Source organism: Pristiophorus japonicus, chromosome 3, assembly GCF_044704955.1.
Source record: "Pristiophorus japonicus isolate sPriJap1 chromosome 3, sPriJap1.hap1, whole genome shotgun sequence".
In the NCBI taxonomy this organism is placed as follows: domain Eukaryota; kingdom Metazoa; phylum Chordata; class Chondrichthyes; family Pristiophoridae; genus Pristiophorus; species Pristiophorus japonicus.
Genome location: NC_091979.1, coordinates 53,754,092 through 53,898,270, shown reverse-complemented (window position 1 = coordinate 53,898,270; position 144,179 = coordinate 53,754,092). Strand labels below are relative to the sequence as shown.

Sequence of the window (144,179 nt, the reverse complement as noted above, 5' to 3'; positions counted from 1 at the left end):
GCAAACGTCTACTGTGGTGGCTTAGAAGGATCCGACAGCATGGAACCCTCGTGTTGTGGCTATGGGAAGAGCATCTATGTTCCACGGGTTGTCTGCTGGTTTTTGTGTAGCAGATGGTACAGCTCTATGAGTCTGTCATATGAAGCAAAGTTAGCAAAGTCAGGTCTGCTCTGAAGCACGATGGGAACTCCCAAAGGAATCTGCAGTCCTGGCATTTTGTATGGTGTTATTTAAATGGCAGCAGCAACCGAGGAGATTGAAATAAAGTACTGAGGAAATTAAAACATACAGAAATGGCAGATAAGCCAGCAAAACCAACTAATGTATGGAGCAAAATGCAGCAACATATAACTGAAAATTTAGAAAAACCCGCACTTTGAATCATGATCTCCCTTAAGATGGTTACTTGAGCAGGTCAGGTCTCACGACTCCCAATCTGTCTTTCTGATATAATTGAGGTATGTGCCTTGGGTAAAGCCTCATCTGAAGTTAATAAATTTGGCATAAGATTAATTTGAACAAATATTCTATTTAAATGAAGATCAAGCTCATTTGTAGCTTGTGGCTCAGCCGTACACTGGTCTCCGAATTCTCACCTAGGAAAATTGGGTTTTATACATGGGGACATTGATTATAAAAATAAGGAAGTAATGTTGAATTTAGTTCGGCCACAGTTGGAGTAGTATGTGCAGTGGTGGGCACCCAATTGTAGGAAGGCTATTAAAGCTATGGAAAGGGTACAGTAAAGAATTACTAGAGGTATAGTGAGAGAGGAAGTATTAAGGGGTTTAGCAGCTTTGAAAGTGGATAAATCCCCAGGCCCGTATGAAATGTATCCCAGGCTGCTAAGAGAAGCAGAAGAGGAAATAGCAGAGGCTCTGACCATCATTTTCCAATCCTCTCTGGCTACTGGTGTGGTGCCAGAGGACTGGAGGACTGCGAACGTGGTGCCTTTGTTTAAAAAGGGAGGAAGAGGTAGACTGAGTAATCACAGGCCATAGAGCCAGTCAGCCTAACCTCAGTGGTGGAAAATTATTGGAAAAAATTCTGAGTGATAGGATAGATCTTTATTTAGAAAGACACGGATTATTCAAGGATTTGTTAAGAAAAGGTTGTGTCTGAAAAACTTGATTTCATTTTTTGAGGAGGTAACAAGGAGGGTCGATGATGGTAGTGTGTTTGATATAGTGTATATGGATTCTAGCAAGGCTTTTGATAAGGTCCCACATGGCAGACTGGTCACAAAAGTAAAAGCCCATGGGATCCAAGGCAAAGTGAATGGTTGGATCCAAAATTGGCTCAGAGGCAGGAAGCAAAGGGTAATGAATGGTTGATGGGTGTTTTTCTGACTGGAAGGCTGTTTCCAGTGGGGTTCCGCAGGACTCAGTACTAGGTCCCTTACTTTTTGTGGTATATATCAATGATTTAGACTTGAATGTAAGGGGTATGATTAAGAAGTTTGGAGATGATACTAAAGTCAGCTATGTTGTTGATAATGAAGAAGAAAGCTGTAGACTGGTCAGGTGAGCAAAAGAGTGACAAATGGAGTTCAATCCAGAGAAGTGTGTGGGGAGTGTGATGTATGTAGCACTCAAATCACTGACTCCATGCAGTCTGGTGTTGTAGTAACTGCTGTGACTTTGGTCCTTTATTGTGTAACTCCAGAGTGCCCCTCAGGTGTGGTGGGCAGCCTTTTATACTCTGGCTCGCAGGTACTTTCGGGTCTCCCACCACAGTGCCCCTTGTGGTGCACCATTGTAATTATACATTTAATGTACATGGACAATACATAACAGGGAGGGCTAGCAAGGCAAGGGAATACACATTAAATGGTAGGACTCTGAGAAGTGTAGAGGAACAAAAGGACCTTGGAGTGCACAGATCCCTGAAGGTAGCAGGCCAAGTAGATAAGGTGGTTAAGAAAGCATACGGAATATTTGCCTTTATTAGCCGAGGCATAGAATATAAAAGCAGGGAGGTTATGCTTGAATTGTATAAAACACTAATTAGGCCACAGTTAGAGTACTACGTGCAGTTCTGGTCACCACATTACAGGAAATATGTGATTGCACTAGAGAGGGTACAGAGGAGATTTATGAGGATGTTGCCTGGATTGGAGAATTTTAGCTACGAGGAAAGATTGGATAGGCTGGGGTTGTTTTCTTTGGAACAGAGGAGACTGAAGGGAGACCTTATTCAGGTGTATAAAATTATGAGTGGATAGGAAGGACCTATTTCCCTTAACAGAGGGGTCAACAACCAGGTGGCATATATTTAAAGTAATTGGCAGTAGGTTTAGAGGGAATTTGAGGGGAAATGTCTTCACCCAGAGGGTGGTGGAGGTCGGAAACTCACTGCCTGAAAAGGTGGTAGAGGCAAAAACCCTTACCACATTTAAAAAGTACTTGGATGTGCACTTGAAGTGCCGTAACCTACAGGGCTACGGATCAAGAACTAGAAAGTGGGATTAGGCTTGATAGCTCTTTGTTGGCCGACATGGAAGCGATGGGCCAAAATGGCCTTCTTCCATGCTGTAAATTTCTATGATTCTATGATGATATAGCAGGAATGGAAGGTTATATATAATTATGAAGGAAGGATCAAAAAATGGAGACTTTAGTTACTGAAAAGGATAAGGCTAAGAAGGAATCTAATAGAGGTTTCCAAAATTATGGAAGACCTTGAGAGGATAAATAATAAAAGATTGTTTCCATTGGTTGGCGAATTGGTAACACGGGAGCATGGATTAAGATTACCACTGGAAGAATGAAGGGGATTTTGGAAGAAATTTCTTCACACAGAAGGTCATAAGAACATGGAATGCTTGACCCATAAGTGGCTACTAGGGCAGGAATTACAACATCGTTTAATAGGTAATTGGATAAACATTTGAAAAGAAAGAATATAAAAAGATATGAGGAAAAAACAAGGAAATGTGATCAAAGTATATATGCCTAGACATTCTACATTTTTGCATCAATACTGCCCACTTAACGTCCATTTTAACGCTGAGATGAGGTATAACGCCCAGATATCGCCCATTTAGCAACAAAATGGAAACTAACGTCCATGTATCACTCACTTATCACCCAGTGTTATTTTCGGCATGTAGTTAACGCCGAGAATTAATAATACCGCCCGCCCACTTTTTTTGCCATAAAGATCAGAATGGGCAAGCATTACTTTCGGCACTTTGGCCGCGTATTTCCGAAAATATCACTTGCCGAAAAATCCGCTGAGAAAAAGTTGCTCTCACCTGAACTAAACCCAACGGTATGGACATCATGTTATAAATTGGAGGTCAGTAAATTGGCTGCTTCAAGTTCTGGGGAGTTTTGATGTACTGTGCAGTTCTTTTAAGGTGATTTGAACATCTGAACAAACATCTTATCGTACTATGGACGATTTGAATTTATTCTCGGTATTTTAGTAGGTAAATTTATTGTTTGTGAACAATAGGTATAATACTGATTGTGATTGTAATGGGGCCTGTAATTTCTCAGCCTGTCTTGATGACTACGCACATGCTGCAGACTAGAGATGGCAGAAGGTATAATCAAGAGCCCAATCAAAGAGGTGGCACACTGAGGAGGAGGATGAGAACTTACACCCCACGCACTTACAGGGAGAAGCGGTCTTATTTGAGACAATGCGCAACAAGGTTATGTGAAATAAAAAACATCAAATGAGAACATTTGTATAAAATCATAATTATAACTATAAAAAACACCCCATCCCACAACAAATTGATGATATTTATATCATTCATAAAAGTGTTCACAATTTAAACAAAACTTCATAATCAAAGAACACAAATGCAAAAAAACAATGTACCCCCAACCCCCTCCCCCTTCCCCCAAACCTCCCAACAAAATAGCAACTACAACATAAAAATACTGTGACCAATACAAATCCTGCGGCCATGCACCTCACTTTCCTTTCCCCCCCACTTCTCCTGCCCACCTCTACCCCTTCCCCTTCCCCTCCTGACTCCAAGCCGCCTTGCTGAGGAGCTCCTCAGGTGCAGCTTCATTGGGGACATGATGGCAGAACCACTGGTTGGCCGGATAGGGGAGAGGACGGTCCCGAGGTGGGAACGTCCTCCGAACCAGAAGCAAGATCTTCCTCCTAGCTCTCATGTGTTGTTGGCAATGGGGGTGTGGCGTCTTGGGGTGCAATGCCATGCTCCGGGACCACTGGGAGCCCTCTGCCACCAGTGTTCCTGGCTATCACCTCCAGGGCCTCCGCCATCTGCGGCACGTACTCGGTTATCGTGGCGGACATGCTAGCCAGCTGTTGGGATATGCCACCGACTGTCTGTAGGATCTATTGAGCTGTGTCAACACTCCTCATAGACAACTCTACCATGTCCACGCTCAGATCTGCCGCTCGTGGAGCAGACCTGCTGCGTTGAACCAACCTCCGCATGGTCGGCGCCGTCATGGTGACACCTCGGGTGCCCTGCGGCAAGGTGTTTAGGCCCGCTCCCTCCATGGTGGAGGAGGACATGGTCGCAGGAGCACTAGATGTAATCGGTGTCGAATGCATTATGGAGCATGGTGATGCAGGCTCCTCGAAGTCGGCACTGGCATCCATGGAGAAGGCACCTTGCAGCTCCACAGGCGATAATCGGGGCTCCTCAGCACGAGATGGATGATCATCCGGCGACTCTGGCCCCAGACCCCCAGCTTCTCAGCTTGGTGGTCTTGCATGGGGGCCACGTTGCTGGCTGAGCTACAAAACATAAATGGGGTTATTAGAGGAGAAGGAGTTGCTAGGGTCACAAGGTGATTCCAATGCTACACACAGTATATACACGACAAAAGCACCACCACTATCAAAATATTCACAGTCATCACATTTCATGACCATGACCAAATTCTGCATTGCAATGATTCTCATGAGGCCATCATTATTTATATAACACTTTTATAAATCATTTATCATATATTATTGGTCGGATATAAGTGGGTGTGGCATCTATTGAATTTACATCATGCAATGGTATATACTTTACTCACGTGGCATCACATCAGGTTCTGCTGTTGCTTGCGTGGCTGACCGGGGGTTGGCTCCCCACTAGTGCCAGCACCCACTCCTCGATGTCGGTGAGCTCGATGATGACTGGTGGCCCGCCACCCGTTCGCCTCTGCTTGGCCCTATTCTTCGAAAGCTTCTTCTGTAAAAGGTAACACCAGCACGACATGGCATGAGATCTTTGCGTGAGATCATTGCTAGGTATTGACATTGATACAACAGATTTCATCATGATTATTACAAAAATTATCATTATTTACCTAAAGACGTACACCGTTAACGCAGGCTTTGAGTAAAACATTCTCGGTATAAGTGCAAGACATCACATCTGATTTTAATCACTCATTACACTTACAATTCAAATTATATAAATATATAAGTAAATGTAAATAAATGTAATACTTACTCTGGCGGATCCGACAAGGTCATTCCATCACTTGCGGCACTGGTTGCCCTCACACACCTTTTTCATCGCCGACGAGACCACCTCAGCTATGTCGGCCCATATCTTCCAGTAGACCTTTGGGGTGGGTATCCCACGCACACCCCAGGTCAATTGACCCCAGCTTGACTCCACCTCCTGCAGCAGGAGGGAGGCATTTGCCTCATGGGAGAATCTCCTCGCTCGTTTTCATCCTCCCAATAGTTCCTCTCCCACCTTACTGCTTTCACCAGCATCCTCAGTCTCCACAGTGTGCTGTGTCGCCTCCTCCATCCCTTCCATTTTAACTGTATTTTTTTTCCCCAAAACTCCGTGGGAACAACATTACTTGTGCTCACTAATCTTTTTGCTGCTGGTAACTGCCTCCCACAACATCCAAACAACCACACAACACACCCACAGACGGTGTCAGTTCCTCTCTGCTCCCTCCTCTCGCTCTCTTCTTCTGCGCATGTATTGATGACCCTGACCTTCTGAAACACGGGAAACGACCGTTGCCATGGCATTGTTATGGAAGCCGCCAGTTTACGGCAGAAGGTCAAAAAATTTAACGCTAACGCCCATTTCAGATCGCTCGCAGTAACGCCCAGTTTATAAAATGGAAAGTTGGGGTTTTGAAAATGGATGATAATCTGACGATCTCAAAACCCATATTAACTGCCAACGCTGGAAATAACGTCCAATTTTGAGTGATCTGCACAAAAGTGGAAAGTCTAGCCCATAGTCCCAGTTGAAGAGTGAGCACAATTGCTGAGTGGCCTCTCTCTGTGCAGTAAATGCCACAATATTAGAAACCTGAAGAGAAGTGTGTGTATAAGTTTATGAAACAAGAGGACCAATTAGTTAAGTCATCTTTATTTACTCAAACCTTTCATTCTGCTAATAGAAGAGCACAAGTAACACCCCTCAGCATTGCACAGAAGGTGCTTCTCACCTGGCTGTTTGTTAGAATCCCAGGGCAACTCACGCTCACATACCAGCACTTGACAAGCACTATTTTGATAGTTTTTTTTAATGGAGGCTGGAGGGGTACAAGCAGAGGGAAATGATATTGTTAACACCTCCTGTTTGCTGATCATGAAGTAGCATTGATGGCTGTTTGTGGTGCAGTCTTGGCTCAGATCACCACAGTTAAAAAAGATTCCATGGAATGAATAGGTACTTTATCTGCATGGCAAAATGTGAGGTGGAAAAATGGGGGGCGGGGGGCGGGAGATAAAGAAAAAAATAGTTTCTGTGGAAATGCGTTAAAGCAACAGGACTTCAACTTCAAAGTCCTGCACAAACAGCCGTCACCTGAAGTTCATGATGCTGCATCATCCAATGACTGTGGTGCATATCCACTGACAGAGTTCTACCGAATCTATCAATGAAATTGATTGAAGTTTTCAAGTATTATGGGGAACTGATAGGGTAGATAGAGATAAACAATTTCCACTGGTTGGCGAGTCTAGGATGAGGGGGCATAGTCTAAAAATAAGAGCCAGACTTTTCGGGAGTGAAGTTAGGAAACATTTTGACACATAAAGGAAGTTTGGAACTCTCTTCCGCAAACAGCAATTGATGCGAGGACAATTGTTAATTTTAAATCTGAGATTGGTAGATTTTTGGTAACCAAAGGTATTGAGAGATATGGGCCAAGGACGGATAAAAGGAGTTAGGTCACAGATCAGCCATGATCTCATTGAATGGCGGAACAGGCTCGAGGGGCTCAATGGCCTGCTCTGTACCTATGTTCCTATGAATAGCCAAGCTGGTAGTCTGTATCATTCCTGCAAATAGAAGTAGCTGGAAACTCTCTTTATTGCACAAGGTATGGCAGTGATGAAAGTTTCTGGTTGGTTCGCTGCAGTGTTATGAAGTGAAGAGTTAAATTTGCACATCCCGGTCTGATGCGTTGATTTTATTTAGGTACTGCATGCTGCACTCAGCGTCTTTGTTGCCTGACAATCGTCGTGTAATGAGGTTCGAAAGTCACCTGGTGAGGGGGCAACGGGTTTCTTGTGAAGGCTTTTGTGTACAGCGGAGGGTAGGAGACTTTCCCCTTCATCTGTGTTTTTCTTAAAATCCTGAATCATTAGCAGAGCTACGGTGGGAAGAACGGGACTGTAAAGGACCTGAACCTTTTCAGAGAGGAGCAAGCCTTTTGTTTTTGCACCATGTCAAAAATGGTTACCTAATTAAACCTGATATATCTGGCCAAAGAGAAATGATTTGTTAATGGTTCTTTTGGAATTTACTTAATGAGTTTAGAAGCCCATTGTGCAGTGGGGGTTGCTGTGAGATGGAATTAAAATTAAGTTATAAAAAAAGGCGATGGTGGGGGTTGGTGGGGGAAGTTGTGGCAGGCTGACGTGTCTGTAGGCGATGTAGGCAAGGTGTAGTTAGAGGGGCTGCTGGAACACAAAAGCGCATGAATTGAAGCAAGTCATTCATTAGCAAACGGTGAATAACAGGCAGACTCCCTCGCCTATTTAAAGCTGCTGTGTTAAATGTGAGCGTGGACAGCTGTCATTGCGATATACACACACACCTTGATCAGGGAGAGTCAGCGGCACCATTTTCTTCGGCAAACACCAGCGGCCTTATTCCTTTCTTCCTTTTCTTTTTGTTTTGTCCTATTCCTCCTGGGTTGAATTCCCTTTTTTCTCTGAGTCCACAGAGAGTAAAAGAGCTTGTTAAGCTGCTTGGATCATGTGGGATATTTTGACTGGAGCTGCACTTTGGCCGCTTGCCTGAAGTAACAGTGTCAAGGAATAACCTGCTATAATTGCCACATTTGCAGTTTGACGAGCATTTTGTATGCATGTTCAGACCTTTGAATTTGAAAGAAATTGTCAACTTTTGTAAAGATCCTGTAAATTGCATCTTACAATCCAACAGTGTTCCCTTGTCAGTTCCCTGGATATCCTTTTTAAAAAAAAAAACATCTTAGCATGCAATCGAACAGAGTTAGCATTTTAAAATACAATTCATGGCCGTGCACATGCTTTAGTTAAACCAGTTAGGCATGTTAAGTTAGCCATTTGAATGGTTTAAGCACTTAAACCAATTTAATTATTTGTTTTTCAGACTCGGCTTCAAGGGAAGTGAGGCAACTCGCACATAAATTCCAACTGTTAATTTTGGAGTAATTCAGTCACACTGATTATTTGAGACAGCACAATTGATATTGCTGTCAGAAATCCTCCCGCTCGAAAGATGTTTTTACAGAACATCATTGTGACATTTGCTTGGAAATGTGTCCTCTTGAAGCATTTGATTAATGTAATGCAATAAAAAAAAGACGCAAGTTCAAATGCCCCTGCATGTTAAGTACATTTGATTCATTGTACGGAATTCTGAACAATACCTTTTGCGTACTTTCTAAATCAATAATATGACAGAAGTAGCATAATTTATACAATTCTCTTGGCCTGCAGAGACAGTATTTAAAAATTCTTTACAAATCACATTATTTCTGTTAACACATTATTTAGCCCTTTTAGACTGTTTTGCAAACACTGTACAGTTTAAACTGCACACTATACATTCAAATATACAATTTCAGTATCAGCAAGTCACTATAGTGATCATTTATGGTGTCATTATTATTCATATTCTACAATTATATTTCTCTTTTAAGAATTGCATCTATCTCCACTCCTTTTGCCTGATGGGTCCCTCAATGATTCCTTCATTGGCCACAGATTTGGCCAAAGCTGGCATCCATGAGTCACACCACTATCCTCTTAACAGGCCAAAGCAGCCCACTTGATTGGCACCCCATCCATCACATAGAAACATAGAAACATAGAAAATAGGTGCAGCAGTAGGCCATTCGGTCCTTCAAGCCTGCACCGCCATTCATGGCTGAACATGCAACTTCAGTACCCCATTCCTGCTTTCTCGCCATACCCCTTGATCCCCCTAGTAGTAAGGACTTCATCTAACTCCTTTTTGAATATATTTAGTGAATTGGCCTCAACAACTTTCTGTGGTAGAGAATTCCACAGGTTCACCACTCTCTGGTTGAAGAAGTTTCTCCTCATCTCGGTCCTAAATGGCTTACCCCTTATCCTTAGACTGTGTCCCCTGGTTCTGGACTTCCCCAACATTGGGAACATTCTTCCTGCATCTAACCTGTCGAACCCCGTCAGAATTTTAAACGTTTCTATGAGGTCCTCTCTCATTCTTCTGAACTCCAGTGAATACAAGCCCAGTTGATCCAGTCTTTCTTGATAGGTCAGTCCCGCCATCCCGGGAATCAGTCTGGTGAACCTTCGCTGCACTCCCTCAATAGCAAGAATGTCCTTCCTCAGGTTAGGAGACCAAAACTGTACACAATACTCCAGGTGTGGCCTCACCAAGGCCCTGTACAACTGTAGCAACACCTCCCTGCCCCTGTACTCAAATCCCCTCGCTATGAAGGCCAACATGCCATTTGCTTTCTTAACCGCCTGCTGTACCTGCATGCCAACCTTCAATGACTGATGTACCATGACACCCAGGTCTCTTTGCACCTCCCCTTTTCCTAATCTGTCACCATTCAGATAATAGTCTGTCTCTCTGTTTTTACCACCAAAGTGGATAACCTCACATTTATCCACATTATACTTCATCTGCCATGCATTTGCCCACTCACCTAACCTATCCAAGTCGCTCTGCAGCCTCATAGCATCCTCCTCGCAGCTCACACTGCCACCCAACTTAGTGTCATCCGCAAATTTGGAGATACTACATTTAATCCCCTTGTCTAAATCATTAATGTACAGTGTAAACAGCTCGGGCCCCAGCACAGAACCTTGCGGTACCCCACTAGTCACTGCCTGTCATTCTGAAAAGACCCCATTTACTCCTACTCTTTGCTTCCTGTCTGACAACCAGTTCTCAATCCATGTCAGCACACTACCCCCAATCCCATGTGCTTTAACTTTGCACATTACTCTCTTGTGTGGGACCTTGTCGAAAGCCTTCTGAAAGTCCAAATATACCACATCAACTGGTTCTCCCTTGTCCACTCTACTGGAAACATCCTCAAAAAATTCCAGAAGATTTGTCAAGCATGATTTCCCTTTCACAAATCCATGCTGACTTGGACCTATCATGTCACCTCTTTCCAAATGCACTGCTATGACATCCTTAATAATTGATTCCATCATTTTACCCACTACCAATGTCAGGCTGACTGGTCTATAATTCCCTGTTATCTCTCTCCCTCCTTTTTTAAAAAGTGGGGTTACATTTGCTACCCTCCACTCGATAGGAACTGATCCAGAGTCAATGGAATGTTGGAAAATGACTGTCAATGCATCCACTATTTCCAAGGCCACCTCCTTAAGTACTCTGGGATGCAGTCCATCAGGCCCTGGGGATTTATTGGCCTTCAATCCCATCAATTTCCCCACCACAATTTCCCGACTAATAAGGATTTCCCTCAGTTCCTCCTCCTTATTAGACCCTCCGACCCCTTTTATATCCGGAAGGTTGTTTGTGTCCTCCTTAGTGAATACCGAACCAAAGTACTTGTTCAATTGGTCCTCCATTTCTTTGTTCCCCGTTATGATTTCCCCTGATTCTAACTGCAGGGGACCTACGTTTGTCTTTACTAACCTTTTTCTCTTTACATATCTATAGAAACTTTTGCAATCCGTCTTAATGTTCCCTGCAAGCTTCTTCTCGTATTCCATTTTCCCTGCCCTAATCAAACCCTTTGTCCTCCTCTGCTGAGTTCTAAATTTCTCCCAGTCCCCGGGTTCGCTGCTATTTCTGGCCAATTTGTATGCCACTTCCTTGGCTTTAATACTATCCCTGATTTCCCTTGATAGCCACGGTTGAGCCACCTTCCCTTTTTTATTTTTATGCCAGACAGGAATGTACAATTGTTGTAGTTCATCCATGCGGTCTCTAAATGTCTGCCATTGCCCATCCACAGTCAACCCCTTAAGTATCATTCGCCAATCTATCCTAGCCAATTCACGCCTCATACCTTTAAAGTTAGCCTTCTTTACATTCTGGACCATGGTCTCTGAATTAACTGTTTCATTCTCCATCCTAATCCAGAATTCTACCATATTATGGTCACTCTTCCCCAAGGGGCCTCGCACAACGGGATTGCTAATTAATCCTCTCTCATTACACAACACTCAGTCTAAGATGGCCTCCCCGCTAGTTGGTTCCTCGACATATTGGTCTAAAAAACCATCCCTTATGCACTCCAGGAAATCCTCCTCCACCGTATTGCTTCCAGTTTGGTTCGCCCAATCTGTGTGCATATTAAAATCACCCATTATAACTGCTGCACCTTTATTGCATGCACCCCTAATTTCCTGTTTAATGTACTCCCCAACATCACTACTACTGTTTGGAGGTCTGTACACAACTGCCACTAACGTTTTTTGCCCTTTGGTGTGCTGCAGCTCTACCCATATAGATTTAACATCATCCAAGCTAATGTCCTTCCGAACTATTGCATTAATCTCCTCCTTAACCAGCAATGCTACCCAACCTCCTTTTCCTTTTATTCTATCCTTCCTGAATGTTGAATACCCCTGGATGTTGAGTTCCCAGCCCTGATCATCCTGGAGCCACGTCTCTGTAATCCCAATCACATCATATTTGTTAACATCTATTTGCACAGTTAATTCATCCAACTTATTGCGGATACTCCTTGCATTAAGACACAAAGCCTTCAGGCTTTTAGAATTTTCCTGGAAAATGGCCCTTTTTGTTCTTTGCCTTGGGTTTCTCTGCCCTCCACTTTTCCTCATCTCCTTTCTGTCTTTTGCTTTTGCCTCCTTTTTGTTTCCCTCTGTCTCCCTGCATTGGTTCCCATCCCCCTACCATATTAGTTTAACTCCTCCCCAACAGCACTAGCAAACACTCCCCCTAGGACATTGGTTCCGGTCCTGCCCAGGTGCAGACCGTCCGGTTTGTACTGGTCCCACCTCCCCCAGAACCGGTTCCAATGTCCCAGGAATTTGAATCCCTCCCTGCTGCACCACTGCTCAAGCCACGTATTCATCTGCGCTATCCTGCGATTCCTACTCTGACTAGCATGTGGCACTGGTAGCAATCCCGAGATTACTACTTTTGAGGTCCTACTTTTTAATTTAGCTCCTAGCTCCTTAAATTCGTTTCGTAGGACCTCATCCCTTTGTCGTTGGTACCAATGTGCACCACGACAACTGGCTGATCTCCCTCCCTTTTTAGAATGTCCTGCACCCACTCTGAGACATCCTTGACCCTTGCACCAGGGAGGCAACATACCATCCTGGAGTCTCGGTTGCGGCCGCAGAAACACCTATCTATTCCCCTTACAATTGAATCCCCTATCACTATCGCTCTCCCACTCTTTTTCCTGCCCTCCTGTGCAACAGAGCCAGCCACGGTGCCATGAACTTGGCTGCTGCTGCCCTCCCCTGATGAGTCATCCCCCTCAACAGTACCCAAAGCAGTGTATCTGTTTTGCAGGGGGATGACCACAGGGGACCCCTGCACTACCTTCCTTGCACTGCTCTTCCTGTTGGTCTTCCATTCCCTATCTGGCTGTGGACCCTTTCCCTGCGGTACGACCAACTCGCTACACGTGATACTCACATCATTCTCAGCATCGTGGATGCTCCAGAGTGAATCCACCCTCAGCTCCAACTCCGCAACGCGGTCCGTCAGGAGCTGGAGGAGGATACACTTCCCGCACACGTACTCGTCAGGAACACTGGTGTCGTCCCTGAGTTCCCACATGGTACAGGAGGAGCATAACACATGACCGAGCTGTCCTGCCATGACTTAACCCCTAGATAAGCAACAACAATGCTAAAGTTTACTCACTGTTATAGAAGAGAAAAAAGAAAAACTACTCACCAATCACCAGCCAATCACTTATCCCCTTGGCTGTGACGTCACCTTTTGATTTCTTTCTACTTCTTCTTTGCCTTCTCTCCCCGCTGCAGCTGCACAGGTACGCCTCTCGCTGCCGCTGAGCCTTTATAGGCCTCACCAACGCCAGGAACTCCCGCCTCTTGGACTGCCGCCGCCTCTTGCTGCTGCTGAGCCTTTATAGGCCTCACCAACGCCAGGAACTCCCGCCTCTCGGACTGCCGCCACCTCTCGCGGCCGCTGAGCCTTTATAGGCCTCACCAACGCCAGGAACTCCCGCCTCTCGGACTGCCGCCACCTCTCGCGGCCGCTGAGCCTTTATAGGCCTCACCAATGCCAGGAACTCCCGCCTCTCGGACTGCCGCCGCCTCTTGCTGCCGCTGAGCCTTTATAGGCCTCACCAACGCCAGGAACTCCCGCCTCTCGGACTGCCGCCATCTCTCGCGGCTGCTGAGCCTTTATAGGCCTCACCAACGCCAGGAACTCCCGCCTCTCGGACTGCCGCCGCCTATCGCTGCCGCTGAGCCTTTGTAGGCCTCACCAATGCCAGGAACTCCCGCCTCTCGGACTGCCGCCGCCTCTCGCTGCCGCTGAGCCTTTATAGGCCTCACCAACGCCAGGAATTTCCGCTTCTCGGACATCACCTTAAACATTCACTCCCTCCATCACCAGCGTACCTTGGTTGCAGTATTTACAATCTACAAGATGTACCCCAGCAACTCGCCAAGGTTTCTTCGGCAGCATCTTTAAAACCCACGACTCGAAGGTCAAGGGCAGCAGGTGCATTGGAACACCATCACCTCCAAGTTCCCCTTCAAGTTACATACCATCCTGACTTGGAAGTATATCACCGTTCCTTCATTGTCGCTGGGTCAAAATCCTGGAACTCCCTCCCTAACAGCACTGTGGGAGTTCCTTCATCACATAGACTGCAGTGGTTCAAGAAGGCAGCTCACCACCACCTTCTCAAGGACAATTTGGGATGGCAGTAAATGCTGGCCTTGTCAGCGACGCCCACATCCCATGAACGAATAAAAACAAACAATCCCTTACTCCCTATGCCCAAGTGGACCACAGTCCACCTTTGCAGTCCAGGGTAAAACTGAAAAAGGCTTCTCTGAAGAAGGGGCATTCAAGTATCAATTGAGGGTAGGATTTCAACTCATAGTCTGCACTATAGAACTGATATGTGACATTTCTAAAATAGGATGAAAGATGAATCCATTTTGTGTACCAGCTGAGCTCTTAAAATTCCCATTTGCTTCCTCCCAAATGTACAGCGCCTGCACAAAATAGCAGAAAATTCCAGGGAACTCTTTGTTTGCTGAATGTCCTGTCATAGGAGCATTTGTTTTCCTGTCGGTTTCTATCAAAGCTATTTGGAAGTGAAAGTTAGATCAATAGAGTATTAGACAATGATTGTAAGTTCACCGTCTTTTTACTGGTTATTTATTTTGTGACCCATTTTTAAAAGCAATTGACCAGACTAGGCTGTAATATCTGCTAAAGGCCCCATGAGATGGGAAATAGAATGGGTGCAGCAATCTGAGAAACCCTTTGGAATTTAGTTTGATTGTATGTTCCATAACGAGGTCTGGCCCACTTGGTGGCCCATCTATAAATTCTAAGGCCTAGAAATTTGGGTCATTGCGGGAGTTTAGCGGTGGTGGTAACCCGTAGCGCCTTGCTCCGCTGTGCCAACGATGTCGACATCGTCACCATGCGCAGTGCCCCGTTTTTGCCCTGGAACAAAAATTGGAGAGCACCCCTGAAGCTGCGCAGGGCAATGGTGGGCTGCAGGCCACTTGTGGGGCGCTACACAAAGGGGAGGTGGCAGCCATGTTAAAAAAAGTGGCGTTTTTCTTCGGCGCCCCATTGGCGCCGCAGTTGTGGGGGCCATGCCGCGATTGTTCAGCTCGGCACTCTATGCGGCAGCACTACATGGCCCAGTGCGTAGCGCTGCATCCCACTCCCGACCTGTCCACCGCAATACCACCATAGAAAGAAAATGGAGCGCATCATTCTGCACTCCACATTCTTTCGGAGACGGTAACCCAGATTTTTCGAGAGAGGTTGGACTTCTAGGCCTGCCGCAGAATGTCCCGCCTCCCAGATGTTAGGGCCCCTAAACGGAATTTCCCCATCTAACCCCTCTTAGTTGAACGTGTGTTTTTTAATAGTACTGTGCTGTAATACTGGGTTGTCTTCTAATTCTGGCTTTCAAGGATGTGTGAACACAGTATATGGGACAGATAAGGCAAGCTGGCTCAGAGAGTAGAACTTTCCTCTCTGGGTGAGGAGGTTATGGGCTCGAGCGCCATACTAGGATTTGAGCTCATTATCTAAGCCAATACTCCAGTGTGGTACTGTATTGTTGGCATTGCTGTCCTGATACTTCAGGTGGGCATTAAAAGGTCCCATGGTATTTTAAAAAAGAATAGGGAGTTATCCTGGTGCCCTGGCTAATATTCCTCCTTCAAACAGTACCACACAAAAATAACAGGACATTGTATTCACTGGAGTTCAGAAGAATGAGAGGGGACCTCATAGAAACGTTTAAAATTCTGACGGGTTTAGACAGGTTAGATGCAGGAAGAATGTTCCCAATGTTGGGGAAGTCCAGAACCAGGGGTCACAGTCTAAGGATAAAGGGTAAGCCATTTAGGACCGAGATGAGGAGAAACTTCTTCACCCAGAGAGTGGTGAACCTGTGGAATTCTCTACCACAGAAAGTAGTTGAGGCCAATTCACTAAATATATTCAAAAAGGAGTTAGATGAAGTCTTTACTACTCGGGGGATCAAGGGGTATGGCGAGAAAGCAGGAAGGGGGTACTGAAGTTTCATGTTCAGCCATGAACTCATTGAATGGCGGTGCAGGCTAGAAGGGCTGAATGGCCTGCTCCTGCACCTATTTTCTATGTTTCTATGTTTCTATGTTTCTATAGCTCAGAGCTGTGTGAAGCTATCATATGTCACCCTTTACTTTTCCTTTCTCTCTCTCTTAATCCAATCTTTCTTTCTCTCTCTTTATTTCTCTTTCTGACCCTGATTTGACATTGGATTCATGAACTCTAATTTACACTTTCTTTTCAGTCCTTAAGTCTTATTGGTTGAGGAGATACCCTGTTGCTTGTCCTGTTCACTCAGTTCCCAAACGCCCTGTTTCCCGCACTGCGGTGTTATAAGAACATAAGAACATAAGAAATAGGAGCAGGAGTAGGCCATACGGTCCTTTTCAGCACTTTCTCGCACTTTCAGCAACTTGCCGCACAAAACATTTGAAGATATAAATGTGTAACGGCAAGTCTAAGTAACAGCAGATGCCATTAGATGCCCTGCTGCAGCAAAATCTGGCCCATTGTTAGCTTGTTATCATTTCTCAAGATAAATCAGCTTATTTTTATAACTTGGAATTGGGGTTCAGTATCAACTATTTGAACACCCGTGGATACCCGTCAGCACCAATTTGATTGGTTATAATGTTGTACTGCATCCTGTCAGAACTTCATTCCATTATTGGTTGCACACAAACTTGGAATAACTCGGGAGAGGGATTGGAGTGATAATGATTTTTATTTGACTTTTTAAAAAAACACTAAGGTTCCCATATTTAGTACACTATTACAACGCTTAATGCAGACCTTTCATTGGTACAGACTCAGGAGGGAAGGTCATCAACCTCAAATGTAAACTTTATTTCTCTCTCCACAGATGCTGCCTCACCTGCTGAGTATTCTTGACATTTTCTCTTTTTCGTTACATTTTCAGTATATGCTTTTGAACTTGCCTAAGCATAGTAAATCATCCCAAACACTTCACAGGAGCGATTATAAAACAAAATTTGTCACTGAGCCACATAAGGAGATATTGGGACAGGTGACCAAAAGCTTGGTCAGGAAAGGACAGGTTAATGTCGAAATGTAAGCCTTCAACAGAAATTACTCTTGTTTCAATGATATTGACTTACTTTTAAAATCTTAAGTAGTTAAATCAGCACACCCTTGTATTGAAGTCCCATTTTTAAAATATCTATTCCCCTCCCAGGATGAAATGTCATCTCAGTATGAATGGGCGGGAGGTGCGGCCTCCTTGCCCACTTCACACTGGTTTTGGGCGCTACTTAAATCATTTATTCCCATTCTTATTTTGTCTAATTATCATTGTGCAGTGATCACATCCTAATTTATCTGAACAACAAGCATGTATGTTTAGTGAACTACAGCTTAGCTGAATTGGTTCATGGGTTATCCCTAACAAATACACCCTCTCAGCTTTGTAAATGTTAATCTACAGTTTTGAGTTATAGGGAAAATAGTCTAATTTTCCAGTGTAAATTATTTGAGGATTATATGCATGTGCCAATTAGTTCTACTATTGGCCCGGACTTTGTGATAAGAATAATAGTTAGGCTATCACCACTCACTGTTATTAAGGAGTAAATCGGACAGCCGTATCCGGCGTCTGCACAGACGCAGTTAATGTGGAAATCAGATGGTTGCTGTCCGAGCTATCCTGCTCCACCAGAAGTTTCACTACTCTTTGAAGGACATGGCAGCAGCCCGGCACAGAAGCGGAGTGCCAGGCTGCAACGTTATGGCATGGACTTGGCGATTTGAAAATGGCAAGGCTGCGGTCGATAAGTCGGCCATTTTTTAAATGTCTGCCGCACCTCCCCTTTAATTTTCGCCCTGCGAGCGGCCTAAAGCCTGGTACCCGATCTGTGAAGATGGCGCGGGCATTGCCTGAGGCCACCTCACAGGGCGCGACCGAGTTTTCTCTCTCGCACGAAAACGTGTCACTGGGCACGGTAGTCATCGCCAGCGCAGCGACCCAGGGCTCTACCGGCAGGAACAGGTGTTACCGGTTAGCTTCATCGCTAAACTCCAGGGGAACTTCATGGGAGTCGGCAGCCCCGCCCCGCCCGAGTGAAAATACCCAAAATCTTTTTTTTTTTTACTTTTTCTTTTTTTTTTATCTCTCCCGCTTAACCCCATCTTTCCCTCTCATAATTTTGCTTTCTGTATATGATTGGACATTGAATTAAATATACTGACTTACACTTCCTGGTTTAGACTCTGTGGAAATGATTTTTGCTGAATACTTTAGGCATGAAAGAGTTAAAGAGGTGGTTGAACGATTATAATCAGGGATGTTCAAGAGGTCAGAATTAGAGGAGCACAGATATCTCGGGGGGATTGTGGGGCTGAAGGAGATTACAGAAATAGGGAGGGGTAAGGCCATGGAGGGATTTGAAAACAAGGATGAGAATTTTGAAATCGAGGTATTGTTTAACCGGGAGCCAATGTAGGTCAGCGAGCACAGGAGTGATGGGTGAGTGGGACTTGGTGAGAGTTAAGACACGAGCAGCCCAGTTTTGGATGACCTCAAGTTTACATAGGGTAGAATGTGATAGGCCAGCCAGGAGTGCATTGAATAGTCAAGTCTAGAGGTAACAAAGAAGGAAAGACTTGCATTTAAATAGCGCCTTTCACGACCGCTGGACGTCTCAAAGTGCGTTACAGCCAATGAACTACTTTTTGAAGTGTAGTCACTGTTGTAATGTGGAAAAGGCATGGATGAGGTGTTCAGCAGTGGATGAGCTGAGGGCAAGGGTGGAGATGGGTGATGTTGCGGAGGTGGAATTAAGTGGTCTTAGTTATGCTGCAGACATGTGGTCAAAAGCTCACTTCAGGATCAAATATGATATCAAGGTTGTGAACAGTGTGGTTCAGCCTCAGACAGAAGTTGGGGAGAGGGGTGGAGTCAGTATCGTGGGGACCAAAACCAATAGCTTCGGTCTTCCCAATATTTAATTGGAGAACATTTCTGCCCATCCAGAATTCGTTGTCGGACAATCAGTCTGACAATTTCGAGACCATGGAGGGGTTGGGAGAAGTGGTAATGAGGTAGAGCTGGGTGTCATCTGTGTACATGTGGAAACTGATGCTATGTTTTCGGATGATGTCGCCAATGGGCAGCATGTAGATGAGAAATAGGAGGGGGCCAAAGATAGATCTTTGGGGGACACCAGCAGTAATGATGCAGGGGCAGGAAGAGAGACCATTGCAGGTGATTCTCTGGCTATGATTCGATAGATAAGAATGGAACCAGGCGAATGCTGTCCCACCCAGCTGGATGGCGGTGGAGAGGCGCCAGATGAGGATGGAGTAGCAACCATGCCAAAGTCTGCAGACAAGTCAAGAAGGATAAGGAGGGATAGTTTTCTTTTGTCACAGTCACAAATTATGTAATTTGTGACTTTGATGAGAGCCATTTTGATACTGTGGCAGGCGCAGAGACCGGATTGGAGGGATTCAAAGATGGAGTTGCGGGAAAGATGGGCATGGATTTGGGAAGCAACAACACGTTCAAGGACTTTGGAGAGGAAAGGGATGTTGGAGATGGGGCAGTAGTTTGCAAGGACTGAGGTGTCAAAGGTTTATTTTTTGAGGCGAGGGGTGATGATGTCAGATTTGAGGGAGAGGAGGACAGTACCTGAGGAGAGAGAACCATTAATAGTGTCAACTAACATAGGAGCCAGAAAAACAAGTTGGGTAGTCAGCAGTTTGGTGAGAATAGGGTCAAGGGAGCAGGAAGTGGGTCTCACAATTTAAAGGGATACTCACCATTTTATGGTCATTGCTGCTGGAGCTGTGAAAAGGACCTCTGAAACCCATTGAGAGACTTTCTGGGATACTTTTTCAAGATTTCCCCAACATTCGAGCAACATTTATTCTGGAAATTCTCTGAGGGTTTCAGCTAAAAAGAGTAAGTACTGTACTACTCCACTTTATTGGAAACCTTTTCAGAGTCACCAGGAGAAAGGGAGAGCTTAGTCATGGGCATCTTGCTGGGGTTATGGGGGTCTGGACGAGGAATGGTAGGAGGACATAAGGCTAGGCAGAGCAGCACCAGCTGCTGCAGCAGAGAGGAATAGGAAGGCGAGGTGTGGGTACAGGACACCCCTCCTCCCCAGGACCTCCAGTGCCATGTCCGAGAACCTGTGTGCCCTCTCTCTCAGTCCCTGAGCCATCCTGCAACATGCCATTGTGTGCCAGCCAGAGTACTCCATACCTTCAGTGGTCATAGGTGCAAGGAACCTACATATAAGTGCACAACGAAAATTGCGTCGAATCAGCACTTGAGTGCTAAACCTGCAAGTGTCTCCAGGCAAGTTCAAGTTATGGTAATCAGCAATTAGGACCAAAATGGTGTGCTAAATCCAGACTTTCAAACAGGCTAGTCTTGTTAGCACTGCACAACTTTAGAGCCTGTTTTCACCCTTGGTAAGAATTCTTCAATCTGATTGGTTGAGGAGACACACCATTGCACTCCCTGTTCACACAGGCCCCAGATCCCCTGTAGAGGGTGCTGCACTGTTTTGACTCTCTAATCACTGCAAGTCACAGTGAAAAAGCCCACAGAAAGTCTGTGGGCAATTGTAAGTGTAATCAATGTCGAGCCCCGTTCGTTCACCGCTGATTTCAAAATCCAAGCCAATATAAGCCATTAACAGGTTACCAGAAATTGCTTAAAATCTACTGACTACAAGTTGAAGGTTGTAGTATTTCAGATTGAGAGAACAATCTATTTTCAAATATACCTCATTTGCATATGTAAATTAAACACCATTAGCATACTTCATTAATCTGTTATCCTGATGGGAAAGTGAAAATACCCTCTGAGATTCAGGAAGATAGGATGTATGTTTTGTGAGTTATGGGACTGTTTATTTGGTAAATAACTCAATTTACATACATAAAGAGATGTAAATGAAAGCTAATTAGCATAATCCAATGGTTTGTTATCTTTATTAGCCTAAAAAGCCTTCAAATTGTCTTCAGATAGGGTATCCTTTTAGTTGTTAATAAAGTATATAGAAAGTTTAAGACTGTATCCAGCCCTCCTATTTCTGTACCCTATTAACCAGGCATATTATAAGGATTACAAAAGCAAAAGTTCTGATGAAGGGTCATCGACCTGAAACGTTAACTCTGTTTCTCTTCACAGATGCTGCCTGACCCGATGAGATTTCCAGCATTTTCTGTTTTTATATTATATATTATATGGATTATCTTACTTTGAAGGGAAAGTCTGTAAGCAATGAAAAGAAAGCCACAGTGTGCCACAGCCATACTCTGTATATTAAGAATCATAACCAACATGTTCTGGGCAAACCTGATGGTCAGAAAATCAAACTAACTAGTGAATGTGGTTTACGTTGCAGTTATTATGAAGACGCACTTTCTTTGTCACTTTCAATTATTTTTGATGGCTAATCAAAATATTGTTTGCCACTCGCCATCTTGATGAGGGAGAACTCTCTCAGTGACACCATTTTAGGGCAAGCTACAGAAACAGCAGTAATTGCACTAACTTCATTGTGTGCTACATCGTGCCTGTCCACTCTCGATATAATCCTTTCGTTTCAAGCTACTCATGACAGCATTTAAAGAAGTAATAATCCCATGTATCCAAACTACTGAATCCTATAAATTTACACACTCTTAAAGACTGATCCAGTGTTTGAGTGTTCTGTTACAATTTGTCCTGAGGCCACAACAACTGGTTTAGTTTTTGCGCTACAAAGGACTGAAATCCCACCGTTGGTTAAAAAATACAGGTTGATATCTGCCCGTGAAAGATTATTTTGGAAAGTTGCACTCCGCAAGTAATCTAGTTACTATTTTTATATTGTAGTAGCGTAGGGTGACCATTTTGCGGGGACAGTCCATGGATAAGATAACTATGTCCCCGAGTAAATAATGTCCCCGGAAGAGTCCAGGGTTCATGAAACTCGCCTCCAAATACCCTAACCTTTCATTTCTCCCATTGGAATTATGACGTACAACATTCATACATTGTGCCGTTCACCCACAATTCGAAATTCAGAAGCCGATTGGTCGGCCGTAACGGTTACTCCCAATGATTCCGTTAATAAAGGGTGTGCTTATTTTTTAAAGATGAAATGTGACGCTCAAGCGACCAGAGGCAAAGAGACAGGTCTCAGCAAGAGCCTGAAGCAGTGTAGATGGTGGGTGTGACAAACTTACGTTCCTGAACAGTATTATTGTCTTATTTATAAACGGTGTCTGAATTATGCTTCAAAAATAAGCACGCCCTTTATTAACGGAATCATTGGGAGTAACCTTTACGGCCGACCAATCGGCTTCTGAATTTCAATAGTGTGACCTCGCGTCCGCAGTAATTATATGCACATTTGTTTTGCATTTGTAGTGTATATGTGCAACTGTTAAAATACAGGCTGCTAAACAGTTTTGCTGTGCAACCTACATTTTCCATTCTGGCTACTTTGCTGTGCTCCCTCCCTTGTGTGTCGCTGGATTCGGTTTAGAAAGTATGATCACTCTATAATAGTGTTCGCTACAAAATATCAATTCTCTCCTTTCTTGTGATCCACTCACCCCAATTATAATTTAGAAGGAAAGTGTTGATTGGTTTAGTTGAAGAAGGGTGGGAGGAGGCTCGTGTGGAGCATAAATACCGGCATAGGTCTATTGGGCCGAATTACCTATTTCTGTCCTGTAAATACTTTATAACACTTTGTTACAAAGGAAATCTGCATCCAGATGCCCGCAAATACCAGTCTGTAATCATCCGCCAAAATGTTTGCAAAAATGGCTCAGGTTAGCTCTACCACAGAAAGTTGTTGAGGGAATTCTCTACCATAGAAAGTTGTTGAGGCCAATTCATTAAATATATTCAAAAAGGAGTTAGGTGTAGTTCTTACTACTAGGGGGATCAAGGGGTATGGCGAGAAAGCAGGAATGGGGTACTGAAGTTGCATGTTCAGCTATGAACTCATTGAATGGCGGTGCAGGCTCGAAGGGCCGAATGGCCTACTCCTGCACCTATTTTCTATGTTTCTATGTTTCTATTCCGTGATTATCCTTCTCTCTGGGCAAGGGACTGTGTTTCATCCGCTCAGTGGAGGTAATTTTAACTTTTGGCAATAGTGTAAAATGGCCAATATCGGATAGGCTGACCTTTATACACCACCGAATTTCCAAGGAGTGCATATATTTGAATTACAAACTCCCTGCAAGTCTATTAGAAACATAGAAACATAGAAAATAGGTGCAGGAGTAGGCCATTCGGCCCTTCTAGCCTGCACCGCCATTCAATGAGTTCATGGGCTGAACATGCAACTTCAGTACCCCATTCCTGCTTTCTCACCATACCCCTTGATCCCCCTAGTAGTAAGGACTTCATCTAACTCCTTTTTGAATATATTTAGTGAATTGGCCTCAACAACTTTCTGTGGTGGAGAATTCCACAGGTTCACCACTCTCTGGGTGAAGAAATTCCTCCTCATCTCGGTCCTAAATGGCTTACCCCTTATCCTTAGACTGTGTCCCCTGGTTCTGGACTTCCCCAACATTGGGAACATTCTTCCTGCATCTAACCTGTCGAACCCCGTCAGAATTTTAAACGTTTCTATGAGGTCCCCTCTCATTCTTCTGAACTCCAGTGAATACAAGCCCAGTTGATCCAGTCTTTCTTGATTGGTCAGTCCAGCCATCCCGGGAATCAGTCTGGTGAACCTTCGCTGCACTCCCTCAATAGCAAGAATGTCCTTCCTCAGGTTAGGCGACCAAAACTGTACACAATACTCCAGGTGTGGCCTCACCAAGGCTCTGTACAACTGTAGCAACATCTCCCTGCCCCTGTACTCAAATCCCCTCGCTATGAAGGCCAACATGCCATTTTCTTTCTTAACCGCCTGCTGTACCTGCAATGCCAACCTTCAATGACTGATGTACCATGACACCCAGGTCTCTTTGCACCTCCCCTTTTCCTAATCTGTCACCATTCAGATAATAGTCTGTCTCTCTGTTTTTACCACCAAAGTGGATAACCTCACATTTATCCACATTATACTTCATCTGCCATGCATTTGCCCACTCACCTAACCTATCCAAGTCGCTCTGCAGCCTCAAAGCATCCTCCTCGCAGCTCACACTGCCACCCAACTTAGTGTCATCCGTAAATTTGGAGATACTACATTTAATCCCCTCATCTAAATCATTAATGTACAGTGTAAACAGCTCGGGCCCCAGCACAGAACCTTGCGGTACCCCACTAGTCACTGCCTGCCATTCTGAAAAGTCCCCATTTACTCCTACTCTTTGCTTCCTGTCTGACACCCAGTTCTCAATCCATGTCAGCACACTACCCCCAATCCCATGTGCTTTAACTTTGCACATTAACCTCTTGTGTGGGACCTTGTCGAAGGCCTTCTGAAAGTCCAAATATACCACATCAGCTGGTTCTCCCTTGTCCACTCTACTGGAAACATCCTCAAAAAATTCCAGAAGATTTGTCAAGCATGATTTCCCTTTCACAAATCCATGCTGACTTGGACCTATCATGTCACCTCTTTCCAAATGCATTGCTATGACATCCTTAATACTTGATTCCATCATTTTACTCACTACCGATGTCAGGCCTACAGCTCTTTCCCCATTCACAAAGCAGACCATGCTGTCTTGGAGCTTAGTTTCAGATTTATGTGGATATTCTGAATCCTATTACTCTCATACCTTGTATTGCAACACTAACAGCAGTCACAAACCTACCTATTGGGTTTCTAAAAAGAAAAATTGGATCTTCATAACATTATAAGGAGAGAAAATATCACCAATTATAAACAGATCCACTTGCTCTCTGCCTCCATTGGCATTATAAGCCAGATGACTATATGCCTTAATGAGACATATGAGGAGCAACAACCCCATTGTAAAGAAGGAGTGAGAGCCAATTCTGTAGAACAGCGTAGTCCAGCTAGTTTATATACCAGTGCTGAAAATTTAAAGGTGGCGGCTTTTGAAAATCAGTCACAAACAATTATCATTAACCTTTCTTTTGTCCATTTCTTTTTAGGAAGTTTTTGAAACACTTTTATTTCAAGAAAGCGCTGATAACATAATTGTGAGAAATATCACCTGGGAGTAGATATTGAACCCCATAGCTGTGGAGAGCGCGGGTATGGAAGAAAGCTAAATTAACATCACTGAATAGGACCATTAAATGAGGGTCCTCTCCTCACTTATTTGAACTATGAGAATGTTAATTAACCTCCCTTAAGCCAAGTAATTCCTTTCAGTCAGCCCTCCAATAATATCATCTGCATTCTTTGTTGCAACAGAAATGTTCAACAGAAAATATCAGAAATACATGTCGAAGGTAGCGATGAATCCTTCAATTTGTTTAACTTCCTCTTTCATTTGTAACAGATCTAAAATGGAATGGAATTGATTTTCTATTGTTTCAGAAAGCCCTACATTGTTGGTGTTGTTGAATTTTTACAACAAAAATGTATAACGCAGTTTTAATGCAAAAGATTTTATTTGAAGATCTCACTTTCAAGATCTCGAAATCATTCTTATTGACTGCAATAAACTCAAATGTCTTCCACCTTTGATTTTATTGATCGCTTACCTTCCAACTCTTGAAGGACCTTTCAATAACTTACTGAAACTTTCTTACAGTGCAATAATTTTTTTTAAATGAGGCCACGGCATGAAGAAACAAATACCAGCGAGTGACATACCTAAATCATATTGGTGAGTTCCGGCTTAACCCAATCCAGGAGTTAAGGCATGTCAACTACCTTCAGAGGGATTTCATGATTCTTTTTGGGGAATTCAACAGTCAAATGATTATTCTGAAACCTATCTGTTGTGCCCATTTTTGGAACAAACATTACTCAGTCTCCTAATATAGCTCCAAGGAATGCATGGAAGGATTCTATAATGCAATCGGAGATTGGTACTCAGTTAAACCAAGAGGCCATTATTGACTGAATGTCATAGGTGAGTGATTTAGTCAGCTGAATTCCAGTTTCAAGCAAAGTAGCTGCTAGCTTCATGGACAACAGTTAATAACAGTTTTGGGTTCTTTCAGAAAATGGCAGAACATGTATTGAATGGCAAAATTATTTTTCTGTGCATGAATGCTGATGGTTTGTCCTTATAATGATAAGGGATTCAATAGTTAGGTGAACAGATAGGTGTTTCTATGGCCACAGACGTGATTCTAGGATGGTATGTTGCCTCCCTGGTGTCAGGGTCACTGAGCACCTGCAGAACATTCTGAGGGGGGAGGATGAACAACCAGAGGTTGTGATTCATATCGGTATCAACAACATAGGTAGAAACAGTAATGAGGTCCTGCAGGCAGATTTTAGGGAGTTAGGAAAGAGATTAAAAAGCAGGATTTCAAAGGGAGTAATCTCTGGATTACTCCCGGTGCCATAAGCTTGTGAGTATAGAAATAGGAGAATAGAGCAGATGAATGCCTGGCTGGAGAGATGGTGCAGGAGGGAGGGTTTTACATTCTTGGGACATTGGACCGGTTCTGGGGGAGGTGGGACCTGTATGGCCTGGATGGGTTGCACCTCAATAGAACCAGAACCAATATGCTCATGTTGGGCGTTTGCTAGTGATTTTGGGAAGGATTTAAACTGATTTGGCAGGGAGATGGGCATCAGAGTGGAGCATTAGAAAGGAGAAACAAGATGCATGCAAGATTGGGAGAGACAGATAGCACTAGAGTAAGAAATAGTATGGTATTAGGTGGGGTTAGACTAAGAGAAAATACAAGAAGGTCTAAGATAGGTTTACAGTGCTGTATGTAAATACACAAAGCGTGGTAAATAAGGTTGCTGAGCTGCAGGCACAAATACCCACATGGAAATATGATGTGGTGATAATGGAGACCTGGCTCAAAAAAGGGCAGGATTGGGAACTAAATATTCTTGGATATAAGGCGTTCAGGGAAGATAGGGAGGAAAGAAAGGAGGTGGGCTGGCATTATTGATTAAGGAGAATATTAGAATGCTGGAGAGAAAAAATGTCCTGGAGGGGTCAAGGACAGAATCTATTTGGTTAGAGTTAAGAAACAACAAAAGTGCGATTACACCACTAGATGTATTCTTTAGGCCACCAACTAATGGGAAGGATATAGAGGAGCAAATTTGCAGGGAAATTATAGAGAGATGCAAGAACTATAGAATAGTGATAATGGGGGGACTTCAACTATCCTAATATATATTGGGATAGTAATAGTGTAAAGGGCAAAGAGAGGGAAGAACTTTTGAAGTGTATTCAGGAGAACTTTCTTGATCAGTACGTTTCTGACCCAATAAGAAAGGAAGCATTGTTGGATCTGGTTCTGGGGAATGAGGTGGGTCAAGTGGAGCGAGTGTCAATAGGTGAACATTTAGGGAACAGTGACCATAGTATCATTAGGTTTAGATTAGCTATGGAATAGGACAGGGAGCAATCTAGAGTAAAAATACTTAATTGGAGGAAGGCCAATTTCAGTGGGTTGAGAATGGATCTGGCCCGGATAAATTGGAATCAAAGATTGGCGGGCAAAACTATAATCGAACAATGGGCTGCCCTTAAAGAGGAGATGGTTCGGGTACAGTCGAGGTACATTCCCACCAGGGGAAAGGGCAACCAAAGTCAGAGCTTTCTGGATGACAAAAGAGACAGAGAGTAAAATGAAGCAGAAAAATGGGGCTTTTGACAGATGTCAGCTTGAGAATACAAGTGAGAATCAGGCTGAATATAAAAAGTTCAGAGGGAAAGTGAAAAAGAAAATAAGAGGGGCAAAGAGAGATTATGAGAATAGATTGGCAGCTAACATAAAAGGGAATTCAAAAGTCTTCTATAGGCATATAAATAGTAAATGGGTGGTAAAAGGAAAGGTGGGGCCGATTAGGGACTATACACGGAGGCAGAGGACATGGCTGAGGTACTATATGAATACTTTGCATCTGCCTTGACTAAAGTCATGGTGAAAGAGGAGATAGTTGAGATACTACATGGGATAAAATTTGATAAAGAGGAAGTATTAGAAAGGCTGGCTGTACTTAAAGTAGATAAGTCACCAGGACCTGAGGGAAGGTGGAAATTGCAGAGGTACTGATCATAATCTGCTAATCCTCCTTAGGTACAGGGCTGGTGCCAGAGGACTGGAGAATTGCAAATGTTACACACCCTGGTTCAAAAAAGGGTGTAAGGATATACCTAGCAGCTACAGGTCAGTCAGTTTAACCTTGGTAGTGGGGAAGCTTTCAGAAACAATAATCCGGGATAAAATTAACAGTCACTTGGACAAGTGTGGATTAAATAAGGAAAGCCAGCACGGATTTGTTAAAGGCAAATCATGTTTAACTAACTTGATCGAGTTTTTTGATGAGGCAACAGAGAGGGTTGCTGAGGGCAATGCAGTTGTTGTGGTGTACATGGACTTCCAAAAGGCATTTGATAAAGTGCCACATAATCGACTTGCCAGCAAAGTTGAAGCCAATGGAATAAAAGGGATAGTGGCAGCATGGATACGAAATTGGCTAAGTGATAGAAAACAGAGTAGTGGTGGACTGGAGAAAGGTATACAGTGGTGTTCCCCAGGGGTCGGTACTAGGCAAGTGAGCCCCAAGTGGGCAGAGGAAACACTTCAAGGACATCCCCAAAGCCTCCTTGATAAAGTGTAACATCCCCACCGGCACCTGGGAATTCCTGGCCCAAGACCGCCCAAAGTGGAGGAAGAGCATCTGGGAGGGCGCTGAGCGCCTCTAGTCTTGTCGCTGAGACTATGCAGAAACCAAGCACAGACAGTGGAAGGAGCATGCGGCAAACCAGATTTCCCCACCCACCCTTTCCTTCAACGACTGTCTGCCCCACCTATTACAGAGACTGTAATTCCCGCATTGGACTGTACAACCTGAGAATTCACTTTTAGAGTGGAAGCAAGTCTTCCTCGATTTTGAGGGACTGCCTATGATGATGATGATTAGGACCACTGCTTTTCTTGATATATATTAATCACTCAGATTTGGGTGTACAGGGCACAATTTGAAAATTTGCAGATGACACAAAACTTGGAAATATAGTGAACAGTGAGGAGGATAGTGATAGACTTCAAGAGGACATAGACAGGCTGGTGGAATGAGCGGACACGTAGCAAATGAAATTTAACGCAGAAAGAGCGAAGTGATACAGTTCAGTAGGGAGAATGAGGAGAGGCAATATAAACTAAAGGCTACTGTTGTGTATGGAGAAAGAGTGAGACTGAACACTGTGAGCTCAAAGTAAAGTGTGACCTTAGTCTTTTATTGCAGGTCTCCAGAGTGCCTTTCCAACCTGTGAAGCCTTCTTAAATACCTGTGCTCCCAAGGGATTATGGGATCCTTTGGGACTCCGGGGAATGAGCCCTCTAGTGGCTGTACAGAGTAAATACAAGTCCACAACATTCCCCCCCCAAAGTCAATAGTGTAACTATTTACAATGTGAGTCGATCTAGGGCCCTTCTTGCCCTGGTTGATCGTCTCGGTGTGAAAGCTGGTGTTGTTGAATCATTTGTTGGGCCCCCGCTGGGTTGCTGTACAGCTGGCCTTGCTGGGCTGCCTGGTGTGTTGGGCCCTGCAGGACTGCTGTGGATGATGGGTTCTGCTTCGTGGTCAACCGTGGTGTCGGTTGCCACTGGTGTGTATGTTGGGGGATCAAAAAAGATAGGGTCCAAGGTAGGTTGCTCAGGGTAGTCTGTGAATCTGAGTTTGATTTGGTCCAAGTTTTTCCGGTGAATGAGTCCATTTGAAAGTTTGACCCGAAACACCCTGCTCCCCTCTTTGGCCACATCAGTGCCACTTGGGACCTTGTCCATAATTTAATACAAATGCAGGATCATAGACTTCAATCTCACGTGACACATTTGCGCTATCATGGTATGCACTTTGTTGAAGCCGCCTGCTCTCTACCTGTTCATGTAGATCATGGTGAACTAACGAGAGCCTTGTATTAAGAGCTCTTTTCATGAGCAGTTCAGCAGGTGGGATCCTAGTGAGTGAATGTGGTCTCGTGTGATAGTTAAGCAGGACTCGGGATAGGCGAGTCTACAGTGAGTCTTCAGTTACCCTCTTCAAGTCTTGCTCGATGGTTTGCATTACTCTCTCTGCCTGACCATTTGACGCTGGTTTAAACGAGGCAGATGTGACATGTTTGATCCCGTTACGGGTCATGAATTCTTTGAACTCAGCACTGGTAAAACATGGCCTATTGTCACTCACCAGGACATCGGGTAAGCCGTGCGTGGCAAACATGGCCAGCAGGCTTTCAGTGGTGGCAGCGGACGTGCTCGCCGACATTATCTCACATTCAATCCACTTGGAGTATGCGTCTCCAACCACATGGAACATTTTACCCAAGAACGGGCCTGCATAGTCGACGTGTACCCTAGACCACGGTTTGGAGGGCCAAGACCATAAACTTAGCGGCGCCTCCCTGGGTACATTGCTTAACTGTGAGCATGTATTACATCTGTGAACGCAGGACTCTAAGTCCGCATCGATACCGGGCCACCACACGTGGGATCTGGCTATCGCTTTCATCATTACGATGCCTGGGTGGGTACTGTGGAGGTCATTGATGAAGGTGTCTCTGCCCTTCTCGGAGACCACTACTCGGATTGCCCCTCAGAAGGCAGTCTGCCTGTATAGACATTTCAACTTTGCACCACTGTAACGGCTTTATCTCTTCCTGCATTTCCACTGGTACACTGTACTAGCTCCCGTGAAGCACACAGCTTTTGATTAGAGATAATAAGGTGTCCTGGCTTGTCCAGGTTTTGATCTGCCAGGCAGTGACGGGTGATTGCTCACTCTCAAATGCTTCCATAACCATGGCTAGGTCTGTGGACTGTGCCATTTCCATCCCCGTGGTGGGCAATGGCAGTCTACTGAGAGCATCGGCGCAGTTTTCTCTGTCTGGCCTGTGGCGGATGTCGTATGTGGACAACGTGAGCGCCCATCTCTGGATGCGGGCTGATGTGTTGGTATTTATCCCTTTACTCTCGGAAAACAGGGATATAAGTGGCTTATGGTCAGTTTCCATTTCGAATTTTAGCCTAAACAGGTATGGATGCATTTTCTTTACCCGATAGACACACGCTAACTCTTCTTTCTCAATCATGCTGTAAGCTCTTTCGGCCTTAGACAGACTCTTGGATGCATAAGCAATCGGTTGCAGTTTCCCGAAATCATTAGCTTGTTGCAATACACACCCGACGCCATATGACGACGCATCACATGCTAGTACCAAACGCTTACATGGATCATACAACACAAGCAATTTGTTTGAGCATAACAATTTTCTCGCTTTTACAAAGGCATTTTCTTGGCTTTTGCCCCAAACCCATTCGTCCCCTTTTTGTAGTAAGACATGTAGTGGTTCTAGCAGGCTGCTGAGACCCGGTAAGAAGTTACCAAAGTAGTTCAAGAGTCCCAGAAATGATCGCAGCTCCGTTACGTTCTGTGGTCTCGGTGCGTTCTCGATTGCCTCCGTCTTTGCCTCTCCGACCTGTGAAGCCTTCTTAAATACCTGTGCTTCTAAGTGATTATGGGATCCCTTGGGACTCCAGGGAATGAGCCCATCAAGCCCGATCTGCCATTCAATAAGATCATGGCTGATCATTGACCTCAACTCTATCTCTATAGCCCTTGATTCCCCTGACAAGCGATATGGAGATTGGGATATGGAGATTCATCAGAGGTCTTTTGAGATCTCTTCATATTGTACACCTTTCTTGGCCAGATAATGTTATGTAACATAGGGAGGCCTCCACAAATCAAAATTCTTAAAGCATAAGATCTTACCAAGAACGAGCAGCTGCTAAGACTACTTTAGAAATGATTTGCTGATTCAGGTTCAAGTCTGAGTAATAAATGTGTTGTTGAGGGTTATACTTGGTGACCATTAACTCATTATACATTTGCGGTCCATCTCTACAGGTGGCCTTTAAGACAGGGTTAATAATTTTTTTGCTCTTAACGATCTTTTCTCTTGACTAAATACACAGATACAATATGAACCTCTGTTAATCCAGCTGTAAATCTGTCAACATCTTGCATGACTTCACTCAGGTAGGAGGTAACAGCATCAAAAAATAATGAGTAACCAGGCAGTGATAATACCGAGGTTTCTCTCCGACTAGTCTTTGTTCTTTCAAACAGTTTCATAATGCTTATGCTTCATTGACAGCCAGGTATTTCAGGTATATTTATAACTGATTAACATGTGTCTAAGTGTAAAACTGATGATGCAGTTGTGTTACCTTGGTTGCTCTAAAAGTATAGTACAAACTTCAACTAACCCTTAACATTCTGGGTCCCAATTAGAGATTTATTTCTCTTAGAATTAACCAGGTGTAGATTTTCAAACCTCTTGTGTAAAATTTTCCCCCAAAATTATCCCAATATAAAATTGACGGTAGGCACTTTATGAGTCCAATACCAATTGTACGTTGGAATGAAATCTTTTTCCATCTGATCCCTATCCCATCAGTTCCAGGTTCATTGGAAACCATAGGCCCAAGTTTCCACATGATTTGCGCCTGATTTTTAGGAGCAACTGGTGGAGAACGGACTATCTTAGAAATCGCAATTCTCCACATTTTTTTTTCTGCAGTTCTAGTCAGGTAGAACAGTTCTACTTTGGAACAGAATTTTTTCTTCAAAAGGGAGCGTGTCCGGCCACTGACGCCTGATTTCAAAGTTTCCACAGTGAAAACGTACTCCAAACTAACTTAGAATGGAGCAAGTGAAGAGTTTTGTAGAACTGAAAAAACCTGTTCAACACATTAAAAAATCAGGCGCAGGTTACAAATTAGGCGTCCAGAACGAGGTGGGGGGGGGGGGGGGGGAAGGGGGGGGGAAGGGAAGTGATTAAATTCTACAATAAATCCTTATTTATACTTCTACAAATATTATACAAATAAATCCAACCTGAATAAACATTTATAAGCAAAGAAAAGATTAAATAAACCATCTTCCTATCTGTGTGAAGGCACGGAGAATGCTGCAGTCAGCCTGAGGCGCCCGTTCTTCCCGCGGGGGGGGGAGGAGGAGGCGCCCGTTCTTTCCCGCGGGGGGGGGGGGGAAGAGGCGCCCGTTCTTCCCGCAGGGGGGGGGGGAGGAGGCGCCCGTTCTTTCCCGCGGGGGGGGGGGGGGGAAGAGGCGCCCGTTCTTCCCGCGGGGGGGGGGGGAGAGGAGGCGCCCGTTCTTCCCGCAGGGGGGGGGGGAGGAGGCGCCCGTTCTTTCCCGCGGGGGGGGGGGGGAGGAGGCGCCCATTCTTTCCCGCGGGGGGGGGGAGGAGGCGCCCGTTCTTTCCCGCGGGGGGGGGGAGGAGGAGGCGCCCGTTCTTTCCCGCGGGGGGGGGGGGGAAGAGGCGCCCGTTCTTTCCCGCGGGGGGGGGGGGGGAAGAGGCGCCCGTTCTTCCCGCGGGGGGGGAGGAGGAGGCGCCCGTTCTTTCCCGCGGGGGGGGGGGAGGAGGCGCCCGTTCTTTCCCGCGGGGGGGGGGAGAGGAGGCGCCCGTTCTTTCCCGCGGGGGGGGGGGGGGAAGAGGCGCCCGTTCTTCCCGCGGGGGGGGAGGAGGAGGCGCCCGTTCTTTCCCGCGGGGGGGGGGGAGGAGGCGCCCGTTCTTTCCCGCGGGGGGGGGGAGAGGAGGCGCCCGTTCTTTCCCGCGGGGGGGGGGAAGAGGCGCCCGTTCTTCCCACGGGGGGGGAGGAGGCGCCCGTTCTTTCCCGCGCGGGGGGGGGGGGGAGAGGAGGCGCCCGTTCTTTCCCGCGCGGGGGGGGGGGGGGGAGAGGAGGCGCCCGTTCTTTCCCGCGGGGGGGGGGAAGAGGCGCCCGTTCTTCCCACGGGGGGGGGAGGAGGCGCCCGTTCTTTCCCGCGCGGGGGGGGGGGGGGAGAGGAGGCGCCCGTTCTTTCCGCGGGGGAGGAGACAGTGAGAAGGCTGCAAGTGCTGATGTGCTGATGGCAATGTGCTTTTATTAAAAAAATGTTCAAAAATTATGCTTCTGTAAAGGACCTTGAGATCTTTATCTACGTTAAAGTTGCTTTATATGTGCAAATTCTTGTTGCGGTTGCTCACACCTTCAAATTTTTGAAGTAGTAATTGATGGAGAAACCAGTCACATCTCTCTGATTATAAATAGCATGGATTTCACCCCTTGCTGGGAGCAGTGCACTGTAAATAGTAGCCGGTCCCAAGAATATCTTTGATTCTGCTGAGGTATTCTTTGAAAGAAAGGCCAAGAAAGAATTGGAATGTGGCACAGTTCACAGGCATGATCAGAGAAAAAACAATGGGGGTTTTGCAAGACGAAAATTATAGGCTTTTGCTGCTATCATCGTCTGACGTGAGAATGGGACACTGTGCCACAGCGCTACTCAATAAAATTTGAATATTATATTGTACTTTTATTTCTCTTCTCATACGAATTGTACTGCCAACCACACTGTTCAGCCAACTTAAAATAATTTCAGATAAGGGCACTTCTGAGCATCATTTTTTGAAAGCAACAGTTATTTGTCGACACCGATAGGCAAACCAATCTCCACTCTGCTGTCAACAGTTACACGGTTGCCCCTTTAAAGATGAAATCAATTGTCAGCCTACTTACTAATACTATATCGGGAATGGTCGCATCGTGGTTATGCTACCAGACTAGTAATCCCGATGCTTGTACTAATGATCTGAGAGACATGAGTTCAAATCCCACCATGGCAGCTGGGGAATTTAAATTCAGTTAATCATTAAAAAAAAATTTGTTCATGGGATGTGGGCGTTGCTGACAACTCCAGCATTTATTGCCTTTTCCTAATTGCACTTGAGAAGGTGGTGAGCTGCCTTCTTGAAACACTACAGTCCGTGTGGTGAAGGTGCTCCCACAGTGCTGTTAGGGAGGGAGTTCCAGGATTTTGACCCAGCGACAATGAAGGAACGGTGATATATTTCCAAGTCAGAATGGTGTGTTGACTTGGAGGGGAACTTCGATCTGGTGGTGTTCCCATGCGCCTACTGCCCTTATCCTTATAGGTGGTCGAGGTCGCGGGTTTTGGGAGCTGCTGCCGAAGAAGCCTTGGCGAGTTGCTGTAGTGCATTATTATATCTGTAGTGTACTTATGAATGACTCCACGAGGCAATGTGTTGTACTCAAACTGTAGTGACCGTGGTCTTTTACTCCATACTCTAGAGTGAGGCAGCCGCATGGTGGCTCCCCTTTTATACAGCCCCTGCTACCAGGGCAGGAAACCCCGGTTTCCACCAGTTGCACCCTCTAGTGGTGCCAGCATGTATATAGACAGTGTAAACCTTATTGATAGTACATCAGGTAAACAAGTCTCCATCTTATGCAACTTTACAGTGACTACACAGAGAGTATATCTGTAGTCTGGATATACAACATCACTCTCTCCCAAGTTCTTTGTGCCAATTACCTTTGCACTATGTGCTTTGGCTTAGCTCTCCCCAGACATAAGTGCCAATTCTGGATGTGATCCATGTGTGTGTCCACAGCTACATACATCCATTTCCCGCCCCCACAGCGAGATCATGCAGCTGGCCCATTACATTAACATACAGGATCAGACACAGTGCCAGTACAAGGAAAGGAAGAAAAAAAAATGTTTTACAGTTTGTATCCTGACACCTTGGTTCAGTGACTTACATTCGTTACATTTTACGATCGTATGCCAGGATTGGGGAGATTGCATTCATGATTCAGTCATGGTCAGTACTGAGGTAGCAGTACAGGTATGCGAGGACGCTAGTTCCAGAGCAACCGGATAGGGTCCTAGTCATCTGATGGCGATGCTGGGCCCCCTGCTAGCGGGGTGGACTTGGTTCGCTCACCTTGCCAGGACTCAGGGCCTTTGCTGTTGCCTAGTGATGGGCAGAGCCACAGATGTGTGTGGCCTCCCTGTCCTCCTTTGAGGGCTGCAGAATCTTCTGCCTGCTCTCTAATGGTGTTGGGAACCAGGCTGTTCCAGGTCCCGTTTGGGGAACTTGTTGGTTCTGACCTTTCGCCCCCAGACATGGCTGAGATAGCGACAGGGTCTGGGAGCTGTGCCGTTTTCACCCGGGTTGTGGTCAATGGCGGCCGACTGTGCGTATTGGCGCCGTTTTCATTTCCAGATCCATTGCGAATGGTGCCATCGGGTGCCTGAAGCGTGGGATAGACCTGGGGCAGGGAATCGGGATCAGTGCCTTCATCCTCCTGAGGTCACTGGCCTATAACTTGTGGGGACACCTGGGGCACAGCATCTTTACCAACTCGAATTCGCTCACTTGCTACTTTTGGGGACACTTTATTCCCAACATCTCGCAACATTTTGTTCTTTACATTCTTAATCGGTTCGTTACATTGATTGCCATGCATACAATGTCTCTTTAAGTTCAGGCGGTTGCAGGTCTCCTTTAAGAGAATCCTGCCATGCCACTCTGCACATCGCTGCAGCAGGGACTCCATCTTGCCTCTGTCCTCGAGGTCGACTGCCTTGATCCTTCTCTCCCGCGATTCTGCCACAAAAGCTGGAAAAGTGCTTGGGAATTCGATCTTCCTCCCCAGGAGTCCTGCCACTGGAACTGGGAAGGTATTTTTAGGTTGTTCAGGTCAGTTATCATTGCCACGCAGTCATGATGGATGGTCTGTGCCTCAGGTGTTGCGCTGGTCTGTTCTCTGGTGCTTGGCCCAAGCGAAGGTGAGGTTTTGCTCTGCCTCTGAGCATGGGGGACATCAATTGCTGGAGTGAAGAGGTCTTCCCATTTCCACTGGAGCTTCCCCAACCACCTTCTTCCGAGTATCGTTAGACCATCACCTGCAACAATCCAAAGAGGTAACTTGCGCACCACGCCATTATGGATTAGACTTACATCCGCACTACCAAGGACTGGGACCAGCTCCTTGGTGTAGGTGCACAACTTTTCCTGTACTGGAAGCAGCTCGAGTCATTTTTCATTCCATAGCCTCTGAAAGTCATCCTGGCTCATCACTGACTGGCTCGCTCCTGTGTCCACTTCCATGAAGACTGGAACGCCGTTTATCTCAACTTCCACCTTCACTGGAGGACAATCAGTGGTGCAGGTATACACTCCACACACTTCTTCCTGGGGCTGAGCTACCTCTCTGGCCAAATCATCATACTCCCCGCTGGATTCAAAGTCATCTACCGACTCCTCTGCTAGATGCTGAGTCGTATTTTTTTTATACATACGCTGGAGGTGGCCCTTCGTGTTAAAGGCTTTGTATACTTACTCAGCAAACCGACACTGGTGAGCCCTATGGTTTCCTCCGCAACGCCAGCATGGTGCTACTCGATTAGCATCCCTCGGCGGACTCTGAGTTCTGGAACCCTGAGGTCTGTGCTCTCTGCCCTGGGCAGAGCCGCTTTCTACAGCCTTGCCTGTTAAAGACACCATTCTGTGTACAGTACTTGCCGGGTTTGAGTCCACAGGATGAATAATTTGCTTGGTGCTGCAGGTCGAGGTCATGAACGCCTGACTGATGCTGATGGCCTTCTACAGGTTGATTGTGGTGTCGGCAGATAATAGCTTGTGAAGGAGGCCCTCGTGGCCAATTCCTATAATGAAGATGTCTCGCAATGCTTCGTTGAGGTGCGTGCCGAAATCACACGATGCTGCAAGTCTCCTGAGGTCGGCAGCATATTTTGAAATCTCCTGGCCCTCAGGTCTGTAGTGAGTGTAGAATCTGTGCCTGGCCGTGAGGATGCTCTCTTTTGGTTTAAATTGGTCGTGAATTAGTTCAGTCAGCTCATCGTATGTCTTATCCTTGGCCTTCGAGGGTGCCAGTAAGTCCCTGACGAGGCGGTAGACCTCGGGCCCACAACTGGTCAGCAGTATAGCCTTGCGCTTCTCCGCCAATGTATCTGTCTCCCCTGCCAGGTCGTTTGCCACGAAATATTGCTTGAGCCTATCCGTGAAGGCATCCCAATCATCACCCTCTGCAAAGTCTTTTAGTGTGCCAAAGGTAGCCATAATCGTGTGAAAGTCCATATTCTCGTCACCAGTTATTATGTCTGTAGTGTACTTATGAATGACTCCACGAGGCAATGTGTTGTACTCAAACTGTAGTGACCTTGGTCTTTTATTCCAAACTCCAGAGTGAGGCAGCTGCATGGTGGCTCCCCTTTTATACAGCCCCTGCCACCAGGGAGGAAAACCTGGTCTCCTCCTGTTGCACCCTCTAGTGGTTCCAGCATATATATACAAAGTGTAAACCTAATTGATTTTACATCAGGTAAACAAGTCTCCATCTTATGCAATTATACAGTGACTACACAGAGAGTATATCTATAGTCTGCATCTGTTAAGAAGGGAGTTCCAGGATTTTGACCCAGCGACAATGAAGGAACGGTGATATATTTCCAAGTCAGGATGGTGTGTTGACTTGGAGGGGAACTTGGATCTGGTGGTGTTTCCATGCGCCTGTTGCCCTTGTCCTTATAGGTGGTAGCGATCGCGGGGTTTGGGAGGTGACGCTGAAGAAGCCTTGGCGAGTTGTTGCAGTGCATCTTGTAGATGGTACACACTTCAGCCACGGTGTGCTGGGGTGGAGGGAGTGAACGTTTAAATTGGTGGATGGGGTGCCAATCAAGCGGGCTGCTCTGTTCTGGATGGTGTTGAGTTTTTTGAGTGTTGTTGGAGCTGCACTCATCCAGGAAAGTGGAGAGTATTCCATCACACTCCTGACTTTTGCCTTGTAGGTGGTGGAAAGGCTTTGGAATAAAATCTGGAATAAAAAGCTAGGGGGAGAAATTTGCATAGTTTGCGCCTCCTGTTAGCGCCCCCCGCAAATGATTTCTCACCTGGCGGGGGTGGTGGGGCAGGTTAACACCTCCTGTGAAATTGCACGGAAGTTAACGGAGGCAAAAAACCAGCAGCGCCGTACTCCCGCTGATAGCGTCCCAGGGGCTGCCACACTGGCGATGGTAACATCATCACCATGTGTAGCGAACCATTTTTGCCCCGCAGCATAAATTGGGCAGCGCTCTGTGAGGCTGCCGCGGGCGATGTCAGCACCACCTCGCGGGTCGCGAACTGGGTCACACTCCACTCGCAGGTCGCGAACCGGGCCAACACTCAGCCTGCGCCGTGAAAAGTAAAGGGGAGGTGTGTGACGCCATTTTTTTGCATGGCCGACTTACCGATCCGGCCTTTCATTGTATATTGCGTGGGGTCGATGCCACGATGGAGCAGTCTGGCACTCCGCTTCTGTGCCGGGCTGCGGCCACGGCATCCTGCATCCACGATGGTGTAGTGGAGGCCCCTCGCCCCACTGCAGAGCTCGCTGCGTGCCCTCTCCTTTAGCGGAAGGGGAGGCTCTTGTGCTCGTACCAGCGTTACGCAGAGAGGCCACGTAGCGCTGGACAATTCGTGCGCTTACCGCCCCAGTCCTGCCCCTGAGCGTAAATGGTGCGCCCAACATTGCGCTCCCTCTCACTTCTTTTCGGGGGCGGTAACCCCAATTTTGCGGCCGAGGTGGTACTTCCGCGCTAGGCGCAGGAATTCCCACCTTGCTTCGATTACCACCCCCAAAAGAGGCGAGACCGAATTTCGCCCCCCTAGTATCAATAATGGACACCATGGAACAATCAGATTGCCGTAAAAAAAACATCTGGTTCACTAATGTTCTTTAGGGAAGGAAATCTGCTGTCCTTACTCGGCCCAGCCTACATGTGATTCCAGACCCACAGCAATGTGATTGCCTCTTAATTGCCCTCTGAAATGGCAAGCCACTCGGTTAAGGGAAATTAGCGTAGGGCAATAAATGTTGGGCGTACCAGCGACGCCGACATCTCGTGAATGAGTAAAAAAAATAAGCTCCCACTGTTAAAATGCCCCTCAATGCCTCTAATCCCCACACAGACTAATTCAGACCATTTACTTTAACTTTTTCACACTAGGGATACTCATCCTTAACAAGTGACTTGCAAGGCCTTTATAACAAAAAATTAATGGTTAAAAGTTTGCTCATTAGTTCACTCAAGATTTATTGAGAGGGGGAGAAAAAGTAAATTTGAAAGATCTATGTTTTCTCTCTGGAGTGTCTTATTTGCATTTAATTTATTTTAATTTAATTCTATCAGCAATATTTTTATGACTGTATTTGGTTTTAGTCTTTTTCTGGCTTATTTTGTGTTTTTGATAATATTTAACTTATCAAGGTGAGGAATATCAGTGCTGTGTCAACATCAAGCATTGCCAGATAGAGCAAAGCCAGATGCAGAGTAAATTTCCTTCTAGTATGCGCAATATTGTGCCTTAATTCCAACATCAGAACACTACTAACATGAATAATGACAATTCCTCCACTTTATGGACTGATAGAGGGAGACTGGCAATCAAATTGGTGTAGTGTTGAGAGTATAAACTGGGTTAACAATGAACAAAATAATGACTTGCAGGATCTTTTTTAGGGTAGATTTTCATCATGACACCGAGGTGTAAAACTGGCATTACGGATTGGCTGCCTATTATAGAAACCGTCCGAATTTCATTTCCCAGGTGTCAAGTTTAAAATGTACCCTTTTCAATCAGCAGGGAGCTGATTTTTATTCCATTGGTCTGTACTCAATTCAAACACAGGGCAAAGGTAAAAGGACACATCTATACCTCCGTAAACCAAGTATTCTGAGTTTATTTAAAATGGGAGGTGGGAAACTCCAACTGAACCAGCTCGGCTATTCATTCCCCCCCACCTTCCCCGCTCCTCCCCACTGCTCCACCATCATTTCAATAAATTCACATGTGTGTGTGCAATTATATTTCACTGGAATCACATTTAAAGAACACTACTGCAATTATATATTGATGAGATTAAGGAAAAACAATGGTGATTGACTCGAAATAAATGTTGCACTAGGTGCCTAGTTTACATGGGCAGTCACCCTGGCAATTACACGTGCCAGTGCCCTCCAGCTCTGACTCCAGTACAGTATGTGGGGTCAGTGGGAGGTCACCTCATTTTCATGGGGCCGACAGGTACCCACATTGCTATGGGCACAGCTCAGGCACCTACCAGCTGCACACAGCTGGAAACTCCGCTAGCTGCTGCCATTCAGGAGGTTGGATGCTTTGATACATCCCCCAGAGAAATGATACACTGGCCTTCTTTAGCCCCATTTGCAACTTTACTGATACTAAAACATTTTTTTCTCAACCCTTTATTGAGGGGTCCAGGCCTTCTTCTGGAGGCTGGTATACCTCATCTCACTCCAATCTTATACGAAGTCTGGCTGAGGTCAGAGGTCAGGGAAGCAGGAACTCTCAATGTAGGGAGTCTTACCCCTTTTGCATCTCTGGGAGTTGGCTGCAGGATCTGCCAATTGAAAGACCAAATGAAAATTCCCAGCGTAAAAGTTGTGGTAGGAGTGCGCCTGAACAGCCCAGCAAACTTGGCCCTGCTACCTTTAGTCCACAGCAACACCAAACCCATTGTTATATCTGTGGGCCCAGGAGCGAGGTGTAGTAAATAAAGGCGATTTGGCTCTGCTAAAAGCGCCACAACTGCAACCAGCCTATCTTTCATTATATTCTCTGCTTCAGACATGTGCTGTAAGATCACACACTGTTCTGATGGCACCCTTTGTAAAGCACTAAGCTGACGACAACTTTCACCAAAAGAAATTGTTCTCAATAGACAAAATGCAGTCATATAAAATGGAATGAATCTACACAGCTATACTGCCTATTGTGGAAATTCTGCATTTTCTTTTTACTGTGGTTTCTATCTTACTCTACTGACTGCTAAATCTTGCCATTCCAGTTTGTGCCTCCTGAAAAGCAATGCATTCACACTGGATAAGTTTGATCAAAACTGCTTTGCGCAGCTGCTAAACTTGCAGCGTAAGTCGGGTGTCAAGGCATGAGCCGACTCCGAAGCAAAGTTCTGACTGTGGACCCAGGCTGCAGTTACACTGTTATATATGCAGACTATAGATGTACTCTCTGTGTAGTCACTGTATCGATGGAGACGAGTTTACCTGGTGTACTATCAATAAGGTTTACACTGTGTATATACATGCTGGCACCACTAGAGGGTGCAACTGGTGGAGACCGGGGTTTCCTGTCCTGATGGCAGGGTCTGTATAAAAGGGGAGCCACCATGCGGCTGCCTCACTCTGGAGTTTGGAGTAAAAGACCAAGGTCACTACAGTTTGAGTACAACACATTGCCTCGTGGATTCATTCATAAGTACACTATGGATATAATATACACATTGACTGTAGTGTCAGTACGAATTACAGTCTCTTCGTACAGATGCTATAGTTGTACTGTGAATGCAATAATTGCTTTGACAATATTAAAATGATTTTGCATTTGTGAAGTTCCAGCCTATTATTACAAATAGTAGAAAATAGAGCACTTGTTAAATGATTAAATAAATGATTCTAACATTAAATAGTGCAAATACACTTCTGCAGCTGTTTTATGGATGAGGCATTAAGCATATTGCTATGAAATGTTTTCTTGATCATATTGTTGGTAAACACAATGCACCACAATGCTGTAAATGTTTATCAACACTAGCAGTCACCCACCTGCTAAGAGCTCCAACCAGCATAATGAAATTGTTTGAATATCTACAAGTGTTGCTATGATACAATGTTCTTGCTTCTAAGAGTTCAATGCACACAGGTTTTTTGTTATCAAATGGTGATTTGGAGCAAATTAACTCCCCAGCGCTTAGTTCAAGGAGCTGTTTGATGCACTTTATACTGTACTGTGTTAAGAATAAAATGACCAGTGCCATAATTTGCAGATCCGGTTTGATTTTTGTTGCATTTTTCCTCAGTGATTAATCGTCACTGAGGTCAGATCACTGTTGTTATCATCAGTCTCTATTGTAAAACTAAGAAGCAGTTGGGGAGTTAGAGCCTCTCGGTCCTGACTGTAATGACCATACATTGCACCTGGGTTAAGCAAGGCGACTCTACACCTTAGTTATTGTACCTCACAAATCAACATTTGTATAATCTTGGTACTTATTCCCCAGATATCCTGAAAGTTGGGAATTGGGTTCAGTTTTATCCTTTTACCCTCCCAAAATCTTTCTGGAGGCATAGTTTATCTGCAAACAAGCTAATTGCCCACTAAAGCTTCACAATGCAATTGTGAATAACTCTCTCTCTCTCTTCGGCAGTCCCTCAAAACAAGGATGACTTGCTTCCACGCCAAAAAAGGATAAGTTCACAGGTGTTCCAATGAAGGACCTAAAATTCCAGGTCCTGAACTACATCCTGAAGGGTGGAAGATGCCTATGCGTGGATTTTTTTAATGTGTGGTGGCCATTGCACACCAGCCACCACATGGGCTTGACAGAGCTAGGGCTTTTCGAATAACTAGCCTTTGTGTGTGAAGACATATCCGCGGCATAACTAAGACTGTCTATTTCCATTTCTGTAACATGGCCCATTTCTGTCCCTGCCTCTGCTGAAACCCTCATCCATGCCTTTGTTACCTCTAAACGTGACTGTTCTGATACACATCTGGCTGGCCTCCCACATTCTACCCGACATAGACTTGAGGTCATCCAAAACTCTGCTGCCCACGTCCTAACTTGCACCAAATCCCGCTCACCCATCACCCCATGCTCGCTGACCTGCATTGGCTCCCGGTTAAGCAACATCTCAATTTTACAATTCTCATCCTTGTTTTCAAATTCCTCCATGGCTTCGCTCGTTAAAACCTACCACTTTGACCAAGCTTTTGGTCATCTGCCTTAAAATGTCCTTATGTGGCTGGTTTTATAACGCTCCTGTGAAGCCTCTTGGGATGTTTTACTATGTTAAAGGCGCTTTATAAATACAAGTTGCTGTGTTGTTGAATACAGCGTCCCCGTGTTAAACCAGTACAGTGACCACAGCACCATGACAATGAGACACATTCTCCATTTTAGCAAAAGCTTGGACTATGTAACAAAATGGGTTCACTGATATAAGCGTATTCAAGGTTTTACCCTTCCAAATCAAACACATAACAACCTTAAAGTAGAACTGAGTCACCTTTAATTATTTGCAGTGTACAAGAGTGCTGCATGGTACAATACAAGCTCTTAAATTATCATATAGCCTCTGATAACCTGATGTAGTTCTTGTGTAATCCAATTTGCAACAGAATGCTACATTGTAAAACATCAAATGTATAATATAGAGTTTAAAAACAAAATTAAAAATACATTTTAAATGGTTTACGTCGCAGAGAAAAAGGCACTGGGGTCATTTTTAATTGTTTGTGAAGAGCCTCTGTTTATTCAAGATGGAGGCTCAGATACAAATTTATTTTTGTAATTCATTTTCTAATTCATCAAAATGAATGACGTCAGTGCTGAGGAATGGAACAATTTTTCACTTGTGGTTCCCATGTTGCCATCAAGCCTTTCCAGGTGAAAGTTTACCGATGCACTAACAATCATTGCATTACAAAAGTAATTCATTGTGCGAAGCGTTGTGAGTCATTTTTGGTGCAATAAGGCAGGCATTTCCACTAGGTTACGCTCTTTTGTTCAGCGCAATTCGCCCGAAATCAGCTCAGCAAGTTGCTCCTCTGCACCCTGCTGATTTCGGATTCGGCTCCAACCTGCGTTTCCGACCTTTCCTGCTCACAGCCCTCGTCCAGGCAGGTAAGTGATTGGCTGGTTGATTGATAAGTATCTCTCTTTCCCTTTTAAAACAGATAAGTCTAATTAGAGGGATGGCAGGGCAGCTCAGTCCTGTGGAGTGCATGTCCTGCAGTATGTGGGAAGTCCTGGATGCTTCGTGCAGCCTAGACAACCATGTGTGCAGGAGGTGTCTCCAGCTTCAACTACTCGAGCTCCACATTTCAGGATGCAGGCAGAGGGGAAGTGGATGAACACCAAACGGAGGAAGAACACTAGGCAGGTAGTGCAGGAGTCCCCCCGTGAGTCCATCTCGCTTTCCAACCGATACTCTCTTCTGAGCATCGGTGAGGGCGCTGGTGCCATGGGGAGTGCAGCCAGAGCCAAGTCCAAGGCACCACGGTGGCTCAGCTGCACAGGGGGGAGGGACAGAGAATAAAAGAGCTTTAGTGGCAGGGGCATTCAATAGTTAGGAGAACAGAGAGGCATTTTTGCAGCTGTAGACGTCACTCCAGGATGGTATGTTGCCTCCCTGGTGCCAGGGTCAAGGATGTCACAGAGTGGACGCAGGGCACTCTGGGGGGAGAGGTTGAACAGCCAGAGGTTGTGGTCCATATCGGGACCAATGACATAGGTAGAAAGAGGGATGAGGTCCTACAGTCAGAATTTAGGGAGTAGGAGAAAATTTACAGGGTAGGACCTCAAAGAATCTCCGGGTTACTACCGGTGCCACGTGTTAATGAGTACAAGAATAAAAGGATAGAGAGGATGAACGCGTGGCTAGAGAGTTGGTGTAGGAGGGAAGGCTTTAAATTCCTGAGGCATTGGGACCGCTCCTGTACAAACCGGACGGGTTGCACCTCAACAGCGCCGGGACCAATATCCTCGCGGGGAGTTTTGCTAGTGCTGTTGTGGAGAGTTTAAACTAGCTTGGCAGGGGGATGGGAACCTGAGAACAAATTCACTAGGGAAGGAAGTAAAGCTGAAATTGTGAGGAAAGAATGTAGAAAGTGAATCTGTAAGACAGAGGAAACAAGGGTTAGTAAGTAGTAATCAAGGATGTCTTCCTGTGCTAAATGCTATATACTTTAATGCAAGGATTATAGCGAACAAGGCGGATGAGCTGAGAGCACAGGTAGACACTTTGGAGTATGACATTATAGCCATTACAGAGACATGGCTGAAAGATGGGCAGGTTTGGCAGCTCAATATTCCTGGTTACAGGATTTTTAGACAGGACAGAGAGGGGGGTAAATGGGCGGGGGGCCGTCGTGGTATTGATTAAAGAAACTATTACAGCTGTGATGAGGGATAATGTGTTAGCGGGACCATCAAATGAGGCCATGCGGGTCGAACTGAAAAATAAAAAAGGGGCGATCACACTGCGGGCAAGTATAATAGACCCCCAAACAGTGGGAGGGAGATAGAAGAAAAAATATGTAGGCAAATTTCTGTGAAGTCCAAAAACCATAGGGCAGTAATAGTAGGAGATTTCAACTATCCTAATATTGATTGGGACAAATATAGTGTGAGGGGTATAGCGAGTGCGAAATTCCTAAAATGCGTTCAAAAGAACTTTTTTAGTCATTATGTAACAAGCCCAACACTGGAGGGGGCGATTCTGGATTTAGTTTTGGGGAATGGAGCTGGGCAGGTGGAAGGGATATCAGCGGGAGAGCACTTGGGTGCCAGTGATCATAATTCAGTCAGATTCAAGGTAGTTTTGAATCAGGACAAGGATAAACCAGGAATAAAAGTCCCAAATTGGGGAAAATCTAACTTTGCTAAGTTGAGAAGTGATTTGACCACAGTGGACTGGAAACAGCTACTTGAAGGTAAATCACTGTCAGAACAGTGGGAGGCATTCAAGGAGGAGATCCGGAGGGCTCAGGCCAAACATGTGCCCTTAAAGAAAAAGGGTGGGAATAATAATTCTAGAGCCCCCTGGATGTCTAGGGACTTACAGGGGAGGATAAACAAAAAAAGGAAAGCTTATGTCATATACCGATGGCGAAATACTATAGAATCTCTGGAGGAATATAGAAAGTTCAGAGATGAAATTTAAAAATATATTAGGAATGCTAAGGGAGAGCATGAAAAATTCTTGGCAAGTAAAATCAAAGAAATCCCAAAGATGTTCGATAAATATATTAAGAGCAAGAGGATAACAAAGAAAGGGTTGGACCTATTAGAGACCATCTGTGTGTGGAGGCAGAAGATGTGGGTAGGATTCTTAATGAAGACTTTGCATCTGTTTTCGTGAAGGAAAGAAGCAATGCAGATGAAGTGTGACATTCTGAATGAAATAAACATAGTGAGAGAGGAAGTATTAAGTGGTTTAGCAGCTATAAGTCCCCAGGCCCAGATGAAATGCATCCCAGGCTGTTGAAACATAGAAACATAGAAACATAGAAACATAGAGAATAGGTGCAAGAGTAGGCCATTTGGCCCTTCGAGCCTGCACCGCCATTCAATAAGATCATGGCTGATCATTCCCTCAGTACCCCTTTCCTGCTTTCTCTCCATACCCCTTGATCTCTTTAGCCGTTAGAGCCATATCTAACTCCCTCTTGAATATATCCAATGAACTGGCATCAATAACTCTCTGCGGCAGGGAATTCCACAGGTTAACAACTCTCCTCATCTCAGTCCTAAATGGCCTACCCCTTATCCTAAGACTATGTCCCCTGGTTCTGGACTTCCCCAACATCGGGAACATTCTTCCCGCATCTAACCTGTCCAGTCCCGTCAGAATCTTATACGTTTCTATGAGATCCCCTCTCATCCTTCTAAACTCCAGTGAATAAAAGCCCAGTTGATCCAGTCTCTCCTTATATGTCAGTCCAGCCATCCCTAGAATCAGTCTGGTGAACCTTCGCTGCACTCCCTCAATAGCAAGAACGTCGTTCCTCAGATTAGGAGACCAAAACTGAACACAATATTCCAGGTGAGGTCTCACCAAGGCCCTGTACAACTGCAGTAAGACCTCCCTGCTCCTATACTCAAATCCCCTAGCTATGAAGGCCAACATACCATTTGCCTTCTTCACCGCCTGCTGTACCTGCATGCCAACCTTCAATGACTGATGAACCATGACACCCAGGTCTCGTTGCACCTCCCCTTTTCCTCATCTGCCACCATTCTGCCTTTATGTTTTTGCCCCCAAAATGGATAATCTCACATTTATCCACATTATACTGCATCTGCCATGCATTTGCCCACTCACCTAACCTGTCCAAGTCACCCTGCAGCCTCTTAGCGTTCTGCTCACAATTCACACTGCCACCCAGTTTAGTGTCATCTGCAAACTTGGAGATATTACACTGAATTCCGTCATCTAAATTGTTAATGTATATTGTAAAGAGCTGGAGTCCCAACACTGAGTCCTGCGGCACTCCACTAGTTACTGTCTGCCATTCTGAAAAGGATATAGAAACATAGAAACATAGAAACATAGAAAATAGGTGCAGGAGTAGGCCATTTGGCCCTTCGAGCCTGCACCGCCATTCAATGAGTTCATGGCTGAACATGCAACTTCAGTACCCATTCCTGTTTTCTCGCCATACCCCTTGATCCCCCCAGTAGTAAGGACTACATCTAACTCCTTTTTGAATATATTTAGTGAATTGGCATCAACAACTTCCTGTGGTAGAGAATTCCACAGGTTCACCACTCTCTGGGTGAAGAAGTTTCTCCTCATCTCGGTCCTAAATGGCTTACCCTTTATCCTTAGACTGTGACCCCTGGTTCTAGACTTCCCCAACATTGGGAACATTCTTCCTGCATCTAACCTGTCTAAAACCGTCAGAATTTTAAACGTTTCTATGAGATCCCCTCTCATTTTTCTGAACTCCAGTGAATACAAGCCCAGTTGATCCAGTCTTTCTTGATATGTCAGTCCCGTCATCCCAGGAATCAGTCTGATGAACCTTCGCTGCACTCCCTCAACAGCAAGAATGTCCTTCCTCAAGTTTGGAGACCAAAACTGTACACAATACTCCAGGTGTGGCCTCACCAAGGCCCTGTACAACTGAAGGAACACTTCCCTGCCCCTGTACTCAAATCCCCTCGTTATGAAGGCCAACATGCCATTTGCTTTCTTAACCGCCTGCTGCACCTGCATGCCAACCTTCAATGACTGATGTACCATGACACCCAGGTCTCGTTGCACCTCCCCTTTTCCTAATCTGTCACCATTCAGATAATAGTCCGTCTCTCTGTTTTTACCACCAAAGTGGATAACTTCACATTTATCCACATTATACTTCATCTGTCATGCATTTGCCCACTCACCTAACCTATCCCATTTATCCCGATTCTCTGCTTCCTGTCTGCCAACCAGTTCTCTATCCATATCAGTACATTACCCCCAATACCATGTCCTTTGATTTTGCACACCAATCTCTTGTGCGGGACCTAGTCAAAATTCTTTTGAAAGTCCAAATCCACCAAATCCACTGGTTCTCCCATGTCCCTTCTGCTAGTTACATCCTCAAAAAATTCCAGAAGATTCATTTAGCGAAGCAAAAGAGGAAATAGCAGAGGCCTTGACCATCATTTTCCAGTCCTTTTTGGATTCAGGCATGGTGCCGGAGGACTGGAGGACTGCTAATGTGGCACCCTTGTTTAAGAAGTTAGAAAGGGATAGTCCGAGTAATTACAGGCCTATTAGCCTAACCTCAGTGGTGGGAAAATTATTCGAAAAATCCTGAAAGACAGGATAAATCTACATTTAGAAAGTCAAGGATTAATTAGGGACAGTCTGCACGGATTTGTTCAGGGAAGATCGTGTTTAACTAACCTGATTGAATTTTTCGAGGAGGTAACCAGGAAGGTCAATGAGGGTAGTGCATATGATGTAGTGTATGTGGACTTTAGCAAAGCTTTTGATGAGGTCCCACATGGCAGACTGGTCACGAAGGTAAAAGCCTATGAGATCCAGGGCAAATCGTGTAAGTGGTTTCCCTTAGGTGTTTTTGAAGCCCTTTACAATAGTTCTGATGCTGGGAGTGATTACTATACTGAACAGATGAATGAGTCAGGGTGGGTACCTTGGTCTGAGTACTGGCAATGCTTTTATTAAAGTTAAAACACACACCTGCACCCAGTAAAACCACATACACCCTGGTGTGTAAAACAAACAAATGCAGTACAATACACAGTCTGGCCTGTCTAAACAGGCCCCTAATGCAAAGTACCCATGTCTAAAACACCCCTACTCAGATCCAAAATTGCACCACTAAATCTGTCCAACAGAAATGTGCTTACGCTTATGATCCTTGAAAAAACCTCCCCACTAAAGCCTCTAAAGCTTGGTTGGGATACACGACATCCTTTCACACTATGCGGTGATCTTACCGATCCGTGGGCTGGGATAAATGCTCACCAATTACCCCTCTGGCTTACTCGCTGCTTCTCCCAATGAGGCGTATCTTCTGGGTCCATACCAAACTGTGGTATTCAAGTCCAGCTCAAGATCAGCCTCCCAGTCGAAGCAGCAAGGCTCTCTTGGCTCGTAGATGGTGGTTTCTTCTCTCCATTCCAGATGGAGTGCTCGGTCCTTGTGCGTTGCAAGCAGGTGTAGAAGAGGGGAGAGTGAGAGATGGCTTTCAACTGTCGTTCTCTTATACCTGCAAGACTGCTAAAAGTCCATCTGTCCTTCCCGCCTGAGGCTGTCCAACTGAAAAGCACGTCTCTTTGTTACTGGGGCTCTTCCTGTGGGTCTGGTTCTGAAAAGTCTGGGTGACCACATTGTTTCCTTTGTCTTTCGATGGCCTGAAACACTGGCCACTTTATTTAATGTCTCACTGATGGGTTCCCATTCCATGACAAAAAGCGACCAATTAACCATGATGTTCCTGCTTTCAGCCATTCTCATTCCCGCCCAGCTGATGTGTATTCAAGTTAAAACCTGTTTGGACTTGCCCAAACTTCTGCTGTACCAGAAAATGTGTCCCAGCAAAGTTCAAAACTTATAAGTCCAAAGGTTTACGCTGATGTTTTTGTCGAATCTTACAATAGCAAGTTGGATCCAAGAGGTATGAAGCAACGTGTAATGATTGATGGATGTTTTTGTGACTGGAAGGATGTTTCTAGCGGGGTTCCACAGGCCTCAGTACAGGGTCCCTTGCTTTTTGTGGTATACATCAATGATCTAGATTTGAATATAAGGGGTATGATTAAAAAGTTTGCAGATGACACTAAAATTGGCTGTATCGTTGATAATGAAGAGAAAAGTCATGGACTGCAGGAGGATATCAATCTACTGGTCAGGTGGGCAGAACAGTGGCAAATGGAATTTAATTCAAATGCACTTGGGGAGGGCTAATAAGGAAAGGGTATACACGTTAAATAGTCGGCCACTTAGAAGTGTAGAGGAACAAAGGAACCTTGGAGTGCTTGTGCACAGATCTCTGAAAGTAGCAGGCCAGGTGAATAAAGTTGTTAAGAAGGCATACGGAATGCTTGCCTTTTTTAGCCGAGGCATAGAATACAAGAGCAGGGAGGTTATGCTTAAATTGTATAATACACTGGTTAGGCCACAGCTGGAGTACTGCGTGCAGTTCTGGTCACCAGATTATAGGAAGGATGTGATTGCACTGGAGAGGGTGCAGAGGAGATTTACGAGGAAGCTGCCTGGAATGGAGAATGTTAGCTATAAGGACAGATTGGATTTGTTTTGGGTTTGTTCTCCTTGGACCAGAAGAAGCTGAGAGGAGACCTCATTGAGATGTATAACATTTTGAGGGGTCTGCATATAGTGGATAGCAAGGGTCTATTTTCCTTGGTGGAGGGGTCAATTGCGAGGGGGCATAGGTTTAAGGTGGTTGGTGGAAGGTTTACAGGGGATTTGAGGGGAAGCTTCTTCATGCAAAAGGTTGTGGGGTCTGGAACTCACTGCCTGGAAAGGTGGTAGAGGCAGAAACTCTCATCACATTTAAAAGGTGCTTGGATGGGCACTTGAAGTGCCGTAACCTGCAGGGTTACGGACCTAGAGCTGCTGAGTGGGATTAGACTGGATAACCTCTTGTTGGCTGCCTCAGATATGATGGTAATTACTTCATAGAATCTAATATGGCCAGTGTAGTCTCCTGGACTAATTTCGATCAACTGGATGGGTTGGAGAGGAATTTTGCCAGATTTTTCCCCCCAATTGGCCTGGGTTTTTTCTGTCTTTTTGGCTCTCCAAGGAGATCACATGGCTCCGGTTGGGGTGGAGTGTAAAATGTAGTGATACATGGGCTATCGCAGTTGTGTGGGCGGACAGGTTGGGCCGGATGTTCTTTACCTGTCTGCCATTGTTCATTGTTCATAGGTTCATATGTAACCTTCAGGTCTGCTGACCGAGGGCCGTGTAGCTCTTTGTCAGCCAGCACGGACCCGATGGGCCGAAATGGCCTCCTTTTGCACTGTAAATTGCTAAGGGCCCGAACTTGGTCAAAGCCAAGTGCCGTCCAAAGGATCGTCGAGACACCTGGTGGTATTTTGCCAGGAAGATTCCTCTCAAAGATATGCCAGTACCGCCTGACGGCGAAATAATGGCTTACGCCGTGAATCTGGGCGTCAGCGGGCGGGAGCTCCCGATCTCGGTGGCAAATGCAATCCTCGCCAAAGTGCCGCTGAGGATTGAGTTGGGCCCAGGGACCGGGGGAGTACATAAAAATAAAAAGTTCACCAAAAAAAAAACACCCGCAGGTGACCCCATACACATAAATCGCTGGAAAAAAAACATAAGTAAAAGAAGTTCACGAACCATTTTTTGCAGGTCTTCTTACTTATAGTTGGGGTTAGACCTGCCTTCATGCAGTGGTCCTTCCCCCTGCTGCTGCCGACTCCCACCCGCGCCAATCTGGCAGCTCGGAGGGCGGGAGGCCACTTACGTGGGCGGTTCCCAGCAGTACTCCCCTCCCACCAGCAGGAGGCCTCCACAAAAATGGCACCGAGGGGAGACCACCCAAAAAACTCCGCGGCAGCCCGCGGCAGTGGGAGGTAAGGCCACCATGTTTGGGCCCTATGTTTCTATGTTTCTATGAAGGATTTCTGGAGGTGCTTTTCCATTTAGGGTTTTTGTATTTCGGACTGCAGGAGAGCCATGTCCAAGTTTACATTACTAAAAGTACTCCCTTAACCCAGTGCTAGAATGAAAGACCCATCTTATAATGGTTTGTATTCTCTTGTGAATCAAATCCAGTTTCCAGAAGTGAAAGAATAGAATGTTAATCAACGGCACTGCCCGGTTTCCTGAGCTGCATTATGCAATGCAATCTCCTAACTGTTACATCAGGCCACCTTTGTAATATATTCACGAATGAACCTAAATAAACGGCAGAAGTTGGCAGGATAATGGCTTTGCTTATCAAGCCATATAACCATTTTATTATCTAAGCCCTTTGTAGGGATGAAATCTATCTGAGTTGTACTCATTTTATCTGTCTTCTTCTAGTATCAGAATTTACTGCATGTAAGATCAGTGATAGATTTATTCACCTGTTGCCAGGATATCATACACTTGATGCAGCAGAATCTAAGATGGGACCCCAGGAAATTAATGTCTTCTGATTTTTTTCTTTCCTTAAACTTGTTGGGGGTGAAATTGCTCCTTTTTTTAGAGGCCTGTTAGTGCCTCCAGGGAGCTAATGTAAACAGGGGTACCGTTACATGGACATTGCTCTACTGCAGTCCGAAATATAAAAACACTAAATGCAAAAACACCTCCAGAAAACCTTCACGTGGACAGGGGAGGGAGGCGCTACCAGCTCCTGGGAAATTGCCTGGGAGTCTGTGGAGTTGCTGCCACGGCAGTGCCACCCCCGCGGGTAGTGCTCCGGGCCACCGTGCAACCAGCGATGATGTCATTGCCGAGCGCGGAAACCCCTCACCGCCCCGCGCTGACCCCATACTGCCCGCCAGGGGAAATTGCCCCGTGGTCCACGAGGTTGGCGTCAGCAGAAACCAATGCCAGCTTCACGGGTCGTGGGTCGCGAAGCTGGCCAACATCCGCTCACGGGCCAGACTTCAAGAGGAGAGCGTCATCGACCTGTGCCGCCATCTTAAGTCGGCTCCACTGACAGCTTCCTAGCGTGGTCCGGGCCGGCATCGTGCAGCCCGGAACTCTGCTTTGGGTTCTGGGCTGCAGGCCCGGTCCCACGCTGCCCTGGTGATCTAGTGGAGGCCACCAGAGGCCTTGTAGTGTGCACAGCAGCCCTCCTCTTTAAGCAAAGGGGAGGAGTGTTGAAGCACATCAGCGCTATGCGGAGCATCCGAGTAGCGCCGCAGTCCTCGCCCCAGTAGCGCTCCGGGGCTTGCCCCTAAAGAAAATAGAGCACACGGCATTACGTTTCATTTCCTTTGAGGGGCAGTAAACCCAATTCAGCGGCGGGGGCGGGACCTCTGCATCAGTTGCAGGAAGTCCCAGCCCCAGCTGGTTACTACCCCCAATCGAGGCACTGCCAATGTTGCCCCCATTATTTTGCAACACATCTTTTATTAACACACAACTATACTGTACTTGTATAGTGTACTGTACTTCTTTCAATTTAGCATACAGGTACTGTATTCGCTGCTCACGATGTGGTCTCCTCTACATTGGGGAGACCAAATGCAGATTGGGTGACTGCTTTACGGAACACCTCCATTCAATCCATAAGTGTGACCCTGAGCTTCCGGTCGTTTGATACTTTAATTCTCCACTCCATTCCCACTCTGCAAATCCGTCCTCGGTCTCCTACACTGTTCTAGTGAAACTCAACGTAAGCTCGAGGAACAGCACCTCATCTTTCGTTTAGGCACTTCACAGCCTTCTGGACTCAACATCGAGTTCAACAATTTCAGACCTTAACCTCTGCTCATATTTTGCTCTGACCCATTTTTTCTCTCTCTTTGTTTCTCATGGCAGCTGATAATCCTCTTGCCATTCACACCCTATTAAACAAATCTTTTTCTAACTTCTGTTATTTATCATCTCAAGTTGACCCAGCATCCCTTTTGTCTCTCTAATCTCTCCTGCCTCCCACCCTATCTCAGACCTTCTCTTTTATTCTTCCCTCCCCCTTTCAGTGCCCCTTAACAATTTGTTCATTTTGAGCATTTGCCAGTTCTGACGAAGGGTCATCGACCCGAAATGTTAACTCAGCTTCTCTCCACAGATGCTGCCTGACCCGCTGAGATTTCTAGCATTTCCTGTTTTTATTTTGCTTTTTGTATACTGTACAATAAGCTGAAGCATGTAAAGGTCTGTGTACATAGTCATTGCTTGTAATATGAATCAACATCATTTTAAAAATTAAAACTAGCATTGTACTCAGGGAAATGAGAAGGGTCTGAAAACTGTTGACCAGAAAGTTAGGTGAATCAAAGGGGCAACTTTCACCTTCATTTCTGGCGGTAATCTAATGCAGTAGTTTGCCTGCGTGTTGCAGAATCTGCACAATTTTTATTCCATTGAAATCAATGGGATGAGAATATAAGAACATAAGAACATAAGAAATAGGAACAGGAGTAAGCCGTACCGCCCTTCGAGCCTGCTCCGCCATTCAATAAGATCATGGCTGATCTGATCATGGACTCAGCTCCACTTCCCCGCCCGCTCCCCATAACCCCTTATCCCCTTATTGTTTAAGAAACTGTCTATTTCTGTCTTAAATTTATTCAATGTCCCAGCTTCCACAGCTCTCTGAGGCAGTGAATTCCACAGATTTACAACCCTCAGACAAGAAATTTCTCCTCATCTCTGTTTTAAATGAGTGGCCCCTTATTCTAAGATCATACCCTCTAGTTCTAGTCTCCCCCGTCTGTGGAAACATCCTCCCTGCATCCACCTTGTCAAGCCCCCTCATAATCTTATACGTTTCGATAAGATCACCTCTCATTCTTCTGATTTCCAATGAGTAGAGGACCAACCTACTCAACCTTTCCTCATAAGTCAACCCCCTCATCCCCAGAATCAACCTAGTGAACCTTCTCTGAACTGCCTCCAAAGCAAGTATATCCTTTCGTAAATATAGAAACCAAAACTGCATGCAGTATTCCAGATGTGGCCTCATCAATACCTTGTATAGCTGTAGCAAAACTTCTCTGCTTTTATACTCCATCCCCTTTGCAATAAAGGCCAAGATACCATTGGCCTTCCTGATCACTTGCTATACCTGCAGACTATCCTTTTATGTTTCATGCACAAGTAACCCCAAGACCCGTGGTAGTGCGGCACTTTGCAATCTTTCTCCATTTAAATAATAACTTGCTCTTTGATTTTTTTTCTGCTAAAGTGCATGACCTCACACTTTCCAACATTATACTCCATCTGCCAAATTTTTGCCCACTCACAAAGCCTGTCTATGTCCTTTTGCAGATTTTTTGTGTCCTCCTCAAACATTGCTTTTCCTCCCATCTTTGTATCATCAGCAAACTTGGCTACGTTACACTCAGTCCCTTCTTCCAAGTCGTTAATATAGATTGTAAATAGTTGGGGTCCCAGCACTGATCCCTGCAGCACCCCACGAGTTACTGGTTGCCAACCAGAGAATGAACCATTTATCCTGACTCTGTTTTCTGTTTGTCAGTCAATCTTCTATCCATGCTAATATATTACTCCCAACCCCATGATATTTTATGTTGTACAGTAACCTTTTATGTGGCACCTTGTCAAATGCCTTCTGGAAGTCCAAATACACCACATCCACTGGTTTCCCTTTATCCACCCTATTCGTTACATCCTCAAAGAATTCTAGCAGATTTGTTAAACGTGACTTCCCCTTCATAAATCCATGCTGACTCTGCCTGACCGAATTTTGCTTTTCCAAATGTCTTGCTACTGCTTCTTTAATAAGGGACTCCAACATTTTCCCAACCACAGATGTTATGTTAACTGATCTATAGTTTCCTGCTTTTTGTCTGCCTCCTTTTTTAAATAGGCGCGTTACATTTGCAGAGAATCAGGAAGGTTTGACAACGGATGGGTGATTCACGTTGTTGAATTACCGCTCTGGAGGTGCAGGTGAAAACTATCCCTGGCATTTGGGAAGTAATAATGGAGGCAATTTTTGTCCCAGTTCTTGAAGGGGAACAGGGCTGTGGTGTGCTTAAAAATTGCAGCGTGATGTACATAGAAACGCAATATAATTTTGGGCTTCACTGGGCAGAGCACGCACTGAGAAAACTCCGCCTGGCTGAACTGTGGGCAGCCCAAGCAGTGGTTCTTAAAGGGATCTCTGGAGGTCACTCTCAAAACTGAAACGGTAGGTTTTTCGAATGACTTCTGTGGGGCCAAAAATCCTCAGCCATCTGTGACCTCCCCCAAACCCCTACTTTTGCCTGCCCACCCCCCTTTAATGTGTCCCTGCCAGTTCAACTCCACGGAGGAGCTGCTGGATTGTCCCCGCCACCCCCTCAGTTTTCGAGTTGCCTATTCACGCTTGAAACACATGGGCAACTCCTCAAGAGCATGCTGGGAGACCCGTCCATGAAAATTGTTTGGCCCTCTCGCCAGTGCCATCGAGAGGGCGTGCACTGCCCGCCACCTGCCTGATGTCTGCCGAAATGAAAATTGGCCCCGATGTGTTGGCAAAGACATCACAAAAGAATCTGTAATTTTAGTCTCAACCTGATAAGGACAGTCAGCCTCGCTGCTCCGAAAAGATACGGCCCATGAAATTGGAGCGCAGCTTGTCATTTACAGGTCACTCAAAGGAGTTTTATGGGGAAAGGTAAAGTCGATACAGTCTGTGCAGAGCTCAGCAAATACCATTTTACATTTTAACAGGGTGATTCACACCACTAACATTATGGGAAATGAGCTCAACAGATGTCCTGTTGATAAGTGTGCTCAGGATAGTGATAAGGCTTCAACAGGACACAACTATAAGACTCAATCAGCAAGGGTGTACCTGGCAAAAAGGAAGTTGAATACAGATCAAATATTAAACGAGTAACTGTACAGATGGATAGAAATATTGAGTAGTCGTCTGTTTGAGGGAAAGTCCTCAAATAATTGAGTGTTTTGGATCCTAGTGCAGATCACCCAAAAAATTGTCCTCCTATCCTGGTTTAATTTTTACCCAAAGTCGAGATGCTCGTTTCAATCTCAACTCATCCCTCAGTCTTCCGACCAAAACTTCTTTCTTTGCCTATTTTCTCCTCTTTTCTGGTGATGTTAGCTCCTGCTGGGGTTTGGGTTCCTGGGTGACAGTTCGCTCGAGTGGTCATTCTTCATGTGTGCGATTTGACATGAATTTAACTGTCATTGCAACCCATGTACAAACTGACTAGTTGTACACTGTGAGAACATTGACCACTAGGTGGTGAACTTGTGGGAGACACTCCTAACCTGGTCTTTCAGGTATAAAAGGGGAAGCTCCACCCACCTTCATCATTTGAGGTCTTGGTAATAAAGGTAACTGGTCAGAGAGTGACCTTCCCTCAAGCATGGGCCTCGTGTGCATTTGTACTGTATAGTAAGGACATATAATTGGCGACGAGAAACTGGGATTTAAACCCATGCGAGTATGGCCACTAGCAGCACAGACGAGAGGTACTGTGCTGGTGATAATTGGGATGACTTTATTGAGAGACTACAGCAAAGCTTCGTCATGCTGGGACAGGATTCGGCCGACAAACGCAGGGCTCATCTCCTGACGGTTTTTGGGTCCAGGACGTATTCCCTGATGAAGGATCTTCTAGCGCCAGAGAAGCCGACGGACAAGACTTTTGAAGAGCTCAGTAAGTTGATCTGGGAACACATTAAACCGGCACTCAGCATGCACATGGCGAGACACCGGTTTTATACGCACCGGCGGCGAGAAGGGCAAAGTGTTCCAGACTTCGTGGCAGACCTCCGGCGACTGGCGAGCCTATGTAAGTTCCCAGATGCATGCAGAGCAGAGATGCTGCGAGACTTTTTTATTGAGGGCATCGGGCATGCTGGGGTTTTCAGGAAACTGATTGAGACCAAAGACTTGACCCTGGAAACAGCGGCTTTGATGGTCCAAACATTTATCTCAGGGGAGGAAGAGACTAGAATGATGTTTGACAAAAATCTTGGTTTAAATGCAGTAAATGGACAGGGAGTCAACATTGTTAACGCGGTACACAGATCCCCAGGCAGACAGTGGCAATTGAACATGCCCGAGCATGTAGTTGAATCCAAAGTGGGATTTCAACAGAGACAATGGCTAGCTGAACGGCGATTCATGCCATCGCATGGGACAATACGGCCAGTAATGGGGCCATCAACACCTGTCAATGGTGTGCTTAAAAACAGTTACACAGACAGTCAGAGACGATCGACTGGTAATGGGCCTTTTGTTTCCAACAACAGCTCATGTTGGAGGTATGGAGGCAAACAAACAGCCAGAGCTTGCAGGTATCAGCAATACACCTGCAGAAACTGCAACGTCAGCGATCACTTGGCGCGTATGTGTAGGAAGCCTGCAGCCAGGTTGATGTACGAGGAGGACGGGGACACTGTAAGCCCTATGGGGCCAAATGGACACTGGGGGAAATCGCTGGAAGCTAAAGTTCAGTGAGTTCATGTGGAGCACATATACAGTTCATACACCAGGACGCCACCGATAATGATGAAAGTGTTCCTCAATGGCATCCCATATCAATGGAGCTAGACACAGGGGCCAGCCAGTCCCTGATGAGTATCAAACAGTTCGACAAGTTGTGGGCGTCCAAGGCCAGGAGGCCAAAATTATTGCCGATTGACGCACAGCTACGGACATATACAAAGGAGATCATTCCGGTACTAGGCAGCGCCACGGTAGTCGTGACCCATAAAGATTCGGAGAACAGGTTGCCACTCTGGATTGTTCCGGGGGACGGTCCCGCACTACTGGGGAGGAGTTGGCTGGCTGTCGTGAACTGGAAATGGTGCGATGTCAATGCAATTTCTTCTGTGGAGCGAATATCATGCTCACAGTTCCTGGACAAATTTGACTCACTATTTCAGCCCGGCATTGGCACTTTCATAAGGACCAAGGTAGTGATTCACATAAACCCGGACGCCAGGCCAGTACACCACAAGGCCAGAACGGTGCCGTATGTGATGCGGGAAAAGATAGAAGGCGAATTGGACCGCCTGTTGAGGGAAGGCATCATCTCGCCAGTCGAATTCAGTGACTAGGCGAGCCCGATTGTGCCGGTGCTCAAGGCGGATGGGTCGGTCAGGATATGTGGTGATTACAAGGCCATCATCAATTGAGTGTCACTCCAAGACCAGTACCTGCTACCGAGAGCGGAGAACCTCTTCGCGACGCTATCCGGTGGCAAACTTTTTTCACAATTGGACCTAACCTCAGCTTACATGACCCAGGAGCTGGCAAGTGACTCGAAGAAGCTGACCACCATCATGACATACAGATGTCGATTTGGGATTCGCTCGGCCGGCGCGATCTTTCAACGCAATATGGAAAGCCTCCTCAAGTCGATTCCAAGGACAGTGGTTTTTCAAGACGACATCCTCATCACGGGTTGTGATACTGAAGAACACCTCCGCAACCTGGAGGAGGTGCTACGCAGACTGGACTGGGTCGATCTGCAACTGAAAAAGGTGAAGTGCGTCTTCCTAGCTCCAGAGGTAGAATTCCTGGGGATGAGGGTAGCAGCAGACGGAATCAGACCTACTGCATCCAAAACAAAGCGATCCAGAGAGCACCCAGACCCTGTAACACGACGGAGCTGCGTTCGTTCCTGGGGCTCCTGAACTATTTTGGTAACTTTCTTCCCAAATTGAGCACGCTGTTAGAGCCGCTGCATGTGCTCCTACGCAAAGGTCGTGAATGGGTCGGGGGGACAGCCAGGAAAGGGCTTTTGATAGAGCACGAAATTTGTTATGCTCCAACAATCTGTTAACGCTATATGACCCATGTAAGAAATTTGTTTTAACGTGCGACGCGTCGTCCTATGGTGTCAGGTGTGTGTTGCAGCATGTTAATGCCAAGGGTCAGTTACAGCTGGTAGCTTATGCCTCCAGAAGTCTGTCCCAGGCAGAACGTTGCTATGGGATGGTAGAAAAGGAAGTGCTTGCGTGTGTATATGCTGTAAAGAAAATGCACCAGTACCTGTTTGGCAGGATATTTGAGCTGGAGTCAGATCACAAGCCCCTAACGTCCCTTTTGGCCGACAACAAGGCCATAAATGCGAATGCATCGGCCCGCATACAGAGGTGGGCACTTACATTAGCCACCCATGACCACACAATTCGGCACAGACCGGGCACTGAAAACTACGCCGATGCACTCAGCAGGCTCCCACTCGCCACCACCGAGTGGGCAACCGAGCATGCTGCTAAGATGGTCATGGCTGTGGAAGCTTTCGAAAGCGAAGACTCACTCGTGACAGCCCATCAGATCAAAGTCTGGACAAATAGAGACCCGCTACTGTCTTTAGTCAAGAAATGTGTCCTTAATGGGGACTGGGCAGCCACAAACGGGGCATGCCCTGAGGAATTCAAACCATTTCACAAATGCAAGGATGAACTCTCGATTCAGGCCGATTGCCTACTATGGGGAAACCGAGTAGTCATGCCCCAGATGGGCAGAGAGATGTTCATCAGAGAACTCCACAATGAGCACCCGGGCATTGTCATGATGAAGGCAATTGCCAGGTCACATGTTTGGTGGCCAGGGATAGATGCAGACCTGGAACTTTGTGTTCGCAGGTGCAACACGTGCGCCCAGTTGGGCAGTGGGCACAGGGAAGCCCCCCTTAGCCCTTGGTCCTGGCTCGCCAAACCATGGTCACGCATCCATGTGGACTATGCAGGTCCTTTCATGAGAAAAATGTTTTTGGTTGTAGTAGACGCCTACTCCAAATGGATCGAGTATGACATTCTCAATTCAAGCACATCCTCTGCCACGGTAGAAAGTCTACGGGCAATGTTCGCCGCCCATGGTCTACCTGACGTCTTGGTCAGTGACAATGGCCGTGTTTTACAAGCATTGAATTCCAGGACTTCATGACAGGAAATGGTATCAACCATGTCAGAACGGCACCGTTGAAGCCGACCTCAAACGGCCAGGCGGAACGAGCAGTGCAGGTAATCAAACATGGGATGCTCAGAGTCCAAGGGGATTCCCTACAAAGCCGCTTATCACGCCTCCTGTTGGCCAATAGATCTCGACCACACTCGCACACAGGGGTCCCACCCGCAGAGCTGCTAATGAAAAGGACCCTCAAAACCAGGTTATCCCTTACACACCCCACCATGAAAGAAATTGTTGAGAGCATGCGCCAGTCACAATGTGACTACCATGACAGAAATGCGAGGGCGCGATGTATTGATGTCAATGACCCTGTCTTTGTTCTCAACTACGCTGCAGGGCCTAAATGGCTTGCAGGCACTGTGATTGCCAAAGAGGGGAATAGGATTCTGGTAGTTAAACTTACCAGTGGACAAATGTGCCGCAAACACATGGATCAAACAAAAAGGAGGTTCAGCAATCCCATAGAAGGAGCAGAGGAAGAACATGATGTAGAGTTCACTCCTCCACAGATAGCTGAACACCGGAACCAAGTGGAGGGGAACCCAGTCACTGTGGTCAGTCCAGACAGGTCTGAGGCACCGCAAACAGCAGACACTCAGGCCAGCGCCCAACAACCGAAGTCTCAACTCAGGCGCTCTATAAGGGAGCGTAAACCACCAGAGAGACTTAACCTGTGATCCCAATAAGACTTTTGGGGGGAGGTGATGTCATGTATTTAACTATCATTGTAACCCATGTGTAATCTGACTAGTTGTACACTGTGAGAACATTGACCACTAGGTGGTGAACTTGTGGGAGACACTCCTAACCTAGTCTTTCAGGTGTAAAAGGGGAAGCTCCACCCACCTTCATCACTTCAGTGCTGGAATAAAAGTTGCTGGTCACAGAGTGACCTTCTCTCAAGCATAGGCCTCATGTGCATTTGTACTGTATAGTAAGGACATATCACGATTTAGCACTGAGTGTTGGTGGTCTATTGAACAACGGTGGATCACACCAGAGCATGATTCTGTTCTTACCAGAGGGCTGCACACTTGCATTTTTCACCAGGAGCCCCCGGATACCAATCACAAGGGAGAACCCTGGCTGTTTTGACCGGGTTTGCTGAGGCAATTGTAGTGACCTTATTGCAACCTCAAACGAGATCAGCTCACTCAGCACTGAGAATGGAACCTGCCATCTACTGATCTGTATGGCTCAGCGGCAGAACGTACTTTATGAACTGAGCCACTAGGGGAGGTTTGTTGAAATAACATGAGCTGATTTTGGTACTTTGAGTTTCCCGTACTCTATTGTAACCTACTACTAGGCAATCTCTCATAATGAGGATGACGCTCTTCACACGGAAAAAAGATGGTCTCATAGGTGTTACAATGAGTTACATCTTAAAGGGTGGAAGATGCTTGTGCATGGATTTTTTTAACGTGTGGTGACCGTTGCACATCAGGCACCACACGGGCTTGACAGAGCTAGGGCTTGGTGCAGTGGCGAGGATTGACCAAGGCAACTGGAGATCAAGCTCTGTTGAACCTCCCCTGAGTCCCGACCCCACTGTTGTTCAATGCTGTGCTGATCCTGGGCCACGGCCCCTCTGTTGTTCAGTGCTGTGCTGATCCTGGGCCACGGCCCCGCCACTGTTAAATGCTGCGCCGCCCCTCACTGTGCTCGAATGCCACCCTCGCTGGGCTCGAACGCCTCACCTCGCTGGGCTCGACCTCCACGCCTCGCTGGGCTTGACCTCTACCTCTCGCTGGGCTCAAACACTGCCCCTCACTGGGCATCTGATGCCACCACACCACTGGGCTCGGACGCCGCACCTACTGGGCCTGACTCTCAGCCCCCCACTGGGCCTGACCCTCAGGCCCCCACTTGTCTCGCATGCCGCTCCAATGGGCTCGATTCTCAGCCCCCCGCTGAGCTCGACCCTCAGACCCCCACTGGGCTCGGATCTCAGCCCCCCTGCTGGGCTTAGACATTGCTTCAATGGGCTGCCTGGTCTCCAGTGACATCAGTCCAGTCGCCTTTCTAGAAGTGGTCGCATTCCTGGGTCAGCTTGCACCACTCACTGCAGTGGCTATCTCTGATACTTATACCCCCACCTACCGAGGATGTTCTCTCGCAAGTTGGAGGGGCCTATGGTCTATGGTCCTTCTCATAACAATAAACATCTACCTACACTAGCAGAATTGCTGGCAAGCATAAATGACATCATTAAACAGCATACCAGCCACCAACTGAAGAATTGGATGCGAACAGCTTGGGCCACATAGTCAATAGGCAGGTGAATGACTCCCATTGTCAATGCAGTGCTCAGCTGCTCACTGTGAGGTACACAAGGGTAGCCCAACTTAAATTCACACTCTGAAGTCTCCTTTAACTGAGCTAAGGAATTCATTATATGGAGAATTGTGACTGCGGCTCCTGTGTGATATCACTCCATTGCTTATCATAGGACTGGCTCTTTTAATAAATGAAGTACTGTTACATTTCCTCTCTGAATAAGGATAAAAAGCTTGTTTCTGACTATCTGTTCAGTGTGACACGATGGTAAAGTATTACTGCTGGTGGACAGAATAATCTAACTGTAGGTGGGACAATGGGATATTGCTCATCTTTCAATTTTCTATTTTAATGGAATGTTCTTGGATGAGGTTCAATGCCAAGGTGATTTTTATTTAAAAAATGTCCATCTTCTCTCTGAACTCTTTCTGTGGACAAAGATTCCAAACAGCATTCGGGGGAGGCAGGCAAAAAGTTAAAACAACCTTGTCAAACAAGCTGTGCTAAGCTGCTTGACTGAACACCCCACGCATGCCTTTCCACTGGTGGTATCTATGCTGCTGGCATTAAACGTGACAGAGCACTGTTAGAAGATTACTAATATTAAAATCTACCACTTTGTGGCAAACAATGGACAATGACCCCCACCCTTCAGTGCAATACCTAAACCTGTTGACTGCCAATGGAAAACACCTAACCTTTCCCTGGTGAAAAGTCAAAGTCAACAAATGGTACCTTGAAAACAAGACAGCCCAGAAATTGCACTCTTTCGTGGGGTGGAATTCGGGTGCTGGGATCAGATATTGGGGAGGAATCTGGCCTCACTTCATTGATGCTGTACTGGCAAATGAAATAGGGTGGTGCGGGCACTTCTCTCGCCCACCTCAGATATGTCCCGAATGTAACTTGTTTGGAGGCATTTCTGGCCAATCACGACCTAGGCCACCAACAGGCCTAGCAGGGCCTATGTCTGCAGAATGGAGGCACTAGGACCATTCTGGACTGTATATAAGCCACACCAGGATAACATGTCTTTCAGTTTTCTCACTGGAATCAGGGATCAGTATGGCACAGAATAAAAAGGTTTGAGATGTATACCCACCAGCGTTGGAGCTTGGCGGTACAATTTAGCAAACCTTTAAGTTGTTGGCCTGACCGATCTTGAAGTGGTAGGGTGCTGCTCTAAGATTCCATGTGGTCGTTGCTCTTGCTGATCCACCATTAATATGGTCATAAATCATTCCCCTGAAACTGAGATAAAGTCATGGCAGAGTCAAAGTGTAAGCTGAAGTTTCAACCCGTCACTTTTCCAGTGGCGCAATGGAACTGCCAGAATTTCTACCCTGCTGTGTTTATTTACTTTTATTAGAATAATGGATGTGTTTGCTTCACACTTTCATTATCAGTTGGTACCAGTATGAAAACAGATTTCTGCCCCCATCAGGTTGTATCTTTACTGGTAAAAAGGAACAATTTAGGAAATAAAAATGCAGGTTAACTCATAGAATAAAATAGCTGCCCATGTAGCATCACTGTTTCTCATCCTAATCTGAATAATTATCACATTGGGAAAGTCTCAGTTCATTTCCTAGTGGGTCCACTATACTAGCCACAATCTAATCCACAATCTGCAGCTCAGATAAAGTCCTCTATGTAAGAGCATGTTGACTATATTACAAGGATTTGATTATGGCTGATCTATAGATCCAGTTACCAATAGCCAACCTGTTCCATAACAGTAGTGTAAGGGTGGGAGGGGGCGCGGGGGGACGGTTGGGGCCATGGACAGAAAGAGGTCTAATACATTGCCAAATTAATCTATAGTGCGTTGCTCGCTCATGGGTTTCCAGCAATTGAAGCGTTAATGACCAGAATCAAATCAAACAGCAAGATATGGACTGCTGCAGCACATTAAAAAAAATATGCTGTTTCCCTGTCTGAGGATAATGAGTCATCAGAATCGCTACAGGAAAGTGAAGTTGTGCAACCTTGACCAGTTTGTGTCATACATCAGTGGAATTTTTAGAAGGTAACAGTTTGTGTTCTTGAGCTGCGGTTCTGGATTGCATACACCTGTTGGACTTGAGAGATTTTGCAATAAAAGGGAAGCTGTGTTTTTTCCTGAGCGCTGCAGAAAAGCTAAACCGCAGCAGACCCAGCAGTTAACAGCCATTGCTGGCGTCAAAATGTTACATAGCAGTAAATAACGGTCAGGCATTTTAAACAGTGTTACTGTAAGATCAGTCCAATTTAGTTCTGACTTAAATCAATTTTATTTTAGAAATATTAATGAAATCAAATTTCACTTCCACTGATGATACTTCCATTAAAAAAGAGTTGAATTATTGCTGTAAAAGTGAAACAACTACACGTTTATAGCTGAGTATTAAATGGGCCTGGGAGGGATTATCTTTTTACTGGTTTCAGCCTCTCAAAATTTCCCATTCCTGCACAACTTCAGTGTCATTTCCACTATTTTGTTCATAAATGACATAATTCTCATTAAATGTCGCAATTTGCAAATTTACAACTCGTGGCACAAAAGTCAAGTTTCCTTTCTGTAGAAAGGGCTGTCATTTACGGGAGTACCATCGGTCTGATATTTACGTTCCTATGTGTGCAAACCAGTGCAATTTCATTTGTGATGGAAGAACAATATTGCTATCATGCTTCATGCAAGTATGTAATCAGATCTGGACAGTAGAATATTGATTATACTGTATTTTGTTTTCAGCAATAAAAGTCCTTCAGCACGTCATCAGTGATGGTTGGCTCCTCTTCCATTGTTCTTATATCGGACTTATAGAGACTTACACTTCTTACCTAATAATTCAAGAAAACATCACACTTTGGTACTTTACAGCTGCCCATTGGGTTGGATTTGAAGTAGAATAAACAGACAGGGAGGTTATGCATTTTATGACTGTTCTGTCCCTTGTATTGACCTCTCATAAACCCTCATAATCTAGGAGTGGATAGAATACAGGTATCCTGCTCCGTGCTTCTTAAAGGGCAAAAAGGCCTACACTAAGGAAGGAGTAGTATGTTAGGAAAAGCCGAGAAGATTGAATCCAGAGAATGGTTTCTTTCCCATTAATATTCCAATGCTCTCCTGGCCATCCTCCCACCTTGCACCCTCCGTAAACCTGAGCTCATCCAAAACTCTGCTGCCTGTATCCTAACTCGCACCAAATCCTGTTCATGCACCACCCTTGTGCTGTCTGCTCCCGGTCTGGCAACGGCCTTGATTTTAAAATTCTCATCCTTGTTTTCAAATCAATCAATGGCCTTGTACCTCCCAAACCCACGACCTCTACCACCTAGAAAGACGAGACAGCAGGCGCATAGGAACACCACCACATCCAAGTTCCCCTCTAAGTGACACATCATCCTGACGTGGAAATATATCGCCGTTCCTTCATAGTCGCTGGGGCAAAATCCTGGAACTCCCGCCCGAACAGCACTGTGGGAGTGCCTTCACCACACAGACTGCATCGGTTCAAGAAGGCAGTTCACCACCACCTTCTTAAGGGCAATTATGGATAGGCAATAAATGCTGGCCTTGTCAATGAAGCCCATATCCCAGAATGGATTAAAAAAAACTCTCTATCTTTGTAACCTCCTCCAGCCCTACAACCCTCCGAGATCTCTGTGCTCCTCTGATTCTGGTCTCTTGCGCATCCCTGGTTTTCCTTGCCCCACCATTGGCGGCCGTGCCTTCAGATGCCTTGGTCCTAAGCTCTGGAATTCCCTCCCTAAACCTCTCTATCTCTCTCTCCTCTTTTAAGACGCTCCTTAAAGCTACCTCTTTGCCCAAGTTTTTGGCCACCTGTCCTAACTCCTTATGTGCTTCGGTGTCAAATTTTGTTTGTTAACACTCCTGTGAAGTGGCTTGGGACGTTTTACTACATTAAAGGGGTTATATAAATGCAAGTTGTTGTTGTTGTTAACTGGATTCATGCCCTCTATTTATACAATAAAACATTTAGGTTACACCGGTGCTTTACAGCTGGAGATTTATGCCGTCATCAAGCCACCAGTTGAACATTTCCTTTCATTAAATTGGGATAGAAATGGTAAAAAAAGAACTTAAATTGTCTTACTACTGCCAAATGTGACAGGCTTGTTATACCATCAGATGCCTCTCTGAAGCCTCTCACTAAATCCATACTGGTAAGTCTGCCTGGAATCAACTGAGTGAAAATTAATCTAAAGCTGTTGAAAAATATATGACCATTGTATGAGTGCATAACTATCAGGAAATGGTGGTTTCGGCAAAAGAAACCAGCAGGGTCACAGTCATCAGTAATTGATTCAGGAATATCGATAACTCACTGACTCCCCAAGATGTATCCGATATATAAACCTAATGATCATGTCAAGGTGTATTGCATCACATGGCAGATACTGCCGGGGCCAAAATTGCCCTCCGACCAAAAGGGGGAGCACTCACCGGGTATCTTGAAGTTTTTTCTCTGCCCCAATCCATGAGGCGGAGAATAGAGTGAAATTCAGCTCTTGAAATGTATTTTTTTCTTCCGTGCGATTTTCGTGACGGAGATCGGCGTGCAGAGGGAAGGACGTCAGTCTGTGTCATCAGCGCCGCGCTGACTCGTCACAGCGTCTCTCCCCGTCAGTTAAAGGGGAGGGCCGCTGCAAACTCCGCATTTAGTTTAGTTTGGCCCACTGGGCCACCAGGGAGGGTTTTGACCGGGCTCGTGGGCGCCATTGTCGGACCGATCTCGGAGTCAGCCGACAATTAAAATAAAATGGCAGCCGCGGCAGCGCGTCCTCCCCTTTAAGGGTGGACGCGCCGCCCAGCCACACACAGCTTCCCATTGGGCAATTTCCCACGCGGGTCGGAAAGGGGATCGTCGTGTGCCCCATGAGTTAGCAATACGGGCGGTGTGGTGACGAGCACCGCTGGGAAAAAATGGAGGGCAATTTATGAAATGTCGGCGACTCTGCGGCGACTAAGCAGCGAGTTCTTACCGACTCATGGCTGCCTCTTTGAGGCAGTCACAGCTCTTATAGAAAGGGGCAATTTCGACTCCTATAGGTGTTTTTTTCCTAACAGTGAATTACTGGTGAATAAACGATAGAAAAGATGTTAAATATTAAACGCACATGCATTTAAATGGTTACAGGCATTTGACTCTCATGGTGGATTGTAACCCCATGTATCAGCTGTGGCTTAGTGGGTAGGACACTCACTTCTAACGCAGAAGGTTCTGGGTTTAATTCCCACTCCAGAGACTTGAGCACAAAAATCTTGGTTGACACTCCAGTGCAGTGCTGAGGGAGTGCTGCACTGTCAGAGGTACCATCTTTCGGATAAGATGTCAAAGCAAGACCCTGTCTGTTCTCTCAGGTGGACGTAAAAAATCCCATGGTGCTATTCTGAAGAAGAGCAGGGGAGTTATCCCTGGTGTCCTGGCCAATATTTATCCCTCAATCAACATCACAAAAACAGATTATCTGGTCATTTTCACATTGCTCGTTGTGGGAGCTTGCTGTGCATAAATTGACTGCTGCATTTCCCACATTACAACAGTGACTACACTCCAAAAGTACTTCATTGGCTGTAAAGCTCTTTGAGATATCCGGTGGTTGTGAAAGTCTTTCTTTCTTAATTTTACTATGGTGAACCTTTTTACAAATTCACTATGCATAGTACACTGAGGAAATCCTTAATCTGCCACTGCCCTCCACCCCACCCCAGTACTGTAAGAATTTTGTCCTGCACATTTAACTAACAGGCCATTTTTTATTTTGACTGCAGACACGGCAAACTCCTGGAGACCTGGAACCGTCAACATTTGCAGATGAGCATTCATCAGTGCATGTCACAAGCTTTCAGATGTATGCAAAGACACAGGTTGAAATCTGCCAGTAGTTATTCACTCTCCTGCAGGTAATTTACACTATTCAGCCACGTTGTGCAATTATATAATATCGTGGCTTAATTTAAATCACATGACTGGGCAGGAAAGAAGAATTTTAAGACACAAGAACATAAGAACATAAGAAATAAGAGCAGGTGTAGGCCATTTGGCCCCTCGAGCCTGCTCCACCATTTAATAAGATCATGGCTGATCTGATCTTGGGCTCAGCTCCACTTCCCTATCCACTCTTCATAACTCTTTATTCCCTTATCGCTCAAAAATATGTCTATTTTCATCTTAAATATATTCAATGACCCAGCTTCTCTGGGGCAGAGAATTGCATAGATTTACAATCTTCTGAGAAGAAATTCCTCCACATCTCAGTTTTAAGTGGGTGGCCCCTTATTCTGAGACTATGTCCCCTAGTTTTAGTTTCCCCTATGAGTGGAAATATCCTCTCTGCATCCACCTTGTGGAGCCCCCTCATTATCTTTTTTGTTTCGATAAGATCACCTCTCATTCTTCTAAACTCCAATGAGTATAGGCCCAATCTACTCAACCTATCTTCATAAGTCAACCCCCTCATCTCCGGAATCAACCTAGTGAACCTTCTCCGAACAGCCTCCAATGCGAGTATATCCTTCCTTAAATTTGGAGACCAAAACTGTACGCAGTACTCAAGGTGTGGCCATACCAATACCCTGCACAGTTGTACCATCAAGATCCACGGTGCAGCCCTGGACAACGTGGACCATTTCCCATACCTCGGGAGCCTCTTTTCAACAAAAGTAGACATTGACAGGAGATTCAACACCGCCTCCAGTGCGCCAACGCAGCCTTCGGCCGCCTGAGGTAAAGAGTGTTCGAAGACCAGGCCCTCAAAACTGCCACCAAGCTCATGGTCTACAGGGCTGTGGTAATACCCATCCTCATGTATGGCTCAGAAGCATGGACCATGTGCAGTAGACATCTCAAGTCGCTGGAGAAATACCACCAATGATGCCTCTGCAAGATCCGACAAATCACCTGGGAGGACGTCCGCACAAACATAAGCTTCCTCGACCAGGCCAACATACCCAACATTGATGCACTGACCACACTTGATCAGCTTCACTGAGCAGGCAACATTGTCTGCTTGCCAGACACGAGACTCCCAAAGCAAACGCTCTACTCAGAACTCCTTCATGGCAAACGAGCCAAAGGTGGACAGAGGAATCGTTACAAGGACACCCTCAAAGCCTCCTTGATAAAATACAACATCCCCACTGACACCTGGGAGTCCCTGGCCAAAGACTGTCCTAAATGGAGGAAGTGCATCCGGGAGGGTGCTGAGCGCCTTGACTCTCATCGCCGATTGCATGCAGAAAACAAGCGCAGGCAGCGGAAAGAACGTGCAGCAAACCTGTCCCACCCTCCCTTACCCTCAACGATTGTCTGTCCCACCTGTGACAGGGACTGTGGCTCTCGTATTAGACTGTTCAGCCACTTAAGGACTCGTTCTAAGAGTGGAAGCAAGTCTTCCTCTATTCTGAGGGACTGCCTATGATGATGATGACAGTTGTAACAGGACTTCTTTGCTTTTATACTCTAGCCCCTTTGCAATAAGGGTCAATGTTCCATTTGCCTTCCTGATTACTTGCTGTACCTGCATACTAACTTTTTGTGTTTGATGCACAAGTACCCCCAGGTCCCTCTGTACTGCAGCACTTTGCAATTTTGCTCCATTTAAATTATAATTTGCTTTTTCACTTTTTCTGCTAAAGTGGACAACCTTGCATTTTCCCACATTATACTCCATCTGCCAAATTTTTGCCCACTCACTTAGCCTGTCTATATCTCTTTGCAGATTTTTTGTGTCCTCCTCACAATTTGCTTTCCCACCTAGCTTTGTATCATCAGCAAACTTGGCTACATTACACTCGGTCCCTACATCCAAGTCATTAATATAGATTGTAAATAGTTGAGGTCTCAGCACCGATCTCTTTGGCACCCCACTAGTTACTGTTTGCCAACTGGAAAATGACCCATTTATCCCGACTCTGTTTTCGGTTAGTTAGCCAATTCTCTATCCATGCTAATATATTGCCCCCAACCCCGTGAACTTTTATCTTGTGCAGTAACCTTTTATGTGGTACCTTATCGAATGCCTTCTGTAAATCCAAATACACCACATTCACTGGTTCCCTCTTATCCATCCTGCTCGTTACATCCTCAAAGAACTCTATAGCAAATTTGTCAAACATGATTTCCCTTTCATAAAACCATGCTGACTCTGCTTAATTGAATAATGCTTTTCCAATTGTCCTGCTACTGCTTCCTTAATAATGGACTCCAGCATTTTCCTAACGACAGATGTTAGGCTAATTAGTCTATAGTTTCCTTCTTTCTGTCTGCCTCATTTTTTAAATAGGGGTGTTACATTCGCTGTTTACCAAACCGCTGGGACCTCGCCAGAATCCAGGGAATTTTGGTAGATTACAACTAATGCATCCACTTTCTCTGCAGCCACTTCTTTTAAGACCCTAGGATGTAAGCCATCAGGTCCAGGGGACTTGTCCGCCTTTAGTCCCATTATTTTACCGAGTACTACTTCTTTAGTGATAGTGATTGTGTTCCTCCCTCCCTATAGCCCATTGATTATCCCCTGTTGGGATGTTTTCAGTGTCTTCTATTGTGAAGACCGATACAAAATATTTGTTCAATGTCAACATAGTACCATCTCTCAGTTTTTTGAAGCTTACGTTGCACCGGTCTGGGATTACATGAAACAAATAAAAAAGTCAATCATGCTACTCTGTAATAAATTCGATCGAACAATTAAGCAAGGAGATTGCTTGCAACATAGGTAACTATTTACTGTCAGTTTACCGGATTGAATTAGAAGGCCGAGTCAAGGCTGATGGGGAAGCAGTTGTGAAAACTAAACTAATAGCCACTTTTCACCTTTAACTAAAAACAGGTCTACATATTTTTATATCTTGTTCAGATGCAATAAAGTTTTGCGCTGGTTGAACGAGTGACGACATTTTGCAGAAGACTCCACTTTTTCTGTACTATGTTAATACATCTGCAAATCCTTGTGAAAGTAGAGAAGGCTTAGCCTTTAGCTGTTGGCAGTGGGTAGCCAGCGTTTGGCAATGACACTGCACCAGGGCTAATCTTGCCCAGTTGAAATCCTATAATAAATATATTAAATTATATTGGTTCATTGGATTGTTCACCTGCTCCACGAACTCTGCTTCATCCTCTGTGCAGTAACAGATGATAAGTTTAACTGCAATCATGGGTAAAAGTGAGTCTGCAGAGGAGAGACTGAGTAGACTAGGCCTATATTGTCTAGAGTTTAGAAGAATGAGAGGTAATCTCATTGAAACATACAAAATACTTGATGGGGTAGATGCGGAGAGGATGTTTCCTCTGGCTAGGGAGTCACAATCTCAGAATAAGGGGTCAGCCATTTAGGGCTGAGATGAGGAGAAATTTCTTCACTTGGAGGGTGATGAATCTCTCGAATTCTCGATTCCAGAGAGCTGTGGAGGCTCAGTCGTTGAGCATATTCAAGGCAGCGATCGATTGATTTTTGGATATTAAAGAAAGAAAGACGCATTTAAATAGGGCCTTTTACGAGATGTCTCAAAGTGCTTTACAGCCAATGAAGTACTTTGAAGTGTAGTTACTGTTGTAATGTGCGCACAGCAACCTCCCACAAACAGCTATCTGATAATGACCAGGTAATCTGTTTTTGTTATGAATCAAGGGATTTGGGGATAGTGCAGGAAAGTGGAGTTGAAGTAAAAGATCAGCCATGATCTTATTGAATGGCGGAGCAGGCTCGAGGGGCCGAATGGCCTACTCCTGCTCCTATTACTTATGTTCTTATGTGTGTTCTTATTTCAACTCTGCTGACTCAGTGGAAACAGAGTGGGCAGGCAGTTAAAATTGGCCACTGCGTCTCTGTTGTCTTCTATTTTAAGCTTAGCTGAGCAGGCGTTAAGCAACGCCTCAATTTCAAAATTCTCATCCTTATTTTCAAATCCCTCCATGGCCTCACCCCTCCCTATTTCTGTAATCTCCTCCAGCCTCGCAACCTCCCGAGATATCTGCACTCCTCTAATTCTGCCCTTTTGATTATCACTGATTATAGTCGTTCAACCATTGGTGGCCGTTGCCTATGCCCTAAGCTCTGCAACTCCCTGCCTAAAACCTTTCCGCCTCTCTACTTCTCTTTCCTCCTTCAAAACGTTTCTTAAAACCTACCTCTTTGACCAAGCTTTTGGTCACCTGCGCTAATTTCTACTTATGCGGCTCGGTGTCAAATTTTTTTATCTCCTAATACTCCTGTGAAGCACCTTGGGACGTTTCACTATGATAAAGGTGCTATATAAATACAAGTTTTTGTTGTTGAAACCTTTGGTGTCCTTCTTTAAATGTACTGATGGTGTCAAATTATTATTGATAAATGATGAAACGATAAATTGTCAACTGATCTCAAATTTTGTTTGAAAACGCCGATCTGATCTTGGCCTCAACTCCACTTCCCTGCCTGTCCCCATAACCCTTGACTCCCTTATCATTCAAAAATCTGTCAGTCTCCACCTTGAATATATTCAATGACCCAGCCTCAACAGTTCTTTCGGGTAGAGAATTCCAAAGATTCATGACCCTCTGAGAGAAGAAATTCCTCCTCATCTCCGTTTTAAATGAGCGACCCCTTATTCTGAAACTATGCCCCTGAGTTGTAGGTCCCCCCATGAGGGGAAACATCCTCTCTGCATCTACCCTGTCAAGCCCCCTCAGAATCTTATATGTTTCAATAAGATCGCTTCTCATTTTTCTAAACTCTAATGAGTATAGGCCCAACCTACTCAACCTTTCTTCATACGACAACCCGTTCATCTCAGGAATCAACCTTGTGAATCTTCTCTGAACTGCCTCCAATGCAAGTATATCCTTCCTTAAATAAGGAGACCAACACTGTACACAGTAGCTCAGTTGTGGTCTCACCAATGCTCTGTACAGTTGTAGCAGCAGGTCCCTACTTTTATACTCCATCCCTTTGCAATAAAGGCCAACATTCCATTTGCCTTCCTAATTACTTGCTGTACTTGCATGCTAACTTTTTGTGTTTCATGTACAAGGAAACCCAGATCCCTCTGTACTGAAGCATTTTGTAATCTCTCCCCATTTAAATAATAATTTGCTTTTTTATTTTTCCTACCAAAGTGGATAACCTCACATTTTCCCACATTGTACTCTATCTGCCAATTTTTTGCCGACTCACTTAACCTATCTATATCCCTTTGCAGATTATTTGCATCCTCCTCACAACTTGCTTTCCCACCTATCTTTGTATCATCAGCAAATTTGGCTACATTACACTCTGTCCCTTCATCCAAATCATTAATATAGATTGTAAATAGTTGAGACCCCAGCACTGATCCCTGTGGTACCCCACTAGTTACAGTTTGCCAACCTGAAAATGACCCATTTATCCTGACTCTCTGTTTTCTGTTAGTTAGCCAATCCCCTATCCTGCTAATATATTACCCCCAACCCCGTGAGCTCTTATTTTGTGCAGTAACCTTTTATGTGGCACCTTATCGAATGCCATCTGGAAATCCAAATACGTAACATCTAATGGGTCCCCTTTCTCCACCCTGCTCATTAAATCCTCAATGAACTCCAGCACATTTGTCAAACATGAGATCCTTTTCATAAATCCATGCTGACTCTGCTTGACTGTATTGTGATTTTCTAAATGTCCTGCTACTACTTCCTTAATAATGGACTCCAGCATTGTAAATTTCAATGTCATGGAAAGTATTATATAAGTCCTATCCTTTAATTTTAAATATAAAAACCGTGAATGATTTGTTCTTTTTTCTTTTCCATCCCTGGTTAGTTTCACAATAAAAGCTATGAACCTCAGTGGTGAGGATGAAACAGTGGAACAACTGATAGATCTTGGATGCTGTCAATACTACTCTGGTCAGCCCACCAGAAGATGCACTTGAGCAGTGCAGGAAAGGTCCTCTTCCCCAAGCACTTTTCCTTCCTTCCTCTACCTAATAATCTTTGAAGGGAAGTTGGAGTGCAAATGACATTCTCAACTACAAGTCAACCATTCTGGTCCTTCCACTATTCTCTAAAAAATAATACATTACTAATACCCTTTGGTTCAATTTACATTGCAAACATCATTGCCTTGATTGTCTCTTGCTAAAACTGTTGCTGATGTACTTGAGGTCAGTTACCTTCCTGCTCGTAGAGCTTTTCGAAGAAATTGCAGAAATGAAACAAAAAAAAACTGACATGGTAAAATATTTAAGCTGTTTAAAGTTAATTCATTGCCTTTTGGCAACTATTTTCTTTGTACAATCAAAAGTAATAAACCACATTTAGCTGCATGCAAACAATCCATGTAGAGTATGTAAACAAGATGTTTCTTTCTCAGTTACTGTCATGTATCATTTAATATATTGCGCTATAATTTTATTGTAGTTTATTGGAAGAGTACCTAATTGAATAATGTTGACTTTTGATTGGCAGAAACATATGCATATTTTTAGATTATAGTCACTTCTTGGTAAATTCATAACCTATTTGCCATAAAATTACGATGCCTGCTATTTAGCCAAGATCCCCATTGTCATCTGCTTATTTTATTATACTCCATCTTTACAAAACACTTTTTTATCTCGTGTGGGGTATTGTACCATTAAGGATTAATAATTCTTTACATATTGTTTAATAAAATCATATGGGAAAAATTAAGTCCAACTTTTGTAAATTCATTTGTGTCAGATGTTGGCAATAATTTAGTTAACTGAACAAACCTTAATTGAAGTAATTCTGCTGTCAACATAAGAACATAAACATAAGAAATAGGAGCAGGAGTAGGCCATTTGACCCCACGAGCTTGCTATGCCATTTAATAAGATCATGGCTGATCTGATCTTGGGCTCAGCTCCACTTACCTTCCCACTCCTGATAACCCTTCACTCCCTTATCATTCAAAAATCTGTCTATCTCTACCTTAAATATATTCAATGAAGAACTGCAGGGAGGGCACCTTTTCTGTTTTTCTAGATCCTTAGGGGTTCCATTAATCTTTCTTCTGCAGAGGTACTGATATAATTGCACCTGGCAAACTTACTGCATCATTTCATGTTTACCAGAAACTGCTCATTCTGCAGTAGAAATAGATAACCCCAAAGTGTGGATATTTTTAACATAGGATTGAATTCTGATGTGTTCATCTATAATCAAACTACAGAAGAAAAAGTACTTTATAAAGATGGAGTGGAATAAGACAAGCAATTGGGGAGGCGGCAGGGACTAAAGGTCAGAGGACACATTTCCCGATTGCGATGAAAACCTGGCCATGTTCATAGCACTCAATACTGTTCGGCAATCTCCTGACCCCGGAGAATTCAGCGGGGTTAGGTAATTTAAATAATTTCAAGATGCTCCCTGCAGTTTCGCCTGGAGGAGTTCGGGAATCATGAATGCAACAGCTCGTAAAAGGTCTGCTGCATTTAAAACAAAGCAGAACTTTCTTGTATGGTGGCTGAAGATGTCTGGAGGAGCTTCAAGAATTTCCCCTTGGAAGCACTTCTGGAGGAGATGACACTAAGGAAAGTGGTCATTTTAGGCTTACGGCAAATTAATATTAATAGAGCAAATATGCAGCAGGCATGGTAGGAAGGGAGGCGGAGCAAGACTTCACCTCTCAGCTGATGCTCCATCTGCCCATTCCAGCTGGCTAACCTCTGAATGCCTGTAGATCACCTTGCAGTTCGTGACACAGTTGATGATGGCCTTTCTGCTGAAGTGGAAATGGTAAATGACAAGTATTTGCAGACATGCCCAATTCCTGGCCGACTGTGGATAGGCCCAGAATGCCTGAGGTGCAAGTACATGGCTTCTTCTAAATCCAGGACAGTTATTGGCAGACTAGCTGGAATGTCTATGCTGAGCATTTTGCTTGTCCCTCAGTACGGCAACTGGTGGCAGCAAGAATGTCGTTGCTAAAGGTCCGTGCCAAAGGAATGCTGAGTTTCAGAAAAACAGCAACAATTAGTCACAGAAAAGACGGCACTCACAATAATGCAGAAACTTACAAAAATCATACAGCCCAAGTTTTAAGGATATCTGTACTCCATAAAACAGCATGGAGGCCTCCCAGTATCTATTTTAAATTGGTGCTGAGTAAATTAGGAGCTGCATAGCAACAGACCATGGGGAATTCACGATGGGACAAATTTCAATAAATGAGTATTTGAGGACAGTAATGAGGCTTGCACACACTTAAAGTGCGCTTGGGCCTACCTGCCCAATTTTAAGGTGCATGCATTTTTTGAGCAGGGGGTTGCTCCTGATATGTCCTTACTTTACAGAATAAATGCACATGAGGCCCATACTTGAGAGAAGGTTACTCTGTGACCAGATACCTTTATTACCAAGACCTCAAGTGATGAAGGTGGGTGGAGCTTCCCCTTTTATACCTGAAAGTCCAGGTTAGGAGTGTCTCCCACAAGTTCACCCCTTGTGGTCAATGTTCTCAAGGAGTACAACTTAGGTCAGCTTATACATGGGTTACAATAATAGTTGAATGCATGACATCACCTCCCCCCCAAAGTCTTATTGGGATCACAAGTTAAGTCTCTCTGGTGGTTAATGCTCCCTTGTAGAGTGCCTGAGTTGGGGCTCCGGTTGTTGGGCGCTGGCCTGAGTGTCTGCTGTTTGCGGTGCCTCAGACCTGTCCGGACTGCCCGCAGTGACTGGGCTCTCCTCCACTTGGTTCCGGTGTTCGGTCACCTGTGGTGGAGTAAGCTCTATGTCGTGTTCTTCCTCTGCTTCTTCTATGGGGTTGCTGAACCTCCTTTTAGTTTGATCCACATGTTTATGGCAGATTTGTCCATTAGTAAGTTTAACTACCAAAACCCTATTCCCCTCTTTGGCAATCACAGTGCCTGCAAACCATTTGGGCCCTGCAGCGTAATTAAAAACAAAAACAGGGTCATTGACATCAATACATCTCACCCTCGCATTTCTGTCATGTTAGTCACATTGTGACTGACGCCGACTCTCAACAATTTCTTTCATAGTGGGGTGTATAAGGGATAACCTGGTTTTGAGTGTCCTTTTTATTAGCAGCTCTGTGGGTGGAACCCCTTTGAGCGAATGTGGTTGGGATCTATTGGCCAACAGGAGACGTGATAAGCAGCTTTGTAGGGAACCCCCTTGGATTCTGAGCATCCACTATTTGATTATCTGCACTGCTCGTTCCGCCTGGCCGTTTGAGGCCGGCTTGAATGGTGCCATTCTGACATGGTTGAATCCATTGCCTGCCATGAAGTCCTGGAATTCAGTACTTGTGAAGCATGGGCCATTGTCGCTGACCAAGACATCCGGTAGACCATGGGCGGCGAACATTGCCCGTAGCCTTTCTACTGTGGCAGAGGATGTGCTTGAATTTAAAATGGCACACTCAATCCATTCGGAGTAGGCGTCTACTGCAACCAAAAACATTTTTCCCATGAAAGGACCTACGTAGGTCACATGGATGCGTGACCATGGCTTGGCGGGCCAGGATTAGGGGCTAAGAGAGGCTTCCCTGGGTGCGTTGCACAGCTGGGCACACGTGTTGCACCTGCGAACACAAAGTTCCAGGCCTGCATCTATCCCTGGCCACCAAACGTGTGACCTGGCAATTGCCTTCATCATGACAATGCCCGGGTGCTCATTGTGAAGTTCTCTGATAAACACCTCTCTGCCCATCTGGGGCATGACTACTCGGTTTCCTCACAGTAGGCAATCGGCCTGAATTGAGAGTTCATCCTTGCGCCTATGAAACGGTTTAAATTCCTCAGGGCACGCCCCGTATGTGGCTGCCCAGTCCCCATTCAGGACACATTTCTTAACTAAAGACAGTAGCAGGTCTTTATTTGTCCAGACTTTAATCTGACAGGCTTTCAAAAGCTTCAACAGCCATGACCATCTCAGCATCATGCTCAGTTGCCCCTCAGTGGTGGCTAGTGGGAGCCTGCTGAGTGCATCGTCGCAGTTTTCAGTGCCCGGTCTGTGCCGAATTGTGTGGTCATAGGCGGCTAAAGTAAGTGCCCACCTCTGTATGCAGGCCAATGCATTCGCATTTATGGCCTTGTTGTCGGCCAAAAGGGACATTAGGGGTTTGTGATCTGTTTCCAGCTTAAATTTCCTGCCAAACAGGTACTGGTGCATTTTTTTTTACTGCATATACACATGCTAGCGCTTCCTTTTCTACCATCCCATAGCCCCGTTGTGCCTGGGACAGACTTCTGGAGGCATAAGCTACGGCTGTAACTGGCCATTGGCATTCACATGATGCAACACACACCTGACCCCATAGGACGACGCATCGCACGTTAAAACAAGTTTTTTACACGGGTCATATAACGTTAACAGTTTGTTGGAGCACAACAAATTGCGTGCTCTATCAAAAGCCCTTTCCTGGTTGTCCCCACAGACTCAATCGCGACCTTTGCGTAGGGGCACGTGTAGCGGCTCTAACAGTGTGCTCAATTTGTTTCCCGAATCTTTGTTGGTCACGACTACCATGGTGCTGCCTAGCACCGGAATGATCTCCTTTGTATATGTCCGTAGCTGTGTGTCAATCAGCAATAATTTTGGCCTCCTGGCATTGGACACCCACAACCTTTCGAACTGTTTGATACTCATCAGGAACTAGTTGGCCCCCGTGTCTAGCTCCATTAATATTGGGATGCCATTGAGGAGCATTTTCATCATTATCGATAGCGTCCTGGTATATGAACTGTATATGTGCTCCACAGGAACTTGCTGAACTTCAGCTTCCAGCGATTTCCCCCAGTATTCATTTGGCCTCATAGGGCTTACATCGGGCCCTTCCTCCTCGTACATCAACCCGGCTGCAGGCTTCCTGCACATACGCGCCAACTGACCGCTGACGTTGCAGTTTCTGCAGGTATATTGCTGATACCTGCAAGCTCTGGCTGGGTGTTTGCCTCCACACCTCCAGCATGAGCTGGAGGCCCCGTTGTTGGAAACAAAAGGTCCATTACCAGTCGATCGTCTCTGACTGTCTCTGTAACTGTCCTTAAGCGCACCATTAACAGGTGTTGATGGCCCCATTACTGGCTGCATTGTCCATTGCGATGGCATGAATCGCTGTTCAGCTAGCCATTGTCTCTGTTGAATTCCCCCTTTGGGTTTGTCTACATGCTGGGGCATGTCCGATTGCCCTTGTCTGCCTAGAGAACTGTGTGCCGCGTTAACAATGTTGACTCCCTGGTCATTTGCCGCATTTGAGTCAAGATTCTTGTCATACATCATTCTGGTCCCTTCCTCCCCTGAGATAAATGTCTGGGCTATCAGAACCGCCGCTTCCAAGGTCAAGTCTTTGGTCTCAATCAGTTTCCTGAAAACACCAGCGTGCCCAATGCACTCAATAAAAAGTCTCGCAGCATCTCTGCTCTGCATGCATCTGTGAACTTACATAGGCTCGCCAGTCGCCGGAGATCTGCCACAAAGTCTGGAACGTTTTGCCCTTCTCGCCGCCAGTGCATGTAAATCTGATGTTTCGCCATGTGCATGCTGCTCGCCAGTTTAAAGTGTTCCCCGATCAACTTACTGAGCTCTTCAAATGTCTTGTCCGCCAACTTCTCTGGCGTTAGGAGGTCCTTCATCAGGGAATACGTTCTGGATCCACAAACTGTCAGGAGATGAGCCCTGCGCTTGTCGGCCGAATCCTGTCCCAACCATTCCTTAGTGACAAAACTTTGCTGTAGTCTCTCAATAAAGTCGTCCCAATCATCACCAACACAGTATCTCATGTCTGTGTTGCTAGTGGCCATGCTCGCGTGGTTTAAATTCCAGTTTCTCGTCGCCAATGATATGTCCTTATTATACAGTATAAATGCACACGAGGCCCATACTTGAGAGAAGGTCACTCTGTGACCAGATACCTTTATTACCAAGACCTCAAGTGATGAAGGTGGGTGGAGCTTCCCATTTTATACCTGAAAGTCCAAGTTAGGAGTGTCTCCCACAAGTTCACCCCCTTGTGGTCAATGTTCTCAAGGTGTACAACTGAGGTCAGCTTATACATGGGTTACAATGGTAGTTGAATACATGACAGCTCCCAAATGCGAAACCGAGGAATTGTCATTGGAGGTTCTTACCTTATTAGCCTGCGTCCTCATTTTATTTGGATGATGAATTTATAAGACCTGAATGCCTGAAAATTTGATTGTGTAGCGCCCGGTGTTTGGGCACTGCGGGTGCTGTTTTGGTTTGAAAATGGCGTCCTAGCAGCACTCGCACAATTCTGGTGCGGGCCACACCGGATGCTATCTCGGTGAGGGCTGTAGCATCAGCACTGGGAACGTGCACCAGAAGTATGTGCAGATGGTGACCTCAATCAGCGTGAAATGCTGATTTGATGCCAGCACTGCCATTTTCACCCTCAACGCACAAATGAACATGCACTCAGCAGCTGCAAGGAACCCCCTACCAGCGATTTATAAAGAGACAATCAACCACTCTCAGCTCAGTTACTGATTAATGTCTACTGGCCCTCTGTAAGTTTGTGAAAGTGTTTGCAGCTTTCTAGAGTTGTTTAAAGTTGGTGAGGTGACAGCGAGTGGTGCTGCAAGTGGAGAAGAGCTTGCTTCTGACTTCAAGGGTTCTGGTCAGGCCACTTGCTCACAGTCATGGGCGCTGTAGTTGCCATCGCCCTTGGATTGCAGCATGACAGGGAGATGGAGCAAAGGCAGCAAAGAAGAGGACAAACTGCTCACAGGGGGAGGTGGAGAATGGCTCTCAATAGGAGGCCTTACCAACCTAAGATCTTCCGAGAGCAATTCTCTTACCTCAACCTTAGCTAGGAGCAGTGTGTGAGGTGTCTGCGCTTTACGAAGCAGGTGCTCACAGAACTTTGCCACCTCTTACAACCTGACCTCTAACCTCACACCAGGGCAAGGACTGTGCTACCAATGGCTCTCAAAGTGATAGAGGCCCTGAATTTCTTCGCCTCGGGATCTTTCCAGGCTGGAACAGGCGACATCTGTAACATCTCCCAGTTCGCCGTCCATTGCTGCATAGGTGAGGTGACAGAAGCTCTTTATGCCAGGAGAGGGGATTTCATTGCATTCTCTCTGACCAGAGAGAAGCAGGGGGAAACTGCACATGGTTTTGCCAGGATAGCTGGCTTCTCCATGGTGCAGGGCGCTATCGACTGCACGTACATGGCTATGCGGGTGCCATATCTAAATGCAGAGATGTACCGCAACTGCAAAGGTTATCACTCACTGAATGTGCAGTTGGTGTGCGACCAAGTTCAGCACCAATGTTCCCTTTAATCTTTTGGGGATGCATGGGCCCTTTAAGGGACTGCACAGCCTATTCAAAATATCGCGCATGTGTGATTTTTCCTATTTATAAGCCGGTGAGCCGGCTGCGTGGGAATATTGCTCATCACAAGATGATGGTGAATGCCCAGTATCCTGGCAGCAGTCATGAAGCTTTTATGCTGCACCAGTCCGCTGTTCCCCCAGTTTTTGAGCCACCAAGACAAACCAGAGACTCGCAACTGGGCGACAAAGACTGTTAAATGGAATCTGATAGAGCAGACCATTGGCATCCTTAGACAATGCTTCCATTGCCTGGATCACTCTGGAGGAGCTCTGCAGTACACATCAAAACTCGTTTTAAGATTCGTCATGGTCTGCTGCATGCTGCACAACCTTGTGATCATGAGAGGATAGCCCTTGCCACCAGGCATAGAGCGAGCAGCTGAGGAGGAGGAGGAGGAGGATAATAATGACGATGATGATGAAGATGAGGAAGAGGAGAAGGGTGAGGAGGATTAGGAAGAGGATGAGGATGAAGCAGAAGAGGAGAAAGCAGAAGGGAGGAGGCAACGCAGACAGCTCCTTTCTGCCCGGGCTGTCCGTGATATACTCATCCGACTGTGATATCAATGCACGCAACCACAATTACCCAATCAACAATATTCCTACACTTTACTTTCCCTCTGTTACTGACCATCATAGCATCCTCTTGGCCACTATGCTGAAATAAAAACCACCACAAAAGAAACATTCCATTCCAACTTTATACATCAATCTATCCAATTTAATTTTGATGTTGGCTGCCAGAGCAATGTTGTCTATGATGATGGAAGAACTCTGGAATCTTTAACGTCCACCTCAACAGATGGATGTTTCATCTGAAGGACCGTACCTCCAGCAGTGCAGAACTCCCTCGGTTACTGTACTGGAGCATCTGCCTAGATTATGTGCCTAGTTCTGGAGTGAGATTTCAACCCACAACCCTCTAACTCAGAGGCAAGAATACTACCGACTGGCAATATTCAACAGGAGTATTCACTTACATCAAAATTGATTATGCTAGATTCAGCTGTATGATCTTGTATTCCTTTTTAAAATGTCATGAATTTTATACTCATCAATTTGAAGGTAAGAGTCACAAGGAATTTAATATTCCTTGGTCAGCTAAAGGAAAGATCAGGTACAGTAAAGAGCTCCTTTTACATTGGTTCTACATTAAATGTCCCTTTGTGCATGCACACCACTATTTTATTGTCATTATTGCACATATCCAAAGAGGGAGAGTTTACCCGGCTAGGCATTCATATTCTTATATTAGTTACCATTTCTCTTGTTGGATGGTAGATGAATATCTATGTTACGTGACTGGAATTACTACAGTAATGGAAGGTGCCTTTTGAAACAAAAGCAAATAATGTTAATCCTGTTGGAGGATACCTGGTCCTTGATGGTCCATGGTTGGGGCATTCACTCCTATAGTGGTAGAGTTCACATTCACTTTTCTACTGCTCTGGTGCAAAAAGCATACATCTGTTTTCCCGAGTGGTGCTGATGGGATGATCGGTCTTTGGGGGATTTGTGTCTGCATCTGATCCCTAGAAATAGGGTGGTATCTGTGTCTGACCTCTGCAGGTGTAGATGACAGTATGCATTTGTATTTCCTGGCAGTATAGTGGGAGTTTGTGTCTCTCTTCTCTCGGGGGTCTAATGAAGCTTGTGTGCTAACCTGTGGGACCAGGGTTAAATTTTTCACGTTGACGTTGTGAAAACCTAAATCTTACAGGCTCGAAAACCCTCAAATCACAGACCACTTATCCCTAGATACGAGTAAACAGCATTTCTAAATGCACAAGAATGATTTTGTGCCACTTTTCTGATTATTAAAGATTTTGTTTTCAGCTAATGGAAATGCAACCAGAGGTTTCATTGGAAGAAGCAGCATTTCCTTTACCATTTGTTTCACAGACTCACCTTACTAATGGGCAGGCAAAAGAAATATGGGAAAGACAATTTTAGTAACATACCAGTAAACTGCAACCTTGGCGTACTTCAAGTAATCCAAGCCGGCTGTAAAATCCAGGAATCTGAAAACAAACCTTTAATAATTCTTATTTCCAAGAAATCTGCATTTTTTACAGCCTAGACCCTATTGTTACAGCCACGAGTGATGAACAGCAGGCAGGTAGCACAGCAGACAACTTAATCTGAATAGTATTGATTTGGGATTTGATCACTCGAAATCTCTATGGCCAATTAATCATGACCAATAGTTGGTTATCGATCAATTAATCAATACATGTTCCTCACCTTTCCCAGCACTCCATTACCTCATTCTATTTTCATGTGTAAATTAACATTACTGGTGTAATCTTGTGGAATTGCAGCACTCCATAATAATGCCCAATTTATTAGTATAAAGCGTAGACTAATATCCATTGTGTCATTTCAGCAGTAGGTAGACACAAACAGTGATGAAAATGACAAAAATGTGGCTAAGACTCTGTCTATCAGAATACTTAACATTGAGCGATCTGATGATGATAGCAGCACATAGCACTAGGTAAAAATGTCAATATTAGAATATTCTGCTTCTTACTTTTGTCAAAATAATACATTTCTGCTGATGAGTTTATTCCAGACCTGTCACATCTCATGCTGTAAGTGTTGAGACTCATGCATTTGAACCCCATGTCATCCTCACACTTCTAATTCTTCAAGTCTCATCAGCAGTTAAAATGTTTAAAATCAGACAGGGGAACCACTGTAAAGTAGGAAATAGAATAGGGTGAGTCTCCTAACTCACATTTAACATGGCAAGACGAAAGATCCCCTTAAAATGCAGAGAGTAATGTTACCACCCACCATCAAAATGATGCAAAGATGCCTTAAGTCTGTGCTACACTCCTTCTTAGTTACTACAAGCAGCATAATTAGAATCTCTTTTGCATGCCAAAAGAATTGTTTATCCCTTAGGTAAAAAGATCTTTTCATATATTGAAACTGTCTTATGCAGTAAAGCCTGCAGGAGTCTTTGTTCCCTCCCCGCCTCAACCAATTATACCTCCTGACCTCTTTTGAAGGTGCTGATTCATACTTGGGTCAGATTCCATGGGCGTCGGCAGCATTCTGGTATCTTGCCCAAGTGGCCATTCATCATGTGTAGGATTCTTAAGGACAAAGTGGCAACTCTGTAGGATTTTTCCTTATGTCCTCCAGAAAGTTTCCGGAGGATTCTCGACAGCATATTTTCTGTCGGCTGCAATTGAGATGCGAGAGCTCTCTCAAAGTCTATGCTTTAACGCTGTCGGTGCCCTTGGAATCTCTTGAAACTGTAGGGATGCAGTTTGTTGAGGCTTGAGTGATATGCAAAAGGGAAATGGCAAGGAACATTAGGAAGAGATGGCCATTTGGGGTTGACAGGGCAGGTACAGTAGATTAGTAACCATGCAGTTTTAGGCAGGTTTCAGATCTCACTGTCAGAGGGTAATAATTAATGTTCAAATGTTAATGTGGATGCTGGGCTGTTGGGCTGTTGATGCTATTAATTCAGCTCAGTGGAGCCAGTCCTGCGCAAGACCTGCCACAGCTGTCACTGAGTTTGCTTAATTATCCCACTGCCTTTGGGCTCTTTTCCCCTTTTTTTTAAACTGTGGGACAGCACAGTTTCACTGAGGCAGCAATGTGAATAGTGCACAGCTTCCTGTGCTGCACTAGCCTACATGCAAGCACTTCTGCCAGAGCACTGAGCAGAAACGGATAAGAGTTATTGCTCTTAACCCTTTGAGTACTCATTACAGTTTGATGTACTGACAACAGAGAATGGAATTAGGTCTGTGAATTGGCATCCCCATACCAACATGTGTGTGTGTGTGTCTGTGTGTGTGTCCAGAAATATTTTTAGAACATCCTTTGCTTATTATTTTCCATCCCTCTCACATGCTTCAATGTGAAATCGTCATACTCCATATGAAAAATAGAATTGAAATAATGGACTGTTTTGCCTGGTAGGTGAATTCGCCACATATGAGGTTCCAAGAGTTTTTTCTGCCACTGCTCACTGCCAGACATGAACAGTTCAGAACACCATGGGCTAGAAACTCCACATTTGTTATTATCACCTAAAAATGGGTGTTATTTCCGGCGTGGGCAGTTAAAAAGGGTTTTCAGATCACTGGCTTCTTGCCCATTCTCAAAACACCTATTTTACATTTTTGAAAATGGGCGTTACCGTGAGCGATATGAAATGGGCGGTAGCGGTAAATTTTTTTGACCTTCTGCCGTAAATTGTGGCCATCCTTAGCAACGGCATGGCAATACTCGATTCCCGCAATTCTGGAGGTCAAGGATCACAATGACATGCGCAGAAGAGGAGAGAGAAAGGGAGCTCAGAGGGACTGAAGTCGTGTCTGGGTGTGGTGTGGCTGCTTTGGGAGGAAGGAGGGAGACTTTAGAGCTTCACAGCAAGTAGGAAAACAAAAAGTAGCTGTTACCAGCCACATATTTGACCAAATTTGCCCTATAATGGAGGGAGAGGAGGAGGCATCACAGCATGCTGTGAAGACTGATGCTGGAGAGAGCAATGAGATGGGAGAGGACCACATTGGAGGCCGCAAAAGAGCCAGGAGGTTCTCGGACGAGGCAAATGCCTCCCTCCTGCAGGAGGTCGAGCCATGCTGGGCCCACCCCAAAGGCCTACCAGAGGATATGGACCGAGATAGCAGAGGTGGTCTCGTCAGCGACCAACGAGGTGCGTGAGGGCAACCAATGCCGCAAACGATGGAACAACCTTGTGGGATTCACAAGAATAAGTATTACATTGATTTACATGTACTTATGTATTTATATAATTTGATTTGTAACAGTCATGAGTGAATATCAGCAGATGTGAGATCTTGCACTTTTACGGGAATGTTTTACTCAAAGCCTGCAATCATGATATACGTCTTTAGGTAAAGAATGATAATAATCATAATGATCATGATTACATCTGTTGGTTATGTGTTGTCTCAGTGTCTGTGACAGTGCTAGCAATGATATCATGCAACGATCTCATGCCATGTCGTCCTGTCACCTTTTATAGAAGGAGCTATCGACGATGAGGTCCATGCAAAGGCGAACGGGTGGGGGGCCACCAATCCCCAACGACATCACAGAGATGGAGGAGCGAGTGCTAGCATTCATGTGGAAGCACACCTGGACAGCCACGCATGCATCTGCAGACCCTGAAGTGATGCCTCGTGAGTAAAGCTTACAACATTGCGTGATGTAGAGTCGATAGATGCCACGCCAACTCATATCTGATAGATGAATTCTAAAAGTGTCATAGAAATAATGCTGACCAAATGAAAATCATAGCAATGCACAATGTGTTAATGGTCATGAAATGTGATATCTGCGATGATTTTGAGAGCAGTGGTGCTTTTGTTATGCATATGCTCTGTATAGCGTTGGACTCACCTTGTCACCCGAGCACCCTCTTCTCCTCGAACAACCTCATTTGTGTCATGCATCTCAGCCAGCAGCCTGGCCCCAGGCAAGACAATGTCGGAAAGTGTGAGGTCATCCACCTTGGGAAAAAAAAACAGTAAAAGGGAATATTATTTGAATGGGGAGAAATTACAACATGCTGAGGTGCAGAGGGACCTGGGGGTCCTTGTGCATGAAACTCTTTTTGGGTCCTTGTGCATGAAACTCTTTTTGGAGTTTATCTGCAAAACATAAAACATTAATCCGTGCCACCCGACCTGGATGACACACCAGACATTTACAAGGCCCTTTTTTTGTTTTTTGTGGGTTTTTTTGTGTTTATCTTTCTTTTTTTTTTGGGGCACTAAAATCACATTTTTTTTCCAGTGCCCCCTATAAAAGGGGAGGGGGACACTAAAAGCACCGGCAATGAAAACAAATTAAACTTTAAAACGTAAAATCAAATTAAAATTTGGTTGCCGGGCGTGATGATGCACTCCAGTCCCTCCGGTGCCCACCTCTCGCGGAAGGCCGCGAGCGTACCGGTGGACACCGCGTGCTCCATCTCCAAGGACACCCTGGACCGGATGTAAGAGCGGAAGAGAGGCAGGCAGTCAGGTTGAACGACCCTCTCGACCGCCCGCTGCCTGGACCGGCTGATGGCACCCTTGGCCGTGCCCAGGAGCAGTCCTACGAGGAGGCCCTCGGACCTACCCTCTCCCCTCTGCACAGGGTGCCCAAAGATCAGGAGAGTGGGACTGAAGTGCAGCCAGAATTTCAGGAGCAGCCCCTTTAAATAATGGAACAGGGGCTGCAACCTCGTGCACTCAATAAAAACATGGAACACGGACTCCTCCAGACCGCAGAAATTGCAGGCGGCCTGGGAGTCCGTGAACCGGCTTAAAAATTTGTTGCACGGCACTGCTCCGTGCACCACACTCCAGGCCAAGTCCCCGATGTCCTTGTGCATGAAACTCTTTTAGAGTCTACCTGTAAAACATAAAACATTAAACCGTGCCACCCGCCCTGGATGACACAGCAGACATTTACAAGGCCCTTTTTTTCTTTTTTGTGTTTTTTTTTGTGTTTTTCTTTTTTTTTGGGGTTTTTTTTTGGGTGCTAAAAGCAAATTTTTTCCAGTGCCCCCTATAAAAAGGGAGGGGGACACTAAAAGCACCGGCAATTAAAACAAATTAAACTTTAAAACGTAAAATCAAATTACAATTTGGTTGCCGGGCGTGATGATGCACTCCAGTCTCTCCGGTGCCCACCTCTCGCGGAAGGCCGCGAGCGTACCGGTGGACACCGCGTGCTCCATCTCCAAGGATCCTTGTGCATGAAACTCTTTTGAGTTTACCTGAAAAAAAAACATAAACATTAAACCATGCCACCCGCCTGGGTGACACGGCAGACATTTTCAAGGCCCCTTTTTTTTTTCCTTTTTTTGTGGTTTTTTTTTTGGTTTTTTTTTTGGGCACTAAAATCACATTTTTCCAAGTGCCCCCTATAAAAGGGAAGGGGGACACTAAAAGCACCGGCAATTAAAACAAATTAAACTTTAAAACGTAAAATCAAATTAAAATTTGGTTGCCGGGCGTGATGATGCACTCCAGTCCCTCCGGTGCCCACCTCTCGCGGAAGGTCGCGAGCGTACCGGTGGACACCGCGTGCTCCATCTCCAAGGACACCCTGGACCGGATGTAAGAGCGGAAGAGAGGCAGGCAGTCAGGTTGAACGACCCCCTCGACCGCCCGCTGCCTGGACTGGCTGATGGCACCCTTGGCCGTGCCCAGGAGCAGTCCTACGAGGAGGCCTTCGGACCTATCCGCTCCCCTCCGCACAGGGTGCCCAAAGATCAGGAGAGTGGGACTGAAGTGCAGCCAGAATTTCAGGAGCAGCCCCTTCAAATAATAAAACAGGGGCTGCAACCTTGTGCATTCCATAAAAACATGGAACACGGACTCTTCCAGACCGCAGAAATTGCAGGCGGCCTGGGAGTCCGTGAACCGGCTTAAAAATTTGTTGCACGGCACTGCTCCGTGCACCACCCTCCAGACCAAGTCCCCGATGAATAGTGGGAGGACCCCTGCGTAGAGTGCCCTCCATCGGGGACTCCCGCCTCCTCCGGACGGCAAGATGGTACGCCATGGCGTGTCCGGACGGCCGGCGAGGATGGCAAAGTTGAGAGTGTGCAGGAGCAGCCCGTACAGGAAACCCCTCCGCGCGGAACTGAAAGGCACGGAGGGGATTTCCCCGAGGCGGCTCAAGTTGTGAGGCGCCGGCCCCCGAGGGAGGTTCCGGGGTTTGGCGCCGATGAGGAATTCCGTCCGGATGGGGGTCAGTTCGGACGGGATCTCCCCACGTGCTTGAGCCTCCTCGATGCACCTAACGGGGTCAGGGCCCAGAGCTGTTTTTAGCGACTCGATGGCATCGGCCGCGTGGCGGACATTGGCAGAATTTAGGCACCGCGCCAGCGTGTCTGGCGCCATCCAGCCCGCTCCTCCGCCATCGAGCAGGTCCCTGACCCTGGTCACCTCACCAGCCACAGCCCTCTCTTCCGACCGCCACATAAAATCTCGGTCGTGGAGGTACGGATTCCCGAGCAGCGGCTCCTGCAGGACGGCCGCCACTCCAGCCGGCGGAGAGTTGCGCTTGGTGGAGACTTTGTTCCAGACCCTGATGAGTTCCTTGTAAAAGACAGGCAGCTCCCGGAGGGCGGTCCTGGCACCCCCCAAGTTCACAAACAGGAGCTGCGTGTCGTAATTGAGGTCGCGCTGCTGGCGGAAGAAATACCTCGCCAGAGCACACCACCTAGGAGGGGGCTCGACGTAAAGGTATCTCTGCAGGGTCTGAAGACGGAAAGTCGCGAGCTGGGCACTGACGCACACCAACGACTGACTGCCCTCCTCAAGCAGGAGACTCAAGACCGCAGCAGAGACCCAGTGCTTCCTGTTGTTCCAGAAGGTGTCCACAAGCTTCTTCTGTATCTTGGCGACAAACGCAGGGGGAGGGGTCAAAGTGACCAGCCGGTACCACAAACTTTGCGGCCACCAGCTGGTTTATGACTAGCGCTCGACCCCTGTAGGACAGCACTCGGAGCAGTCCTGTCCAGCGCCCTAGGCGAGCGGCGACCTTGGCCTCCAGCTCCTGCCAGTTCGCCGGCCAGGCTCCCTCGTCGGGGCTAAGGTAGACTCCCAGATAGAGGAGATGGGTCGTGCTCCAGGCAAAAGGCCTGAGCTCCTCCGGCAGGGAGTCCACCCGCCACTGACCCACCAGGAGTCCGGAACATTTCTCCCAGTTGATCCTGGCGGAGGACGCGGCCGAGTAAATCTCCTGGCACTCACGCATCCTCCGCAGGTCAGCGGGATCCTCTACCGCGAGGAGCACGTCATCGGCGTAAGCCGAGAGGACGACCTCCACGCCCGGCCCTTGCAGAGCCAGTCCCGTCAACCTCGTCCGCAAGAGGCGCAGGAAAGGCTCCACGCAAACGGCGTATAACTGGCCGGACATGGGGCATCCCTGGCGCACCCCTCTCCTAAAGCGAAGGGGCGCCGTCAAGGACCCGTTAACCTTAATCAGACACTCCGCGGCGGCGTACAAAAGTCGGATCCGGGCGACGAAATGTGTCCCGAACCCGAAAGTGCGCAGAGTTCCGAGCAGATAGTCGTGATCCACCCTGTCGAACGCCTTCTCTTGGTCGAGGGATAGGAAAGCGACCAACAGACCAGCCTCCTGGGAACAATGGATGAGGTCCCGGACCAGATGGATGTTATCGTGGATTGTCCGGCCCGGGACCGTGTAGGACTGGTCGGGGTGGATCATGTGGTCCAGCACGGCACCAAGGCAAGCAGACATCGCCCTGGCGAAGATTTTGTCGTCATTGTGCATGAAACTCTTTTTGGAGTTCACCTGCAAAAACATAAAACATTAAACCGTGCCACCCGACCTGGGTGACACACCAGACATTTACAAGGCCATTTTTTCCTTTGTTTGGTTTTTTTTTCGTGTTTTTAATTTTTTTTTTTTGGTTTTTTTTGGGCGCTAAAATCACATTTTTCCAGTGCCCCCTATAAAAGGGAAGGGGACACTAAAAGCACCGGCAATTAAAACAAATTAAACTTTAAAACGTAAAATCAAATTAAAATTTGGTTGCCGGGCGTGATGATGCACTCCAGTCCCTCCGGTGCCCACCTCTCGCGGAAGGCCGCGAGCGTACCGGTGGACACCGCGTGCTCCATCTCCAAGGACACCCTGGACCGGATGTAAGAGCGGAAGAGAGGCAGGCAGTCAGGTTGAACGACCCCCTCGACCGCCCGCTGCCTGGACCGGCTGATGGCACCCTTGGCCGTGTCCAGGAGCAGTCCTACGAGGAGGCCTTCGGACCTACCCGCTCCCCTCCGCACAGGGTGCCCAAAGATCAGGAGAGTGGGACTGAAGTGCAGCCAGAATTTCAGGAGCAGCCCCTTCAAATAATAAAACAGGGGCTGCAACCTTGTGCATTCCATAAAAACATGGAACACGGACTCTTCCAGACCGCAGAAATTGCAGGCGGCCTGGGAGTCCGTGAACCGGCTTAAAAATTTGTTGCACGGCACTGCTCCGTGCACCACCCTCCAGACCAAGTCCCCGATGAATAGTGGGAGGACCCCTGCGTAGAGTGCCCTCCATCGGGGACTCCCGCCTCCTCCAGACGGCAAGATGGTACGCCATGGCGTGTCCGGACGGCCGGCGAGGATGGCAAAGTTGAGAGTGTGCAGGAGCAGCCCGTACAGGAATCCCCTCCGCGCGGAACTGAAAGGCACGGAGGGGATTTCCCCGAGGCGGCTCAAGTTGTGAGGCGCCGGCCCCCGAGGGAGGTTCCGGGGTTTGGCGCCGATGAGGAATTCCGTCCGGACGGGGGTCAGTTCGGACGGGATCTCCCCACGTGCTTGAGCCTCCTCGATGCACCTAACGGAGTCAGGGCCCAGAGCTGTTTTTAGCGACTCGATGGCATCGGCCGCGTGGCGGACGTTGGCAGAATTTAGGCGCCGCGCCAGCGTGTCTGGCGCCATCCAGCCCGCTCCTCCGCCATCGAGCAGGTCCCTGACCCTGGTCACCTCACCAGCCACAGCCCTCTCTTCCGACCGCCACATAAAACCTCGGTCGTGGAGGTACGGATTCCCGAGCATCGGTTCCTGCAGGACGGCCGCCACTCCAGCCGGCGGAGAGCTGCGCTTGGTGGAGACTTTGTTCCAGACCCTGATGAGTTCCCTGTAAAAGACAGGCAGCTCCCGGAGGGCGGTCCTGGCACCCTCCAAGTTCACAAACAGGAGCTGCGTGTCATAATTGAGGTCGAGCTGCTGGCGGAAGAAATACCTCGCCAGAGCACACCACCTAGGAGGGGGCTCGACGTAAAGGTATCTCTGCAGGGTCTGAAGACGGAAAGTCGCGAGCTGGGCGCTGACGCACACCAACGACTGACCGCCCTCCTCAAGCGGGAGACTCAGGACCGCGGCAGAGACCCAGTGCTTCCTGTTGTTCCAGAAGAAGTCCACCAGCTTCTTCTGTATCTTGGCGACAAACGCAGGGGGAGGGGTCAAAGTGACCAGCCGGTACCACAACATTGCGGCCACCAGCTGGTTTATGACTAGCGCTCGACCCCTGTAGGACAGCACTCGGAGCAGTCCTGTCCAGCGCCCTAGGCGAGCGGCGACCTTGGCCTCCAGCTCCTGCCAGTTCGCCGGCCAGGCTCCCTCGTCGGGGCTAAGGTAGACTCCCAGATAGAGGAGATGGGTCGTGCTCCAGGCAAAAGGCCTGAGCTCCTCCGGCAGGGAGTCCACCCGCCACTGACCCACCAGGAGTCCGGAACATTTCTCCCAGTTGATCCTGGCGGAGGACGCGGCCGAGTAAATCTCCTGGCACTCACGCATCCTCCGTAGGTCAGCGGGATCCTCTACCGCGAGGAGCACGTCATCGGCGTAAGCCGAGAGGATGACCTCCACGCCCGGCCCTTGCAGAGCCAGTCCCGTCAACCTCGTCCGCAAGAGGCGCAGGAAAGGCTCCACGCAAACGGCGTATAACTGGCCGGACATGGGGCATCCCTGGCGCACCCCTCTCCTAAAGCGAAGGGGCGCCGTCAAGGACCCGTTAACCTTAATCAGACACTCTGCGGCGGCGTACAAAAGTCGGATCCGGGCGACGAAATGCGTCCCGAACCCGAAAGCGCGCAGAGTTCCGAGCAGATAGTCGTGATCCACCCTGTCGAACGCCTTCTCTTGGTCGAGGGATAGGAAGGCGACCGACAGACCAGCCTCCTGGGAACAATGGATGAGGTCCCGGACCAGATGGATGTTATCGTGGATTGTCCGGCCCGGGACCGTGTAGGACTGGTCGGGGTGGATCATGTGGTCCAGCACGGCACCAAGGCGAGCAGACATCGCCCTGGCGAAGATTTTGTAGTCATTGTGCATGAAACTCTTTTGAGTTTACCTGAAAATAAACATAAACATTAAAACCATGCCACCCGCCTGGGTGACACAGCAGACATTTTCAAGGCCCCTTTTTTTTTTTCCTTTTTTTTTCTTTTTTTGGTTTTTTTGGGGCGCTAAAATCAAATTTTTCCAGTGCCCCCTATAAAAGGGGAGGGGGACACTAAAAGCACCGGCAATGAAAACAAATTAAACTTTAAAACGTAAAATCAAATTAAAATTTGGTTGCCGGGTGTGATGATGCACTCCAGTCCCTCCGGTGCCCACCTCTCGCGGAAGGCCGCGAGCGTACCGGTGGACACCACGTGCTCCATCTCCAAGGACACCCTGGACCGGATGTAAGAGCGGAAGAGAGGCAGGCAGTCAGGTTGAACGACCCCCTCGACCGCCCGCTGCCTGGACCGGCTGATGGCACCCTGGGCCCTGCCCAGGAGCAGTCCTACGAGGAGGCCTTCGGACCTACCCGCTCCCCTCCGCACAGGGTGCCCAAAGATCAGGAGAGTGGGACTGAAGTGCAGCCAGAATTTCAGGAGCAGCCCCTTCAAATAATGGAACAGGGGCTGCAACCTCGTGCACTCAATAAAAACATGGAACACGGACTCCTCCAGACCGCAGAAATTGCAGGCGGCCTGGGAGTCCGTGAACCGGCTTAAAAATTTGTTGCACGGCACTGCTCCGTGCACCACCCTCCAGGCCAAGTCCCCGATGAATAGTGGGAGGACCCCTGCGTAGAGTGCCCTCCATCGGGGACCCCCGCCTCCTCCGGACGGCAAGAAGGTACGCCATGGCGTGTCCGGACGGCCGGTGAGGATGGCAAAGTTGAGAGTGTGCAGGAGCAGCCCATACAGGAAACCCCTCCGCGCGGAACTGAAAGGCACGGAGGGGATTTCCCCGAGGCGGCTCAAGTTGTGAGGCGCCGGCCCCCGAGGGAGGTTCCGGGGTTTGGCGCCGATGAGGAATTCCGTCCGGACGGGGGTCAGTTCGGACGGGATCTCCCCACGTGCTTGAGCCTCCTCGATGCACCTAACGGAGTCAGGGCCCAGAGCTGACGTGACGGACATTGGCAGAGTTTAGGCGCCGCGCCAGCGTGTCTGGCGCCATCCAGCCCGCTCCTCCGCCATCGAGCAGGTCCCTGACCCTGGTCACCTCACCAGCCACAGCCCTCTCTTCCGACCGCCACATGAAACCTCGGCCGTGGAGGTACGGATTCCCGAGCAGCGGCTCCTGCAGGACGGCCGCCACTCCAGCCGGCGGAGAGCTGCGCTTGGTGGAGACTTTGTTCCAGACCCTGATGAGTTCCCTGTAAAAGACAGGCAGCTCCCGGAGGGCGGTCCTGGCACCCCCCAAGTTCACAAACAGGAGCTGCGTGTCATAATTGAGGTCGCGCTGCTGGCGGAAGAAATACCTCGCCAGAGCACACCACCTAGGAGGGGGCTCGACGTAAAGGTATCTCTGCAGGGTCTGCAGACGGAAAGTCGCGAGCTGGGCGCTGACGCACACCAACGACTGACCGCCCTCCTCAAGCGGGAGACTCAAGACCGCAGCAGAGACCCAGTGCTTCCTGTTGTTCCAGAAGAAGTCCACCAGCTTCTTCTGTATCTTGGCGACAAACGCAGGGGGAGGGGTCAAAGTGACCAGCCGGTACCACAACATTGCAGCCACCAGCTGGTTTATGACTAGCGCTCGACCCCTGTAGGACAGCACTCGGAGCAGTCCTGTCCAGCGCCCTAGGCGAGCGGCGACCTTGGCCTCCAGCTCCTGCCAGTTCGCCGGCCAGGCTCCCTCGTCGGGGCTAAGGTAGACTCCCAGATAGAGGAGATGGGTCGTGCTCCAGGCAAAAGGCCTGAGCTCGTCCGGCAGGGAGTCCACCCGCCACTGACCCACCAGGAGTCCGGAACATTTCTCCCAGTTGATCCTGGCGGAGGACGCGGCCGAGTAAATCTCCTGGCACTCACGCATCCTCCGTAGGTCAGCGGGATCCTCTACCGCGAGGAGCACGTCATCGGCGTAAGCCGAGAGGACGACCTCCACGCCCGGCCCTTGCAGAGCCAGTCCCGTCAACCTCGTCCGCAAGAGGCGCAGGAAAGGCTCCACGCAAACGGCGTATAACTGGCCGGACATGGGGCATCCCTGGCGCACCCCTCTCCTAAAGCGAAGGGGCGCCGTCAAGGACCCGTTAACCTTAATCAGACACTCCGCGGCGGCGTACAAAAGTCGGATCCGGGCGACGAAATGCGTCCCGAACCCGAAAGCGCGCAGAGTTCCGAGCAGATAGTCGTGATCCACCCTGTCGAACGCCTTCTCTTGGTCGAGGGATAGGAAGGCGACCGACAGACCAGCCTCCTGGGAACAATGGATGAGGTCCCGGACCAGATGGATGTTATCGTGGATTGTCCGGCCCGGGACCGTGTAGGACTGGTCGGGGTGGATCATGTGGTCCAACACGGCACCAAGGCGAGCAGACATCGCCCTGGCGAAGATTTTGTAGTCATTGTGCATGAAACTCTTTTGAGTTTACCTGAAAATAAACATAAACATTAAAACCATGCCACCCGCCTGGGTGACACAGCAGACATTTTCAAGGCCCCTTTTTTTTTTCCTTTTTTTTTCTTTTTTTGGTTTTTTTTTTGGGGCGCTAAAATCAAATTTTTCCAGTGCCCCCTATAAAAGGGGAGGGGGACACTAAAAGCACCGGCAATGAAAACAAATTAAACTTTAAAACGTAAAATCAAATTAAAATTTGGTTGCCGGGTGTGATGATGCACTCCAGTCCCTCCGGTGCCCACCTCTCGCGGAAGGCCGCGAGCGTACCGGTGGACACCGCGTGCTCCATCTCCAAGGACACCCTGGACCGGATGTAAGAGCGGAAGAGAGGCAGGCAGTCAGGTTGAACGACCCCCTCGACCGCCCGCTGCCTGGACCGGCTGATGGCACCCTGGGCCCTGCCCAGGAGCAGTCCTACGAGGAGGCCTTCGGACCTACCCGCTCCCCTCCGCACAGGGTGCCCAAAGATCAGGAGAGTGGGACTGAAGTGCAGCCAGAATTTCAGGAGCAGCCCCTTCAAATAGTGGAACAGGGGCTGCAACCTCGTGCACTCAGTAAAAACATGGAACACGGACTCCTCCAGACCGCAGAAATTGCAGGCGGCTTGGGAGTCCGTGAACCGGCTTAAAAATTTGTTGCACGGCACTGCTCCGTGCACCACCCTCCAGGCCAAGTCCCCGATGAATAGTGGGAGGACCCCTGCGTAGAGTGCCCTCCATCGGGGACCCCCGCCTCCTCCGGACGGCAAGAAGGTACGCCATGGCGTGTCCGAACGGCCGGTGAGGATGGCAAAGTTGAGGGTGTGCAGGAGCAGCCCATACAGGAAACCCCTCCGCGCGGTACTGAAAGGCACGGAGGGGATTTCCCCGAGGCGGCTCAAGTTGTGAGGCGCCGGCCCCCGAGGGAGGTTCCGGGGTTTGGCGCCGATGAGGAATTCCGTCCGGACGGGGGTCAGTTCGGACGGGATCTCCCCACGTGCTTGAGCCTCCTCGATGCACCTAACGGAGTCAGGGCCCAGAGCTGACGTGGCGGACGTTGGCAGAGTTTAGGCGCCGCGCCAGCGTGTCTGGCGCCATCCAGCCCGCTCCTCCGCCATCGAGCAGGTCCCTGACCCTGGTCACCTCACCAGCCACAGCCCTCTCTTCCGACCGCCACATGAAACCTCGGCCGTGGAGGTACGGATTCCCGAGCAGCGGCTCCTGCAGGACGGCCGCCACTCCAGCCGGCGGAGAGCTGCGCTTGGTGGAGACTTTGTTCCAGACCCTGATGAGTTCCCTGTAAAAGACAGGCAGCTCCCGGAGGGCGGTCCTGGCACCCCCCAAGTTCACAAACAGGAGCTGCGTGTCGTAATTGAGGTCGCGCTGCTGGCGGAAGAAATACCTCGCCAGAGCACACCACCTAGGAGGGGGCTCGACGTAAAGGTATCTCTGCAGGGTCTGAAGACGGAAAGTCGCGAGCTGGGCACTGACGCACACCAACGACTGACCGCCCTCCTCAAGCAGGAGACTCAAGACCGCAGCAGAGACCCAGTGCTTCCTGTTGTTCCAGAAGGTGTCCACAAGCTTCTTCTGTATCTTGGCGACAAACGCAGGGGGAGGGGTCAAAGTGACCAGCCGGTACCACAAACTTTGCGGCCACCAGCTGGTTTATGACTAGCGCTCGACCCCTGTAGGACAGCACTCGGAGCAGTCCTGTCCAGCGCCCTAGGCGAGCGGCGACCTTGGCCTCCAGCTCCTGCCAGTTCGCCGGCCAGGCTCCCTCGTCGGGGCTAAGGTAGACTCCCAGATAGAGGAGATGGGTCGTGCTCCAGGCAAAAGGCCTGAGCTCCTCCGGCAGGGAGTCCACCCGCCACTGACCCACCAGGAGTCCGGAACATTTCTCCCAGTTGATCCTGGCGGAGGACGCGGCCGAGTAAATCTCCTGGCACTCACGCATCCTCCGCAGGTCAGCGGGATCCTCTACCGCGAGGAGCACGTCATCGGCGTAAGCCGAGAGGACGACCTCCACGCCCGGCCCTTGCAGAGCCAGTCCCGTCAACCTCGTCCGCAAGAGGCGCAGGAAAGGCTCCACGCAAACGGCGTATAACTGGCCGGACATGGGGCATCCCTGGCGCACCCCTCTCCTAAAGCGAAGGGGCGCCGTCAAGGACCCGTTAACCTTAATCAGACACTCCGCGGCGGCGTACAAAAGTCGGATCCGGGCGACGAAATGTGTCCCGAACCCGAAAGTGCGCAGAGTTCCGAGCAGATAGTCGTGATCCACCCTGTCGAACGCCTTCTCTTGGTCGAGGGATAGGAAAGCGACCAACAGACCAGCCTCCTGGGAACAATGGATGAGGTCCCGGACCAGATGGATGTTATCGTGGATTGTCCGGCCCGGGACCGTGTAGGACTGGTCGGGGTGGATCATGTGGTCCAGCACGGCACCAAGGCAAGCAGACATCGCCCTGGCGAAGATTTTGTCGTCATTGTGCATGAAACTCTTTTTGGAGTTCACCTGCAAAAACATAAAACATTAAACCGTGCCACCCGACCTGGGTGACACACCAGACATTTACAAGGCCATTTTTTCCTTTGTTTGGTTTTTTTTTCGTGTTTTTAATTTTTTTTTTTTGGTTTTTTTTGGGCGCTAAAATCACATTTTTCCAGTGCCCCCTATAAAAGGGAAGGGGACACTAAAAGCACCGGCAATTAAAACAAATTAAACTTTAAAACGTAAAATCAAATTAAAATTTGGTTGCCGGGCGTGATGATGCACTCCAGTCCCTCCGGTGCCCACCTCTCGCGGAAGGCCGCGAGCGTACCGGTGGACACCGCGTGCTCCATCTCCAAGGACACCCTGGACCGGATGTAAGAGCGGAAGAGAGGCAGGCAGTCAGGTTGAACGACCCCCTCGACCGCCCGCTGCCTGGACCGGCTGATGGCACCCTTGGCCGTGTCCAGGAGCAGTCCTACGAGGAGGCCTTCGGACCTACCCGCTCCCCTCCGCACAGGGTGCCCAAAGATCAGGAGAGTGGGACTGAAGTGCAGCCAGAATTTCAGGAGCAGCCCCTTCAAATAATAAAACAGGGGCTGCAACCTTGTGCATTCCATAAAAACATGGAACACGGACTCTTCCAGACCGCAGAAATTGCAGGCGGCCTGGGAGTCCGTGAACCGGCTTAAAAATTTGTTGCACGGCACTGCTCCGTGCACCACCCTCCAGACCAAGTCCCCGATGAATAGTGGGAGGACCCCTGCGTAGAGTGCCCTCCATCGGGGACTCCCGCCTCCTCCGGACGGCAAGATGGTACGCCATGGCGTGTCCGGACGGCCGGCGAGGATGGCAAAGTTGAGAGTGTGCAGGAGCAGCCCGTACAGGAATCCCCTCCGCGCGGAACTGAAAGGCACGGAGGGGATTTCCCCGAGGCGGCTCAAGTTGTGAGGCGCCGGCCCCCGAGGGAGGTTCCGGGGTTTGGCGCCGATGAGGAATTCCGTCCGGACGGGGGTCAGTTCGGACGGGATCTCCCCACGTGCTTGAGCCTCCTCGATGCACCTAACGGAGTCAGGGCCCAGAGCTGTTTTTAGCGACTCGATGGCATCGGCCGCGTGGCGGACGTTGGCAGAATTTAGGCGCCGCGCCAGCGTGTCTGGCGCCATCCAGCCCGCTCCTCCGCCATCGAGCAGGTCCCTGACCCTGGTCACCTCACCAGCCACAGCCCTCTCTTCCGACCGCCACATAAAACCTCGGTCGTGGAGGTACGGATTCCCGAGCATCGGTTCCTGCAGGACGGCCGCCACTCCAGCCGGCGGAGAGCTGCGCTTGGTGGAGACTTTGTTCCAGACCCTGATGAGTTCCCTGTAAAAGACAGGCAGCTCCCGGAGGGCGGTCCTGGCACCCTCCAAGTTCACAAACAGGAGCTGCGTGTCATAATTGAGGTCGAGCTGCTGGCGGAAGAAATACCTCGCCAGAGCACACCACCTAGGAGGGGGCTCGACGTAAAGGTATCTCTGCAGGGTCTGAAGACGGAAAGTCGCGAGCTGGGCGCTGACGCACACCAACGACTGACCGCCCTCCTCAAGCGGGAGACTCAGGACCGCGGCAGAGACCCAGTGCTTCCTGTTGTTCCAGAAGAAGTCCACCAGCTTCTTCTGTATCTTGGCGACAAACGCAGGGGGAGGGGTCAAAGTGACCAGCCGGTACCACAACATTGCGGCCACCAGCTGGTTTATGACTAGCGCTCGACCCCTGTAGGACAGCACTCGGAGCAGTCCTGTCCAGCGCCCTAGGCGAGCGGCGACCTTGGCCTCCAGCTCCTGCCAGTTCGCCGGCCAGGCTCCCTCGTCGGGGCTAAGGTAGACTCCCAGATAGAGGAGATGGGTCGTGCTCCAGGCAAAAGGCCTGAGCTCCTCCGGCAGGGAGTCCACCCGCCACTGACCCACCAGGAGTCCGGAACATTTCTCCCAGTTGATCCTGGCGGAGGACGCGGCCGAGTAAATCTCCTGGCACTCACGCATCCTCCGTAGGTCAGCGGGATCCTCTACCGCGAGGAGCACGTCATCGGCGTAAGCCGAGAGGACGACCTCCACGCCCGGCCCTTGCAGAGCCAGTCCCGTCAACCTCGTCCGCAAGAGGCGCAGGAAAGGCTCCACGCAAACGGCGTATAACTGGCCGGACATGGGGCATCCCTGGCGCACCCCTCTCCTAAAGCGAAGGGGCGCCGTCAAGGACCCGTTAACCTTAATCAGACACTCTGCGGCGGCGTACAAAAGTCGGATCCGGGCGACGAAATGCGTCCCGAACCCGAAAGCGCGCAGAGTTCCGAGCAGATAGTCGTGATCCACCCTGTCGAACGCCTTCTCTTGGTCGAGGGATAGGAAGGCGACCGACAGACCAGCCTCCTGGGAACAATGGATGAGGTCCCGGACCAGATGGATGTTATCGTGGATTGTCCGGCCCGGGACCGTGTAGGACTGGTCGGGGTGGATCATGTGGTCCAGCACGGCACCAAGGCGAGCAGACATCGCCCTGGCGAAGATTTTGTAGTCATTGTGCATGAAACTCTTTTGAGTTTACCTGAAAATAAACATAAACATTAAAACCATGCCACCCGCCTGGGTGACACAGCAGACATTTTCAAGGCCCCTTTTTTTTTTTCCTTTTTTTTTCTTTTTTTGGTTTTTTTGGGGCGCTAAAATCAAATTTTTCCAGTGCCCCCTATAAAAGGGGAGGGGGACACTAAAAGCACCGGCAATGAAAACAAATTAAACTTTAAAACGTAAAATCAAATTAAAATTTGGTTGCCGGGTGTGATGATGCACTCCAGTCCCTCCGGTGCCCACCTCTCGCGGAAGGCCGCGAGCGTACCGGTGGACACCACGTGCTCCATCTCCAAGGACACCCTGGACCGGATGTAAGAGCGGAAGAGAGGCAGGCAGTCAGGTTGAACGACCCCCTCGACCGCCCGCTGCCTGGACCGGCTGATGGCACCCTGGGCCCTGCCCAGGAGCAGTCCTACGAGGAGGCCTTCGGACCTACCCGCTCCCCTCCGCACAGGGTGCCCAAAGATCAGGAGAGTGGGACTGAAGTGCAGCCAGAATTTCAGGAGCAGCCCCTTCAAATAATGGAACAGGGGCTGCAACCTCGTGCACTCAATAAAAACATGGAACACGGACTCCTCCAGACCGCAGAAATTGCAGGCGGCCTGGGAGTCCGTGAACCGGCTTAAAAATTTGTTGCACGGCACTGCTCCGTGCACCACCCTCCAGGCCAAGTCCCCGATGAATAGTGGGAGGACCCCTGCGTAGAGTGCCCTCCATCGGGGACCCCCGCCTCCTCCGGACGGCAAGAAGGTACGCCATGGCGTGTCCGGACGGCCGGTGAGGATGGCAAAGTTGAGAGTGTGCAGGAGCAGCCCATACAGGAAACCCCTCCGCGCGGAACTGAAAGGCACGGAGGGGATTTCCCCGAGGCGGCTCAAGTTGTGAGGCGCCGGCCCCCGAGGGAGGTTCCGGGGTTTGGCGCCGATGAGGAATTCCGTCCGGACGGGGGTCAGTTCGGACGGGATCTCCCCACGTGCTTGAGCCTCCTCGATGCACCTAACGGAGTCAGGGCCCAGAGCTGACGTGGCGGACATTGGCAGAGTTTAGGCGCCGCGCCAGCGTGTCTGGCGCCATCCAGCCCGCTCCTCCGCCATCGAGCAGGTCCCTGACCCTGGTCACCTCACCAGCCACAGCCCTCTCTTCCGACCGCCACATGAAACCTCGGCCGTGGAGGTACGGATTCCCGAGCAGCGGCTCCTGCAGGACGGCCGCCACTCCAGCCGGCGGAGAGCTGCGCTTGGTGGAGACTTTGTTCCAGACCCTGATGAGTTCCCTGTAAAAGACAGGCAGCTCCCGGAGGGCGGTCCTGGCACCCCCCAAGTTCACAAACAGGAGCTGCGTGTCATAATTGAGGTCGCGCTGCTGGCGGAAGAAATACCTCGCCAGAGCACACCACCTAGGAGGGGGCTCGACGTAAAGGTATCTCTGCAGGGTCTGCAGACGGAAAGTCGCGAGCTGGGCGCTGACGCACACCAACGACTGACCGCCCTCCTCAAGCGGGAGACTCAAGACCGCAGCAGAGACCCAGTGCTTCCTGTTGTTCCAGAAGAAGTCCACCAGCTTCTTCTGTATCTTGGCGACAAACGCAGGGGGAGGGGTCAAAGTGACCAGCCGGTACCACAACATTGCAGCCACCAGCTGGTTTATGACTAGCGCTCGACCCCTGTAGGACAGCACTCGGAGCAGTCCTGTCCAGCGCCCTAGGCGAGCGGCGACCTTGGCCTCCAGCTCCTGCCAGTTCGCCGGCCAGGCTCCCTCGTCGGGGCTAAGGTAGACTCCCAGATAGAGGAGATGGGTCGTGCTCCAGGCAAAAGGCCTGAGCTCCTCCGGCAGGGAGTCCACCCGCCACTGACCCACCAGGAGTCCGGAACATTTCTCCCAGTTGATCCTGGCGGAGGACGCGGCCGAGTAAATCTCCTGGCACTCACGCATCCTCCGTAGGTCAGCGGGATCCTCTACCGCGAGGAGCACGTCATCGGCGTAAGCCGAGAGGACGACCTCCACGCCCGGCCCTTGCAGAGCCAGTCCCGTCAACCTCGTCCGCAAGAGGCGCAGGAAAGGCTCCACGCAAACGGCGTATAACTGGCCGGACATGGGGCATCCCTGGCGCACCCCTCTCCTAAAGCGAAGGGGCGCCGTCAAGGACCCGTTAACCTTAATCAGACACTCCGCGGCGGCGTACAAAAGTCGGATCCGGGCGACGAAATGCGTCCCGAACCCGAAAGCGCGCAGAGTTCCGAGCAGATAGTCGTGATCCACCCTGTCGAACGCCTTCTCTTGGTCGAGGGATAGGAAGGCGACCGACAGACCAGCCTCCTGGGAACAATGGATGAGGTCCCGGACCAGATGGATGTTATCGTGGATTGTCCGGCCCGGGACCGTGTAGGACTGGTCGGGGTGGATCATGTGGTCCAACACGGCACCAAGGCGAGCAGACATCGCCCTGGCGAAGATTTTGTAGTCATTGTGCATGAAACTCTTTTGAGTTTACCTGAAAATAAACATAAACATTAAAACCATGCCACCCGCCTGGGTGACACAGCAGACATTTTCAAGGCCCCTTTTTTTTTTCCTTTTTTTTTCTTTTTTTGGTTTTTTTTTTGGGGCGCTAAAATCAAATTTTTCCAGTGCCCCCTATAAAAGGGGAGGGGGACACTAAAAGCACCGGCAATGAAAACAAATTAAACTTTAAAACGTAAAATCAAATTAAAATTTGGTTGCCGGGTGTGATGATGCACTCCAGTCCCTCCGGTGCCCACCTCTCGCGGAAGGCCGCGAGCGTACCGGTGGACACCGCGTGCTCCATCTCCAAGGACACCCTGGACCGGATGTAAGAGCGGAAGAGAGGCAGGCAGTCAGGTTGAACGACCCCCTCGACCGCCCGCTGCCTGGACCGGCTGATGGCACCCTGGGCCCTGCCCAGGAGCAGTCCTACGAGGAGGCCTTCGGACCTACCCGCTCCCCTCCGCACAGGGTGCCCAAAGATCAGGAGAGTGGGACTGAAGTGCAGCCAGAATTTCAGGAGCAGCCCCTTCAAATAGTGGAACAGGGGCTGCAACCTCGTGCACTCAGTAAAAACATGGAACACGGACTCCTCCAGACCGCAGAAATTGCAGGCGGCTTGGGAGTCCGTGAACCGGCTTAAAAATTTGTTGCACGGCACTGCTCCGTGCACCACCCTCCAGGCCAAGTCCCCGATGAATAGTGGGAGGACCCCTGCGTAGAGTGCCCTCCATCGGGGACCCCCGCCTCCTCCGGACGGCAAGAAGGTACGCCATGGCGTGTCCGAACGGCCGGTGAGGATGGCAAAGTTGAGGGTGTGCAGGAGCAGCCCATACAGGAAACCCCTCCGCGCGGTACTGAAAGGCACGGAGGGGATTTCCCCGAGGCGGCTCAAGTTGTGAGGCGCCGGCCCCCGAGGGAGGTTCCGGGGTTTGGCGCCGATGAGGAATTCCGTCCGGACGGGGGTCAGTTCGGACGGGATCTCCCCACGTGCTTGAGCCTCCTCGATGCACCTAACGGAGTCAGGGCCCAGAGCTGACGTGGCGGACGTTGGCAGAGTTTAGGCGCCGCGCCAGCGTGTCTGGCGCCATCCAGCCCGCTCCTCCGCCATCGAGCAGGTCCCTGACCCTGGTCACCTCACCAGCCACAGCCCTCTCTTCCGACCGCCACATGAAACCTCGGCCGTGGAGGTACGGATTCCCGAGCAGCGGCTCCTGCAGGACGGCCGCCACTCCAGCCGGCGGAGAGCTGCGCTTGGTGGAGACTTTGTTCCAGACCCTGATGAGTTCCCTGTAAAAGACAGGCAGCTCCCGGAGGGCGGTCCTGGCACCCCCCAAGTTCACAAACAGGAGCTGCGTGTCATAATTGAGGTCGCGCTGCTGGCGGAAGAAATACCTCGCCAGAGCACACCACCTAGGAGGGGGCTCGACGTAAAGGTATCTCTGCAGGGTCTGCAGACGGAAAGTCGCGAGCTGGGCGCTGACGCACACCAACGACTGACCGCCCTCCTCAAGCGGGAGACTCAAGACCGCAGCAGAGACCCAGTGCTTCCTGTTGTTCCAGAAGAAGTCCACCAGCTTCTTCTGTATCTTGGCGACAAACGCAGGGGGAGGGGTCAAAGTGACCAGCCGGTACCACAACATTGCAGCCACCAGCTGGTTTATGACTAGCGCTCGACCCCTGTAGGACAGCACTCGGAGCAGTCCTGTCCAGCGCCCTAGGCGAGCGGCGACCTTGGCCTCCAGCTCCTGCCAGTTCGCCGGCCAGGCTCCCTCGTCGGGGCTAAGGTAGACTCCCAGATAGAGGAGATGGGTCGTGCTCCAGGCAAAAGGCCTGAGCTCCTCCGGCAGGGAGTCCACCCGCCACTGACCCACCAGGAGTCCGGAACATTTCTCCCAGTTGATCCTGGCGGAGGACGCGGCCGAGTAAATCTCCTGGCACTCACGCATCCTCCGCAGGTCAGCGGGATCCTCTACCGCGAGGAGCACGTCATCGGCGTAAGCCGAGAGGACGACCTCCACGCCCGGCCCTTGCAGAGCCAGTCCCGTCAACCTCGTCCGCAAGAGGCGCAGGAAAGGCTCCACGCAAACGGCGTATAACTGGCCGGACATGGGGCATCCCTGGCGCACCCCTCTCCTAAAGCGAAGGGGCGCCGTCAAGGACCCGTTAACCTTAATCAGACACTCCGCGGCGGCGTACAAAAGTCGGATCCGGGCGACGAAATGTGTCCCGAACCCGAAAGTGCGCAGAGTTCCGAGCAGATAGTCGTGATCCACCCTGTCGAACGCCTTCTCTTGGTCGAGGGATAGGAAAGCGACCAACAGACCAGCCTCCTGGGAACAATGGATGAGGTCCCGGACCAGATGGATGTTATCGTGGATTGTCCGGCCCGGGACCGTGTAGGACTGGTCGGGGTGGATCATGTGGTCCAGCATGGCACCAAGGCGAGCAGACATCGCCCTGGCGAAGATTTTGTAGTCATTGTGCATGAATCCCAAAAAGTTAGTTTGAAGATGCAGCAGGTAATCAGGAAGGCAAATGGAATGTTGGCCTTCATTGCGAGAGGGATGGAGTACAAAAGCAGGAAGGTCCTGCTGCAACTGTATAGGTTATTGTGGAGGCTGCACCTGGAGTATTGCGTGCAGTTTTGGTCACCTTACTTAAGGAAGGATATACTAGCTTTGGAGGGGGTACAGAGACGATTCACTAGGCTGATTCCTGAGATGAGGGGGGTTACCTTATGATGATAGATTGAGTAGACTGGGTCTTTACTCTTTGGAGTTCAGAAGGATGAGGAGTGATCTTATAGAAACATTTAAAATAATGAAGGGGATAGACAGGATAGAGGCAGAGAGGTTGTTTCCATTGGTCGGGAAGACTAGAACTAGGGGGCAGAGCCTCAAAATACGGGGGAGCCAATTTAAAACCGAGTTGAGAAGGAATTTCTTCTCCCAGAGGGTTGTGAATCTGTGGAATTCTCTACCCAAGGAAGCATTTGAGGCTAGCTCATTGAATGTATTCAAATCACAGATCGATAGATTTTTAACCAATAAGGGAATTAAGGGTTACGGGGAGCGGGCGGGTAAGTGGAGCTGAGTCCACGGCCAGATCAGCCATGATCTTATTGAATGGCGGAGCAGGCTCGACGGGCTCGATGGCCTACTCCTGTTCCTAATTCTTATGTTCTTATGTTCTTAAGGCCACAGAGGCCAGAAGGTGGGGGCGCGGGGCAGGAGTCGGCGGACGATCCCACTACATCTGGTGCTGAGGAGCTCCGATTGTTGCCCGTCAATCCGCTGGGTCTGTTCTTGATGGATGAGAGCGCGGACTTCGAAGAACCTGCATCGCCACGCTCCAGAAGCCATTCAACCCCAAGGCCATCTCGTGGTCCTCCGGTCATTCCCGCCTCAACTATGGAGATGCCGGCCCCAAACACCTCTCCATAGGGCACCCCATTTGTCCCCAGGATGGCGCTGACCCCGCGGAGGCCTCGTGGATGCGACATGATGGCGGAGAGATGGTGCAGTTATCCAGGTGGACTGTTGACATTGGTGACCAGCTGATCGAAGCTTTGGGGGGCATATCCTGACACCTGGCCACCACGACTGAGTACATTCCGCGCATGGTGGAGTCCCTGGATGTGATTGCCCGGAACACTGCTGCCACAGCTGTCCCAGTGGTCCCAGAGTGCGGCACTCCACCCCTAGGTTCCGCACCACCACTGCGAACGACATACAGATGAGAGCAAGGACCAAGATCCTGCTTCTGCATCAGAGAATGTTGCCCCTTCGGCACCCCCCGCTCCCATACCTGTCCAACCAACGCAACTGCCTTCATCCCCCCTAATGAGGCACCGCCTGAGGAGCTCCTCAGTCAGGCGCCATGGAGCGAGGAGGGGAATGGGTAGAGATGGGGAGAAGAAGGAGAGGGGGGAAGGAAAGTGAGGTGCATGTGCGCAGGTGATGGCTGTGTTCTATCTCCATCTGGGTGTATGCAATTTGTTGCAATGTATGGGGGCTGGGGACCACCCTCCTGCTTTGCCTTTGTATTCTGTGTTGCTGGACATGTTGAACATGTGATTTGTGTCAATGGTGGAAGAAGTGGGAAGTGGGCGGGGGTTGGGTGTTACTGGCTGTGATACTTATGATTTCAGACCAATGTTGGTATTAAACTTTTGTTATTGAATATAACCTTGTTGCGCATTGTCTCAGATAGCTGGACCGTTACACACTGGTGATTCGTTACCATGAAAGGGTTAATTACAACTTAACATCAATCAACGTAAACTTTAACTGGCACCAAGCTGATGGGCACCATTGATGTCTGAGCGGCACACACAAGACATTGTGTCAGCGTTGTCACTCACATCAACGCTCTTTTAGTCAAATCTTACCGATATCAGCTCCTCATGGAAGAGTGGGATTTAACAAATGCCAGCCACACCGCTGGCCAGCTACTTTTTGTGGGCGATTTTTTGAGCGAGCGATATTGTGGGTGATATGTGTGCGAGGTGGTGAAATTGAAGATGGGTGATCTCCATGGCCGCTAGTTTGGGTAAATATGGTCTTTACGACAAAAAACAGTGGGCGGGCGTTAATATTGAAGCTCGGCGTTAATCCCGTGCAGAAAGTAACGCTGGACGATATTATGGGTGTTGAATTCGTCCATTTTGCTAATTCTGCCCCAAAAAAGTGGGCAGGCGGTGATATTTTTTCTTGCTGTTAAGCCAATGGGAAAATAACGCTCGGCGATAAGTCTCCTAAAAAAGCCCATCAGTTTCCATTTTGTGCCAAAATGGGCGATATCTGGGCGTTATACGTCATTTCAGCAGTAAAATGGGCGCTAAGTTGCCGTTAAGCATGCAAAAAAAGTGGAGGTTCTAGCCCCATGTGTTTTTGCAGAGTTTTGGATACTCCCTTTACTTTCAATTGAAGATGTGTGTCATGACATGATTTTTCAACGCCGTATTATAAAGGCTAATTCTACCACAATATAGTGCAATGAAAACTAAGGCATGAATAATTTGTTTACATTTGGCATTTGTTTAAAAAAAATCTATGGGGGCTCAAAGCCTTTAGGATGGGATACTGTTGAAAACTTTTGCACAGTTTGATACCCCAATCCAATTAAGCAATAATTATATACAATTGGATGGGTCAACTACATATTTCTGCCAAAGGCAATTGAAGATTAATATCAGATGTAAAATGTCACAAAGGGCAACTGCAATAATCTACGACAAAAGTTACTATCATTATTATATCATTTAATTTGTGAAAGAAAATAAAATGAAAGTTATCATGCACAGTACAACTTGTGATGTTATTTTACACTTTGGGAAATCATTATTCGACCATGATAACACAAGCAATTGCAACACACCAGCACGATAATAGACTCAGACATTCTCATGATCTCCTGAATCTCAATGTCAGCTGTATAAAATATAGTCACAATGATGTCTGTGCTCCTCAAATTCTGCCCTCTTGAAATCCCTCATTATAACAGCTCAACCATCGGTGGCCGTTCCTTCAGCTGTTTGGGCCCTAAGCTCTGGAACTCCCTTGCTAAACCTCTCCGCCTCGCTACCTCTCTTTCATCTTTTAAGACGCTCCTTAAAACTTACATCTTTAACCAAGCTTTTGGTCATCTGCCTTAATTTCTTCTTTTGTGGCTCGGTATCAAATGTATCTGTTTTGTCTTGTAACACTGCTGTGAAGCACCTTGGGACATTTTACTACTGTTGAGTACTGTTTTGAGTACTGTTAAGGGGGATGACTCATCAGGGGAGGGCAGCAGCAGCCAAGTTCATGGCACCGTGGCTGGCTCTGCTGCACAGGAGGGCAGGAAAAAGAGTGGGAGAGCAATAGTGATAGGGGATTCGAGTGTAAGGGGAATAGATAGGCGTTTCTTCGGCCGCAACCGAGACTTCAGGATGGTATGTTGCCTCCCTGGTGCAAGGGTCAAACATAGAAAATAGAAAATAGGTGCAGGAGGTCAAGGATGTCTCAGAGCGGGTGCAGGACATTCTGAAAAGGGAGGGTGAACAGCCAGTTGTCGTGGTGCACATTGGTACCAACGATATAGGTAAAAAAAAGGGATGAGGTCCTACGAGACGAATTTAAGGAGCTAGGAGTTAAATTAAAACGTAGGACCTCAAAAGTAGCAATCTCGGGATTGCTACCAGTGCCACATGCTAGTCAGAGTAGGAATCGCAGGATAGTGCAGATGAATACGTGGCTTGAGCAGTGGTGCAGCAGGGAGGGATTCAAATTCCTGGGGCATTGGAACCGGTTCTGGGGGAGGTGGGACCATTACAAACCGGACGGTCTGCACCTAGTCAGGACCGGAACCAATGTCCTAGGGGGAGTGTTTGCTAGTGCTGTTGGGGAGGAGTTAAACTAATATGGCAGGGGGATGGGAACCAATGCAGGGAGACAGAGGGAAACAAAGAGGAGACAAAAGCAAAAGACAGAAAGGAGATGAGTAAAAGTGGAGGGCAGAGAAACCCAAGGCAAAAAGCAAAAAGGGCCACTGAATGTAAAGGTGCTGCAGGAGGGGTCAAAACTAAAAATCATGGTTTAAAAACTAGGATTAAAACACTCTACCTAAATGCACGCAGCATTCGAAATAAAGTAAATGAGTTGACGGCACAAATCATTACAAATGGGTATGATTTGGTGGCCATTACAGAAACATGGTTGCAGGGTGGCCAAGACTGGGAATTAAACATACAGGGGTATCTGACGATTCGTAAAGATAGACAAGAAGGGAAAGGAGGTGGGGTAGCTCTATTAATAAAGGATGATATCAGGGCAGTTGTGAGAGACGATATTGGCTCTAATGAACAAAAGGTTGAATCATTGTGGGTGGAGATTAGAGATAGTAAGGGGAAAAAGTCACTGGTGGGCGTAGTTTATAGGCCCCCAAATAATAACTTCATGGTGGGGCAGGCAATAATCAAGGGAATAATGCAGGCATGTGAAAAAGGAACGGCAGTAGTCATGGGGAATTTTAACCGACATATCGATTGGTCAAATCAAATCGCACGGGTTAGCCCGGAGGAGGAATTCATAGAATGCATACGGGATTGTTTCTTAGAACAGTATGTTACAGAACCTACAAGGGAGCAAGCTATCTTAGATCTGTTCCTGTGTAATAAGACAGGAAAAATAAACGACCTCCTAGTAAAAGATCCTCTCGGAATGAGTGATCACAGTATGGTTGAATTTGTAATACAGATTGAGGGTGAGGAAGTAGTGTCTCAAACGAGCGTACTATGCTTAAACAAAGGGGACTACAGTGGGATGAGGGCAGAGTTGTCTAAAGTAGACTGGAAACACAGACTAAACGGTGGCACAATTGAGGAATAGTGGAGGACTTTTAAGGAGCTCTTTCATAGTGCGCAACAAAAATATATTCCAGTGAAAAAGAAGGGCGATAAGAGAAGGTATAACCAGCCGTGGATAACCAAGGAAATAAAGGAGAGTATCAAATTAAAGACCAATGTGTATAAGGTGGCCAAGGTTAGTGGGAAACTAGAAGATTGGGAAAATTTGAAACAACAGCAAAGAATGATTAAAAAAGCAATAAAGAAAGGAAAGATAGATTACGAAGGTAAACTTGCGCAAAACATAAAAACAGATAGTAAAATCTTTTACAGATATATAAAACGGAAAAGAGTAACTAATGTAAATGTTGGTCCCTTAGAAGATGAGAAGGGGGATTTAATAATGGGAAATGTGGAAATGGCTGAGACCTTAAACAATTATTTTGCTTCGGTCTTCACAGTGGAAGACACAAAAACCATGACAAAAATTGCTGGTCACAGGAATGTGGGAAGGGGGGACCTTGAGACAATCACTATCACTAGGGGGGTAGTGCTGGACAGGCTAATGGGACTCAAGGTAGACAAGTCCCCTGGTACTGATGATATGCATCCCAGGGTATTAAAAGAGATGGCGGAAGTTATAGCAGATGCATTCGTTAAAATCTACCAAAATTCTCTGGACTCTGGGGAGGTACCAGCGGATTGGAAAGCAGCTAATGTAACGCCTCTGTTTAAAAAAGGGGGCAGACAAAAGGCAGGTAACTATAGGCCGGTTAGTTTAACATCTGTAGTGGGGAAAATGCTTGAAACTATCATTAAGGAAGAAATAGCGGGACATCTAGATAGGAATAATGCAATCAAGCAGATGCAGCATGGAATCATGAAGGGGAAATCATGGTTAACTAATTTACTGGAATTCTTTGAGGATATAACGAGCATGGTGGATAGAGGTGTACCGATGGATGTGGAGTATTTAGATTTCCAAAAGGCATTCGATAAGGTACCACACAATAGGTTACTGCAGAAGGTAGAGGTACGCGGAGTCAGAGGAAATGTATTAGCATGGATAGAGAATTGGCTGGCGAACAGAAAGCAGAGAGTCGGGATAAATGGGTCCTTTTCGGGTTGGAAATCGGTGGTTAGTGGTGTGTCACAGGGATCGGTGCTGGGACCAAAACTGTTTACAATATACATAGATGACCTGGAAGAGGGGACAGAGTGTAGTGTAACAAAATTTGCAGACACATCAATAAAATAAGGAAGGCTGGGATGGGAATAGAGCCATTAAGGGATAGACAGGATAATACCATCGGTAACGGTGGAGAGATGGCAGCAATATTAAATAATTATTTCGCTTCAGTATTTACCAGGGAGATAGAACAGGTGGACATGACATTGGATGATGAGATTAGAAATTAGATAAGTGCATTTAAATTAAAAAAAAGGGGATATATTAAATAAACTAATCAAGCTCAAAGAGGATAAAACCCCTGGTCCGGATGGATTGCACCCACGCATTTTAAAATAATCTAGGGAAAAGATAGAAAAGGCATTACTATACATGTTTAGTAATTCGTTAGAAAAAGGTGTAGTGCCAGATGACTGGCGGATAGCTAATGTAATAGCTATATTTAAGAAAGGGGACAGAACATGTCCAGATAATTATAGACCAGGCAGTTTAACATCGGAGGTAGGAAAAATAATGGAATCCCTGCTAAAGGAAAAAATAGAAGAACATCAGTCATTGAAAGTTGCCATGCAGGTACAGCAGGCGGTGCAGAAGGCAAATGGTATGTTGGCCTTCATAGCTAGGGGATTTGAGTATAGGAGCAGGGAGGTCTTACTGCAGTTGTACAGGGCCTTGGTGAGGCCTCACCTGGAATATTGTGTTCAGTTTTGGCCTCCTAACCTGAGGAAGGACGTTCTTGCTATTGAGTGAGTGCAGCGAAGGTTCACCAGACTAAATCCCGGGATGGCTGGACTGACATATGATGAGAGACTGGATCATCTGGGCCTGTATTCACTGGAGTTCAGAAGGATGAGAGGGGATTTCATAGAAACATATAAAATTCTGACAGGACTGGGCAGGTTAGATGCAGGAAGAATGTTCCCGATGTTGGGGAAGTCCAGAACCAGGGGACACAGTCTAAGGATAAGGGGTAAGCCATTTCGGTCTGAGATGAGGAGAAACTTCTTCACTCAGAGAGTTGTTAACCTGTGGAATTCTCTACCGCAGAGAGTTGTTGATGCCAGTTCATTAGATATATTCAAGAGGGAGTTAGATATGGCCCTTATGACTAAAGGGATCATGGGGTATGGAAAGAAAGCAGGAAAGGGGTACTGAAGTGAATGATCAGCCATGATCTTATTGAATGGTGGTGCAGGCTCGAAGGTCCGAATGGCCTACTCCTGCACCTATTTTTCTATGTTTTCTATGTTTTTCTTTGACACAAAGATTAGTGGGAAAGCGGGTTGTGTAGAGGACACAGAGAGGCTGCAAAGAGATTTGGATAGGTTAAGCGAATGGGCTAAGGTTTGGCAGATGGAATACAATGTCGGAAAGTGTGAGGTCATCCACCTTGGGAAAAAAAACAGTAAAAGAGAATATTATTTGAATGGGGAGAAATTACAACATGCTGAGGTGCAGAGGGACCTGGGGGTCCTTGTGCATGAATCCCAAAAAGTTAGTTTGCAAGTACAGCAGGCGAATGGAATGTTGGCCTTCATTGCGAGAGGGATGGAGTACAAAAGCAGGGAGGTCCTGCTGCAACTGTATAGGGTATTGGTGAGGCCACACCTGGAGTACTGTGTGCAGTTTTGGTCACCTTACTTAAGGAAGGATATACTGGCTTTGGAGGGGGTACAGAGACGATTCACTAGGCTGATTCCGGAGATGAGGGGGGGTTACCTTATGATGGTAGATTGAGTAGACTGGGTCTTTACTCGTTGGAGTTCAGAAGGATGAGGGGTGATCTTATAGAAACATTTAAAATAATGAAAGGGATAGACAAGATAGAGGCAGAGAGATTGTTTCCACTGGTAGGGGAGACTAGAACTAGGGGGCACAGCCTCAAAATACTGGAGCCAACTTAAAACCGAGTTGAGAAGGAATTTCTTCTCCCAGAGGGTTGTGAATCTGTGGAATTCTCTGCCCAAGGAAGCATTTGAGGCTAGCTCATTGAATGTATTCAAGTCACAGATAGATAGATTTTTAACCAATAAGGGAATTAAGGGTTACGGGGAGCGGGCGGGTAAGTGGAGCTGAGTCCACGGCCAGATCAGCCATGATCTTGTTGAATGGCGGAGCAGGCTCGAGGGGCTAGATGGCCTACTCCTGTTCCTAATTCTTATGTTCTTATGTTCTTATGTTATGTACTACCTTAAAGGCGCTATATAAATTAAAGTTATTATAAAGAGCTACCCTAACTGCTCAGCTCTTAATTGCACTCTCCAATATCGTACTGAGCTATAGGCCTACATTTTCCAAGCACTTCACATATCAGAGCTTCTAGAGTTGAAAATGCCTGTAAGTTGGCAGCAGGCAGGGAAGTAGACCTGAGGCCATGATTGGATCAGCCATGTTCGTATTAAATGACGAAGCAGGTTCGAGGGACCATATGACCTACTGTTGCTCCTATTTTTTATGTTCTTATGTTCTTATCCATTATACTTCAGGTACAATATACTATACTATTGGTATGTGGGAAATCTGGTGCTGTTGCAGGGTTTTATGGACACGTTGTGAAAGCTTCTTTGCAAGAATAAAACACCTGTAAAGAGTACAATCCATTTCTCAGATGAGCCCATTGAAATTCCCTGAAAGAATGGAGCAAGTGATGAGGAATTGTGATGCCATCTCCACCGCGCAGCACAGATGGAAGCAGTGCTAGAAAAATTTAATTACTACACTAGTTCAGCCAAGGTAGGAGAATGCCCCATTAACTTCCACTAATGCAGTGTATTAAGCATGTGTACCAATTACAAGTAACCCACCCTCACTGTTTTAAGTACTTTCAATGTTTACCATGCATACCCATTCTGAAGCTTGGCACACTTTGCACCTCTAGTCTTCACTGGAGCTGTTCCTTCATTCACACTCTTGCATCTCAAAATAATCCTCTCTTCTAACATAATTGCCTGATGCATGTGCAAGTCACTATACCTACAGCATCAAGACAGCTCTGGCCAAAGTCATGAATGACATCTTCTGTCATTACAACAGTGCCTTATCTCTCCTTGTCTTAATCTCGCTACAGTGTTTGATAAGGTTGATTACACCTCTCCTCTGTTGTCCAGCATTGTGGGACTGCCCTTGTGCTCCATGTCCACCTATTCAGATGTAGCCAGTACCTCGCCAGTAATGGTTTCACCATATCCCTGCATCATCATCCCTGGAGTTTCCCCAAGGATCTATCTTTGGACCCTCTTCTTCCTCATCGTCATGCTGTCCCTCAGTGATATCATACACTGGCACAGGGTCAGTTTCCATTTGTATATTGATGACACCCAGGTCAACCTCTCTTGATCTCAGGACCACCTCTGCCATATCATACTGGCTGTCTGATAAATGAGTCACAGATTAGGAAGCCATTGGTAAGGTTTGCTCTTAACTCCATTGCTTTGCCACTGACTCCCCTCCCCTACCTGGACATATTGGCATCCTAATGACCCAGACCTGAGCTTCAAACTCCACTTACTATCCACTGCTAGAACTGCTTGGTTAAATCCCCCTGGTATATGCACATCTTGTTATGATAAGCAGAACAACCTTGATATTCACTCAGCCAATCTAACCTCTCAGTATTCTGAGCTTAAAATAATACCACAACAAAAATTTACATAGCGCCTTAAAGGTAGTAAAATGCCCAGAGCCACTTCACAGAAGCGATTGTCAAACAAAATTTGCGATCCTTTGACAATTTTTCAATTCAAAGGCATGGATGAGGATTTCAGCAGCAGATGAGCTGAGGCAGAGGCATAGTCGAGAGATGTTACGGAGGTGGAAATAGGTGGTCTTAGTAATACCGTGGATATGTGGTTGGAAGCTCATTTTGGGGTCAAATATGACACCAAGGTTACGAATATTCGGGTTCAGCTTCAGACAAATGTCAGGGAAAGGGATGGAATCAGTGGCTAGGGAACGGAGTGTGTGGTGGGGACTGAAGACAATGGCTTCAGTCTTCCCAATATTTATTTGAATGAATTTTCTGATCATCCAGTACTGGATGTCAGACCATCAGTCTGACAATTTAGAAACAATGGCGGGGACGAGAGAAGTGGTGGTGAGGTAGAGCTGAGTGTTGTCCACGTACTTGTGGAGACTGATGCTGTGTTTTTGCTTGATATTGCTGAGAGTCAGCACGTAGACGAGAATGTAATCAGGCGAGTGCAGCCCCACCCAGCTGGACGACAGTGGAGAGGAGTTGAAGGAAGATGCAGTGGTCAACCATGTCAAAGGCTGTAGGCAAGTCAAGAAGGATGAAGAGGGATATTTTGCCGATGTCACAGTCACAAACGATGTCATTTGTGACTTTGATAAGAGCTGTTTTGGTACTGTGATTGGGACAGAAACCTGATTGGAGGGATTCAAACATGGAGATCCGGGGAAGGTGGGCACGGACTTGGGGAGGGGGGAGGGGGGGCGAAAACATATTGAAGGACTTTGGAGAGGAAATGGAGGTTGGAGATGGGGCGATAGTGTGCAAGGACTGAGGGGTCAAGGATTGTTTTTTTGTGGAGAGGGTTAATGATGTCAGATTTGAAGGAGAGGGGGACAGTACCTGAGGAGAGAGAACCGTTAACAATGTCAGCTAACATGGGAGCCAGAAAAAGAAGTTTTACACCAAATTCTCTTCTAAGGGATGCTCTTTTCTCCCTCTTCTGCCACTTTGTCACAAAATGTTAAAACTGCATTTAGCTGTCATCGCAGTTTTTCAGATATTATCTATTTAATTAATATATCAGATAAAATAATGTGAATAATTCTGTAATGGCAATGGGGAATTTGAAGCCATGCATTTATTAAAGTCGTTACCTCTGGAGTACCCCAGGGATTTATTCTTGTCACTCTCCTCTCCCTGATCGACATGCTGTCTCTTGGCAACACGATCCAAAGACATGGGGGTCACGTTCCACATTTACACTGCCGACATTTAGCTCCACCTCTCCACCACCTCTCTCAACTCCTCCACTGTTTCTGTGTTGTCTGACTTCTTATCCCTAGCATCCCATTGCACACTATCCAGTAGGCCTGGAGAGAGGTGGCAGTCTGGACCTGTAATCAGTAGGAAGGATATACTTGCATTGGAGGCTGTTCAGAGAAGGTTCACTAGGTTGATTCTGGAGATGAAGGGGTTGACTTATGAGGATAGGTTGAGTAGGTTGGGCCTACATTGGAGTTCAGAAGAATGAGAGGTGATCTTATTGAAACATGATAATGAGGGGGCTCGACAAGATGGATGCAGAGAGAATATTTCCACTCATAGGGGAAACTAAAACTAGGGGACATAGTCTTAGAATAAGGGGCCGCCCATTTAAACTGAGATGAGGAGAAATTTCTTTTCTCAGAGGGTTGTAAATCTCTGCAATTCTCTGCTCCAGAGAGCTGTGGAGAATGGGTCATTGAATATATTTAAGCCGGAGATAGACAGATTTTTGAACAATAATGGAGTAAAGGGTTATGGGGAGCGGGCAGGGAAGTGGAGCTGAGTCCATGATCAGATCAGCCATGATCTTATTGAATGGCAGAGCTGGCTCGAGGGGCCAAATGGCCTACTCCTTCTCCTATTTCTTATGTTCTTATGTTCTAGCTGCATCATCAACCTCACATCATCAACCTTAGGATCTGGCATCAATGTAGGAAGAGGTTCAATGACCTCACATGAGCAGCAAGGGAGAGTACTGCCCTTCCATCTCTCCATCTCTTTCATCAATACTTGCCAACATTACTTTCACCCCCTCCCCATCACTCTCTTCCTTCCATCACTTTCTTCAACGTATAATCAATAAGAACATAAGAACATAAGAATTAGGAACAGGAGTAGGCCATCTAGCCCCTCGAGCCTGCTCCGCCATTCAACAAGATCATGGCTGATCTGGCCATGGACTCAGCTCCACTTACCCGCCTGCTCCCCGTAACCCTTAATTCCCTTATTGGTTAAATCACAATGGAATACTGTAACACCTCTCTTTATCATTACACACTCATTTCTTCCTTTGCTCTTTTTACTCTCCTCACACCACACACCAACAGCATTCCCTTCTCACATACTTGCATTTGCAGAACCAGCAACTCTTCCCAGGATTCCTTCCTCACTTCACACACTTGGCTTTCCATGCACCACCTGGGTACAGAAGTGTAGTGGTTATGTTACTAGAGTAATAATCCAAAGAACATGAGTTCAAATGCCATCGACACAGTTTGAGAATTTGTTAAAAAAAAAATCTGGAAATAATAAGCCGGCATCAGTAAAAATAACCACACAGCTGTTGGATTTTCTGCAAAAACTAGTTCACTAGTGTAAATAAATTCTGCCATCCTTACCTGGGCTGGTCTGTATGTGACTCTCGACCCATGCCCATGTGGTTGGCTCTTAATTGCAATCTGCAGTCAAGTAGACAAGCAAGGCACTCAGCTGTATCAAACAGCTTTCAAGAAGAAGGCCTCCCTTCAACTTCCCAACTAGGGATGGGCAGCAAATGCCTGCCTTGCTAGCATCACCCGCATCCAGATAGTGAAGAAAAACTCCCCATCCTCATTTCATCTTGCTTCTTCTCCAGCTCTCAGCACATGCACTGCACATCTCCACTTACCTTTTCAACTGCCACTCAATAACTCTCACCCTCTCTTCCTGCAGGGCAAAGCAGCAAGGGAGAGGTGTAAGAGAAATGTACCTAACATCATAGCCCTCACCCAAGCATGAAGTCCAGGAAATTAGTGCCTCGGGCAAAGCCATGAAAGAGGAATTTCCCTGATTCTTTCCCCCCAAATTGACCTGGGTTTTTAAATCTGTTTTTATGCCTCTCCCAGGAGCTCACATGGTTTTGGGTGGGGTGGAGTGTATAAGTTATGATACACAAGGTATCGCAATTGTGTGGGACAGGCTTGATGGACCAGATGGTTTTTACCTGTCCGTCTTTTATCATATGTTCGTTCGTATGTTTGTATGAGCATCGGGGAAGGGGATGCTGGAAGCTTACTTGAGCAAGGTGTCTGCATGTTACTTATAACTCTTCATACACCTCAGCAAATATTCAGCAAGCTTCGCAACTTCATGCTCTTTCCTCAAGGCTGTCACCTGCTAATGTCCAGCTTCTCAGAACCATCTTAACTCCTGCTCCTTTTACTCTATTATTGAAATATAGCCTGCAATTACTAATCAATGCTGATTATTCAGAACATGAGGAATAAGGGTGCAGGTGCACTTAGCAGGTAGTATACTTATGCTTGGAAAGTTAAGATGGCACAATCAGGATGCCAGCTGGGCAAGTAAAATACCAGGAAATTATATAATGAGCACGATTCAGCCAAGAAAATATGCGGCAGCTTTGGCATTTCCCCTCTGTGCATAGATACGAGACTGTGTGCATTTTTAGTCTGTCCTTCAGTGGGAATATATATAATTTCCCTTATAGTTCCTTTGTCGAATTGCTTATAATTATTGTATCTGTGGTATGAAGCAGCACTTTGAGAGCATTAAAAACTATTTCCTTGCATGTTTTATCCTGTCAAACTTCTCCCAGCTTAGTAAGAAAGAGATGTCACAATATTGCGACAAATGCTGTGGCCATTTCCACCTTGGAATTAAAAAAATAAAGTGGCATTTTTGGATACTTGTTCCATCAAAGTCAGTTAAACATAACCTTCACATTTAACAGATATACACATATTTATTCAAAAATGTGTCACCAGTATTTCACTCCTCCATGGAGTGCTGAGTGGCTTGAAGCGATGACCTTGACAAAGAAAGGATATAGTTTGATGGCATCCAATGGTATGTTAATTTTGCCTTCTTCAGGACACCACAACAAAAATTGCCCACTGCAAATGGAGAGGGAGCATATTATTTCAATTTGTGTCTTCATCATCAAATGAGCTTGTGTTGCAATTTGTAACATAAACTCAATTTGCTACATTGCAAAATGATTAGAATTTACCCCTACAATCTGGTTGGCTTTTCAAGATGATAGGAACATGAAGCAACATGTTGCATTATTAAACACGCCACTGATTGTAATGCTCATAAGGTTTGCAGATTAAATAAATTGTCGTAAAATCATAGAATATTACTCAAACTAATCCAGTAGCAAGTATATGAGCAAATGTATAAATATGTGAAGTATGTTTTTCATCAAGACTATAGTTATGATCTTGAGACATTAAGCTCAGGACAGAGCCTTTCTGAAGAGAAATTATTGGCTGCATGATTTCCACAAGTCCAATGATTGATGGTGTACGCCAAAGGACATAATTTCCTCCTGAGATGTAAAGACTTAGCTGATCTGATGAAGAGCAGAATTGGTATTTGATTTAACCTGTAAAGGTACTCCTTTACCCATGGGCTAAAATATTCATTGTCAATGGGGCTGAATTCAAAATTAGGTGCACAATGTGTGGTTGGCGAATAGAGCGTGGCCATTTTCTACTCCTTGCAACTGCGTGAGGCCTGAGCCATTTTGAGGCCTGGCCTGATTTGCATGCAACCAGCGAGCCTGCTCCTCCTTGCCCCACAAAAACAAAACATTCTTTGGTGATGTCGGCGTTGCACTTGTGCCCACTTTTACCTCAAAATTGCAATAGGTTCCACATATTACAAATGGTTATCCATCAGAAACAGCTCCTTTCTCATGCCCCTAGCCAGGATAGCGGTGGCTGCAGCTTCAGCGCAAATAGTGTGGTAAGGTACCCGATGCCATTTGCAGGCTGCTACCACCGTGTTTACGCCAGGTGGAGGTACTTAAAAGTGACACTAATGAATGTATAATCTCACCCATATCTATTGTTCCTCACTATAATACTCTGGAGGAGAAATTCCTCAGTGCCCTGATTGGACGCGGTAACCGACTTGGGGCGGGACTTCCTGTGCCCGGCCGTGAAATTACGGTTATCGCCCCGAGAGGAAGAGGAGAGCAATTTCACACTCTCCACTTCCTCTTGGGGCAGGTTCCGGGGCGATACTGAGGCGCAATCAGCAGCGCTATGCAGATGCTCCGCGTAGCACTGATGTGTTTCAATGCCCCTCCCCTTCAGTTCAACGGGAGGACCGCTACACACTCTGCCGGGCCTCTGATGGCTTCCACTGGGCCACCAGGGTGGCGTGATGCTGGGGCCGTAACCTGGCACCCAAAACAGAGTGCTGGGCTGCACAATGGCAGCCTGGAACATGCAACAGAGCAAGAAGTTGTGCTGACAGGTGAGTCGGTCAAACAGGCAAGATGGTGGCGTGGAGCACTCCCAACCTCTCCTTTAACTTCTGCCCACAAGCAGATGTCAGCCCGTTTCGCGACCCGCGAGGCTGGAGCTGACCCCGCTTGCAGCAGCCTCGCGGGCTGCGGGGCAATTTCCGCCACAGGGTGGAAAGGGGTTGGCGGGCGGCACTAAAGGGTCGCCATGCACAGCAATGACGTGATTCTACGGTTGCGTGATGACCTGGGGTGCTACTGGTGAGGCATGACGCAACTATGGCAGCATCTCCGCTAACTCCCGTGCAATTTCGTGGGAGCCGGTAATGCCTTCTCACCGCCACCCCTCCCCGGACGAAAATGGTTTTGTGCCCCATTAGTGCCCCCTGTAGGTGTTAATGGGTGTCGCAAAAATGGGCAATTTCGACCCTTCTGTCTCAACCTTCAGCCTTGAATTTCAAAAAAATTAGTTTATGATAACTAATAGGAGGAAATATCCTCCAAAAAGCCAGAGAGTAGATATTTTTCCTGGATGGCAGTGCTTAATGGGTGGTATCGCTATGGCCACCTGTTATATGTCTGGCCCGATATTCGATTCCATTGAAGTTAACGAAACTTAATCTCAGGCGGAGCCCAATCTGATACAGCTCACTTTGCGCTACCGTCCAAGACAAATTTCTACCCCAAGAGTATTAATACGTAGATGCACTTTTGAGCTATCAATGTGCTGGGGCCCCAGCTGTTTACATTGTACATTAATGATTTAGACGAGGGGATTAAATGTAGTATCTCCAAATTTGCAGATGACACTAAGTTGGGTGGCAGTGTGAGCTGCGAGGAGGATGCTATGAGGCTGCAGAGTGACTTGGATAGGTTAGGTGAGTGGGCAAATGCATGGTAGATGAAGTATAATGTGGATAAATGTGAGGTTATCCACTTTGGTGGTAAAAACAGAGAGAGAGACTATTATCTGAATGGTGACAGGTTAGAAAAAGGGGAGGTGCAACGAGACCTGGGTGTCATGGTACATCAGTCATTGAAGGTTGGCATGCAGGTATAGCAGGTGGTTAAGAAAGCAAATGGCATGTTGGCCTTCATAGCGAAGGGATTTGAGTACAGGGGCAGGGAGGTGTTACTACAGTTGTACAGGGCCTTGGTGAGGCCAAACCTGGAGTATTGTGTACAGTTTTGGTCTCCTAACTTGAGGAAGGACATTCTTGCTATTGAGGGAGTGCAGTGAAGGCTCACCAGACTGATTCCCGGGATGGCTGGACTAACATATCAAGAAAGACTGGATCAACTGGGCTTATATTCACTGGAGTTCAGAAGAATGAGAGGGGATCTCATAGAAACATTTAAAATTCTGACGGGTTTAGACAGGTTAGATGTCGGAAGAATGTTTCCAATGTTGGGGAAGTCCAGAACCAGGGGTCACAGTCTGAGGATTAGGGGTAAGCCATTTAGGACCGAGATGAGGAGAAACTTCTTCACCCAGAGAGTGGTGAACCTGTGGAATTCTCTACCACAGAAAGTTGTTGAGGCCAATTCACTAAATATATTCAAAAAGGAGTTAGATGAAGTCCTTACTACCAGGGGGACCAAGGGGTATGGTGAGAAAGCAGGAATGGAGTACTGAAGTTGCATGTTCAGCCATGAACTCATTGAATGGCGGTGCAGGCTCGAAGAGCCGAATGGCCTACTCCTGCACCTATTTTCTATGTTTCTATGTTTCCTTCTACGACCGTACTTCTTTATTCGGCCAGTAGGGTAGGCTGGTTTGAGCTGTTGCCTTAATGGATTTGCAAAAGAACATTATGCTTCTGCAAGGTGGGACTTTGCTTGTCAGTTTTTCCCCCTCTCCATTACTTATCTAGATTTTTAAATGCAAGTTCTTTACCACTATGTACTCTTTCCAGCAGCTCCATCGCAAAGTGAATAAAAGGATGCAAGTTCAAGTGTCATTTGCTGTTGGAATTCAAACTTAATGTACCAGAGAACTAAGGACCTGCCCCTGAAACTTCCAGGGTGCACCAAGAAAGCCTTTATATTGATCTGACCACAAGGAGGCTTGAGAGCGTCTCTGTGGAAAGACTGGCGAGTATTGGAATGCTCTCTTAGGTTAACCATTTGTACAGTGACTGCTTCCTTGCATTTTCAAAACAAACACATCTATTGTTACATTAATTCCACTAAAACAATTTGTTGCAAATGTGTAAAATAAAATTTTAGACCATAGGATATTTTTCTATTCACATATTAAAACATATTAGATTAAGATCGTGATTCTCATTTAGTACACAATGGGTTAAGAGTCACTAAGTTGGTGCTATTGTCACAGCACACCTTTTAGATTTATCACATACTTTCATAAATCTCTCAAAAATGCAGCTTAAGTAAAGTATTGTATTCAAGGTCATCTCACTGAAGTGCAACAATAATCTGAACATTCAGTTTATAAATGTAATCAAAATATGCAATACTAAAGTTTTCATTCTTCAGTTACCAATAGCCACCAGTTCCTTCAGTGTAGTACCTGAGATAAATCTCCTGAGATTAATTCCTATTGAAACCATGTTGTTCGCAACTATTAGATTTCACATTTCTTCAAGTCTTTAGAAATTTAATGACAATCACACTTTCAATCAAGCCAAACAAACAATGGTTTATTCTTCCGGGAGTTTACCGGAGATTATATCACAATAAGCCATGTGCCACCAGCAGTAGCACAGAATTAGTTAACAGAGGTAGAAAGAAGAGGCATTTTAAGTTGGTAGCAATGACATAAGGTGGTAGGTACACTGTCCAATATCAGTTTTCTGCCTGCAATTTTATCGAAAATGTATCATAACTATTTGGAGCTGGATTATATAAATGTTATGGGACTTTTAGTGCAACGTACATATAGGAGGGGATTTTCAACTTTGACTGAAAACAGGTGTGAAGTTGGTGAAAGGCACTGCTGTGCCCACCCAAGTCCGCAGTCAGGAGGCCAGAATCATTTTCAGGTTTAGATCTCATTTGAATTTTGCCGATGAACTGTGGCACCACACGAGGCACTCTGAGCAGCTTGCCTGTTTTGGACAGCGGAAATGGAGCTGGCCAGCAGGTGCAGCCTGTTGAGGGGGGAGCTCCACCTGGCCCCACAAACATCCTTAGAAAATCTAAAACCATACCTTTTCCTGAGTGGCCTACAGCGGTCCCTTTAAGAACTATTGATTAACTTGGTACAACTGCCACTAACATGGCAGAGCACGACACATGCTGTGTCCTTTTGTACCACACCATCCACCTCCAATTATTCTCCTTCGTTGTCCAGACGAGTGTCATTGCCCTTGCTTGGTTCCACTCTTGCCAATCCAATCGTAGGCAGAGCATCTCCAGCAATGGTTTCTATTCCTGTCCTCACACTGTTACCTCTGGATTCCCCAAGGATCTATCCATGGCCTCCTGCTCTTCCTGATCTACATACCCTTCCCTGACCACTATCTTGGGTTGATACAAACTGTTTACGACCTTGGCCCTGAACCGATCTTCCAACCCCATATCCTCTCCATCACAAAGATTGCCTACTTTCACCTCTGTAACATGGCCAGTCTCCACTCCTGATCCACCCCATCTGCTACCACCATGCCTTTTTCAGTTCCAGACTTGACTATTCCAATGCTCAGCTGACTGGTCAGCCTCCCATCTTCCACCATCCATAAACTTGAGCTCATCCAAACTTTGCTGCCTGTATCCTAACTCAACTCTGTGATTGCTGACCTCCTGATTCCCTAACACCTCCAGTTTTAAATTCTCATTCTCGTGTTCAGATCACTTCTTGGCTTCCTGTAACCATCTCCAGCCCTACAACCCTCTGAACAAATGTTGTTCCTCCAACTCTGGCCTCTTATGCATCTCCACTCACTTCGCCTCATCATTGGCAGATGGGCCTTCAGCTATCTAGACCGTGAAATCCCTCTGAAAATCCCTCCTGAAACCTCTCCACCTCTTCATCTCTCTCTCTCTCTCTCTCTCTCTCTCACTTCCTTTTAAGACACTTTTTAAAACCTACCTCTTTGACCAAGCTTTTAGTAACCTATCCAATATCTCCTTCTCAGTATCATTTGTTGTCTGATTACACTTCTGTGGAGTGCCTTGGGACATTTTTCTACATTAATGTGCTATATAAATACAAGTTGTTGCATATTTAAAAACTGCAATCAGTATCTGACAACTGATGTAAAACCAGTATTTGCATATTTAAACAGCCTCCCGCCTGGTGTAGGCAGAAGTGCTCGATGTTCATTTAAAGGCCTGCCTGGAAACTGTATCAGGCAGGCCACGTGGTGTCCAAGGTGTGACCAGACTTTCCTTTGCTGGTTGCCTGTTTTTCAAGTGAGAGACAGCCAGGAATTGAACCACCCCACCCACCACCCCACCTCCCATAGGATCAAGAATACACTACCAGCATCCATATACTCGAGTGCAGTACTGAGAGAGTGCTGCCCTGTTGGCGGTGCCGTCTTTCGGATAAGATTTTAAACTGAGGTCCCATCTGCTCTCTCAGGCGGATGTAAAAGATCCCAAGGCACTATTTCGAAGAAGAGTAGGGGAGTTAGCTCCGGTGTCCTGGCCAATATTTATCCCTCAATCAACATAACAAAAAACAGATTATCTGGTCATTATCACATTGCTGTTTGTGGGAGCTTGCTTGTGCACAAATTGGCTGCCGTGTTTCCTATGCTGCAACAGTGACTACACTCCAAAAGTACTTCATTTGGTGTAAAGTACTTTGGGACATCCAGTGCTCATAAAATGTGCTATATAAATGCCAGTCTTTCTTTTTATTGTTGATAAGAAAGACATAGGTAACCGGCCATGAGAGCAAACAGGTGGAATTTGATTTATATTCAGAAATTCACTCGTGTGAGAGACTGGAGGAAGATATGCAGAAGTATTTTCAGCAGGCAAATAGACAGTTAGAAAGGAGAGATCAAAAAACTGAAATGCAGAATGACACCAAATACAAATGCATACTTAAATAAGTAAAAATGCAGTGATGTGAAGAGAATAAAATATTCCATTTATCAGTGCCTCCTTAATATTGCTAATGCCTGAAAAGTTCTTGCTTACTTACTATTATTATTATTCTTTCTTTGTGCTCAGGTTATTCTCTGAGACAACGTTGATCTGATCTACGCAGGGCTGCAATCGCAAACTTTAGCTTTCCATTTTGCTTAAACCCAATCTCACTCCCTGCTAATTTTTCCAACTCCCAATTGTGTCAAAATATTCAATTCCTGACTGAAGAGATTCAATGTCCCAAATTCAGTCCTAAACATCTGAGAAGGCTGGCTGTAAATAACGAGCAAAGAGCTCTTTTAAGAATTAGACTTTCATAACCAAGCATACACTGCAGCTGTGTTTATCACACTTATGAGAAATGTATATTTAAACAGACGGCATCACAAATGAAGTTACTTGATGAGGACTGAAAAATGCTTCAAAAGTTGAGATCCCTTGGAACAATTCAAATCCTAATTTGAAACCTTTGTCATGTTTGATGTTTAATTCCAAATTGGAGGTCAGAGTGGATGATGTTTGCTGAAATCCAGGTGACAATGCAGATGGCAAGTTTCTGAGCTGCAGCTTGATGCTGATCTAACATAAAGCCGTCTCACAGCCATGGCTATTACAACAATTCAGGGTTAACTTTCGTATCCGCGCCAATTTGGAGGCAATGTAACATGTAAAACCCTCCCAACATGCTCTTACATCATCACACACGATATTCTGATGTTAGCATGGAAGCACATTCAAAACTTCCACATGCACAAAATAAGCAAAAACATCTGACTACATATACTCTCCATCACATAGGCCATCTATTTCTATCTCTAACATAGGGGGAGATATTTGGGAGTGCCCTGTTTGGGGCGCTAACTTTTAAAAGTGGACAAAATTAGCGGCACGCGCTAATCTTTTACTACTTTAAAAAAATTTGCAGTAGCGCTCCAGGAAGGAAATGGAGCACTAAATCAGACGGTGCACTTCCTTCCTGGAGCGTAAGAGGCAGCAGGCGGGGTGATGAGTGGACCAATGCTGCACACTGAGCCGTGCAGCACTGCCACGTTGAAAGGCTCTTTCCCTCCCTTAAAGGGAAGGGCCATCGCTGCGGGCTCTGAAAAATAAAAACTCACTTTCTCCCCGATGGCAGCCGCGATCCGGCCCGATCAGCCCGATGCACTGAAGCAGAGTGCCGGGCTGATTGATCACGGGCAAAGAAGACTGGCCAAAAATCTACAAAAGGGTAAGTACATTTTTTTTGTAATTCCCTCGGCCACCTCACCTTTAATCATCACCCCCGAAGCGCCTGGTTCCCTGATGGATGCCTCCTGCAGCTGCCGATGTTTTCGCCCGGCGATACTGCAGGGGACAGATCGTAATTTTGGGTCGGGGGCGTTACCGGGGTGATGCGTAAGGCGATGACGTCATGATCTCTGGGCGAAGGCAACAACTGGAGGCGCTAAGGAGGCCAATTTCTAGGCCATAGAATCATACAGCACAGAAGGAGGCCATTTGGTCCATCGTGCCCTTGCTGGCTCTTTGAAAAAGCTACCAATTAGTCTGTCTCCCCCACTCTTTCCCCGTAGCTCTGCATATTTTTCCTTTTCAAGTATAGATCCAATTCCCTTTAAAAAGTTACTGCTGAATCTGCTCCTACCACCCTTTCAGGCAGTGCGTTCCAGATCATCTCCACATCTCCCTCTCCATTCTTTTGTCAATTATCTTAAATCTGTGTCCTCTGGCTACCAACGCTCTTAGCATTGTCCACCACCAATCTTGCCTGAGCCCTTCTGTCATTGAAACAGTAATCCATGCCTTTATCACCTCCTGACTCGACCATTTCAATGCTCTCCTGGCCAACCTCTCATCTTCAACCTTCAGTTCATCCAAAAATCTTAGACCCATATCCGATCCTACACCAGATCCAACTCACCCATCAGCCCTGTCCTTACAGACCTACATTGGCTCCTTGTCCCCGAACACCTCCAATTTAAAATTCTCATCCTCGTGTTTAAGTTACTTCATGGCCTCCCTATTTCTCGAACTTTCTCCAGCCTGACAAGTCCACTTCCATGAACTCTCCATTCCTACGAGTCTGGTCTCTTGTGCATTCCATTAGTGGTAGTGGTTGTATCTTTAACTGTCTAGGCCCCGTGCTCTGGAATTCCCTTCCTAAACCTCCCTGTCTTTCCATCCCCCTCACTTCCTTTAAGACCTTCCTTAAAACCTACCTCTGTGACCAAGCTTATGACCACCCCTCCCAATATCTCCTTCTTTGGTTCAATGACTATTTTTGTCTGATTATAACTCTGAAGCAGATTGGGATGTTTTTCTATGTTAAAGGAGTGATATAAATCCAAGTTCATGGGCACGTTGGCTAAATTCAGTATCACAGATTCAAACTACAACACATTAGGAGAAGTATTGGGCTGAATTTCAACTGATGGACACCTTTTCTCACTTGAATAACAGGCAATTGGCAGGGGAAAATTGTGGGTGGGGGTTCAACCTCAAGCACCTATTAGATGACCAAGATCTGCCTGATTTAATTTTCAGGGCCTGTAACTGTGTGAACAGCATTGTTTTGGGTGGGAGCATGTTTAATTATGCAAATCAAAGTCCTACACTGTTGTAGGACCCCAATTGCAATTTTGAAGTAGAAATGTGTGGATTATGCATCACATACCTCCCATTTATATAGGCGGTGAGCGGTCTAACCATTGAACTTTAAAGAGACAGCTGATGGATGCTTCATAAAAGCGCCCCAAACTTAAAAAAAAAAGTAATGTATATCTGCTAATGGCTTTACTAATCAAACTGTCGCACCTTATAATTTAATCAGTTCTCTGTGCCTTATTCCACCCTGAAATAAATTAGAACATTCTTTATAAGTGAAGTATAAGCTGCACAACAATATATTTTATCAGGATTCTCCAATAGGCTACTTACTGTATAAAATGATTTGCCACCAGAAGATCCATTTTATTAACCCTATGAACAATGAAATAAATTTTCAACGTTCAAAATTTCGGGGATGATCTTAACCCTGCCCTTGCGGCGGAAAGCAGATCGGTCGGCTATTAAAATGACCCAACTAACTTAATCACCGGAGAGCCACATTCTGAAATTTAACCTGCTCTCCTGAGCCGGCGGCAAGGACACCTGGCAAAGTTGCTCGGGTCCTTCTTTACAAATGGAGGTTGGGTCTCCTAAGGCAGGGCGATTTTCCTCCAAATTGAGTGGGAGTTTGGCAAGTGGGATTTAAGTGAGGCCCCCCTATAAAATCGACCAGGTCTCATTGTGTCGTGGGTGGGTGAGTGGGAAAATTAACTTTCTGGCATTTAAAATCCAGGCCATGGTTTCCTTCTTATAATATCTGGCAAAAAAAAAAGACTGAATTTGTATTGCCACTTTATTTCGAAGCTAGAATTGAAGAAAGCCGCAAAGAACCAGAAACATGTTATTCATATTTCCAAAATAAACTAAAATATTGTGGCTACTTTAAAAAGAAAAAATTGCTTCAGAAAAGTCAATCTCAATATTGATATCATTTAGTATAAAAGGGAACTAATAATTGTGGATTTTTTTGATGTCACCGGTCTGATCGTGCAGATTCAGTGAATAGCCCTTAAAAATAAAAAACACGTATCAACATATGTCACTGCCTTGCCATATTGTCATGTTGTTTGCTGGAACATATTCAGTTTTGTCATTAATCTTGTCATGTCTCAATAGATTGTGAAAATGCATGCAATGTAAAAATATGCTTGAGAAACAAGTTCGACAAGTCAGCATCAGATCTGATTGATGCGTGACTCCTCGAGTGATATGAGCAAAGAATTACTCAACAAAAACAACCTTGGTTTCCACGCAGGGAGAGAAGAGGGAGATAGGCTACAGTAAACAGAGCCACTTAACCAGAAATTGTGAGCTCTAAACCAACAAGAACTTGGCAGCTGAGTATAGAAGCACCACACCGTAGCCTTTATCATATTAAAGTTAGTATTGTACAGTTCTGTGAGGTGAAACAAACAAATATATTGAGGTTAGATGAGATGAGCTTTACAGATATGATCTATGCAATTGCCAGTGTTTCAGAGTAGATTATTCTGTAATACTGTTGTTACACTGAATTCTTAGTTATGCTGTTCAACATAAATGGGGCAATGAAACCTCGACTACCAAGGTAAATAATTTTCTGTCCCAAATTCTTTCAGAGACCTATATTAAACCCAGAGTACCCTTGAACAAAACTTAAATAGATAGGAAAAAAATCAAAAGTCAATTAAGAGATTCAGATGATATTGTTAACCTCAAAAGCATAGCTTCAGCTAGTTATGTAAATGCTATTTGAACTCGAGTGTGTTACTGCCTTTAAGTACCTCCTAACCTATTTTATATGTCTTTTTATATTTAGCTTTTTGGAACCTGTGCATTGGCAACTATCTCCTACTCTACATCACAGATTCTTGTTCATAGCATATTATAAATATGAACATACAAGAAAAGACCTACTAGACCATCCATCCTGTCCCATATAATTGCGATTCCTTGTGTATCACTATATACTTACACTTCCCACCTCGCCCGGAAGCTATGTCACGGAGAGGCAAAACACCAGGCCAATTAGAGAGATAAATCTGGAAATAGCCTCACCAACCCCCCGTGGCTCAGTGGATAGCACCCTAGCCTCTGACTCAGAAGGATGTGGGTTCAAGTCCCACTCCAGAAACTTGAGCACAACAGTCTAGACTGACACTCCAGTGCAGTGCTGAGGGAATGCTGCGCTGTCAGAGGTGCCATCTTTCAGATGAGACATTAAACTGAGGTCCCATCTGCTCTCTCAGGTGGACTTAAAAGATCCCAAGGCACTATTTCCAAGAAGAGCAGAGGAGTTAACCCCGATGTTCTGGCCAATATTTATCCCTCAATTAACATCACTAAAACAGATTATCTGGTCATGATCACATTGCTGTTTGTGGGAGCGTGCTGTGCACAAATTGGCTGCCGCGTTTCCTATATTACAACGGTGACTACACATCAAAAAGTATTTAATTGGCTGTAAATTGCTTTGGTATGTCTAGTGGTTGTGAAAGGCACTATATCAATCAGTCATCAGTCATCAAGATCCGTGGCGCGGCCCTGGACAATGTGGACCATTTCCCATACCTCGGGAGCCTTTTATCAACAAAAGCAGACATTGATGAGGAGCTCCAGTGTGCCAGCGCAGCCTTCGGCCGCCTGAGGAAAAGAGTATTCGAAGACCAAGCCCTCAAATCTACTCCAAAGCTCATGGTCTACAGGGCTGTAGTAATACCCGACCTCCTGTATGGCTCAGAGACATGGACCATGTACAGTAGACACCTCAAGTCGCTGGAGTAATACCACCAACGATGTCTCCGCAAGATCCTGCAAATCACCTGGGAGACAGACGCACCAACATTAGTGTCCTCGTCCAGGCCAACATCCCTAGCATTGAAGTACTGACCACACTTGATCAACTCCACTGGGCAGGCCACATTGTTCGCATGCCAGACACGAGACTTCCAAAGCAAGCGCTCTACTTGGAACTCCTTCATGGCAAATGAGCCAAAGGTGGACAGAGGAAACGTTACAAGGACACCCTCAAAGCCTCCCTGATAAAGTGCAACGTCTCCACCGACATCTAGGAGTCCACCCTAAGTGGAGGAAGTGCATCCGGGAGGGCGCTGAGCGCCTCAAGTCTCATCGCCGAGTGCATGCAGAAAACAAGCGCAGGCAGCGGAAAGAACATGCTGCAAACCTGTCCCATCCTCCTTTACCCTCAACGACTGTCTGTCCCACCTGTGGCAGGGACTGTGGCTCTCGTATTGGACTGTTCAGCCACTTAAGGATTCATTCTCAGAGTGGAAGCAAGTCTTCCTCGATTCCGAGGGACTGCCTAAGATATCAATAAAGTCTTTCTTTCTTAGGCAATCAAAACTAGTCCAAGAGACCACTCTGGCCCTGATTAATGTCATACATTACCTTCCTCTTGTACCAGGTGATCTCCACCCCAGCCAGAAACGGATCCAGCTCTTGCTTGAAGGTATTCAACAAATCAGCATTCCCCACAGGTCCACTGGGAAAAGAAACACCTTCTAACATCTAACCTAATTCTGCCATTATGTAACTTGAGATTGTGAATCCTTGTCCTCCCTAACCCATTTAGTTGAAATAAATTGCCTGCACAAACACAGCCTAATCCCTTCATCGCCTTAAAACCTTCATCAAACCATCCTAAGTCTACCCATCTTTAAAATGTAGAGTCTATCTTGTTAACTAAGATGCTTTAAACCGGGAATTAACCTTGTGGCTCTCCCCTTTCCAAAGCCTCAATATCACCCACCATGTGAGGAAAAACTGAAAACAATATTCTAACGGAGGCCTAACCAAAGTTTTGTACAAGGACAAAATTGTAGGCTTAATATGGTGACATTAACAAATATCATAATAATCTTTATTCTAGAATGATAAACATTGTACCAGCATTCAATTATATTCTACCATTCGAAATAGCTTTTTAAGAGTTAAATTGTTACAGTTTTCCTGATAACTGGGGGCTATGAATTGTTTTATGTAGTGGAAATTGTTTATTTTTAACTGCTCACCTCACATAGTGACCGTTTGATTGTAATGCCTGATCTGCTCACATAGCTGTGCTTATCTCACATTGTTTTGACTTTACGCTTACAACAATAAAGCTGCAGCCTCTTCAAAGCAAAGCTTAAATCTTTTTAATATTAGTAGAAAGCCGATGGGATGGTTGGCTCTCAGCTAGCATTAAAATTTAACCATCATTCGGATGCCTGTGGATGAAGCTTACATATACAGAGCATTGTTGCTGCTGGGCAGGGAGCGACATGTTAGCTGGCAACTTTAACTCAGGTCTGTTTGCCCTGTGTCTCACTATTGGTGGTCCCCATAGTATTAATGGCCCCAAAGTAAATGATTTTGTCTGATGATCTCACTCATTTGGGCTCCTTTACTTCCTCCCAACAATGTCATTTGCACTCACTGTTTAAATAAAGAAATAAGGAACATTGAAGTTAATCATAATGATTTTTAATTCCTCAATTAATTTATTTTTAATGATCAGAAGACTCCTCTCTAAATCCCTAAATGGTTACCATTATTTCCTGATTAAATGGACTGTCTTTACTGTACAGAGGCTTCATTGAGTCCTATTGCATCACCCAGGTCTATTTGCCTCCTGACTATAGCAGAGGAAACTGATTTCTGTTGAGTTTGTGCTTGCCCAGTTATTTGGAATGGTTCACCAATTGGGTTCAAACAAATCCCGATTTCAATATCTTTCAACACAATTATACCAGGATAAATATGGGCCACTGAGAAATTATGTTTAGCATTAGTTTTATGCTTCATTGCAAAGAATCTACCGTTGGAACCACACTTGAAAAAGATAACATGCAGTCGCCCTGTAAATAACAGTAGGCGACTGCACGCCATTCTAAATATTAGCTCAAAATAAAGTTCCAAGCATTTAAAAGCTATTGCCCTCACATTTGATGGTCAGCTTCAAAAAGTAGTGGGTGTACCGTGTTAGTAAACCAGCCATAACAACTAAATATCATATTAAGCATCTTTAATATAGTGAAATATTCCAATGCGCTTAAGAAAATTGGGAGGCAAATTTCATTTTTAAATTTGTTTTCGAGCTATGAGTGATGCTAGTCAGACCATATTTAGTACCCATCCCTTGATGCCCTGGGAAGATAATGGTGAGCCTTTGTCTTCAAACAGAGAATGGAGACAAAACAAAGGAAACCAGAGTTGAGAGAAATGTCAGGAGACTTTGTTGAAGACATTGGATTTGGGGAGACTTTTGAAGGCGGGGGACAAAATGTACTCACTTCATCAAATGGGAGAATTCTTTTCTTGCCAATTTCTTCCTGCTTTAACAATCCTCCAACAGCTCAGTGTATAAATACACCATATACTTTGATATGAAGCAATACAGACCAGGGAGATCCCACGTTCAATTCTCAGACATTACTACCTTAAAGACGCTATATAATTGCAAGTTGTTGTTGTTGTCTGTAAAGATTTAGTTGACATAATTTACCTCAATTCTCCTTATGCAAGACAGAGAGAAAGAAAATCAGCCAGGGTTCACAATCTTAATTGCTATTTAGTAACTGCTGCTGCAAACCACATACACAGGTGATGACATTAGATGAAGACAAAAGCAGATTTGATTGTGATGGGAAAATAACACATCAACGCTCAATTTTAACTTGTTGCACCTGGTGTTAACGAGATTGTAACAGCCTCAAAAATTGATTCGGTAGCCTTATCGCTGATGCAACCGCTGCCATTTTGAAAGGGACCAACCACTGAGTGCCCAGTATGCCTGCCTGTTTCAGGTGATAGGTCCTTTTTAAGTATGAAAATCAGGATCCAAGGACCTCAATTGCTATTTTAGGTTGCAGGTGGTCAATACCGTGTGCCATTCACATGCCAATTGGTGACTGGAGTGCATCATCACGCCCGGCAACCAAATTTTAATTTGATTTTACGTTTTAAAGTTTAATTTGTTTTCATTGCCGGTGCTTTTAGTGTCCCCCTCCCCTTTTATAGGGGGCACTGGAAAAATTTGATTTTAGCGCCCCAAAAAAACCAAAAAAAAATAAATAAAAAAAAAAAAAGGGGCCTTGAAAATGTCTGCTGTGTCACCCAGGTCGGGTGGCATGGTTTTAATGTTTATGTTTTTGCAGGTAAACTCAAAAGAGTTTCACATGCCAATTGGTTCCACGAGCAATAGAGCCAAAGAGGCCCAGCAAAGGTAAGTTTACATTGCTGGCTCGATGTAAATGAGGCCGGATCATAGGAACAGGAGTAGGCCATTCAGCCCTTCGACCCAGTTCCGCCATTCAAATTAGATCATGGCTGACCTGTATCTTAACTCCATTTACCCGCCTCGGTTCCATGTCCCTTAATATCCTTACCTAACAAAAATCTGGTGATCACAGTTTTGAAATTCTCAATTGACCTAGCCTCAAAATCGCGGCTGCCTCTTTGCCACAGGTCCAAAAGTCAAGATCGATGCCCATGTCTGAGCTCACGCATGAAAAATGACCTCACGGTTCAGGTTCTAAAAGGCTGCTGCCATTTATGGAACTAAATTTCAACATGAGTCTTCAGCAAAACGAGGAAATTCTGGGAAACAAAACAAAAACATAAAAAATGGTGGCAGGGTGCCATAATTGCATAACCCCGTGGTGTTAAATTAATGCCAACAACCTAAAACTGCATGGTGCTGATTTCCAATTATACCGGAGCTATTGACCTGCCCCTGACAACTCCTCCCTCCTATCCTTCCTTCACAGCAGCCAAAAAAACAATCAGTACCATTTCAAAAGAAAAACAGAGAAAAATAAATATATATCACCTTCATTTTAAGCATTTTTAAAAAAATGGTTCCGCTTTTCTTGGACTTCCCTGTACTCCAAGTCTCCTGAATTTGTAACTAATGGAAAACATGGGAAGGGCTATCTTTTCAGACATAATACTGAACCAGCTTGACATTTGGAGTTGCCGGGATTTGGGTTCATGATTATTTTTAAACAAATATTCAGTCTTCTACAATTGGAAATGATAATATTGAGTTCCTCCATTCAGATACATTCTACTCACCGTACAATCATTGCGCCTATTATTGGGCAAATTATATGCATGCTCATGTTATTATTACTCCTATCTTGTAATGATATGGGTTTGTGCTTAATGGTTTGTTATTTAATGAGTAACGTTACTTTATTTGGATTTCAAATCAATACACTGAAACATATTTTCATAAAACAACAGCAACTTGTATTTATACAGCACCTTTCATGTATTAAAACGTCCCAAGGTGCTTCACAGGTGTATTATAAGACCAAACTTTACACTGAGCCACGTAAGGACAAATTAGGGCAAAAGCTTGGTCAAAGAGGTAGATTTTAAGGAGCATCTTAAAGGAGGAAAGAGAGGTAGAGAGGCAGAAAGGTTTAGGCAGGGAATTCCAGAGATTAGGGCCGAGGCAACAGAAGGCACGGACACCACTGGGTGTGCAATTTTAATCAGGGATGCTCAAGAGGGGCAGAATTAGAGAAACACAGATATCTCGGGTTGTTGGGGCTGGAGGAGATTACAGAGATAGGGAGGGGCGAGGCCATGGAGGGATTTGAAAACAAGGATGAGAATTTTGAAACTGAGGTGTTGCTTAACTGGGAGCCAGTATCGGTCAGCGAGCACAGGGGTGATGGGTGAATGGGACTTGGTGTGAATTAGACACAGGCAGCTGAGTTTTGGATGACCTCAACTTTATATGTAAGATTTCTAAATGTCTGGCATTAAATTTGACAGTGAGACAATTCTTCTAAAATAATTGGAACAGTTTATTAAAAAAACATACACACATGCACATCCACCTTCGTTAGAACAAATAAAATGAGGTTCTAATAAAGAGTGATATACATTGCTTCCCTGTGGCTGGCTGGTTCAGGAGAGCGAGAAAAGACTTTTGCTGAGTTGTTTATACCTCTCAAAAGCCATTGCCCCTCCGAAAGCCTCACGATAGGACCTTGGTTCCTTATGGCTCTCCTCACACATGTGGCTGTCTGGCCTGGCTCAGCCATCTCTTGATTAATTGAAATAGCTTTCCAATACACAAAACCCATGTGGCAGCTCTGTGTGCTTCCATTTTGTTTCTTTCAAAACTCAGCCCACGCTGGCAAACTGTGGGCTTTCATTTTGTTTCAACACTAACAGGCCTTTCCGTACAACCTACACTTTTAACATTTATACATACACAGAATCAATGTTAATCTTAAAGAAACACTTTTATTCTTACAAACAGGGTTGAATGTGGGAGGCCAGCCAGGAGTGTGTTGGAATAGTCAAGTCTAGAGGTAACAAAGGCATGGATGAGGATTTTAGCAGCGGATGAGCTGAGGCAAAGGTGGAGACGGACGACGTTACAGGTGGAAATAGGCGGTCTTAGTAATGCCGAGGATATGTGGTTGGAAGCTCATTTCAAATATGACTCCAAGGTTGGGAACAGTGTGGTTCAGCCTTTAAATCTGGCATCTTTCATGACCTAGCTGAGCATCTGCACTACTTTCTGCATATGTGGGATTGGGATATCACATAATCTTGCACACCCAACAGGATTTTTGTTGGACAAATATGGTTGGATTATAACTTATCACTGTTTGAAATTAAATTGCAAACAATTATCATCAAGTCTCCACTTTAACTGTGCCTGACAGTGCCTCTAATCTATTTTGCCTTGCAGGCTAACAGCCAGAAACATTTCCCTGAGATTCGCTGCTACAAAGCAACAGCCTTAAATGCAGAGAAACAGATGCTAGAAGATGTGAACAGCAGGGAATCTCAATGTGTTATTGTAATATAAAGAATAGTCAATTTGAACCCTGTATAAGTAATGCATATACCTCTGTATATACACGTATGCACATTCTTATGTATATATTATGTTGTACGTACTACTTACTGGGTTATTACGGTTTTATTTTCAGAAGTAGTCCTTGATGTGGTCACTTTGATCTTTTTGGCTAATCTATTTAAAACTGAAAGTAGCTCATATTTCACCCGGATGGCACTGCTTTGCACCTTTTATTGGGCCAGGCTTGCGATTGTACTACACAAGAGTGGATTAGTTTCATATGAAGAAACAATTTGATGAAAATACCACCAAATATTTGTATCTGAACAAAAACAGTCTTCCTTCCATTAGGATAATTAAAACAGTTGAAAGTGACACATGACTTTACTTAAAAGCTAAATCTGGAACTCTCCCAATGGATTAGTTGGCAAAGGCACGTCCCAGCGTTCAATTGAGCCGTACAGACCAAGAAGTTCCTAAACGGCGTTTGGGCCCTTGAGAGGGAAAATTAACAAACGTTTCTCCTACTGATTGCTATTCGGTAAAGTCTGCTGCCATGTATATTGGGCGTTGATAGAATTGAGCTTTACTGTGATGTGCAATATTCCTTGGAAGGGTGACAAAAATCATATTTGTGAATGTTGACCTCGTATCAAGGTTGCTATGGTCAAAATTAAATTTTGAATGCACTGTGTTTATAGATCTGCACATTACTGTCTAGTCTATTGGGTACCTGCAACTATCAACCAGTTCCTTTCCGGCTGGGTTGATGAACAAGTGATCAGCAGACTTCTACATGATTTTGATGTTGATGCCAATCAGTGCCTAGTAACAAGGTTCAGAGTTCTCATCACCATTCCCAAAGTCCCAGTTTTTTATAAGCAGAATCTCCATTCATTTTTTTAAAACACATCTAAATCATGCTCTGCCAAAACATCAGCATGAACTTTCACAATTAGTTTTGAATGTGTTTAAGCAATGAATACTCAATATCAGCAGATAGGCATTTAATTGCAGTGCAGCATCATTTTACCTTCATGTATTAATTCAGCTCTCTTGCACTTTCTGACACACAAATCCCCTATTTCAGTTTTCCCAATGGTGTCTCCGGAACTTATGAACATTGGAACATGAGTAGGTAATTCAACTCCTCAAGCCTGCTTCGCCATTCAATGAGATCATGGTTGATCTGCGACTTAACTCCTTTCACTCATATCCCTTAACACCTTTGGTTAACTAACAAAAAGCTATCAATCTCCAATTTAAAATTAACAATTGATCGCGTATCAATTGCCAATTGTGGAAGAGAGTTCCAAACTTCTACACAAAAAGGGGTGGAAATTAGGTTTGAGGCTACTTTGGGTGATAAAGTTTGCATCAGGAAATGGTTTGTGTCTGCAGCCACAAAATTCAGCAACTGGGCTCTGAGTGGAGTGGAGTGGAGCGCTAATAGAGGCATTCCTTACCTCTCTTAGAGTGCTAGGCCGGCTGAGCAACTAAAAATCCATTGCTAAAGAGTCGGCTTTGGAATGCCCTAAGAGGGGTTTCCCTGGGAAAAAGAAAACCACCACAAAAATCACAAAATCATTCCCAATACCTTGGTCACCCCGCATAAAGATAAATCGCAAAAATAAACCAAAAAAACCCAATCATACGTACCTCATTCAGTAATTCCTTCCCTCACTGCCGCCGGGGACAGCTCTGACTGCCTGGTTTTTCAAGCGGTCCCACTACGGGACACTACGGGGCGCTACAGGGTCAGCACCAAACGAAAATCAAAGCGCTGTCGAAACCGGAGTTGTTGCACACTGGCTCGACACTTCCGGGCGGTACTGCTCAGTGTCACCGGCACACTGAAAGTGTCAAGCGGCTCGATTGTCGGTGTTCGCGGCTCTGAGCCCTTCAGCGCCCCTGTTTCGACCCTTTCCAGGGGCGTTAAGCAACAGCATTTCTACCCCAAAGTGTTTCCTAATTTTACTCCTGAAAGGTCTGGCTCTAATTTTTAGACTATGCCCCCAGTCCTAGAATCCCCAACAAGTGGACATAGTTTCTCTCTAGCTACCTTATCAGTTCCCCTTAATATCTTGAAAATTTCAAACAGATCACCCCTTAACCTTTTAAATTCCAGGAATCCAACCCTAATTTGTGTAATCTCTCCTTGTAACTTAACCCTTGAAGTCCAGGTATCATTCTGGCAAACCTACACTGCATTAATTCCAAGGCCAATACATCTTTCCTAAGGTGTGGTGCCCTAAAATGCTCACAATGCTCCAGGTGTGGTCTAACTAGGGCTTTGTATAGCTACAGAATAAATTCCAGCCCCTTGTATTCTAGTCCTCTAGATATAAAGGCCAGCACCTCATTAACTCCTTTCACTCATATCCCTTAACACGGAGCAAAAACGGGATCCTCGCCAACTTTGAGAGAGGCCTTGGGAGGGAAAATAAAATTCACAAAAACATTCAAAAACCCTTGCCAACACCCTTACCATACAATCACTGCAGAAATAAACACCGGAACTTACCTTTTTTGCAGTTTATCCAAGTCACCGCCGCCAGCATGGCTGCACCGCTGTGTCTTCCCTGGCGGCCATCGCAGGGCGCATTTCGCGGTGTACGTGTTGGGTGATTGACAAAACTTTTGCTGGTGTCACAATGAGAGCCATTGCACACCTGGTGCAGCTCTCCCTGGCGGTGCTTCTAAGCAGCGCCGCAAAAACCGATCTGAGGATCGAGCCCAGATGCAAAACAGCATTTTTGGCCACGAAGGGTCAACATGCGGCGAAAACCGTATTTAATGTTCAGTAACACCATCACACACTGAATGATCCACTAAGGTTCTGATGGCAAAACGCAAAACTTGTGCTTTAATCCCACAGGTACTCTTTGGCCGGGATTTCTTATGATCGCTTCTTGCCATCATCATAGGCAGTCCCTTGAAATCGAGGAAGGCTTGCTTCCACTCCAAAAGTGAGTTCTCAGGTGACTGTACAGTCCAATGTGGGAATTACAGTCTCTGTCACAAGTGGGGCAGACAGTGGTTGAAGGAAAGGGTGGGTGGGGAGTCTGGTTTGCTGCACACTCCTTCCGCTGTCTGCACTTGATTTCCGCATGCTCTCGGCGACAAGACTCGAGTTGCTCAGCGCCCTCCTGGATGGTCTTCCTCCACTTTGGGTGGTCTTGGGCCAGGGATTCTCAGGTGCCAGTGGGGATGTTACACTTTATCAAGGAGGCTTTGAGGGTGTCTTTGAAATATTTTCTCTACCCACCTGGGGCTCGTTTGCTGTGTCGGAGCTCCGAGTAGAGCGCTTGCTTAGGGAGTCTTGTGTCAGGCATGCAGACGATGTGGCCCACCCAATGGAGCTGGTCGAATGTGGTCAATGCTTCAATGCTGGGATTGTTGACCTGAGCGAGAACACTGACGTTGGTGCGTCTATCCTCCCAGTGGACTTGCAGGATCTTGCGGAGACAGCGCTGGTGGTACTTCCCCAGCGCTTTGAGATGTCTGCTGTATATGGTCCATATCTGTGAGCCATATACGAGGGTGGGCTATCACTACTGCCCTGTAGACCATAAGCTTTGTTCCAAATTTGAGGTCCTGGTCTTCAAACACTCTCTTCCTCAGGTGACCGAAGGCTGTGCTGGCACACTGGAGGTGGTGTTGGACCTTGTCATCAATATCTGCCCTTGCTGATACTAAGCTCCCAAGGTATGAAAAATGGTCCACGTTGTCCAAGGCCGTGGATCTTGATGACTAGGGGGCAGTGCTGGGTGACAGGGTCAGGTTGGTGGAGGACCTTTGTCTTATGGATGTTTAGTGTAAGGCCAATGCTTTTGTACGCTTCGGTGAAGGTGTTGACAACGGATTGGCGGTCGGTCTCTGAGTGTGCGCAGATGCAAGCGTCGTCCGCATAATGTGGTTCAATGACAGAAGATGGGATGACCTTGGATCTAGCCTGGAGGCGGCGATGGTTGAACAGGTTCCCATTGGTTCTATAGTTTAGTTCCACTCCAGCGGGGAGCTTGTTGAGAGTAAGATGAAGCATTGCAGCAAGGAAGATCGAGAAAAGCGTTGGTGCGATGACGTAGCCCTGCTTGACCCCAGTCCAGACGTGGATTGGATCTGTGGTGGATCCATTGGTCAGAATCATGGCTTGCATGATCCTGACCAATGTGGAGCAGGCAGAGGATGGTGACAAACTTTTGTGGGCAACCAAAATAGAGGACGATGCTCCATAGTCCCTCATGGTTGACAGTGTCAAAGGCCTTTGTGAGGTCAAGAAGGTCATGCTGTTTCTTACATTTCTCTTGTTGTAGGGAGCAGCAAAGCAGTTCTACAGGTGACTGAAGGCCGAGGTCCAACAAAAAACTTGCAACCTAAAGAATTGATCGTGGGTGGAGAAAGCACGGGGGATCCAGCAGCTGGCCGCAAGCCATGACGTGCGAGGATTCTTCAGCACAGTCAAGACCACCTACTGCCCAAGGACCCAAGGTCCCACCCCACTGCTGGCCACGAATGGAGAGGCACTCATTAAGGACACTAATGCAGTCAATGCCCGCTGGAAGGAGC

General features: G+C 46.7%; 1 long non-coding RNA gene across 2 annotated transcripts; it reads left to right on the top strand.

Moving 5' to 3' along the window:
• Window positions 1-36,669: 36,669 nt before the first annotated feature.
• Window positions 36,670-140,254, top strand: LOC139257262 (uncharacterized). 2 transcript variants are annotated; one of them, XR_011592234.1, is made up of 5 exons: window positions 36,670-37,893; window positions 69,867-69,998; window positions 88,423-88,579; window positions 116,408-116,654; window positions 139,500-140,254. It is a non-coding gene; the product is annotated as an uncharacterized lncRNA (long non-coding RNA). The 2 variants fall into 2 exon arrangements; XR_011592235.1 differs by lacking the exon at window positions 116,408-116,654.
• The last annotated feature ends 3,925 nt before the right edge of the window (window positions 140,255-144,179 follow it).